At 40.7% G+C, this 144179-nt stretch overlaps 6 protein-coding genes and 2 long non-coding RNA genes across 10 annotated transcripts; 5 read left to right on the top strand and 3 right to left on the bottom strand.

Moving 5' to 3' along the window:
* Nucleotides 1-76234: 76234 nt before the first annotated feature.
* LOC133821247 (uncharacterized) lies at nt 76235-78967 on the bottom strand. 2 transcript variants are annotated; one of them, XR_009887407.1, is made up of 4 exons: nt 78923-78967; nt 78288-78360; nt 77993-78054; nt 76235-77236 (listed from the first exon to the last, which is right to left on the bottom strand). It is a non-coding gene; the product is annotated as an uncharacterized LOC133821247 (long non-coding RNA). The 2 variants fall into 2 exon arrangements; XR_009887406.1 differs by lacking the exon at nt 78923-78967 and having other exon boundaries at nt 78288-78776.
* A 6826-nt stretch (nt 78968-85793) lies between these two features.
* On the top strand, nt 85794-87616 carry LOC133821246 (protein XRI1-like). The gene is made up of 3 exons (XM_062253668.1): nt 85794-86706; nt 86807-86929; nt 87054-87616. Exons 1-3 carry the CDS (start codon nt 86643-86645, stop codon nt 87245-87247), a joined length of 381 nt encoding a protein of 126 aa, XP_062109652.1. The 5' UTR covers nt 85794-86642; the 3' UTR covers nt 87248-87616.
* Nucleotides 87617-87692: 76 nt separating this feature from the next.
* LOC133821245 (uncharacterized) lies at nt 87693-88216 on the top strand. Its single transcript, XR_009887405.1, has 3 exons — nt 87693-87854; nt 87973-88013; nt 88133-88216. It is a non-coding gene; the product is annotated as an uncharacterized LOC133821245 (long non-coding RNA).
* A 10500-nt stretch (nt 88217-98716) lies between these two features.
* On the top strand, nt 98717-100837 carry LOC133822945 (uncharacterized). The gene is made up of 5 exons (XM_062255423.1): nt 98717-99187; nt 99368-99471; nt 99557-99732; nt 100053-100161; nt 100293-100837. The coding sequence occupies exons 1-5, from the start codon at nt 98917-98919 to the stop codon at nt 100587-100589; spliced, it is 957 nt and encodes a 318-aa protein (XP_062111407.1). The 5' UTR covers nt 98717-98916; the 3' UTR covers nt 100590-100837.
* Nucleotides 100838-112781: 11944 nt separating this feature from the next.
* On the top strand, nt 112782-116814 carry LOC133822944 (probable 6-phosphogluconolactonase 1). 2 transcript variants are annotated; one of them, XM_062255421.1, is made up of 5 exons: nt 112782-113050; nt 113176-113223; nt 113893-114080; nt 114165-114300; nt 116060-116814. In XM_062255421.1, the coding sequence occupies exons 1-5, from the start codon at nt 113030-113032 to the stop codon at nt 116549-116551; spliced, it is 885 nt and encodes a 294-aa protein (XP_062111405.1). In that variant the 5' UTR covers nt 112782-113029; the 3' UTR covers nt 116552-116814. The 2 variants fall into 2 exon arrangements, with proteins under 2 accessions (XP_062111405.1, XP_062111406.1); XM_062255422.1 differs by lacking the exon at nt 113176-113223 and having other exon boundaries at nt 112783-113050.
* A 678-nt stretch (nt 116815-117492) lies between these two features.
* LOC133822942 (fructokinase-like 2, chloroplastic) lies at nt 117493-120501 on the bottom strand. Its single transcript, XM_062255419.1, has 5 exons — nt 120287-120501; nt 119726-120048; nt 118982-119622; nt 118071-118542; nt 117493-117905 (listed from the first exon to the last, which is right to left on the bottom strand). The coding sequence occupies exons 1-5, from the start codon at nt 120325-120327 to the stop codon at nt 117676-117678; spliced, it is 1707 nt and encodes a 568-aa protein (XP_062111403.1). The 5' UTR covers nt 120328-120501; the 3' UTR covers nt 117493-117675.
* LOC133822943 (folate synthesis bifunctional protein, mitochondrial) lies at nt 120432-123317 on the top strand. The gene is made up of 3 exons (XM_062255420.1): nt 120432-120574; nt 120885-121033; nt 121387-123317. The coding sequence occupies exons 2-3, from the start codon at nt 120973-120975 to the stop codon at nt 122853-122855; spliced, it is 1530 nt and encodes a 509-aa protein (XP_062111404.1). The 5' UTR covers nt 120432-120574; nt 120885-120972; the 3' UTR covers nt 122856-123317.
* Nucleotides 123318-124103: 786 nt separating this feature from the next.
* Nucleotides 124104-125991, bottom strand: LOC133822941 (uncharacterized). Its single transcript, XM_062255418.1, has 2 exons — nt 125527-125991; nt 124104-124579 (listed from the first exon to the last, which is right to left on the bottom strand). Exons 1-2 carry the CDS (start codon nt 125984-125986, stop codon nt 124368-124370), a joined length of 672 nt encoding a protein of 223 aa, XP_062111402.1. The 5' UTR covers nt 125987-125991; the 3' UTR covers nt 124104-124367.
* Between the last annotated feature and the right edge of the window lie 18188 nt (nt 125992-144179).

The raw sequence follows: 144179 nt of genomic DNA, 5'->3' as shown, positions 1-144179 counted from the left end.
AGGTCTAGACCTGGGGGATTGGCGAATGAAGAGAGTAAGGACCATCTGAATTGTGCTCGAGACGTGGCCTCGCCTGGAGACATTCACGCCTTGAGGACATATCTCGGGTTGTGGCCTCACTTGGAGACATCCGCGTCTGGCCAGACCATAGTACAAAACCTCACTAGCGCTCGCAGAGCTTAATTACTCCTTTAAATGGGGCCTCGTCGAGGCGTGAAGTGCCATCCCCACCCCCGCCCCATTTAACATTCGGGGGTTGAAAACTATCCCCATCCCCGCCTTGTTCCCCATTTAGACGGGGATTCCCTGCCCCATTACGGGCGGGTCCCTACGGGGTCCAGTCCCCATGGGGAAAATGTGCATCCCTAGTTGGAACCTTTTGTTAGTGGACAACACACATATTTAAATAAAGAAGGGCTAAGAAGAAAAGTAGACCGAGATTGAAGAGAAAAATAGAAGAATCTACAAAAAGCATTCAATGTCACCTTGTCTTCAAAGAAGCAAGAGACCGAGCATATTTAAAAGGAAAGGGCACTCGTCTCACGAGAAAAGCCCAACCCATTTCAAGTACAACTTATGAAGTGACAACTCTGACCCAAGTCAAAGTTTGGGTGATTCTCACCTGAATCAATGCAATAATTGTCAAATTGGTCTATAATAAGGAGATATGGTTTATCAATGCAAGGAATTATGCCACCGATATTGTAGACTGGTCAAGATTAATCACGTCAATTAAGAGATTATCCATCTCAGATTTTTAGGAACATTTGGTAATGCCCTGGGTAGCCAAGACCATTACACTGTGTATTTTAAATAGTGTTGTACTTGCTAATCAAGTCTTTTGGACATAAACGTGTTACTAGGGTTAATTAACGGATTAAAGTTAAAAGATTTTGATCGTAGAAACAGTTGTTTTCATTAAAAAGTTTGAGTTTGAACATGGGATAAAAAAAAAAGTGTTTATAAGGCATTTACAACTTCCAAAATGATTACAAGGCAAGCTGGCCTAAGCGACAAAAATTAAGTTGGCTCTAATCCCTGTTGATCCCTCGACCGTGGCGATCGAGCAGCTGCAACTGTACACACCGCCCCCAAAGCTCTCCAACTCACGGCTGGTTCAACTTTTCCCTTACCTGCACCACATAGCACCCGTGAGCAAGGCTCAGCAAGAAAACTTAATTCAACAAGCACAGATGAACAATAATATATATATACAGTAAACCCAAATCGTTCAATTCAATAATAATAGGACATACGCAACAGGCTAGGCAGTGATAATCTACTTAATCCAACATATGATTCAATCTCAGCATTCAATACAGTTAGTTAAGTGCAAACGATACTTTTGTTTATTTTAGTGACATTCAGGCTCGACACCCTTAGGCTGAGTCCTCTGGCCATATATATGACCTCGACTCGCTTAGGCCAGGCGACATTCCACACGTTAACGTCAGCCCCGATTCCCTCAGGTCGGACATTCAGATCTTATATAAATAAACAAATAGATTACAGAGCACGCAATCAATTACAGCACAAACAAGCATGCCTAACGAGATATTCTCATGTACAGATATTATCATAGTCATATTCATTAACAAGGGTCCAAGCCTCGACCACAATTAGGGTGCAGTTTTCTTACCTTGAGTCTCGAGTAGAAAGTATAAGATGATCCCGAGCACGATCCCTAATCCCGAGCCTTAGCAGTAGAACCTAGTCACAACGCAATAGTGGATAACCATCAAAACCTAAACCAATTCAAAGCTTCAAGATAATATACTACCATCTTGGACCTCAAATTCAACTAACCGGGTAGTAGAATCCTTCCTGAGTCCTTAGGTTTGAATTCCTGAGCTAAAGGAACTGTTTTGGCTATTTTTCTCAATTAGAGTCGTGGCCCAGGCCCAAGGGTCGCGACACACTACAAGTCAGAGAGCTCGGCTCTCTCCTGGGAGACACGGGCCGTGGCGCGCCCCAACCACCATCGCGACACTTAGGTGATTTCAGAGAATCGCTTAGGCCATCTCATGCACACGGGTTGCAACGCTTGAAGAACAGTGTCGTGGCTCGAACCCAAAACCCATAAATTCAGGGGCTTTTCCTACGTTTTTCCTTGAACTAAATTCACCAAAATCTATCCTAAATAGCAACCAAACCCAGAATTGTGCCCCAAAGCATCTTCACTACACCCAGAACAATACATACACCTAAAAACTTAACCAAAAACCTCATCACAATTCAAACTTAATCACTTGAGTTCAGAACTCAAAACACTTAAGAAGCCAGACCAAAACTTAATCAAATCAAGGTTTAGAGCTTACCTCAGCTATGAATTGTGACCTTGAACTATTCCCTGCTCCAATCTGAGCTTCAACCCACAAATTCCCAAGCTCCTTCCTTCCCAAAGATCAAAACCCACTAAGGCACCAAGAAGAGAAGAGAAAAATGAGAGAGAGAGCCGAGGGAAAGTCTGAGAATAACCTAAGTGTTTCTAACTGTTCCTCAAGCTTCCTAAGTTATCCCTTGGCATCAAAAGGACCAAAATACCCCTAGATCAAAACTTTCCCTTTAACGCCCCCAAGGACAATACCGTTATTTGCCACATTTCCTTCTAATTCTCAAGTAGTCCTATAAATTCCCAATTAATCCTGACATACCCCGTTGTGACTATTTTGCTAATCTGCTCACTAGGATCGCCTTGAGTTGAGTATCGCAAATATATCCACATAATAATGTGGTCTCAATCATTTAATACATATAATCACATTTATACCCTCAACGAGTCAAAATTACAAATATGCCCTTATCAATAAGAACGGGCCCACATGCATATTTAATACACACAAACCTGCACATATATTCATATTGTTATGATTGCTTAAATACAAATGATAAAGTGTTAAAATACAAGCAAGGTATAAACACTTTGTAGAATTCACATAGTGAAGATGTGGATTTAAGTTTCAATTGTAGGCACTTATAAAATGAAAATTTGGGTTCAAAGTGATACATAAGAGTATCTAAGGGTTCCCATAAAGTTTGGTGGCATTTGGAGCATTTTTATGACCATTGGAAGTGTCCAAAGTCAGAGGGGGTGGCGATATGTTGCCACCCAAGAGGCAACACATCCCCTGAAGGATAGGGTTTCCAGAATCCCTAGCAGGCGACGCGTCACTTGTTGTATTACGTGGATTTATGTAAATGCTCTAAATTACGTGTTTTACAAGTCTAATCCTATTGGTTGGACCTAATGACGGTGCCTACTCTATATATGCGTCAAAAATAGTGATTTGGGAGACTTGATCACTCCCTCCAATCTCTCTCTAGCTCCAAGAATGTCTAGTGTTTCTCCAAGAACTCTCCAAGAAAGTTCTTAACTTAGAGAGTTGAAGCCTAATTCAATCTTAATCCTCATTTCCCTAAGAGAAGGCCTCAAGCATTAATGGTGGCTGGGAAATAGAGTATTATGACAACATTTCTGTAACGACCCAAAATCACTAATAAGGCTTAAGGGCCTTGATTAGTGTGCCGGGAGGGCACGAAAGGTTTATGTGTGAATTAAACAGTTTAATGCATGATTATGTGATGAGCATGCTTATGTGATTATATGAATAAATGAGATGCATGATTATGAGAATTAGTATGCATGTAGGCCCTGTGTAGAATATTAGGGCATATTTGTAATTTTGGCTCGTTGAGGGTATAAATGTGATAAACTGTGGATACCACATTATTATGTGGATATGTTAGCAGTATGAGACTTGAGGCGATCCTAGCGAGCTAGTTAGCAGGAAAGTCACAACGGGACCCAATACTTGACTTGGGGCAAGTCAAGGGGTATTTCGGGTATTAGATGGTTATTTGGGTTATTGGGTTATAGAAATAAATAATTGGAGATATATTTGAGGTTAGGAAGCGTAGGTGGGAATACTGGGGAATTTTACCATTTTTTCCTCGGGGACGTTTTGGTACCCCGAGCCTCGGGATTGACTTAATTAACTAAAGTTAGACTAAGAAAAGTTGAGAAAATGGTAGAAGAAACTTAAATCGACCCTCTCCTTCTCTCATTTTTATCACTCTTCTTTCCTCACTTTTTCTCTCAAGGGAAACCATTGGAACTTAAGGAAATTCAGCTGGGAATTCAGTGAATTGAGCTGAAGTTTTGGAAGATTAATTTAGTATTCAGCTAAGGAGTTCAACCAGGATTGAGGTAAGACTTAAATCACACTCTTGCTTATTTAAATTCTATGGTTTTGATTGAGTTCTAAGAGTTTTTTGGGTTTTGAAATTGAAGACTAAATTGAAGCTAAGAACTTGGGAGTTAGCTCAGAAATTTCTTAGAGAATTGGTGCTTCAGTGAAGGTAAGCTCGAATTTATGATCTAATGTTTGAATCTTGGTGTTTTCTTGACTGGTTTTGATGTTTTTTAAGCTTTTGGGGCTCAGAAATTGAAGTGGGATTTTGATGAGTGTCTAGGCTAAGTTTTTGCTGGATGTTGCTGGGAACGTGTTAGAAGTTTGTGACAATTGAGTTGTGGAATTATGATTATTTTAGGTTGTTTTGAGTGAGGTTTGAGTGTTAAAAATGGTGGTTTTTCTGGGTTCGCGTATGAGCGTCGCAACCCTATTATTTCGTGCCGCGACACTAGGTTGAAGCAGGATTTGGGGACCATTCTGGGCGCCACAGCCCCCATAGGGTTGTGTCGCAGCGCTAGGCTAAATTCAGGAAAGGGAAATTTGAGTTTTTAGGGTTTTGGCTCATGGGGCTCGGGGGACACTTTTGCTACCTTGTGCGGGGAAACGAGAGGTCCCGAGAGCACGGGATTGATTCCGGGAGATGATTATGAATTGGTTAGTAATGAGAGTGCAATGTATGTGTTGTGACTAGGTATTCGACGAGGCTCGGGTTAGAGGAACGTGCTCGGGATTCCTGTGCTCAAGAAGCTCGGTACATAGGTAAGAAAACTGCACCCGGTTGTGAATTTATAATGGGACTAAGGGTTCCCTATTTCAAATGCTTTATGAAGGATGGTATTATGCCATGTAAATAATAAACGAACGACCTAAGAGTGCTGGAGTTTACATTGGCGCATAGGGCACGGCTCAGCCACTGGTAGCTGAGGACAGATTATTATTCACAGAGCTCGGTTTAAGCGGACCGGAGTTAGTGGGGTAAAGAGAGGGTGTGACCTAAGGGCGTCGACCCTGATTATCATGTGATTTGATTATTATTGATTGGTGGATTTGTCATGCTGAATAGCTGAGTGTTGATTTGTTGATTCTCTGGTTATTTCTATGGACTATGTGATTAATGTGGTATGCTAAGTATATGAACATGATCTAAGGGTTATTCAATTGTTATCATTGTTTGTGTTATAACGTTATATTTTCTTGCTTGGCCTTGGCTCACGGGTGCTACGTGGTGCAGGTAAAGGCAAGGGCAAACTTGATCAGCCCTGAATCGGAGAGCTCTGAGGGCAGAATGTACATGATCAGCTGCTTAGCCACCACGGTTGAGGAAGGTACAGGAACGAGAGGACCATAAATATCTGGTTTGCCCTTAAAGTGGCTAGCAATTTGTTTATACTCTGGAAATTTTGTAAACTGACTTCAAACACTGTTTCTTTTGGGATCCCTTGTATAAAATGTTTAATTATATGAAATGTATATTGTATGACCAAAATCTTTTAACCCTAGTTCATTAGTGATGTCAGTGACACATTTTTAACTGAATGACTTGATTAGCAAGTCCCGCACCTTTATAAATACACAGTGTAATGGTCTTGGCTACCCAGAGCGTTATAGTTTCTCAACGTGTATAAGCCTTGGTTTTGTGGTTTTGATTTGCTTGAAGGATTTGCTAAAAGAAAATGGTGGTCTTGCCTAGGGTTTTAAAGCTTCATCAAAGATTGAAGAACTCCATTGATCTACTCGGGTTTGCTAGTTCTTTCTCATTCTTTTTTAAGTCTCTGTCAATCCAAATTTTGTGTAGATTCTATTTTTTGTGGTGGTGTTATCTCACTCTCCCCCAACATTCTAATACTCTATAATCTGAGATAGCATATCATGGAAGAATCTAACTCTCTTTCGGCTTTGAGATTCATGACACAAGACTTTGTTAGATTTGATCGGACTAACTTTGTGCATTGGCAAGACAAGATTAGGTTCTTGCTCACTACTTTGAAAGTTTTCTACGTCTTGGATAAAGACCTAAAGGCCTTGGAAGAGCCCAAGGAAGATGATACACAAGAAGTTGTCAAAGAGAGGAAGAAATACAAAGAAGATGAGTTGATTTGTAGGGGTCACATCCTTAATGCCCTCTCGGATAGACTCTATGATCTCTACACCAACACTAAGACTGCCAAGGAGATTTGGGAGGCCTTGGAAAATAAGTACAAAGCGGAAGAGGAAGGTACAAAGAAATTCCTTATTACTAAATATATGGAATTTAAATTTTATGATGATAAACCCCTTCTCCCTCAAATTCATGAGCTGCAAATTATTGTGAATAAATTGTCTACTCTTAAAATTGTATTGCCGGAACAATTTCTTGTGGGTGCCATTATAGCCAAGTTACCTCCTTCAAGGAGAGGCAATAGGAAAAAGATGCTCTATAGAAATGAAGAGATTTATTTGGAGGAAATTCTCAAACACTTGATAATTGAGGAGGAATCTAGTTCTAGAGATATGAATGATGAGAAGTCCAATGGAGAGACTTCTAAGGCCAATGTTGTGGCAAATCCTCCTAACAAGGGGAAAGGAAATGGCAAGAACAAGGGCAAGGGTCAAAATCCCTTGGGGCCCAAGAAGAATGAGGGACAATTCAAAAGTTCCAAGGGACCTTGTGTTGACGGTAAGAACTCATCAACTAAGTTAGATCAAGAACTTTGTGGATTGTTAAAGAAGTGAACTTAAATCGACTGAACTTCAAGCAAACTTTCTTATGATTTCAATAACACAAAATGTAAATGCTAGAATTTTAGAACGAAAAATAGAGAGAACGTAGAATGTGTATTTTCATTAGCAGTGTCTTGTTACAAAACTCTCAAAATTCGACCCCCTTCTCAGGTGAAGGGAGGACATATTTATAGTAGAGCACTTATTGGATCACCGTACACGATGGTCCCTAGGGACACAACCCTACATATACAGTCTACAGATGGTAGTGATGCTAGGAGCGTGGTGTTCGGCTCCAGTACACGCCAAGGGTCTTCAGGAGCACCTCAATTTTAGTACCTGGTTGTACCTCCACTATTTGTTTGGTACCAATGTCAGAGGCTGGTTGGGAAGGACCATGTCAAGTATCTTGCGCGTACGACCACCACTTGTCTGGCGTGGAATTAGGGTCAGACACCTGGGGTTTTATGGGTCGTACCCCCATACGTATTTCGTACCTGGGGTGGACAAGGTTCACTACTTGTCTGCGCATTCCTCACATGTACGTGCTCTTCTGGTCATGCGTGGGTTTTCATCCTCAAAGTGCATCCTATTCTTTTAACCTTTAAATGTAAAAGTCTTTTTGGGTTGTCATGGAAGATATGCCCCCAAGGGGCATGGAAGGCATGAGCCTCACGAGATGTTGGTACGAGGCAGAGGTTGGTGCGCAAGGCTATCCCTCGCAAGGCCTTGGGGCAAGATGGGGGCTTGCAGCACGAGATGGGCGATGCCTCATGGGATACTTGCGTGAGACGAAGGCATGCAAGCGTGAGGTTGTGCCTCGTGAGGCCTTGGCGTGAGATGGGGGCGCGAGGTAGAGGCCTATGGCACGAGACAAAGACATGCGAGCGCGAGGCTGTGCCTCACGAGGCCTTGGCTCGAGATGGGGGCTCGCGGCGCGAGGCATGCTTATGCGAGATGAAGGACGAAGGCATGCGGGCACGAGGCTGTGCCTCGTGAGGCCTTGGCGTGAGATGGGGGCTCGTGGCGTGAGGCATGCTTGCACGAGATGAAGGACGAAGGCATGCTATTGCGAGGTTGTGCCTCGTGAGGCCTTGGCGTGAGATAGGGGCTCGTAGCATGAGGCATGCTTGCGCGAGATGAAGGATGAAGGCATGGGGGTGCGAGGTTGTGCCCTGCAAGGCTTTGGCGTGAGATGGGGGCTCATGATAGGAGGCATGCTTGTGTGAGACGAAGGATGAAGGCATGCGGGTGCGAGGTTGTGCCTCGCGAGTCCTTGGCATGAGATGGGGGCTCGCGACGCGAGATGGGCCATGCCTCATGGGATGCTTGCGTGAAATGAAGGCATGCGGGCACGAGGTTGTGCCTCGCGAGGCCTTGGCGCGAGATGGGCCATTATTAGCAAGACATGCTCCCCCTTGGGACCCTCAGTATGAGACGCGTTGTTAGTTTTGAAGGGTGATCCTACATGAGCTTGGGCACAAAGCGAGGCTCTATAAGAGAGGCGCATGCCTTGTGAGGCCTTTGGCGAAGGGTGCAAGGCCAGTCTTGTCTACTTCCATCTTGAGTCTATATTTTGAGGTGCACGAGGTGGGGCCTTGTGCAACTAAAATTTCGGCATCCACACTTGCCCCCCAGTCTATGGGAGGGCCTTTAGGCGCTCTAGTAGACTTTTCGGTATGGTACATTCAAGTCGCTTGTGATGTTAATGTGTTTCTTTGCTTTGGTGATGTGAAGTAACACACTTTGGGGTGGTGATCCTCATGATTCCTTGAGGATAAATGTGAGCCTATCATTTGGCTTTGCGGATCCCAATGTAGGTATTTGGCTTCATTTTTTACCATAGAGTCAATATTGGATTCAACGACTAGGATGAGTTTGAGCCTCCTATAAATAGGTCTTCTTCGCAAAGACAATTACTACACTTTCTTTTCTTAGCTTGGGGGTGCTTTTGTCTTCAAAGTTTCCAAGAGGTGAGTGGTTCTATACCTCACAAGGGTACTTTGTCTTTCTTTTTTTTAATTTTTTTTTTATATATAAATATCTATAAATGTGCTTGGAGTCTAAAATATCTATGTCCTTTCTTTTTGCAGGAGTATACTTTTGACCCTCGGTACGTTTGCAGCTGTGACGGTGCACAACTTCACCCGCTCAAGGTATGCCTTCACCTTTTCTTGTGTTTAATGGGTCTAAATTAGCGTTATTTGGGAAGGGTTGCCTCGGCCGGTGCTCCTCATGAGCTAACTTGTGTATATGCACCCATTGGCACATTTACCCTCAATTGCACCTCGTAGTTGATTATTTCAAGCACTTGTATCTAAAGGTTTTGAGCTTATTCCTTTGTGTTTTGTAGTACACTTTCCACATACTCTTGCACCCATATTACCAATGAGACGCAACTTTATGACATTTAAGGGGTCGTCTAGAATTCCTCTGGGGGTTGAGTTTGTAGACTTGTCCTCAGACTCAGGGTCCCCCGAAAACAACCCTTACAAAAGATACAAAACCTTAAGGAGGGCCCGTATATGTCACCTTGAATTCTTGGCCGAGCTTAGGCATAAAATAAGGGTGGTGGAGAGCGAGATTGACTCGGCTTTGCAGGGTGATGGAGTCCCTTTCTCCTTTGATCTTAATGGTCACATTACTAGCCTTACAGTGAGCCTTCTTGACCTACAAATGGAGCTAGAGTTCATGGAGGGAAACCTCCCTCCTAAACCCTCAACCCCATGTTCTCCCCATAGTAGTCCCGAGGTCACTCATGATTCCCCTCAACCCTTGTCTTTAATCCACCCGTGTTTGATGCTTCCACACTCAATGTCTCGATGGAAAACTCTTGCAAGAAGAAGAAAATGGAGGGTAAAGTGCTCTATTTTGACCTCACCTTTTTCCTTTGATTTTGCAGACATGGCGAAGAGAATGAGGCGACAGGTTGCTCCTGAGAAGCTGGACTCCGGTCCTTTACTGGCGTCCACCATTATTTCCAACGTGTCAGAAAACAGACTGTTAGAGTTGTATGAGAAATATCATATCAGTAAGGAGTACAAACTGTATGTACCATCCAATAAATGTCGGGCTGATAATCCTCCCCAGGGCTACGTTGCTTTAAGCGAACATATTTTGAAGGTAGGTGGGACCATTCCCCTACACTCGTTCTTTGTCATGATCCTGAATCACTTTGACCTCGCTCCACTCCAGCTGGCACCTACCAGCCGGTTGACCTTTTGCTACCTATATATGGCGTTCATGAAGCTTAACAGTTGCGCTCCCATCGCCTAGGAGGTGCATTTCATGTACAATCTCATGCCCGCTCCTAAATCGACGATCTTCTACTTTTTACAGAAAGCCAACTCTTAGGTCTCTTTGATAGATTGTTCTGTTTCTAACTTGGGTTCGTGGAAGCGAGACTCTTTCTTTGTGAAAGGTCCCCTTTCTGTTCACGAACATTTCCGCTCCTCTCCAAGTAAGTACTTCGAGTCTTTCCTTTTACATGGATCTTTCTATTGTGGACCTTATACTTATATTGATAATTGAGTTGATTGTTCAGAGAGTTTTAGTATCCCCAACGTCCTCGAGTCGGAAGCGACGCCAGTAGATGTCTTCCTTGATGCAGACCCTTCAACAAAAATGGCTACCCATCTTTTTACTGTGGCAAACCTCAATTGTTATGGTCTATCTAGGGTTTCGTATCCCGACCTACTATGGCACATTTCTGAGCGAAAGAAGAAGGAAACTCCGACAGAACCTCACTTAGATGAGGGTAATGTAGAATGGGTTCCTGAGGAGACTTCACCTGAATCAAAACATCCAGCTCAGCTATCTCCAGTCTCCAGGGGACGCCCATCTTCTGCTCCTATGGACCACAACATGGCTTCTCATTCTCACGGTCCACAGTCTGTGCAAGGCGCTTTGTTCTTTCATCCTACGATGAGTTTGACAGTCTCCCTCACGCCCCCACTAGTCATGGCTATTCCAGGCACCCTTCGTCTAATGCTCCCGAGCCTCCTCCTTGCTCGATGAGTGGGTCATCTGTCCCTACTCACCCGGATGCTCCTAATTTGGAGGGGATGTCCTCGGTGAGTCGCACATTAGCCCCTTATGTGTGAAGGTATACCCGGGTTGCCGAGGATATCCCCGAGACCAAGTGGAGAGGTCTCAAGAATTTTAATATGGCGGAGCTTGGGGAGACCCTTATGCACTCCACTACTTGGGTGAGTTCGTGCATCTTACGTTGGTCTTTTTTATGTTTTGGGATACCTATTTACTAACTTTTTTGCTTCCTTCCAGACTTCTTTGGTGGCTCAACACTTGATAGACTTGGCGCAGGACTTATCTTTGTCCAACGCTGAAAGGGATTGTCTTGCGGCCAGAGTTCAAGAGCTAGAGGGATAGCTTGCTGATGCCAATCTCAAGCTGGAGACAGCCCTGGCAAAGGCCTCTTCGTCATCCAAAAAGAAGAAGAGAGTGGAAGCCCGTGCTGAGGTGTTGCAGGAGAGGATCACCCTCGTGGAGGATGATATGGCAGAGGTTGAATACAAGTCTGTGGAGTGCACCCTATATGGAGTGTGGAGGCAAAATCATGGTTTCATCTTCTCCTCCTTCGGTGACCATGTCGTTGCCAAGGCGGTCGAGTGGAATGCTCGCGGCGAGAGGCCTTGAGATTTCATTTCTAGAGCTTTTATTTTCCATTTCAATTTGGTTGTATAATTATTTGAACCTTATTATGTTGGAGAGGTTTCTCTAGGTTCTTTGCTTTTTCCTTAAAGAACTTTTTTAAGTCCTGTTGTGGTTAGTGCTGACCTTAACCTGTAGCATTGTCACGACTTCCTCTTTTTATATATATATATATATATATATATGTGTGTGTGTGTGTGTGTGTGTGATCTTTTGTTGTTGTTTCTTTATGTTTGAGGTCCTTTTGAGCCCGCTCCCATATGTAGGAGCGAAAGGGGTTCGATAGGTCTCTTTTTTTCTGATAACTTGTTGATGTTTTATTTGGATCGGTAGCAATAGTCTTTTTGGTGCACCTTGATTGTATTTGTAAGGATATGTTGACCCTTTGGGTTCTAGCTATCCTTTTATAAATTTTCGCGCGTGCTTGTTATTTTTTGTGAGAAGCGACCTTCTCGTCGTTATGTATAGTACTATTTCTGCAAGGGTCTCCTTTGGGATCCTTTTTGGCTGGGCAATTTGACTGCTATTCCAGAATTATTGATGGACATCCCCCTTGAAGCCTTACTCCTCATGGAGGTACTGACATTTTCTAGGAGGTTGTTTCTGCCTATCTGATAGGCCCCCTTTATCATTCACAAGGGTAGTTTTTCCTCATAAATTTGGGGAATACCTTTGTCTTGTTACCTCTTTATTCAGGTGTCTCCTAAGATCCGTGAGGGTAGTTAATCATCATGAACCCAAGATATGCTTTACGAGGCTCTTATATATATATACATATATCTCCTTCCTGCCCCCAAGTGGTCGTTGGGATTTATCTCATTGAACACTTTGGTCATTTTATCCCCATTATGTGTACATATCTGTTATATGGGTGTTTTCAGAAAGAAAAAAAAAAGAGTAACGACTGGGATGAAAAATGAAATGTTTTCGTCAAAGATAGGTAGATTACAAAGGTGTTCATGTCAGTATTGCATCTATTGAGGCTTTTGGGATAACCTTCTTAATTCTTAACTACTTAACCTTAATTTGCATACTTAGACAAAGTAATGGCATTCTTTCCTCAAATATGGAGGTCTTACTGATAATATTTTTTTAGGTGCTCTGCGTTCCATGCTCTAGGTACCACGATATCATCCAAACATGCTAGCTTGTAGGGGTTAGGGGGCACCACCTGGGCACTTGGTAGGGTCATTCCCAATTCACCCCTAGTACACACGCTCCTGGGTCGTGAGTGTTTGGCAGGACTTTCCTTAACACGAGGTCTACGACCCTGAATGTCCTCTCTCGCACCCTTGAGTTATAGTACCTTGTGGCCCGCTGCTGGTACGTTGACAACCTCAGTTGTACCTTTTCTCTTCTCGCCTCCAACAGGTCCAAATTTTCAGCCAATGATGTGTGGTTAACCTAGTCATCGTATGCTTGTACACAAAAAGAGTTGACTTTCATTTTTATTGGAAGAAAAACCTCTCATCCATAGGCTAAGGCGAAGGATGTTTCTCCAGTAGTAGAATGGGGAGTGGTCCTGTAGGCCCAAAGAAAATTAGGCAGCTCTTCGACCCAGGCTCCCTTTAACTTTTCCAATGTTTTCAGGATCTTGTTGATGGCCTCAACTTGTCCATTGGCTTGTGGGTGTACTACAGCGGAAAAACTCCTCTTGATCCCCCTTTCTCTGCAATATTCATCGAATAACCCTCCTTCAAACTGGGTTCCGTTGTCGGAGATTATCTTGTAGGGCACCCCATATCTGCAAATGAAAAGCTTGTTGACAAAGGCGGTGATTTGCTTAGTCGTTATATTGACTAGAGTCTCTGCTTCAACCCATTTAGTAAAGTAATCTACTGCTACAACCACTTACCTTGCTCCCCCTCTTCCTGTTGGTAACGCGCCAATCAAGTCGATCCCCCACACAGCAAAGGGCTATGGACTGGTCATGTTCACCAGCTCATTTGGTGACTGTCTGGGGTAGTTCACATGTCATTGGCACTTGTCGCATCTTCTCGTGAATTCGCTCGTGTCCTATTCCATAGTAGGCCAATAATACCCCTGTCGCATGGCCTTTTTTGCCGTGGATTGCCCCTCAGCATGATTCCCACATTCTGCTTCGTGTATCTCTTGTAGAACCTTCAAAGACTCCTCCTTGTCTATACACCGAAGGAGCAGGGTGGAGAAGCCTCTTTTATACAAGACTCCATCTACCAGGGTATATTGGGCGCCTTTGTAAATCAGCTTACGGGCATCCTTTTTGTCCAAAGGCAATGTTCCATCACTTAAGTACCTCGAGATGGGTGTGGAACATGAATCCCCGGGAGCATGGACCATGTGAACTTCCACTTCTACTATACTTGGCCTGGATAGGTATTCCACAAGGATGGACTCAAGTGTATCTTCATCTCGGGTAGAGGCGAGCTTTGCAAGAGCATCTACATTTGTGTTTTGCTCTCTTGGGATTTGTTCTATGGTGTACTTTTCGAACTGGTCCAAATACCCTTTCACCTTGGCCATGTATGCAGCCATCTTTAGGCCTCTTGTTTGATATTCGCCTTTCACCTGAAATACCACTAATTGTGAGTCACTAAAGACATGCAAATATGTTACCTTAAGCTCTTTGGCTAGTTGCAGGCCAGCTAGGAGTGCTTCGTATTCTACTTCATTGTTGGAAGCTTCAAATATGAATCTTAATGTGAAATACATCTTATGCCCCCCAGGTCATGTCATTACTACACCAGCTCCGACCCCTCCTTTGTTGGACGCTCCATCTACATGGAGGCTCCATTCTTTAGGTTGCTTTTCTCCTCCACAAGTTGGTTCATTCTCTTCTATTTCTCCCTCTTCATGGGGTCGATAGGCAAACTCGACTATGAAATCTGCAGGTACCTGCCCATTGATCGAGATTCTTGGATTATAAATGATGTCAAACTGACTTAATTCAATCGACCATTTTAGCAACCTTCCTGAAGTCTCTAGTTTATGCAAGACTTGACGCAAAGGGGTGTTGGTGAGCACTTCAATATCATGAGTGTGAAAATAGGGTCTTAGCTTTCGCGAGGCCACTACTCTACCAACCGCTTGCTGACATAGTATACGGGCTATTGGTGCTTCTTTTTCCCTTTGACTAGGGCGGCGCTAATAGCATGCTCTGACACTGCTAAGTATAGGTACAATCTTTCCCCTTTTCTGGCTTAGCTAGAAGGGGCGGTTTTTCGAGGTGCTCTTTCAGCTTAGCAAAGGCTTCCTGACAATCTTTATCCCAAGCAAACTTTTTGTTCCCTTTTAGGATGTTGAAGAAGGGGAGACACTTGTCGGTGGATCTGGAAATGAACCTGTTGAGTGCTGCTACTCTACCTGTCAAGCATTGCACCTCCTTTTTGTTTCTTGGTGGGCTCATTTCCAATAATGCTCTTATTTTATCAGGATTGGCCTCGATACCCCGGGAATTTACCATAAAACCAAGGAACTTCCCCGACAAAACTCCAAAGGTGCACTTGAGCGGGTTCAACTTCATTCTGAATCTTCGGAGGGTGTCAAACATCTCATCGAGGTCATTTGTAAGCTCTTCTGTCTTCTTTGACTTTACCAACATATCATCTACATATACTTCCATGTTTCTTCCTATCTGATTTGCAAACATTATGTTTACCAACCTTTGATAAGCAGCGCCTGCATTCTTTAACCCAAAAGTCATTACCTTATAGCAATAAAACCCTTTGTCTATTATTAATGAAGTATGCTCTTCATCAGCTAGGTTCATGGGTATTTGGTGGTACCCAGAATAGGCGTCCATAAAGCTAAGTAGCTCGTGCCCAGCCGTGGTGTCTACTAATTGATCTATCCTAGGAAGAGGGAAGCTATCCTTGGGGCTGGCTTTATTGAGGTTAGTAAAATCCATGCAAGTCCTCCAGTTCCCATTGGGCTTTGGGACTAGGACTGGGTTAGATACCCATACTGGGTAGAATGCTTCTTGGATAAATCCATATGCCTTCAACTTGTCAACTTCTTCTTTCAAGGTCGTGTATCTCTCTGGATCTAGTGCCCTCATTTTCTGCTTCACAGGTCTTGCTTTTGGATCGATGTTCAAGCGATGGCACATGATTGATGGATTTATCCCCACCATGTCCTCGTGACTCTAGGCGAACACATCAAGGTTATCTCTCAGAAATTCTACCAACTTTTCTTTCACGATATCCGGAAGGTTTCTCCCTACTTTCAGATTTCTCAACAACTCATTCATAACTGTGACTTCTTCCAACTCCTCTACTGGCTCATCCCTGGGTTTGCACTTCCATGTACTACCATCGCCATAGGCACTGACGATTTTATGGTTGTGCGGAGGGACGTGTTATAACATTCCCTTGCTTCCTTCTGCTCCTCTTTCACGCTTGCTATCCCTCCAGGAGTCGCGGATTTAATGGCCAAGTGATATACTGAGGTTATTGCCTTCAATTCTTTAAGGGAGGGTCTCCCTAATACCGGATTGAAGGCTGAGGCACAGTCTACCACGAATTTTTTTTCCATTGTGGTGGTTTGTCTGGGTTGCTCTCACACGGTGAGGGCTAACTCAGTTGCGCCTATGGGTTGTATCGAGTCTTCTGGAAACCCATACAGGGAGGTATTTCAGGGCTTTAGGTTCTTGATGTTCAGTCTCATCTTCTCTAAAGCTGGGCGATATAGGATGTCTACGGAGCTCCCATTGTCCACCAGGACACGGTGCACCCTTATGTTAGCAAGTTGTACAGTCAACACCAAGGGATCGTTGTGTGGAAAATGAACACCCCGTGCATCTTCTTTAGTGAAGGTTATCAAGTCATTCTCCCCCTTAAAACTCTTTGGGGGGTGTTGCTCCAAACTTAAGACGCATGGAGGTGGACTTCGCCTAGCATATCTATATCGCTCCTTCCTCGATTCGCCTCAGAATCCTGGCCCTCTGAAGATGGTCCTAACCTATCCTTGCACCTCTGGGGCTACATCTCATGCCTGTGGTGAGGGTATTCCTTCTTGCTGTCTTTGATTTTCTCTGTGAACGTATTTACCCAAGTGTCCCCTGCATATAAGCTCTTCGATTTCTACCTTCAAATGAGTGCATTCTGCGGTGGTGTGGCCAATGTCTTTATGATACTGACAATACTTACTGGGGTCTCTTTTTGATCGATCTTTCCTCATTGGCGAGGGTCTCCTGAAGGGGACCTGATTCTCATTTGTGATGAAGATATGTTCCCTAGCGTGCGTTAGGTCAGTATAAAAGGTGTATGGGGTCTGTTTGTGTTCACCAGCGCGTTGGGGCTTCTGAGGACGATCATCTCTCGATTCTTTGTAGACCCTATTTTTCTTTGTGCTACTTAGGCCTTCCCAGATTGAGGGTTTTAAGGATGACCTTCCCTTCCCAGCCTTAACACTCTCGTAACCATCCTCAACATAGATGTATTTTTGTGCCCGTTCATAGAAATCGTCTAAGTCAGTGACCTCCCTCTTTAGCATGTTATTCCACAACTTACTACCCGAGTGCACTCCGACTATAATGGCCATTTCTAACTCCCCTCTGGTCAGGCTTCCTACTTTGGCTGCCTCCATATTGAACCTGTGGATATAGCTCTTTAGGCTCTCGTCTTCTCCTTATTTTACGTTAGCGAGGCTGGTGCTTGGCATAGTGTAATCACGCACAGTGTGATTTGTTGGAGAAATTCATCAGAAATTTTTTGCCAAGACCTGATGAACCTGGCAAGAGTCTTTTGAACCACTTGTACGCATGACCCTTCAACATGACAGCAAAACAGTGGCATCGGGCTCTGCTATTAATTCCTCTTAACTTCATTAGGTCATTGAATGCATCAAGATGGTACTTTGGATCTGTATTTCCCTCATAAGGGGTCATGTGAGGTTCTTTGAAGTTGGTTGGGAGCCGAACGACTTGGATTTCCCTAATAAGGGTGATTCATAATTAAACTCGTCGTCGACAACGTGCCCCCCAAACGCAGTGATTATCTTGCTCCGTAGGCTCCTCATCTCGGTATCTAAGTCTTGTCTCCTTTTGTTCAAGAAGTCTCCCAAGTTGGATGGGTTGGCCTTTCCTTTCTTTTTGTCTTCTGGGGGAGCCTCAGGAGGTGTGGTCCTCTCATTTGTCCTTTTCATGTTAAGTTCTTCCCTCAATTTTGGGGGTGTTTCCCCTGAAGTGACCTCAACTTCATCTTGAGGGTTAGTGTCGTTCATCCGCTCGGGCCTCTTAGGTTGCTTTGCCTGTCCGGGATGTTCATGCTGCTTTGGCTGTGGGGTATTGCTAGTGGAAAGTCGAATCCTCCCATTATCCACATGGACTGTGGTTTCTCCTCTCTCATGGACTTTCTCCTTTTGCCTAGGAAGAGGCATGCTCGACTTTCCCTGTAGCAGGCCATTCAACACCTCTTGCATATTTTCTAAGGTGGTTTCTAGCATTTGGTTCTTTCAGTGCAATTCTCAAATCTCCTCTTCATCAAAACGAGTCCTAGAGCTCGAGCTTATGGAATGTACTCGGGGACTCTTGTCAGGCCTGCACGTTGATGGACCCGGATCTTGCTGGCCGGAGTTCGGCACCTGTGGCGGCCTTGGGGGCGGAAATGCTCCGGCACCTCCCGTAGGGGCAACCCCTGGTCCTCGATGATTTTCATCAGGTTGGACAGTTGGGGATGAAGCCCTGGGCTTCAGGAGCTCTGGGTTCCTTTGATGCATCCACATTTTCGGGTGGTGGAGGATCTCTCATGGAGGCTTTCAGCTGATCTCCATCCAAGTGGACCTCAACCTCTCATGGTTCTCTCAGATGCTTAGAATGTCTTGGCATATTTCTCTGCTAGAATCAATAGAAGAATAGTGGCTTGACACTTATCCTCCCACAGACGACACCAAACTGTTGACGGTAAGAACTCATAAACTAAGTTAGATCAAGAACTTTGTGGATTGTAAAAGAAGTGAACTTAAATCGATTGAACTTCAAGCAAACTTTCTTATGATTTCAAGAACATGAAATGTAAATGCTAGAATTTTGGAATGAAAAATAGAGAGAACATAGAATGTGTATTTTCATTAGCAATGTATGGTTACAAAACTCTCAAATTTTGACCCCCTTCTCAGGTGAAGGGAGGTCATATATATAGTAGAGCACTTATTGGCTCACCGTACATGGTGGTCTCTGGGGACACGACCCTGCATATGCAGTCTACATATGGTAGTGCTAGGAGCGTGGTGGTCGGCTCCAGTACACGCCAAGGGTCTGCGGGAACACCTCAATTTTAGTACCTGGTTGTACCTCCACTATCCGATTAGCACCAATGTCAGAGGCTGGCTGGGAAGGACCACATCAGGTACCTTGCGCGTACGACCACCACTTGTCTGGCGTGGAGTTAGGGTCAGACACCTAGGGTTTGCGCATTCCTCAAATGTACGTGCTCTTCTGGTCATGCGTGGGTTTTTCATCCTCCAAGTGCATTCTATTCTCTTAACCTTTAAATGTCAAAGTCTTTTTGGGTTGTCATGGAAGATATGCCCCCAAGGGGCATGGAAGGCATGAGCCTCACGAGATCCCGGCATGAGGCGGAGGTTGGTGTGCGAGGCTATGCCTTGCAAGGCCTTGGTGTGAGATGAGGGCTCGCGGTGCGCGATGGTCCATGTCTCATGTGATGTTTGCATAAGACGAAGGCATGCGAGCATGAGGCTATGCCTCGCGAGGCCTTGGCACGAGATGGGAGTGCGAGGCGGAGGCCATGGCACGAGACGAAGGCACGCGGGTGCAAGGTTGTGCCTCACGAGGCCTTGGCGCGAGATGGGGGCTTGTGGCGTGAGGCATGCTTGTGCAAGACGAAGGACCAAGGCATGCAGATGCAAGGTTGTGCCTCGTGAGGCATTGGCGCGAGATGGGGGCTCGTGGCGCGAGGCATGCTTGCGTGAGATGAAGGACAAAGGCATGCGGGTGCGAGGCTGTGCCTCGCGAGGCCTTGTAGAGAGATGGGGGCTTGCGGTGCGAGATGGGCCATGCCTCATGGGATGCTTGCTCGAGACGAAGGCATGCAAGTGTGAGGCTATGCCTCATGAGGCCTTGGCACGAGATGGGCCATTATTAGCAAGACATGCGCCCCCTTGGGACCCTCAGCATGAGACTAGTCGTTAGTTTTGAGGGGTGATCCTACGTGAGCTTGGGCACAAAGCGAGGCTCTGTAAGAGAGATGCATGCCTTGCAAGGCCTTTGGCGAAGGGTGTAAGGCCGGTCTTGGCTACTTCCATCCCGAGCCTATATTTTGAGGGGCACGAGGCAGGGCCTTGTGCATCTAAAATTTCCGCATCCACACCTTGCTTTGTGTGTGGCAAGAATGGCCATTTTGCTAGAGATTGTAGGTTCAAGAGGAGCCGTAACAATGAGGCAAAAGTCAACTCAGCCCAAGAGGAACTGGTGGCAAAACTAAGTGAGTTTAATGCCATACATGGAAAGGTGAGTGGGTGGTGGTATGATAATTGTGTCACCATTCATGTAACCTATGATAGATCTCTATTCAAGACCTTTGAATCTTCAAAGGAAGTGCATGGATTCCAAATGGGCAATGAGAAAAGGTCCAAGTTTGAAGGAAAGGGAACTATTGATTTGTTCTTCACATCCAACATGAAGATTCTACTCACCAATGTTTTGTATGTATTGGAAATGAGTAGATTCCTTGTGAGTGGTAATTTATTTGGCAAACTGGGAATCAAGGTTGTGATAGATTTCGGAAAGATTATTTTATCTGAAAACAATGTTTTTGTGAGAAAGGGATATGCTAGTGATGGCATGTTCAAACTTTGTACATCTATTGATCATATGAACAATAAAGTTTCTTCTTGTGTTTGTTATATGCTTGACTCAAATTCTATTACTTTGTGGCATGTTAGACTTGCACATATAGGATTTAACACAATTAAAAGGGCTGTCAAATGTGGATTAATTGATTGTGATAATGTTGAGCATGAAAAATGTGAATTATGTGTTAAATCTAAAATGGTAAAGAAACCTTTTCCTAGTGTTGAAAGAAACTCTAAGTTGTCAGATTTGATACATAGTGATTTATGTGAACTTAATGGAATGTTGACTAGAGGAGGAAGTATATATTTTATTACTTTCATTAATGATTGCTCTACGTTCACATATGTATATTTGCTTAAAAATAAAGATGAAGCATTTAATGTGTTTAAAGTGTATAAAGCAGAAGTTGAAAATCAAGTTGAAAGGAAAATTAAAATACTTAAAAGTGATAGGGGTGGTGAATATTTCTCAAATGAATTTAATTTTTTTTGTGAAGAACATTGAATAATTCATGAATGTACAGCCCCTTATACTCCACAACAAAATGGTATAGCGGAAAGAAAGAATAGAACATTTATTGAGATGATTAATGCTATGCTATTACACTCTAAATTGAATTTTAGTTTGTGGGTGAAGCCTTGTTATCTGCTTGTCTTATTTTGAATCGTATTTCCCTGAAGAAAAATAATATATCTCCATATGAGTTATGGAAAGGAAATAAACCAAACATTGGTTATCTTAAAGTGTGGGGGTGTCTTGCTTATTGCAAGAGCACCGATCCAAAAATGACCAAGTTGGGTCCAAGAGCTATAAGATGTGCATTTGTGGGTTATGCCCAAAATACCAAAGCTTAAAGAGTATTAGACTTGGAGTCTAATGTAATAATTGAATCTATAGAGGTTGAGTTCTTTGAGAACATTTCATGCAATAACAACAAGTTAGAACCAACTCAAAAAAGAGAGCCTCAAGTGGAGACTCATAGAATAGTTGGTGAACAACCTCAATTTCCTAGAAGGAGCCAAAGGCTCAAAGATTTGGGATCAAATGAGAAGTGTTCTCCAATAGAGACACTATACCTTGTTGAAGGTGATAATGAGGAAGTTACTTGGAAACATCCAATAGTACTTCAAATAGAAGATGATCCCAAAACTTTCAAGGAAGCAATGTCCTCTAGAAACTCCGCCTTTTGGAAGGAGGCAATTAATGATGAAGTGGATTCAATTATGTCAAACCACACCTGGGAATTGGTTGACCTTCCAAAAGGGTCCAAACCAATTAGGTGAAAATGGGTATTTAGAAAGAAATACCGTACCGATGGCACCATACAAACCTTCAAGGCTAGGCTAATAGCCAAAGGTTTTTAACAAAGAGAGGGAATAGATTACTTTGACACATATGAACCAGTATCAAAAAATACTTCTATATGGTTGTTGTTTGCTTTATCATCTATATACAACCTTTATGTTCACCAAATAGATGTCAAAACAATATTCCTAAATGGGGATCTCGAGAAGGAGGTCTATATTGAACAACCGGGAGATTTTGTTCTTCAAGGAAATGAACATAAAGTATGTAGACTTGTCAAATCAATATAGGTTTGAAACAAACTCCAAAATAATTGCATGAGAAGTTTGATAAAGTCATTGTTTATAATGGATTTAGACACAACAATGCGGACAAGTGCTTATACTCTAAAACTTGTGGTGACTATGTCATACTTGTGTGTCTATATGTAGATGATATGTTAATTTTGAGTAATGACATGAATGGAATAACGGAAACAAAGAGGTTTCTATCTTCTAACTTCAAAATGAAAGACCTTGGAGAGGTGGATACCATTCTAGGTATCAAAGTTAGAAGGAATAGTGGGGGTTTTGTGTTAAGTCAAACCCACTATGTTGAGAAAGTGCTCGACAAATTTAGTCATCTCAAAATCAAAGAGGCACATACACAATTTGATTTAAACATGAAGTTTGAAAAGAATGAAGGAAGAGCGGTGGCTTAATTGGAATATGCAAGTGCAATAGGTAGCCTAATGTACGCCACTCATTGCACAAGAACGGATATTGCATATGCGGTTAGTAAACTTAGTAGGCTTACTATAAATCCAAGTATCAAGCATTAGAAAGCTATTGAGAAAATACTGGGTTATCTTAAGGGTACCAAGGAGTATAGTCTTCACTATACAAACTTTCCAAAGATACTTGAAGGATATTCCGATGCTAATTGGATATCAGGAATCGGAGATAATCTCTCCACCACCGGTTGGGTGTTTACTGTTGGAGGAGGAGCAATCTCATGGGTCTCCAAGAAGTAAATGTGTATATCACACTCAACCATGGAAGTGAAGTTCATAGCTTTAGCGGCAACCGACAAAGAGTCTGAGTGGCTTAGGAATCTCATGATGGATATTCCTTTAACCACGGATATGGTATCAACAGTTTCAATACGGAGTCAAGAAAACGACAAAGAAAAATAATATAAAGCTTGAGAAGACAATCTAATGGAAAATAAAGAACACAAAAAATTATAGTGGTTCGGCCCCAATGATTGGTAATAACCTACGTCCACTGGATACTATTATTAGTATTGAGCTCCAAAGGTGTGATCAAAGAACTAGGGTTCCTGAGTTTCACAGACCTTAGAAGAAGAAAACAATACAAACGATGGATAATAGTAATATAATTCATAAAAAGAGGAAAAGATCCCCCTCCTTGAACTATTTCTTGTGTAGTTATAGGCTCAAGAAGGGTTACATGAGTCAAATAATAATATCTTCCCTTAATAAACGGATCTTCAGGTCATAATGAAGAGATATTCTCGGATATCATTACAACTGTACAGATCTTTACATAAATGAACGGAGTATACGACCAGTCTGGTCGTATATAAAACTTGATCTCCGCATGTAGAAATATAGCTGGTCGATAGGCGACCAGTATCTCTGTTACGTGTCGAAAATTCTTGCCACGTCATCAACAGCTGTTTTTTGGATAAACAGATCTCATATGTTAAAACAAGTCAGAACTTAGCGGATCCATTTACAAAACCTCTTGTGAGAAGGTTAGTAAGTTCTACTTCAAAAGGGATGGGATTGAAACTCCTAGAATAATAGATTCACCAATGATGGAAACCCAACTCTTAACTTGTACAAATCAAGGGAAAGAGTTCAATGGGTAAGAACAAGTCATTGATAAGTGAATAGTTTCAACACTAAAGTTTATGATGAGTTCCATTCGAGATGGTTAGTGTTGGCTGCTACCGAGTTAGGGTTTTGCCTGGGGCTTTTAATGGAGTTCATTTGAGTGCAACAAGCATCTATAAAGGTAGCAAAGATAATGTAAGAACTTCACTTATGTGGACTTAGAGGTGCTGCTGCCTCTCATGGGAGTTGGAGTTTCTCCCCAGGAAGTCCACAAAGAGATGAACACATGACCATGATAGTGCTAAGCGAGAAAGTGGGAAAATAAAAGATGTGGTGGAGGTATATGATCGGTGTTATCATATGAAATACTTGGTTCAAGCTTTAAGCTACTAATGATTTCGATAATGCTTTGTGGTATTTTCACTAAGATATAGTTCAAACCGAAAGACACTTTATTTTATGCACCAAAATTGTTTAAGCTAGAGAATGTGGCTTGTATTTAACCAAGTGATGGATTGTTATGATTGGTTAAATACAAATGATAAAGTGTTAAAATACAAGCAAGGTATAAACACTTAGTAGAATTCACATAGTGAAGATGTGAATTTGAGTTTCAATTGTAGGCACTTATAAAATCTAAATTTGGGTCCAAAGTGATACATATGAATATCTAAGGGTTTCCAAAAATTTTGGTGGCATTTGGAGCATTTTTATGACCATTGGAAGTGTCCAAAGTCAGAGGGGGTGGCGATAAGTTGCCACCCAAGAGGTGACACATCGCCTGAAGGCTAGGGTTTCCAGAAACCCTAGCATGTGATGCATCGCCTGATGTATTACGTGGATTTATGTAAATGCTCTAAATTACATGTTTTACAAGTCTATTCCTATTGGTTAGACCTAATGACGGTGCCTACTCTATATATGAGTAAAAATAGTGATTTTGGAGACTTAATCACTCTCTCCAATCTCTCTCTCTCTAGCTCCAAGAATCTCTAGTTTTTCTCCAAGAACTCTCCAAGAAAGTGCTTGACTTAGAGAGTTGAAGGTTGTTCAATCTCAATCCTCATTTCCTCAAGAGAACGCCTCAAGCATCAATGGTGGCTGGGAAATAGAGTATTAGGACAACATTTCTCAACGTGTATAAGCCTTGGTTTTGTGGTTTTGATTTGCTTGAAGGATTTGCTCAAAGAAAGTGGTGGTCTTGCCTAGGGTTTCAAAGCTTCATCAAAGATTGAAGAACTTTATTGATTTACTTGGGTTTGCAAGTTCTTTCTCAATATTTTTTAAGTCTGTCAATCCAAATTTTGTGTAGGTTCTATTTTTTGTAGTGGTGTTATCTCACTCTTCCCCAACACATATTACTATATAGATCATGTATGCCACGTAGTCACACATTCATTCAATTAATTCCACATATATAAATCCAATTATGCCCTCTCATCACACTAATCAAGGCACTAAGCCTTATTAGCAGATTGAGACGTTACAACTATCCCCTCCTACTGAAAATTTCATCCTTGAAATTTACTTAAATAACTTGGGATGTTGATCCCGCATCACCGACTCTAGCTCCCAGGTCGCTTCCTCGACCTTGCTATTTCTCCATATTGGACGTTACACATTCACTCTCATTTTCCTAAATAGAGAGGATTTTCCACTATAAAAGAGGACAGAATTTGAATGCTTTTTTCCAAGAGAGCAGTTTTTGTATAACACTCCATTAAAGAACAATAAAAGAGACTCAATAGACGTAGGTTAGAATATTCAACCAAAAAACTGTAAACTATTGTGCCAATTCTTCAAGCCTTTTTTATTTATTTCCTAAACACATGAAATCCACATTAAATCAACCATTTCTTCATATTATTCGTTGGTGTTGTACCCTAAAAACACAAGCTCAACTATCTTCCTCGAGGTACAACTAACACGTAATAAATAAAGGTTACAACGCTTTAGGGATATCTTGTTAGCTCCAAAAAAAATAGCTCGAGGTTGTGTCACTGAGTCTGGGACAGCCCAGGATCCTTCATATCGTTTGAAATGTTGATGAGAATAAATCAAAGTGTCCCGTGTCCAGATCACCCTCGTCAGACCTGAGTATTATCTAAGTCAATCTGCCCTGCTCTAGTTATATCCAGTTCGATAATGACATCTAGCTCGAGGCGGTTTAAAGATGTGCATATAGAAGAATCCTTACAGACTCGGATGCCCAATATGCCCATTAAATCCTCATGGTCGTATATACGTACCCATTAAATGCACATAGCGTATTTACGTATCCATTTATTTGGGAAGTTACCCAATATTGTATGTTACCATTTATAGTACAGTTACCCAATATTATCCATCACAATTCCCTATAAATTTAAGGGGAATTGACAATAAAAGGGACCGACATCTTGTATGCAAAAACTCAGCTGAAATTGTCATATACAATTTCTTCAAGAGTTCCTAAGCAAGAATAAGAGTGACTCGTGGACTAGGTGAATTTTTACAACTGAACCACATTAAAATCTTGTGAGCTTACATTTACGATTTATTAACAAGCTTAATCTCTCTAATCAGTTTTCTTAATTCCTTGTTGGAAAAAAAACTGCATTAACATATAAGTGCTTTTGTTGAGAGCAGATTAGGCTTGAAATTTGTCAGAAAACATTCGACACAACAATCAACATGGTGGTAACTCGGTCCATGGGAGACAATGAATCAGAGAGACATGGTGACCATGGAGATTACCGTGCGACTGGCCCAAATGGAGAGGGCACCTCTGTGCAGCGTCATCATGGAAACAACATGTGAACCAGGCGATATTGGAAGTTCGGCTTCGCGCTCTTCGAATCCAATTACTGGATATCTGACTGCCATCGAAATGGATAATGCCCAGCTAAGGAGCCACCTCGCCTAGGCTAACAAACAAATAGACGAGATAATGGCTCAATTACCTCTCTCTACAACCGACGAGGATGTCAGAAGGAGGCAAAGTGGGTCCCACCGATCTTGGTCCCATAGGAACAATCAACCCAATGTGAGTTGTTCTATCAAGAACAGCAACCCCGAGCTCTATGCCTTCTGAACAAAATCCTAGAAACAACCCACCTGCTAATAATCATAGGAATGAACAAGAGGCTCACACTCACAGAAATTAGCCTAGTCGGACAGGGCGAGTTGAGACCGCATTGAGAAAGGCAGAGGTCCCTGTAAATACACCAGCACCTCAACCGGCCACTCGGGTGCAAAGAAACGAATCCGTGTTGCCATCAACTTGCGGAATCAGAGTAGACAATGGGCTAGCTAATCTGGTGTGTAGCGTCTTGGATAACCAAGGCCGTTACACTGTGTATTTGAAATAGTGCAAGACTTGCTAATCAAGTCGTTTGAATAAAAATGTGATCCTAAAGTCAACTATCAATTTAGGGTTAAAAGATTTTGGTCGTAAACAATTAATTTTCATTAAAATAGATATTTGGTACATGGGATCCCAAAAAAAAAAAGATTTAAGAAACATTTTATCAATCTCAAAAGTTATGTACAACCAGTGGTCACTCTACTGGAAAAATACAAATTTTAGGGTCCGTCCCTGTACTTTTCCTCGACCGTGGCGGATGAGCAGCTGACAATGTACACCTCACCCCCAGAGCTCTCCAACTCATGGTTAGTCTAGCTTACTGTTGACGGTCAGAACTCGTCAACGAAGTTAAGTTGGAAAAATTATCAAATCAAAATCACTAACGGGAAAGTTATCAAAACTTGAACAATAACTCAAGAACTAGGATATCACAACAATGGAGAAATTAATCTTTCATTCACACTTAAGGCTCTGCTACAGTAAAATTTCCAACCCCTTTTCAGGTGGCCTTGGAATTCATTTTATAGTAGGCTCTAATGGCCTTAGGTACATAGTGGTCCAGGGGACCAAGTGGTACAAACGTACTGTATTAGGGGAGTGGCTTCAGAGGCTGTGGTTGTACATCCCGAACAGGAGCAGGTGTCAGGAGGATGTCTCCACTACTTGTCTGTACCCCTTCCTGAGGCGTGCTAGCAGGCGTATTGGCGCAGGAGGTAGTGGTGTCGGTTCTGACCTATGGCCGTAGACGTACAAACCATGATCCTTACTGGCACTGGTATCCGTACCTAGTACTTGGTCGTACAAATATGTCTCATTCGACTCGTACTGGATCTCCTAAGCATAGGGACTTTGAGGTGTGAAAAAGGGGATCCTTGGTGTCCGTACTGGTCGTGGCGTTGAGTAGGGGTCTTGGGTCCATAGGCATCAAGTCATGGGGTGTCGGCCTCCTGGGACGATGGTGGGCTGATGGACCTCCCGGGGTGTGCGCGCATGGGACCTTGCGTGGCCTCGCGCATGGGGCGCCACGAACGGCCTCGCAGCCTCTCTTGGCCTCGCGCATGGGGCGCCACGAACGGCCTCGCAGCCTCTCTTGGCCTCGCGCATGGGCATGGTGGGAGTGGCCCAATGGCCTCGCGGATCAGCGTCCTTGCGAGACGGGAGGGCCTCGCGGAATTGGACGGCCTCCGCCCCTATGATGGCCTCGCCTCTTTGATGGCCTCGCGGGGAGGGACGGCCTCGTGGATGGGCATGGTGGGAGTGGCCCAATGGCCTCGCGGATCAGCGGCCTTGCGAGACGGGAGGGCCTCGCGGAATTGGACGGCCTCCGCCCCTATGATGGCCTCACCTCTTTGATGGCCTCGCAGGGAGGGATGGCCTAGCGGATGGGCATGGTGGGAGTGGCCCAATGGCCTCGCGGATCAGCGGCCTCGCGAGACGGGAGGGCCTCGCGGAATTGGACGGCCTCCGCCCATATGATGGCCTCACCCCTTCGATGAGATTATGAGCATCAACACTTGCCCCCCTAGTCTAAAAGAGGGTCTTTAGGTGCTCTTGTAGACTATTCATCTTGGTCCCTATAAATAGGCCTTCATGCATGCCTTAATATTCACACCTTATTTCCTTGGCCTAATGGTTGTTAGACCCTTGCTCCTTTCAAGAGGTAAAGGGTTCAATCCCCCACAACCACACTTTCTTTATAATTTCATCACTTTTCCATTTTTTCATCATTTTTTCATTTTTTTTTTTTTTTTTTTACATATAAGCTAGTTTCTTGGTGTGTATATTTTAGGACTAACACACATTTTTGGTTAATTCTTGCAGACGCACATTTTCAACGCTTCGGTGCTTTTCGCCTCCCAACCTTCCTTGGACTCCGACCTCGTTCGTTCAATCGCTTGAGGTATATTTTCTTTTCTTCTCCCGTTTATTTACTTATCTTATCGGATTCAGACCAGCTACACTTGGGATGGGGTACATTAGTCCGAGCTTGTTTTGACCATATGCACGCCCCTCCTCTTTTTTTTTATATATATACCCTGTAGTAGTCCATTTAGGGCGTTTGCACCTAGAGGTATTAAGCCTATTCCTTTGTGTTTTGTAGTCTTCCCCTTATTTATACGTGAGCCCCTTTTTGCTGTTGGGACGTGGTTTCATGGCCAGTGAGGGCCCTTCCGACATACCCTCGAGGGCTGAGTTTATCGACCTGTCTTCAGACCCCGAGTCCCCTGAGGGCAACCCTTATCAGGACTATGATTCTTTGAGGCAGGCTCGCATTCGCCACCTCGAGTGCATGGCTGATCTTAGGCATAAAATTTGGGTGGTATAGAGCAAAATCGACTAGGTGTCGAGGGGAGATGGAGGACCTTCACCCCCGGGCCTTAGTGACCATATAGCGCGTCTTAGGACGGCTCTTTTTGAATTGCGGTGGGAGTTAGAGTTTACGGAGGGACACATTCCGCCAGAACCTCCCACTCCCCCTTCGCCTGATGACGGTCACGGGGCTATTAACTCCTCTCCTCAGCCCCTAGTCTCAGTTGATCCTGGCTTAGCGCTTCCGCCATCGCTCCCTCGATGGAAAACCCTTGCTAGGAAGAGAAAATGGAGGGTTAAGTGCTCTGCCTCTTCCTCACATGTTTCTTTTGATTTTGCAGATATGTCGAAAGCACGCAGACAGGTGTCCGTCCAGGAAGAGGACGACGCCCCCTACTGGCGTCCAGCCTAGTGTCCCCCATGTCTTCGAACAAACTGAAGGCCATCGTGAGGCGCTACCGAACTCCTCCAGAATACGCCCTGCATGTTCCTCAGGAGACCTACCGGGCCGACCGCCTTGAGAAGGGCTTCGTGGCTTTGAGTGAGCAGATTATGAAGGCGGGTGGCACCATTCCTCTGCACCCGTTCTTCGTGGCGGTTCTCAACTATTTTGATTTGGCCCCTCTCCAACTGTCGCCCAACAGTTGGTTGACTTTAAGTTGCCTCTTCCTTTGGTTCAAGGATAAGGAGCAACGCGCCCCGACGGCACAAGAGGTGCATTCCTTGTACAACCTTATTGGGGTGTACAATTCCAAGGGCTTCTACTACTTGCAGAAGGCCAACAGTGAGCTTCCCTTAATAGATGGCTCGGTGTCCAACCCAGGGCCCTGGAAACAAGAGTTTTTCTGGGTACAGGGGCCTCTTTCAGTTCGTGAAGGCTTTCGCGCTGAACCTTGTAAGTATCCGGGTCTTTTTCTTTTTCTTATTAAAACTCACCGTTTTGCACTCTTGCTTGTACTGATATTGGTATGGTTCTTGCAGGGCAATTTGCTGATCCCTCGGTCATCGGGTCAGAGGCGAAGGCCATAAACAGACTCATTGAAGCAGACCCCGCCCTGAAGAAGGCAGCAGTCTTATTTACCATGGCGAATCTTAACCGCCACCAATTGTCCCCGGTCTCTAACCCCAAGTTCCTGTGGTCAATTACTGGGGCTAAGAAGGCTATGGCTGTGCCGGCTGGGCCATCATTACACGATGGTGAGGCTGAGGTGGAGATGGAGGATGCCCCCCTGTCCCCAGGGGGATGTCCTCCTTATGACTCCCATGCCCGGGACACGGCCTTTCACCCTCTGGACCCGCAGGCCGCGGCAGGATGTTACGCCCCTCCTGGCCGCGATGGCGGTGATGCCTTCCCTCCGATCCCTCATGATCTCGGCGTACCGGAAGCTGATTACGTCGGGCTCGCGGAGCTCCCTACTGATGCACCAGAGTCTCAATTTTTCTCTTCTGCTGCGCCTCCTCCTGCCTCGGCGAGTGGGTCGTCTGTTCCTGTCCAACCAGATGTTCCTAGCGTGGAGACAGAGGCTTGGGTGACCAGGATGGCCTCAGTTTATGGGCAGCGTTTCGTTCCAATAGCTGCGAGTCTCCCTGTCTCCGACTGGAGGGGCCTGGGGAACGTGACTCAATTAGACCTCGGGGAGATGCTAAGGCGTGCCGCGGCCTGGGTGAGGCTTTGCACCTTGCGCTGATTAGCACTATGCATAGATGCACCTGTGTTTTTCTTTTTGTTACTTATTGCTGATGCCATTGATTTTCTTATGCAGGTCTATATCGTGTCTCTTCGACATGCTGACTCATCTGGTGTCCTTTCCGCATCTACCACTGAGAGGGACGGCCTCATAGTCCAGGTCCAGGAGCTCAAAAATGAGCTTAGCGCAACCAAGGTCCAATTGTCAAAGGCCCGGACTAAGTATGCCAAGTCGGACTCGAGGAATGATAAGCTGAAGACTAAGATCAAGGAGCTGAAGGGCAAGGCTAAATGCTTGGAGCGCGAGCTCAAGGGGGCCAAGGTCGCTGCGTCCGGGTCGCATGAGATGGTTATTCGAATGGGGACTGAAGTTGAGGCCCTTAGGGCTGAACTACAGTCGGCTCAGGAGAAGGTCGCTTCCTTGGAGGCGGAGAAGGCTTCCTGGGAGGCGGCGAGAGCTTCCTTGGAAGCGGAGAGGGTCATAACCGAGCGCAAGTCTATAGACCGGGCTCTTTACAATGTGTGGAAGCAGGATCCCAACTTCGACTTCTCCTCTTTTGGCGAGCAAGCTGTTGCCCGAGCGGCCTGGTGGAGTGCCCACTACAGGAGGCCTTGAAATAGTCTCGCTCCTTTTTTGTTTTTTATTTTGTAACGTCATCACCAGTGCTACTTTTCTGTTAGTAACCCTTGTATTATCTTGAGAACTCTTTTTTTTTTTTTTTAATGTATGAATACATATGATGTTGCTGTTTATTTCTTGTTTTGTTGCATTTGAGGCCCTTTTATGCCTGTATGATGGGGTTTGGTTGGTTCCCCTCTTTTATTTATCAGGCTGGAGGTCCTTTGGAGCCCATGTGTAAGGGTTCACTGGGACCTCTTTTGGTGCCTCTTGGTTGCTTTCATAAGGAAATTTTGACCCCTTGGGTCTTAGTTATCCTTTCATGTTTTTCTTGCGCGCGCTTATTATTTCTTTGCGAGAAGCGTCCTTCTCGTCGTTATTCATAGTACTATTTTTGCAAGGGTCTCCTTTGGGACCCTTTTTGGCTAGGCGGCCTGGTGGCCGCTCTAGACTTATTATTGTCATCACCATATAATGTCTAGACTTATTATTGGCTAGACGGCTTGGTGGCTGCTCTAGACTTATTATCATCGATACCATATATATTTTTTGTGAGTCCCTAAGGCCTCCTTGATAATCACACGAGTAGCTAATCCTTGTGATCTCAGGAGCTGCCTTGTAAAGACTTCGCTTAAGGCCCTCATATAGGGGGTCCCCCTGGGATCCCTGTTGAAGGGTCCTTTTTGGGGTCCTCCTGATGGAGGGTCCTTTTTGAGGATCCTCTTGGTAGAGGATCTCCCTTAGGAGTCAGGAAGGCAAGGGGTCTTTTTTTAGGAGTTAGGAGGGCAAGGGGTCCTTTTTAGGATCCTCCGTTAGAGGGTCCCTTTTTAGGAGCCCTTTTGCTGGCTGCATGTTCTTGCCCCCTGTCCTGCCCCCCAAGTGCTTGGTGAAATTTATTTTGGCAGGCACTTTGGCTGATGCTCGTGCAACGAAGAAAATAAACATAGGAAGTAGCAAACGGTTTCATTCATAGAACGCGGTTTACATCTAACTTTGAAAATAAAAAAAAAAGGGGGGGGGGGGGGTTACATCTGACTAAGAGGCTACCTAGGGCAGCCTCTTTGATTCTTACTAAAATAACGAAGAACCAGCTAAACATAGGTTCTTTTGGCATTAAGAACCGAAGCCTTGCTGGTTGCACTTCTCGAAAGGCTCCGTAGCCTGTCCCATCTTGTGCGGATCTAACTTGTGTGAGTTGCTCCTTCATGCATAGCCATCGTCATTGACATGGATGGTTTTGTGGCTGCGTGGAGGGACATGTTATAGCATTCCCTCGCTTCCTTCTGCTCCCCTTTCACACATGCTACTCCACCAGGGGTAGGGAATTTCATGGCCAGGTGATACACTGAAGTTATCGCCTTCAATTCTCTCAGGGAGGGTCTCCCTAATACCGCATTGAAGGCTGAGGTGCAATCTACCACGACAAAGTTAGCCATTACGGTGGCTTGCCTAGGTTGCTCCCCCATGGTGAGGGCCAATTCGATTGTCCCCAGGGGTTGCATCGAATCCCCCGTGAACCCATACAAAGTCGTAGTGCAAGGCTTTAGGTGACGGAGGCTCAACCCCATCTTTTCCAACGCCTGTCGATACAAGATGTCCACGGAGCTCCCGTTATCCACCATGACCCGATGTACCCTCATGTTAGCTAGCTGGGCGGTTAGCACCAGGGGGTCATTATGAGGAAAGTGCACCCCCTGCGCATCTTCTTCAGTGAAAGTTATTGAGTCATTTTCGCCCTTGAAGCTCTTCGGGGGGCGTTGTTCCAGGCTTAAAACGCAATGTGGTTGACTTCGTCGGGCCTCCTTGGCATACCTGTCTCGTCCCTTCCTAGTATCGCCTCCGAATCCTGGTCCTCCAAAGATGGTCCTGACCTCTCCTTGCACTTCCGGGGCCACCTCACGTGCCCGCGGCGGGGACGCTCCTCCTTCCGGCCTCTGGTTATCCTTGCGCACATACCTGCCCAAATGTCCCCTGCGGATGAGTTCCTCAATTTCTTCCTTCAAATGGATACACTCTGCCGTGGTATGACCGGTATCCTTGTGGTACCGACAGTATCTGCTAGGGTCCCTTTTGGACCGGTCCTTTCTCATTGGTGGGGGCCTCTTGAAAGGAACTCGATCTTCATTGGTGAGGTAAATGTGCTCCCTGGTATCTGTGAGGTCTATGTAGTAAGTATAGGCTGTTGGCCTATGATCACCCCCTCGCTTGGTCTTCCTCTGCTGGTCATCCCTCGGCCCATCGTACGTCTTTTTCTTCTTTGCTACATTCGACCCGTCGTTAGTTGGGGACTTCGCGTGGGGCTCCTCCTTCCCTGCCTTCAGGTTTGCGTGGCCATCCTCCACACGGATGTACTTCTGTGCTCTTTCATAGAAGTCATCCAGGTCAGTGACTTCCCTCTTTAACATGTTGTCCCACAATTTGCTTCCGGGGAGCACTCCAGCGGTAATGGCCATTTTTAACTCCCGGCGCGTTAGGCTCCCCACTTTTGCGGCCTCCATATTGAACCGGTGAATGTAGCTCTTCAGGCTTTCCTTCTCCCCTTGCTTCACGTTGGCCAAGCTGGTACTTGGCATCGTGTAGTCCCGCACGGCATGGTGCTGTTGGAGGAACTCGTCAGAGAACTGCTGCCAGGACCTGATGGACCCTGGCCTTAGCCTTTTGAACCATTTGTAGGCGGGTCCTTTCAGAGTAACAGCGAAGCAATGGCACCTGGCACCACTTCCGATCCCCCTCAATTTCATCAGATCATTAAACACATCCAGGTAGTATTTTGGATCCGTGTTCCCTTCGTAAGGGGTCATATTGGGCTCCTTAAAATTGGCAGGGAGCCGGATTGCCTGAATTTCCCGCACAAAAGGCGACTCATGGTCGAAGTCTTCCTCAAAGGCCTGGGCACCCGACGCGGTGACGATCTTACTCCGCAAGCTCCGCATCTCCGTATCTAGGTCCTGCCTCCTTTTGCTGAGGTTGTCTCTCAAAGTGGACAGGCTAAGATCTGCCTTTCCCTTGCCTTCTTGAGGCGCCACAGGGGGCGTGGTTCCTTTGCCTGCCCTCTTCTTATTGAGCTCCTCCCGCAAGTCTGGGGGTGTTCTTTTGGAGGTGACCTCATCCTCATGGCGAGGGGCAGCGTTAGTTCTCGGCGCTGACTTCTGGGCCTGCTTAGGCGGTTCGGGGTGATCATTTTGCTTTGTGCGAGGGGTGTTGCTAGTTGAATGTCGGGTTCTCCCATCATCTACCGGTACTGTGGTCTCCACCCTATCCTTTCCCTTCTCCTTCCCCTTAGGCAAGGTCACGCTAGACTTACCCTGCAATAGGCCGTTAAGGACCTCCTGCATGTTTTCTAAGGTGGTTTCTAATCTTTGGTTTTTGCGGTGGAGTTCACGTATCTCCTCTTCGTAAAACCGGGACTTCGAACTCGAGCTCACGGAGTGGACCCAGGGGTGCTTGTCATGCCTACGGGTAGAAGGGCCCGGGTCTTGCCGGCCAGAGTTCGGTGCCTGCGGCGGTTTTGGAGGAGGGAACGCATCAGCGTTTACCGGCGGTGCTCTTGGAGGACTCCCTCCGGGTGGAGCGGCTGGCGATGAGGCCACCCTATCATCCCCGTGAACCTCAGGGTTTTGTGGGGGATCTACGTCTCTGGGCGGAGGAGCGTCCCTCATGGAGGCCTTCAGCTGGACTCCGTTCAGGTGAACTTCGACCTCCCGCGTCTCCCTCAGTCGCTTCGAGCGTCTCGGCATCTTCTTCTTGTCGGAAACAATGGTGGAACAGTAGCTTAAAACTAACGTTCCCACAGACGGCGCCAAACTGTTGACGGTCAGAACTCGTCAACGAAGTTAAGTTGGAAAAATTATCAAATCAAAATCACTAACGGGAAAGTTATCAAAACTTGAACAATAACTCAAGAACTAGGATATCACAACAATGGAGAAATTAATCTTTCATTCACACTTAAGGCTCTGCTACAGTAAAATTTCCAACCCCTTTTCAGGTGGCCTTGGAATTCATTTTATTGTAGGCTCTAATGGCCTTAGGTACATAGTGGTCCAGGGGACCAAGTGGTACAAACGTACTGTATTAGGGGAGTGGCTTCAGAGGTTGTGGTTGTACATCCCGTACAGGAGCAGGTGTCAGGAGGATGTCTCCACTACTTGTCTGTACCCCTTCCTGAGGCGTGGTAGTAGGCGTATTGGCGCAGGAGGTAGTGGTGTCGGTTCTGACCTATGGCCGTAGATGTACGGACCATGATCCTTACTGGCACTGGTATCCGTACCTAGTACTTGGTCGTACAAATATGTCTCATTCGACTCGTACTGGATCTCCTAAGCATAGGGACTTTGAGGTGTGAAAAAGGGGATCCTTGGTGTCCGTACTGGCCGTGGCGTTGAGTAGGGGTCTTGGGCCCATACGCATCAAGTCATGGGGTGTCGGCCTCCTGGGACGATGGTGGGCTGATGGACCACCCGGGGTGTGCGCGCATGGGACCTTGCGTGGCCTCGCGCATGGGGCGCCACGAACGGCCTCGCAGCCTCTCTTGGCCTCGCGCATGGGGCGCCACGAACGGCCTCGCAGCCTCTCTTGGCCTCGCGCATGGGGCGCCACGAACGGCCTCGCAGCCTCTCTTGGCCTCGCGCATGGGGCGCCACGAACGGCCTCACAGCCTCTCTTGGCCTCGCGCATGGGGCGCCATAAACGGCCTCGCAGCCTCTCTTGGCCTCGCGCATGGGCATGGTGGGAGTGGCCCAATGGCCTCGCGGATCAGGGTCCTCGCGAGACGGGAGGGCCTCGCGGAATTGGACGGCCTCCGCCCCTATGATGGCCTCACCTCTTTGATGGCCTCGCGGGGAGGGACGGCCTCGCGGATGGGCATGGTGGAGTGGCCCAATGGCCTCGCGGATCAGCGGCCTCGCGAGACGGGAGGGCCTCGCGGAATTGGATGGCCTCCGCCCCTATGATGGCATCACCTCTTTGATGGCCTCGCGGGGAGGGACGGCCTAGCGGATGGGCATGGTGGGAGTGGCCCAATGGCCTCGCGGATCAGCGGCCTCGCGAGACGGGAGGGCCTCGCGGAATTGGACGGCCTCCGCCCATATGATGGCCTCGCCCCTTCGATGAGATTATGAGCATCAACACTTACCCTTTCCTTTACCTGCACCACGTTGCACCCATGAGCCAAGGCCCAGCAAGAAAACCATAACAGCAAATACACAATCAGTGGTAGCATCAAATCAATCATAAGACAGTCATCCAGAAGTTCAACAAATCATAAACATCACACTATTAATAGTATACATGTACGTTCAAATATATATCTCGACCAGACTACAAATGCTCAAGGTCGGCGCCCTTAGGCTGAGCCCTCTATTTACTTAACTGACTCCAACTCGCTTTGGCCGAGTCCATTGTTTATTTAATTGACTCCAGCTCGCTTTGGTCGAGTCCATTGTTTATTTAACTGACTCCTATGCGCAAGACATCAGCCCCGGCTCTCTTAGGTCGTTCATTTCATGTTTCGCATAACAATATCACAGTTACACGACACATATATCCAGATGCAGGAAATCTCAGTCCCAACACAGCCACACAAGGGTGCAGTTTTCTTCCCTAGAATTCCCGAGCGGAGGATTAAGAACGGTCTCGAGCACGATCCTCAGTCTAGAGCCTTAGCGATAAACCTAGTCACGACAGGCAACGGGTAAACATCAGTTTTTAATTCAAATAAATACATAGGAAACAATAGCTAGCCTCTGGGACCTCAATTTCTACTAAACTGGGTAGTAGAAATCATCCCGAGCACTTAGGTTCGAACCCCCGAGACTTACCTATCCTAGAAACCAACATAAGGCGAAATTCCCTAGGCGGGCCGTGACCTGGCCCTAAGGGTCGCGGTGCGCCCCCATGTCAGAGACACAATCTTCAAGCATTAGGGGTGGCGGGCCGCGACTTGTCCCCTAGGGCCGCGGCGCGCCTTCAAGACAAAGAACACACCCAGGCGTTCTAGGAATGCGGGTCGTGGGGCCCAAGAGCTGGGTCGTGGCACACCCCTACAAACCCAGAATCTCTGGGTTTGCTCCTCATCCTTCCCAGCCAAAACCTCTAAGATACAAGCCTAACAAGCTTCCCAACCAAATCCAAACTCAGCTACAAGTTTAAGACTTTTAATCACATATTTTAGGCACCAAAACCTTAACAATTATACTGGAATCACCATCCCAATTTAGTAGAAATTCATCACTCAATTTCCAACTTAATTCTACCCTAAAAACCAGAATTTCCTAACATAATCAGTGACAAGAACTTACCTCAATTATGATTGAATCCTCACAAGCTTCTAGGCTTCTACCCTTGAGTTTATACCCATAAGTTTCCCAGCTAAATCCCCCTGGTTTCAAAGCTTCGGTTCATCCAAATTTCTTCAAGAGTGAGATAGAGATATGGGGAATCGTATAGAAAGAAAGGGAGAGAGAGAGTGTGTGAGGTTTCCTTGGTGTCTAGTGGGTTCAGACTTCTTCAAGGACCTTAGCTGATATCATCCTAAACAAATACAATGACTAAAATGCCATCCCTTGTATTACTTAGCCATTTAATTGCTTTAAAGATAAAATAGTCATTTCCCCCTAGTTCCCGCTAATTCCTCAAGTGTTCCTAATATTTATCCACTAAATCTCATCGTCCAATTAATTACCAAATACCTATTCAATATTCAATGAATCCCAAATTATTCTCTAAATTCCCAAAAATACCCCTAGTCTCCCCCCGAGCCGGGTATTAATCCCCGCTGTGACTATTTTGCTAATCCGCTCACCAGGAACGTCTCTAGCCATATGCTGCAAATATATCCACATAATAATGTGGTCTCAACCATTTATCACATATAATCACATTTATGCCCTCAACGGGCCAAAATTACAAATATGCCCTTATAAACTATAAAGGTCCCACATGCATATCTAATACTCGTAAACATGCATAACACATATTCATATAATCATATTAATCATGCATGCAAAATAGTCATGCATTTAACCATTTAAACATACATATAAACCACTTATGCCCTCCCAACACACTAATCAAGGTCCTAAGTCTTATTAGCAATTTTGGGTCGTTACAAATATCCCCTCCTACTGAAAAAATTTTCTTCGAAATTTACCTGAATAATTCGGATTACTGATCACGCATCACTGACTCAAGCTCCCAGGTCGCTTCCCCGACCTTGTTATTCCTCTATAACACTTTGACTAGAGGAATTGCCTTGTTTCGTAGAACCTTGTCTTTTCTGTCTAAGACCTGAACTGGTCGCTCCTCATATGACAAATCTGTCTACAACTCCAAATCCTTATACTCCAACACATGAGTCGTATCTAAGACGTACTTCCGAAGCATGGAAATATGGAATATGTCATGAGCCCCTGATAATGATGGTGGTAGTGCCAATCTGTAGGCCATCTGCCCGATCCTCTCCAGGATCTCGAAAGGTCCTATGAATCTAGGGCTTAACTTGCCCTTTTTCCCAAACCTTCTCACCCCTCGCAGTGGTGAGACTCGCAGAAACACGTGGTCCCCTACCTGGAACTCCACGTCCGTATGCTTAGGATCAGCGTAGCTTTTCTGTCAGCTCTGCGAAGCGAGCATTCGAGCTTGGATATTCTCGATAGCCTCATTAGTCCTTTGAACCATCTCCGGTCCCAAATACTTATTCTCACCCATCTCATCCCAATGAATGGACGATCTACATTTCCTTCCATATAACTTCTCGTATGGAGCTACTCCAATTGTTGATTGATAACTATTGTTATATGAAAACTCAATCAACGGGAGGTACTTACTCCAAGACCCTCAAAGTCTATCACACACGCCCTGAGCATGTCTTCCAATATCTGAATCGTCCACTCAGACTGTCCATCAGTCTGAGGATGAAAGGCCATACTGAACTTCAGCTTAGTCCCCATGGCCTTCTACAAACCACCCCAAAACTTGGAGTTGAATATGGGATCCCGATCTGATACAATAGACTTGGGAACCCCGTGGAGACGTACAATCTCCCTCATGCACACCTCCGCATGCTGATCCATAGTATAGGTTGTCTTCACTGGTAGAAAATGATCTGACTTGGTGTATTTATCTACTATCACCCACACCAAGTCATGCAGCCCCACTCTCCTGGGTAAACCTCCCACAAAATCCACAGTAATATCTTCCCATTTCCACTTGGGAATACCCAAAGGATGTAGAACCCCGCTAGTCGCTGGTGCTCAGCTTTCACCTGCTGACAGGTTAAACACTTGGCCACGTACTCCACTATATCTTTCTTCATCCCAGGCCACAAATATAATGTCCGTAGATCCTGATACATCTTCGTGGTGCCTGGATGGAGTGAGTACGATGTGGTATTGGATTCATCTAATATCTCTCGTATAATATCCGCATCTTTCGGGACACAAGTCTGACCCTTATGCCATAATAAACCAGTCTCTGAAATGGAATAGTCTTTAGCCACTCCAGCTGGGACATTGCCTCTGATCTTCTGCAACTGTGCATCATCCATCTGACCCTCTCTTATCCTCTCTAGAAGGGTTGACTGTAAAATGATATTGGCCAACCAGCTCACAACTAGCTCTATCCTTGCTCTAGTCATCTTCTCTGTCAACTTATTCGATATCTGAGCAGAGCTAAACAACTGTCCCAGGCCTCTCCGACTCAGCGCATCTGCCACCACATTGGCTTTCCCTGGGTGGTAAAGGATATCACAATCATAGTCCTTTACCAACTCTAACCAATGAATCAACCTCATATTCAAATCCTTCTAGGTGAAGAAGTGCTTCAAACTCATATGATCGGTGTATATCTCATTCTTCTCCCCATACAAGTAATGTCGCCAAACTTTCAGTGTGAATACCACCGCTGCCAATTCTAGATCATGAGTAGGGTATCGTTGCTCGTACTCCTTCAGCTGCCATGATGCATAAGCAATAACTTTCTCATTCTGCATCAACACACATCCCAATCCTAACCTCAATGCATCACAGTATACCACAAACATCCCTCCCTCTGAAGGAAGACTCAACACCGGAGCAGTAATCAGTCGTTGCTTCAATTCCTAGAAGCTATTCTTACACTTATCTGACCATGTAAACTTCAAATTCTTCTATGTAAATTCTGTCATCAGTGCAGCAATCTTTGAGAACTGTTCCACGAATTGCCTGTAATATCCTGCTAATCCAAGGAAGCTCCTAACCTCTGAGGCGTTCCTTGGCCTCGGCCAATCTCTCACTGCCTCTACCTTAGCTGGATCCACGTTAATCCCATTTTTACCACCAATGTGTCCGAGGAATGTCAATTTCGGTAACCAGAACTCGCACTTCCTAAATTTGGCATACAACTGATGCTCTCTGAATCTCTACAAGACCTATTGGAGATGTTGATCATGCTCTGCCTCTGAACTGAAGTAAACCAAGATGTCGTCAATGAAGATAATCACAAATTGATCTAAGAAATCCTTGAACACCCTGTTCATCAAGTCCATAAATGTTGCTGGGGCATTGGTCAAACCAAATGACAAGACCAAGAACTCATAATGCCCATACCTCACTCAGAAGGTTGTCTTCGGTATATCCTCGTCCTTGATCCTCAATTGGTGATAACCAGATCGAAGATCATTCTTCGAGAACACCGTCTTTCCCTACAGCTGATCAAACAAGTCATCAATCCTTGGTAAGGGGTACTTATTCTTGATGGTCAACTTATTCAATTCCCTGTAGTCTATACACATTCTTAGAGTCCCATCCTTCTTCTTCACAAACAAAACTGGAGCACCCCATGGCAAGAAGCTAGGCCTGATAAACCCGAAATCAAGAAGTTCTTGTAACTGTATCTTCAATTCTTTCAGTTCCGCCGGAGCCATCCTATATGGTGCCCTCGACACTGTCTCTATACTCGGTGCTAACTCAATAACAAACTAAATCTCCCTGTGCAACGACAATCCTGGTAAATCCTTAGGAAACACATCCAAGAACTCACGCGCCAATCTGGCCTCTCCCGGCCCTACTGGCATTACCTTGGTGGTATCCACCACACTGGCTAGGAAACCTATACAACCTCCCTATAATAGGTCTCTAGCTCTCAATGTTGATATCATGGGTATGCGGGGTCCATGCACAGCACCCATGAAAACAAAGGGATCCTCACCTTCAGGCTCAAAGGTCACCATCTTCTTCCTACAGTTTATAGTGGCCCCATATCTGACCAGCCAATCCATCTCCAAGATCATATTAAAGTCATCCATACTCAACTCAATCAAGTCTACTGATAGTTCCTTACTATTTATCATCACTGGCAGTGCTCTAATCCATCTCCTAGAAGCTACCAGTACCCCTGTAGGCAGTATAGTCCCAAACCCCGCAGTATAATACTCACTAGGTTTCCACAATCTATCAATTACCTTACTGATAACAAATGAATGTGTAGCACCAGAGTCAATCAATATAGTATATGAAGAGCCAGCGCTAGAAAGCTGACCTGTCACTACCGAGGGACTAGCCTCGGCCTCTGCCTACGTCAAGGTGAATACTCGAGTTGGAGTTAAGCTGTCCGCCTTCCATGATTCCTCTTTCTTTGTTCTTGGGAAATCCTTCTTGAGGTGTCCCACCACCCCACACAAGTAGCAAGCTTTCGCTCGACATTCGCCCAAATGGCATTTCCTACATCTTGTGCACTCTGGATAAGTTCTCCATGTCTCAATGCCTCCTTGGCGGCCACCCTGAGCACCTCGACCCCTCCTATTGGGACCAGCAGTGGTCGAAGTGTCAGGGGTCTTCCTCTTCAAATCACTGGGGCCTCCGCCCCTACCAGATCGTGTGTATGGAGGCACCACCCTGCGAACCTCCCATCTCGCCGTGTTCTCTCTCTAGATCTTATTCTCTGCTTCTTCAGCGGTAAGAGCCTTCTCAACAGCCTGGGCATAGGTCGTTCCCCCAGGTACTGTTGTGATTCTCACATCTCGGGCTATCATAGCATTAATCCCTCAAATAAATCTCTCCTATCTAGCTGCATCAGTAGGCACTAAGTCTGGTGCAAAATTTTCAAGCCTGTCAAACTTTAGGGCATACACTGTAACTGTCATGCTGCCCTGTACCAACCCAACAAACTCATTCACCTTCGCTGCCCTGACGGCAACATTATAGTATTTCTGGCTTAACAGATCTTTGAACTCATCCCAACTCAAAGTAGAAATGTCCCTTGTCTGTGATGCCGCCTCCCACTAAATACGGGCATCCTCTCTAAGCATATAGGTGGCACAGGCCACCCTCTCATTACTTTCCACCCTCATAAAATCCAAGATAGAAGTGATCATACTCATCCATTGTTCGCCCTTCAGTGGATCCAGTCCTCCCTCAAAGGTTGGAGGATGTTGTCTCCTGAACCGCTCATACAGTGGCTCTCACCTATTCCAAACCTCAGGTGTCTGTACAACTGGTGCCACAGCAGGTGGAAAAATAGGGGCAGCACTCTCTGACAGAGCCTGCTATCTCAGAAGGTGAATTTGCTCTTCTTGACTCTGTAACTGGGCTTGCATATCTGCAAGTATCTACTGCGAGTTCTCAGGGACTGGTGGAGGGTTCTAGCCCTGATCATCGTCTCTAGTCTCAGACCCTGTGCTGGCTAGTCGTATAAATCACCTTGGATGCATAGCTATCCAAGTTTATCTGTAATCAACGACTTGGTGGTCAGGCAATGATGATAGGTTAATAGTCTTTCCATAGTCCATCGAAACTCAAACAGCCAAAAGCAATCAAAATGCAAATAAGCATTCAAATATTCATTTACATGCAGCAGCAATGCTAATAAGTACGCCTCATAATAGTCATACAACAGTCAAGGGCCAGGCCTTGTTAGTATCTCATGCTCCCTATTAATCATGTAACAAAGCATTTATATTTCATTCAAACATTTAGGCATGTAATCACATATATATAGTTACCCAAACCCTGAGTCGAGCTTGTCTTTAGCAGCGAGTGTACATGCCCAGCCAGTCTTCAGGAACCCTTAAACCTAGACCGCTCTAATACCAAGTTGTAACGTCCTAGTTAACCAAGACCGCTACATTGTGTGTTTGAAAAAGTGCAAGACTTGCTAATCAAGCGTTTGAATAAAAATGTGATCCTAAAGTCAACACTCAGGTTAGGGTTAAAATATTTTGGTTACATGGGATCCTAAAAAAAAGGATATAAGAAACAACTTACAAATCTCAAAAGTTATGTACAACCAGTGGCCACTCTACTGGCAAAATACAAATTTTAGGCTCTGTCCCTGTACTTTTCCTCGTTCGTGTCGGACGAGCAACTGACAATATACACCTCGCCCCCAGAGCTCTCCAACTCATGGTTGGTCCAACTTACCCTCACCTTTACCTGCACCACGTAGCACCCGTGAGCCAAGGCCCAGCAAGAAAATGATAACAAGAAATACACAATCAGTGGTAGCATCAAATCAATCATAAGACAGTCATCCGAAAGTTCAGCAAATCACAAGCATCAAACTGTTAATAGTAAACATGTACGTTCAAAAATATATCTCAACCAGAATACAAATGCTCAGGGTCGGCGCCCTTAGGCCGAGCCCTCTGTTTACTCAACTGACTGCAGCTCGCTTTGACCGAGTCCATTATGTATTTAACTTACTCCAACTCGCTTTGGCCAAGTCCATTGTTTATTTAACTGATTCCAGCTTGCTTTGGCTGAGTCCATTGTTTATTTAGCTGACCTAGACTCATAGTGGCTGAGCCGCGTCCTGTGCGCAAGTCACCAGCCCCGGCTCTCTTAGGCCATTCATTTCATATTTCGGATAACAATATCACAGTTATACAACACATATATCCAGATACAGGGAATCTCAGTCCCAACACAGCCACACAAGAGTGTACTTTTCTTACCTTGAATTCCCGAGCGGAGGATTAAGAACGGTCCTGAGCACGATCCTCAATCATGAGCCTTAGAAATAAATCTAGTCACGGCGACCAATGGGTAAATATCATTTTTTAATTCAAATAATTACCTAAGAAACAATAGGTAGACTTCGGGACCTCAATTTCTACTAAACCGGGTAGTAGAAATCGTCCCGAGCGCTTAGGTTCGAACCCCCGAGCCTTACCTATCCTAGAAACCAACATAAGGAAAAATCCCCTAGGCGAGACACAATCTTCAAGCATTAGGGGGAGGCGGGCCATGACTTTCCCCTTAGGGTCGCAGCGCGCCCTACAAACCCAGAATCTTTGGGTTGCTCCTCATCCTTCCCAGCTAAAACCTCTAAGATACAAGCCTAACAAGCTTTCCAACCAAAACCAAACTCAGCTACGAGTTTAATAATTTTAATCACATATTTTAAACACCAAAACCTTAACAATTATACTGGAGCCACCATCACAATTTAGTAAAAATTCATCACTTAATAGCTAGCTTAATTCTACCCCCAACAACCATAATTTCCTAACATTATCAATGACAAGAACTTACCTTAATTATGATTGATTCCTCACAAGCTTCTAGCCTTCTACCCTTGAGCTTATACCCCCAAGTTTCCCAGCTGAATCCCCCTAGTTTCAAAGCTTCAGTTCATCCAAATTTCTTCAAGAGTGAGAGAGAGATATGGGGAATCGTATAGAAAGAAAGGGAGAGAGAGAGAGAGAGAGTGTGTGAGGCTTCCTTGGTGTCTAGTGGGTTCAGACTTCTTCAAGGACCTTAGGTGATATCATCCTTAACAAATACAATGACTAAAATGCCCTCCCTTGTATTACTTAGCCCTTTAATTGCTCTAAGGGTAAAATAGTCATTTCCCCCCAGTTCCCGCTAATTGCTCAAGTGTTCCTAATATTTATCCACTAAATCCCATCGTACAATTAATTACCAAATACCTATTCAATATCCAATGAATCCCAAATTATTCTCTAAATTCCCAAAAATACCCCTAGGCTCCCCCCGAGCCGGGTATTAATCCCTGTTGACCCTGATTTTGGGCAACTGACACGGAGTCAAAATACGCTTGACGTGGATGAATGCGTTGAAAAGAACGTGATAGAGAAAATAATAAGAACACGATATTTTATAGTGGTTCGGCCCCAGAATCTGGTAATAATCTACGTCCACTTAGATTGTTATTGATGTAAGAATAAAAGGAGTGATCAAAGAACTAGGGTTCAATGAGTTTCACTAACCTCTGAAGAACAATACAATATGATTGATCTGATTACTCTAAACTCTAGCGATTTAAAAGTCAGGAAAAGAGAAAAAAGGTCGGATCCCCTCCTCTGCGCCTTCTTCTTCTATTTATAAGCTCAGGGAAGATTTACATTGATTTGTTACAGATATTATTTCCCAAATAATCGAATACTCAGGAAATCATGGGAGAGAATTTCGGATTCCATCATAACTGCCTAAGATTTCCTCCGCGTGTTACGTGCATACAACCAGACTGGTCGTATGAGGAATCGACCGCATAACTCTGAACATCTTCCTGGTCGATAGTCGAACACAGGTTTTGCCAGGTGTCATCCACGTGCAATTAATTCTTGCCACGTCATTCACTTCTGATTTTTGGGATAACATTTGCCCCCCAAGTTTGTTTAGTGCGACCAGTAATAAAGAAACTTAAGGGAACAACCGTTCGTCTTCCCACGTCTGTCAGAATCCTCGTGCATTTTTTAAAACTGTGACATAAGTATGTCTAATCAAGTCTTTTCAGTTTCCAAAAAGGCAATCTGACGACTTGTCCACTTCCCCACGTTTTGAAAGTGGGAAGTGATGATTACCGCCTTTTGGCTACCCCCTTGATCTTCTATAAGTAGCCTTTCTTCTTTTTCAAGAAACTTTTACCCGTTATTTTTGCCAAAATTTTCAAGAACTTGCACCAGTGTTCAGAGCTTCGAAAACCAGTCTGACGTCGTGCCGCAGGTCTTCCGCCTCAAGTTTTCATTTTCTTGCGAATCCCCTCTTCCTCTCAGGTAAGGATTCCATCCTTTAAGCTCTGTACTACGCCATGCATGCTATTTTCTTGCTCTGATCTGTCTGCGTTCTTGAATAGGGTTTTTAGGGTTTTTGGTATAAATTGCTAATATTCTGTAGAAGTGCATCGTCATGCCTTGTATGGGTTAGATTAGTACTTTGATAGATAGAGTTTCTGATTTGGGACGTTAGGTTGTCGAAAGATTCAATCTTTAAGCCAGACGAAAAAACTGAAATTTTTTCCCGCCCTTTGGGAGTTGAAAAAAGGTTCTTTTCAGAAAACGTTCTTCTTTCCCTGCTCTTTTTTGTTATTTACCCGCGTTGAAGTTAGCGTAGGATTAGGATGCTGCTGGCTATTTAGGCACGAGCAACGTTATCCCAGCTTCCCCACACTACTTCGCGGATTGTCTTATCTCCTCCATTGTTTGTTTGCAGTTCATATGCAAGACCCTTGGGGAGGAGAAAGACCTATCGAAGACGATCTCTTAGCCCAACTGCTCGAAGGCAAAGAGAATCCATCCACGTTAATCCCAGAAATTCCATTCTCACGCTCTAACCCAAATCCTCCACCAGCTCCTACCTAAAAAATGGCCAGAACAAAAACCAAGGCCAGAAAAAGACGCAACCCTTCTCTAAGTCAGCCTCCTGCTGATGCCCCCTCGACCAGTGGTCGACGAGAACTTCCTCCTGAGACCGAAGTTCAGGCGTGTGCCCTTCCTCGTCATGCCGTCCAGCCGGCTGTCGAGTGGCACGTAGTATCTCCGAGCACGGTGACCATTCGCATGGTTTCCAATTATTTAACTAAGTACAATCTGACGGGGGTGACCCTAGTCAGGCCTTCCATCGACCAGCGAGCCAACCTGCCAAGGGGGGCTTTCAGCGCCTGGTCGAGATATCATATTGAGGCAGGTGCCACCCTGCCTCTGCATTCATTTTTCCAAGGGGTGGCTAATTACTTCGGGGTGGCCCCTTTTCAGATTACCCCGAACGGATATAGGATGCTAACCGCGCTCTATATCCTTTACAAACTCAAGAATTGGCCAGCCCCCTCTCCTCACGAGGTCAATTATCTTTTTGACCTTAAGTCCAACCCCAACCAAGACGGTACGGGGTTCTTCCATTTTTGCCATCAGGAGACTGGACGCACGTTTCTGTCTGAGACCACCCATATCTCCAATGTGGGGAAGTATCACCTGGAATACTTTCTCACACCTGACATTGCTGCGAACAACCTGGCATTCACCCGAGCAGGTAAGAGGAATAAGGAGCCTTAAACCAATAGTTCTTGCCCTTTAAATTTTTTCTTGTCATAATACTCAACTGTTCCACTGTACTCCAGGTTCATGGTTGCGCCCGACCCCCACTCCAGGAATGGAGTCAAGGGCAGCACTCTTAGCCAGTATGCCCAATGCTGCTAAGAGTGTGAAAAACCTGATCACTGAGGCTAACCTTAGGTTGGCTGGTCTTAAGGGCTCCCCTCCAACGACCAGCGAACCTGCGGCGGGTGGTGTCCATGCTGGCGTGGGACGCGAGCAGGGTCCCGAGCAGCAGCCTCAGTCACCCCCTCCTAGGAGGAGGCCAACTGGGGTTACAATCAGGGAACCCGCTGCTCCCCACCGAGCAGCAAAACCGTTGGTCCCCAAGGGCAAGGGGAAACAAAAGGCTGCTGAGCCTGCCGAACAGTCTGACGACTCGTCAGATGTATATGATACACCATTATCGTTTTTAAATAACTTGCCCATTCCCATCCACCTGTTTGATGGGGACGGCAACTTTAGGAACACTCCTTCTTTAAATTCAGATTTCTTCCAGGAACTAGGTAGTTCAGTAGATAATGTTACGAACAATAGGTGTAGCTCGGGTACCTTACTTTTGCATCTCTTATATTCTATCCTTTGTTTCTCTGCGACCCTTTAATCTCATCGTTTGAAATGTCATTCTTTGTGCAGGCATGGACCCCAGGGACTTCTTTTCTCATTACCAAGCTGCTGCCGAAGCTTCTGTCCCAAAGAAGGACAGCAAAAGAGCTCGTGGGGAAAGTAGCAAGACCCCTTCAAAGAAAGCCAGAAGACGCTCCCACCGACGCCCCCTCCAAAGAGAACTTAACACATCCGCCTTCCCCCGAGCAGCAAACTCCCACACCTGTCGACCCTCGGCCTTCCTCAAAGGCCGCAGACAAAGAGACCACGGACCAATTGTCCGAAGGCTCCCTGCCCAGCCACATAGTTGGCATGGCCAGGGAGAGATTATATCGACTCTCCAAGCATAAGCGCGCCCAGGTCACCATCACTGACACTGCCACGATGGACATCAACGAAATCATCAACAGGGGTTGAGCGAGATAGCCAGTGTAAGTCGTCTTTCACTGCTTTGTCATTTATGCTAAACTTCCTTTCTTAACTCACTTTTTCTTCAGGGGTTTTTGTCCTTAACTGCCAGCTGGCGTTGAGCTGGGGCGATGGTTTCTCGAGAGAGGAACTTTGACTCCAGGCTTGCCCAGGCCACGCAAGCGCTTGAGGATGAGAAGGCTAAGCTGCTCGAGGAGAACAAGGAGCTGGTTAAGCTGAACGAGCAGCTATGCGAGGACCAATCCACTCTTACCCGAGAGCTTCAGGAGAGTGAACCGACCCGGAACAAATCCATCGACGAGCGACACAAATGGAAGGAGAACTGCAAACTCAACACCCAAGAGTGCAAGCAGCTCACACTCGACCTGACCGCCAGCAGGGATGAGGTAAAGAAGCTTGAGGAACGGGTGCGCGAGCTCGAGGAGGACGGAGTTAAAACTCTGAAGAAGTATAAGGAAGCCACCTTCCTCAGCTTCTACGACCTCTGGAAGCACAATCGGGAGGCAGACATCAGCTATCTCTCCGAGAAGTTGCAAGAGACGCTGATGACGTAGTGTGTTGCTCGGCTGGAAGCAGAAGAGAAAGCCAAGGCCGCCAAGGCCCAAACTCCTGCTGCTGCTGCTGTGGCTAAACCTCCGACTGGTCCAAACGCTCCTCATCCAGAAGGCCCTCCTGCCCCCCAGCAAAATTAATTTTTTTTTTCTTTTTTCGCTTTATGGCCCACGGGTCTTTTTGTAAAGACAATCCTTTTTTAATTTTATTGCTGCGAGGGCAGCTCTTTTGCTTATGCTTGAACAATTACATCCGAGCAATACTGCTCGCGGTGTAAAGGTTTTTATTCCTTTTAATTCTATTTTTACATCCGAGCGCTAATGCTCGCGGTGTAAACGTTTGCCTTTGATATTATAATCTTTTATTATAATACATGTTCGTATGATCGAACTTAGCATGGTACTTTGGTTTGATTAAACAAAATCATAAATTTTGAAAAATACTCTAAGTACAGTAGCATGCTTTCACTTATTTTGTTCATGTGTTTACATACCTCATGGTATGATTTGCTATCGATGTACCTTATATGCCCCCCAAGTGATCGAGGAGCTTTAGGTCCTGGGTCACTTGCCTTGACCACGACCTGTGCGAATATTACTGCTCGTTGCAAAATTTAACACTTGTAATACAGGAAAACAACACACGTAATGAACAAATACTTGTAAAACTAAATTTACAATAGTTGGCAAGAATGACTGGCTGCGCACAGTCCCTTATAATCTCGTATTAAAAATGGACTAAACATGTCTTTACGAGTGATCTTAAAAAAGATCTTACATTTATAAGCGATTAGCCATGCAATATGGCTAACCCTTTTTGCAAAACTTGTAAAAAGTATAATTTTAATACAAGCCAGTCCTTTAAAAAGGACTGTTCACTGATAATACTTACACAGGTGTTCTCCATTCCAATAACGTGGAACGAGATCTCCGTTTATGCGTGCAAGTTTGTAGGTGCCCGGATGAAGGACTTCTTCAATCTAGTAAGGTCCTTCCCACTTAGGTCCGAGTACTCCAGCAGTGGGGTCGCGGGTGTTCAAGAAAACTCGTCGTAGCACCAAGTCACCGATATTGAATTTTCTTTCTTTTACTTTTGAGTTAAAGTACTGGGCGACCTTTTGCTGGTACGCAGCAACTCGGAGTTGGGCTTTTTCTCGTATCTCATCAATTGAGTCTAGGGACTCCATCATCAATTGGCTATTCTGGTCCTGATCGTATGTTAAGCGTCGATGTGAGGGGGGATCCAGCTCGACAGGTAACATAGCCTCATATCCATAGGCTAAGGAAAATGGGGTATGACCTGTCGCTGTTCGGTGAGACGTTCTATACGACCAGAGGACTTCAGACAGCTGCTCTGGCCATGCTCCTTTAGCGTCTTCAAGCCTTTTTTTCAGGGTGTCCTTAAGAGTCTTATTCACAGCCTCGACCTACCCGTTTGCATGGGGATGCGCAACTGAAGAAAAGCTTTTGATAACTCCGTGCCTTTCGCAGAATTTGATAAACAAGTCGCTGTCAAATTGGGTTCCGTTGTCTGAAACTATCTTTCGGGGCAAACCATACCGGCAAACAATGTTCTTGATGACAAAGTCAAGAACTTTCTTGGTCGTTATGGTAGCGAGTGGTTCAGATTCGGCCCATTTGGTGAAGTAATCAACTGCCACGACTGCGTACTTTACTCCGCCTTTTCCTGTTGGTAGGGATCCAATCAAATCTATCCCCCATACCGCGAAAGGCCACGGGCTCTGCATCTGTTTCAACTCGTTTGGAGCTGCTCGTGGAATTTTGGGGAACCTTTGACATTTATCACATCTTCGTACAAATTCCATCGAATCCTCGTTCATAGTTGGCCAGAAGTATCCTTGCCTTAGAATCTTTTTTGCCAAACTCTGCCCCCCAACGTGATCCCCGCAGAAGCCTTCATGTACCTCTCTCATTAGCTCCTTAGCTTTTTCTGGTGTAATACACCTGAGTAGTGGCATGGAGTATCCTCTTCTGTACATGACACCATCGACCAGTATGTACCTAGCGGCTTGCCTTTGCAGAGTTCTGACTTTGTTTCAACCTGTTGGTAATACACCTTTTGTTAGATACTCCAAGTACGGTGCCATCCATGTATCCTCCATTCGAATTTCCATACTGGCCTCTATTGCCCGTATGCTCGGCTCACTCAATCTTTCTACTGGCACAATGTTCAAAGTGTCAGCATCTTTCGCGCTTGCGAGTTTAGCTAAGGCATCTGCATTTGAGTTCTGATCCTGCGGTATTTGCTGGAGGGTATACTTCATGAGCTGGGCTAGCAGGTCTTTGGTTTTATTCAAGTAGGCCACCATTTTTAAGCCCCGTGCTTGATATTCCCCTAGAACTTGATTCACCACCAGTTGTGAATCGCTGTAAATATCAAGCGTCTTTATGCCCATGTCTTTGGCCATTCTCAGTCCAGCGAGGAGGGCTTCGTATTCAGCTTCATTATTTGACGCAGTGAAGTCGAACCTAATGGCGCAGTGAAATCGATGCCCTTCAGGCGTTATCAATATCACTCCCGCTCCTGCGTGGGATTCGTTGGACGACCCATCCGTGAATAACTTCCACGAAGGAGCTTTCTCTTGAGACTCAGGCGCACTAGGCTGTTTGCACTGTTCACTGTCTGGGAGTTCGGTGAACTCTGCAACAAGATCAGCCAAGACTTGTCCTTTTACTGCTGCTCATGATGAATATGTGATATCGAACTCCCCTAGTTCGACTGCCCATTTTAATAATCGCCCAGCCGCCTCTGGTTTTTGGAGGACTTGCCGAAGGGGCTGGTCGGTTAGCACTGTGATGGGATGGGCTTGGAAGTAAGGGCATAGCTTCCTTGAGGCCAGGATTAAACAATATGCTAACCTTTCAATGGGCGGATATCTTAGTTCTGCCCCAATCAGCCTCTTGCTAATATAGTAGACCGCTTTTTGTACGCCTTCTTCCTCTCGTACTAGTACCGCACTAGCAGCAACTTCAGTGATCGCCAGGTAAATGAACAAAGTTTCTCCTTCGATTGGCTTTGATAAAACGGGAGGCGGTGCCATATGCGCTTTCAAGGCTTGAAAAGCTTGCTCGCAGTCTCTTGTCCATTAAAACTTCTTATTGCCTCTAAGTAGATTGAAAAAGGGGACACATTTGTCCGTTGACTTCGAAATAAATCTACTCAGGGCTGCGATTCTCCCGGTTAGACTTTGTACATCTTTGATTCTCTCTCGCGATTTCATGTCGATCAGGGCTTTTATTTTGTCGGGGTTGGCCTCGATTCCTCTTGAATTTACAATGAACCCCAAAAACTTCCCTGATCCAACTCCGAAGGAACATTTGAGAGGATTTAGTTTCATCTGGTACTTGTTTAGTACATCAAAGCATTCTTGTAAATCCTTCACATGTCCTTCTGCCTTTTTAGACTTTACCAGCATGTCGTCCGCGTACATCTCCATGTTTACTCCGATCAGCTCCTTAAACATGTGGTTGACTAGCCGTTGGTAAGTCGCACCTGCGTTTTTCAGTCCGAAGGGCATTACTTTATAACAGTATAAGCCTGTATCGGTTCGAAAGCTGGTGTGATCCTCGTCAGGGGGATGCATGCTAATTTTATTGTAGCCCAAATATGCATCCATGAATGAGAGGATCTCGTGTCCTGCGGTAGCATCGACCAGCTGGTCGATTCTTGGGAGTGGGAAGCAATCCTTTGGGCAGGCTTTATTGAGGTCTGTAAAATCCACACAGGTTCGCCATTTGTCGTTAGGCTTGGGAACCAGCACTGGATTGGAGACCCACGATGGATAAAATGCCACCCTGATGAACCCATTCTCCTTTAATCTTTCAACTTCTTCTTTTAAGGCTTTCGATCGATCCTTATCGAGCAGCCTTCTTTTTTGTTGCACGGGTGGAAAAGTCTTGTCTATGTTTAGGACATGGCTGATAACTGCAGGGTCTATCCCAGCCATGTCTTTGTATGACCAGGCAAAGACTTCCTGGTTCCTCCACAAAAATTCCACCAGTGTATGCTTCGTGGTTGGTTCTAGGTTTTTCCCGACCTTCACGACTCTGGTCGGGTCTTTTTCGTCGAGTTGGACCTCTTCCAGGTCCTCGACAGGTCCAACGTTCTCTTCAAAATCCCCAAAGCGAGGATCTAGATCTCTATCCTCACTTTGGGCAACACCCTATTTGGTGACCTCATCACCGGATTGGGCTTGTGTATGAATTTCCATTTGCAACCTATCTAAGGCAGTGCTCTTTGATGTTCCCTTTTTCGCCTTCGTGACTGAGGCGTTGTAGCACTCTCTGGCTTCCCTCTGGTTCCCCAACACGCGTCCTACCCCTGCGTCTGTCGGGAACTTCATGGCTAAGTGCCACATAGAGATGACGGCCCATAGATCAACCAGTATAGGCCTCCCAATGACGACATTATACGCCGAAGGACAATCGACTACCACAAAAGTAGCGAGTAATGTCCTGGTAGCAGGCGCTGTACCTATCGTCACTGGTAGTTTGATTGATCCGGCTGGGGCGAGTCCCTCGCCAAAGAAGCCGTATATTGTTTCTTTGCAAGGCTCCAGGTCCTTAACGGACAATTTCATGCGTTCCAGTGAAGACTTATACAGGATATTCACTGAACTTCCTATATCGACCAGCACTCTCTTCACCATCATGTTGGCCATTTGGATATCCATGACCAGCGGATCGGAATGTGGGAACCGGACTTGCTGGGCATCTCTATCAGAGAAGGTTATTTCGCCCTCCTCTGACCGAGCCTTTTTTGGTGCGCGGTCCTCCACAGTCATCATCTCGATGTCCTGGTCGTGGCACAGAGTCCGAGCGTATCATTTCCTGGCCTTTCCGCTATTTCCCGCGAGGTACAGGCCTCCACAGATGGTTAACAACGTGCCAGTTACAGGGGCAGGCTGCAAAGGTGGCGAGCGTTGGCGTGTTGGCGCTTCCTCATTGCCACCCGGAGCTTCTCATTGGGAATTTCCCGAGGCCCGTACGTATCTTCTCAAGTGTCCTTGTCTAATAAGGAACTCGATTTCGTCTTTCAACTGGTTGCATTCTTTGGTGTCATGTCCGTAGTCATTATAATAGAACTTGGTAGTGTCTCTTTTCGAAATATCCTTTTGAATGGGGGCAGGTTTCTTATAAGGCACACTAGAACTCGTGGCCTAATAAACCTCTCCCTGAGACTCAACAAGGGCAGTGTAGTTAGTGAACCGAGGTTCATAACGGTTACCCTTGGCTCGTTTATTGTCGGAGGTGGAAGCGTAGGCATTTTAAACTTGCTAGGAGTCTCTGCCATAGCTATCCTCTGGAAAAAAGGAGTACCTTTCCTCCTGTCGTGGTCGATGTAAGATGTTCTTCCCCCGACCAGCTGTTGCATAGCCTGGTTGAGGGCATCTATCTGGGCCTGCACAGCGATAGGAATCGTTGTGGCCTCTGTTGCTGGGGGGACGTTCTCGCCATGCCGCTCGCAGCGATTGTTGAGAACATCTCTCAAGTCCTCGTTTTTTCTCCGCTGTTCGCTAGCTCCGAGCCGGTTGAAGACGTTATTCTGTCTGGATTGCCCCCCAGCGTCCCGTCTGCCAGGTTGGTCATCCTGAGGTGGCTGATTCCTGTTTCCACCTCTTTTGTCATTCCTCCAACCGGCATTTCCTCTGCCGGAGTCGGCTTCATTATACCCATGACCATCTCTGAATCTTGATTGTCTATGGTGGGATCGACTGTTCCCTCGTTAGAGGGTGGCCTGCGCTGGTCGTTGTGTCCCCGTGCATTATCATGCCGTGGGGGACCCCGGACCGCAGAGCCTAGCTCTGAGTTCCTCCTGTTACCAGGAGGATTCTGACCTCTGTTCGGTAGGTTCGGCTCGTCACCCCTATGGCGTCTAGGACTACGAGGCTGATGCTTGGTCCTATTCTGCCTCTGATGCGGGGGATTGCCGCGACCATCTTGGGATGGAGGCTGTGCCTCAAGGTCCTGTGGGACATCGTCATGAGGCACCTGAGGCTGCTTGGGCCTTTGCAGGCTCGAGGGTTGTATAGGCGGGCTAGGATTGAGACCCCTGTGGGGTGGCCCATTCGCAGGTTGATCAGGCTGCGAGACAGGTGCGGCCTGATTCCTGGCCAATTGCAAGGCTACCTCTAGGGCTGCCATGGCCTCGCCCTGGCGGTAGTCCATCTCCGCCTGCCTCTCGCTTAACTCCAGGCGCTTCCGTTCGATTTCCTGCTGCTGCCGCGCCATGATTTTGGCAGCACTTTCTTGACTGGCCCTCAGATTGGCCAGCTCTTCATGCAACGCCCCCAGGGTACTCTTTAGTGTCGTGTCATCCATTTCTTCCTCCTCAAAGTCCAAATGTGGCTCATCCTCAGCCACGCTTGCAGGAGGAGGAGGAGGCGGGTTTGATGGTGCAGCAGCGGCTGCCTGTCCAGTTTTCCTTGCAGTTTTTGCCATTGGTTTTTTCAACGGTGATATATCAAGCTCTCAATGAAAGCACCAGAATGTTGACCCTGATTTTGGGCAACTGACACGGAGTCAAAATACGCTTGACGTGGATGAATGCGTTGAAAAGAACGTGATAGCGAAAATAATAAGAACACGATATTTTATAGTGGTTCGGCCCCAGAATCTGGTAATAACCTACGTCCACTTAGATTGTTATTGATGTAAGAATAAAAGGAGTGATCAAAGAACTAGGGTTCAATGAGTTTCACTAACCTCTGAAGAACAATACAATATGATTGATCTGATTACTCTAAACTCTAGCGATTTAAAAGTCAGGAAAAGAGAAAAAAGGTCGGATCCCCTCCTCTGAGCCTTCTTCTTATATTTATAAGCTCAGGGAAGATTTACATTGATTTGTTACAGATATTATTTCCTAAATAATCGGATACTCAGGAAATCATGGGAGAGAATTTCGGATTCCATCATAACTGCCTAAGATTTCCTCCGCGTGTTACGTGCATACGACCAGACTGGTCGTATGAGGAATTGACCGCATAACTCCGAACATCTTCCTGGTCGATAGTCGAACACAGGTTTTGCCAGGTGTCAGCCACGTGCAATTAATTCTTGCCACGTCATTCACTTCTGATTTTTGGGATAACAATCCCCGCTGTGACTATTTTGTTAATCTGCTCACTAGGACCATCTTAAGCCATATGCTGCAAATATATCCACACAATAATGTGGTCTCAACCATTTATCACATATAATCACATTTATGCCCTCAACGGGCCAAAATAACAAATATGCCCTTATAAGCTATAAAGGGCCCACAGGCATATCTAATACTCGTAAACATGCATAACACATATTCATAAAATAATATTAATCATGCATGTCACATAGTCACACGTTTAATCATTTAAACATACATATAAACCAATTATGCCCTCCCAGCTTGCTAATCAAGGTCCTAAGCCCTATTAGCAATTTTGGGTCGTTACATGGTGCGTCCCGATGGGAGACGATTTACCTCAGAAATAAGGTACCTTTCATCACCTATACATCATTCGACACCTCCTCACCCAAAGAGAAATGTTTCAGTTCGCTGGAATGACAAGAGAAATTCTGCACCCGTAGAAGATACATCCCACAATCTCGCAGGAACAATCAGGCCCCACGACCTCAGCCACGAGCAGTAAGCTTCGTGAATGGTAGATATTGGACAAAGAGCCATTGTGGAGGCAAAATCGGGAGCGTACGAAACACGCACTCTCAAAGACATGAGAGAAACTTGAGAAATCAATTGAGCTCTGCCCAAAGCTTGCGTTCCAATCCCCAGTCTGATCTATGCGACCATCTAAAAGCGCAAAGAGGACAGTCGGCCCGTTACAATGATTTGAGTTATGCTTAGACAGTGGGAGATTTTTCAATTGTGCGTGATAATGGGAACGTCCTGCCTAACGGAGAGACTGCTTGGAGGGACAATGACCCATATAACGCACAAGATAGGATGGGAGCTGATAACCAGTTTCCAAATAACCTAGAGACAAATGATCCAACCCTTGACAGACTAGCCTTGATCGAGGAATAGATGAAGAAACTTTTATCTGGAAAAAACTTGGATGACTACAACTCTGATGAGGAGCTCGAGCCTTTTGCTCCTCACATCGCGGCAACTCTCTATCTCGTTGCCTTCAAAATGCAAAATATGCCAACATATGACGGAACTACTGACCTGTCTAACCACGTTGGGACCTTCAACACTTTAATGATGGTCCATAATGTTAGCGTCGACTTGAGGTGTGTCTTGTTCCTAACTACTTTGACAGGATCGACCAAGTTATGGTTTAACAAGTATAAGAAACATTGTCTGCCGAGTTGAAGAGGTAGTTCCGGGCTGCAAAGGAAGTTCGAATTGAGGTCGACTCATTTGCCAACATTAAACAACAACCTATTGAATCCCTGAAGGCCTACCTCCACCGATTCACCAATATAGCAGCTCGAGCTAGAGACACTGGTGACAGTGCTAAGCTCATGGCCATGAGGATAGGGATCGTTGTGGGTGGAGAACTATGGAAGGAACTCCAAAAGAAAGGAGTAAATGTAGGGAATACATTTTATAGGTTCATAAATATTTTCATGTATGTTTCATATATTAAACAAATTAAAATATAAAACAACCTAGAAAAATGTTTATAATGAATTTCATAAAGTAAATCAAATAACAGAGTTTAAGAATCTTACATTTACTTAGCAAATATTGAGACTGTTTCCTTCACTCTCTCTAACCCTTGTTCCATTCTTTCACAGAGTAATGACGAGAAAGTGAACTGGATCTTCAAACTACACAATCATCCACAATTACATTTGATCACCTAGACTAGGGTGGACAATTCTCAACACATGAGATGGAAAAATTATAGAGAAGAAGAGAGAAGAAGTGGGCGGCCACACTAGGTCTATTGAGTCTAGGTTTTTACTTTTTCAAAACTTGAGATCTTCAAAACCCTAGACTTACGTACCTATTTATATCAACATTTTACGGTTAATTTAATTTAATTAAATAATTAAAATAATAGCGTAAAATTACCCTATATAGCTGAATATTATAGTATTTGCCAAGTCTTGAGATTTTTCCATTTTTAAATTCAAAACATAAAAGTCTTTAAATTCAAATACTATTATTTTCTATAATTATATAATTAAACAAAACCTTTATTAATTAATTAAATAAATATAATATAATATATATTATAAACAAATTTCATTATAAACAAAATCTTATAAAGTTTTATTAAAACTTTATATACATATATATCATTATGATTATATTTAAACAATAATTAATTAATTAAATTATTTATTCAAATTAACAAATTATAATTTGAACCTTGATTTAATACTATTTATCAATTTGACACAAATTTGTCATAATTAATAAATTTGCCCAAATTTTTTTTTCTTCTCTAAATTTCACATCTTATTAAAATTGTCCAAAATTGACACAAAACAATTTTAACAATCCTAATTGATAACTAAATCAATTAATCGAGACTATCTTGATGATTTAATCAAGGCATTGTGGGGACCATAGACCCATGAATTCAAGCTCCAATAAGTTACCATAAAATTATTATCGAATAATTTCACTACCTAATTAATTCATCGTGACACCACTAAAGACTTGGAATTGCACTCTTGAACTCATAGAATGTTTTAAACTTAAAGTAAATACGTTATCCATTGTTACAACAAGAATTTATCATACAATCCTCTATAGATGATCTACAACTGAGTCAGGTGCAAATTATCATTTTACCCCTCATTGTATTTTATCCTTAAATACCACTAAGTTCCTTGTAAATGATATTTCTGTGAACTTTAATCACAGAAAACAATCATTTAACATGTTGAACCAAGCTATAAGTTGATCATCATTTCACTTCGTGCTAGAAGCTATAGATGTTCATATCTTTGATTAACACTCCCACCCAATTATACTACCAAGTCCCCAAGATGTAAGTATGGGTTAGTCCGTTGGGTAAGCCGGTAATGAACAAATCAAAAGACTTGAATAATACAATCAGTTAGAATACTAACCACTTAGAATTGAGATTGAATTGACCAATGGAAAACTTTATGATATGACTATATTAGATAATAACAATAAATTTACTTATCTTTCTAAAGTCAATATCGGTCCAGTCCGATGTAACAAGTACATCTGATCTTATCTACTTTGCTAATGTTCTAGAAAGAACATAACACTACCATGTGTAAGTAGATCATACTAACTTATTTTTTAACATATAATCATGTTTATATTCCACTATGATTACGTAACTATAAATATGATTAGCTATATGCTCGGGATTTAATAGAAGTTTATATTAAACGAATAATCATGAAAATAAAACATGTGAACAAAGTGATTGACCAAGTCAAAAATGATTTCTATTCTTTTATTGATAATAAAATGAGATTACAAAGAAATTTAGTTTTAATTAGGGCATAAAACCCCAACAGTAAAGAGTACGAAAGAGTTTTTGGCTCGAGCTCAGGAGTGGATCAACCTGGAAGAAGCAGAGTCTGCAGTTGTAGGAACCAGCCAGACCCCAATTTAGCCCGCTAGAGTGGCTATGGATATTGTAGCACTACACAGCCCGTGGCCTATAACAACCAAGCGGGAATTAATAAAAGAAAGGGGAATGATGAGGGCGACCAGATTGGGTCCAAAAAGAATAAGACCGGGAAGAAGTACACTTCTATCTTCACCACATATACCGACCTGACAGATACGCGGGAACACATTTATCTGGCTAATTCTACCTGTCTTCCATGGAAGAAGCCAAAGCCCCTGAAGCATCAACGAGCAAAGAGAGATCTGACCAAAATTTTCCGTTTTCATAACGACATTGGCCACAATACTGACATTTTTTGTCAATTGAAGGATGAGATCAAGACACTCAGCTGAGCTGGACCATTAGCACAATATGCTCAGAATAGGGTAGCCCCTAATCAAATAGCAGTGCAAAATCCTCAACCAGCTCAGGGAAACCAAATCAATCCACCAATAGCTCTCCCAGCTCCTAGCAACCAGATCGTCCCTCCTCCTGTTGAAGGGATAGTTATAGTCACCATTGTAGGCGGACCTCACCCAGTAGATACAAGCAATGGAGCTCAAAAAAGATATATCCAGGAGCTAAAGATTAATGAGGGCGTAGTATTTACTCTAGAGCAGAGGTTATCTAAACAACAACGATTGGATAAACAACCAATCATTTTTACGAAAAAAAGACACTAGCCATGTCCAATCCCCTCATAATGATCCGCTGGTGATAACCATTCAGCTCGCTAATCGGAGGGTGAGAAGAATCTTGATTGATAATGGGAGCTCAGTGAATGTGCTATTCAGGTCCACTCTTGAAAAGATGGGACTATCTATAACCGACCTTAAGGCGACCTCCATGAATCTTTATGGGTTTTCAGGAGAAGGAATGGCAACAATAGGAACGATCGAGCTCATTGTAACTGTAACGCCCTGGATAGCCAAGACCGCTACACTGTGTGTTTATAAAGTGCTAGACTTGCTAATCAAGTCATTTAATTAAAAACGTGTTATTGAAGCTATAAAGGAACTAGGGTTAAATGTTTTGGTCTCAAAAGCCACACTTTTCATAAAGAGATGTTTCCTGTTTACACGAGATCCCAAAAATATTAAGATTAAAGACCGTTTACAAAAGACATAAGGTTTAAATACAATATCAAGCCATATTAAGGCAAAACAGACAGTTAGGCAATCCCTGTCTTGGTCCACTCCTTGACCATGGCGATCGAACAGCTGGCTATGCACACTCAACCCCGCAGCTCTCCATCTCAGGATTGGTCCAACTTGCCTTTGCCTTTACCTGCACCACGTAGCACCCGTGAGCCAAGGCCCAGCAAGAAAACACAACAACAGAGCATAAGCAATCAACAGACAATTCAGTATCTCATATTGCATCACATATTCTCAACCATATAAGCATTCAGTATAATCAAGTATTCCACATACTAAACATATCAACTCATATCATATATCAATTCACAAATGATAACTAGGGCTAGCACCCTCAGGCCGCTCCCTCCGTTATCCCACTGACTCCGGCCCGCTTAAACCGAGCTCAGTGAATATTAAGCTGTCCTCGGCTACCAGTGGCCAAGCCGCACCCTGTGCGCAAATATTGTGTACGGCACCCTTAGGCCGCTATCACATGTCCCATGGCATAATACCATCATTGACATAATACAAATATCGGGAGCATTTAGTCCCATCACAAACATATAATCGGGTGCAATTTTCTTACCCTCGATTCGCTAGCTTTGATCACTCGACTCCTTAAGCACGATCCTTCTCGAGCCCTAGCGCTCACCTAAACACAACCATAGGCCAAAGTCATCATCAAACCTCAAGTCCAAAACCTAGCCTCGGGGCCAATCCCGAGCCCCCGGGAAGTCCTAGTTCCACCAAACAAGGTGGTGGAATCGAGCCCCGAACCCTTGGTCAAAAACCCTTGTAAATAACCCTAAAATCCCTTTATGAAAACAGGGCAGCGCTACATCGCTCTTAGGAGGGCGCTGCAGCGCTACAAGCAGAAGCAAAATCCCCCAAGAAGCTTGGCCTAGCGCTACAGCGCCCAAAGGCTAGCGCTGTAGTGCTAGTCACAGACAGGCAGCCTCCCAATTTTCCCTCCTACGATTTCCTCGAACCAAACTCAACCAAAACTTCTCCAAACCTTCACCAAACTCAAAAACAACCTTATCAACACACTCCACTCATCCCAAGCACCCCAAATACCCAGAACTCAAGCACACGCATCCCTAATCTCAAAATTCACCATAGCCACTTCTAGACATCAAAACTCAGCAGAAACCAGCCAAAACATCAGAGTTAAAAGCTTAGAATTTCATACCTTTAATGGGATTTTGATTTCAAGACAACCTCTACACCTCCTTAGCTTGCTCTTCCTCAACCTTTGACTTGAATTCCCTAAAGTTCCCATCAAGTTCATCTTATGCACCATAGGTCAAAAACTAAAACCAGAAACTGAAGAAGCTACAAAGTCTTACCTCAAGTGTTAGGGTGTTCTTGCTAAACCTCTGCCGATTCTCCAAGCCTAGCTCAGGATTCTTGATGCTCAGCCTAACTTAGCTCCTCCCTGAGCTTTACTCCAAAAATACTCAGGAAATTGATGAAGAAAGCATAAACCGACCTTAGGAAACTCTCTGTTTTCTCCCTTTCTTTTTCTTCCTTTTCCTTCTTTTCTTTCTTTCCTCAGCCTTCTACCCTTTTCTACAATTCCCACTAAGTATAAAACCTCAGCATATATATCCCTTGCAATCCAAATGACCTTACTGCCCTCCCCTTTAATCTCAAGTCCTTTAATCCACTTAAGGGCATTTTGGTCATTCTACCCGATTCCTGCTAATTCCTCGAGTGTCTCAAATATTTTCCCGCTTACTACCCAATACCTAATTAATCACCAATAATATTCCTCGATATCAAAATAGACTCCAATATACTCACTAAATTCCCATTTATACCCCCAGGCTCACCCCGAGCCGGGTATAAATCCCTGCCATGACTTTTCGCTACTCTGCTCACTAGGATCTTCTCGAGTCACAGATCACAGATATATCCACATAATAATGTGGTCTCAACAATTATCACATATATCAATACAGTTATACCCATAATGGACAAAATTACGATTACGCCCTTCTAACCTAATCTGGGCCTACATGCATACTAATACACATAGTCATGCATCTCAAATAGTCAAATAGTCGTACAACATGCTTTAAATCATAATCATGCATTTACTCATTAAAATCACACTTAATTCCCACTATGCCCTCCAGGCACACTAATCAAGGCCCTTAAGCCTTATTAGCGAATTTGGGTCATTACAGTAACCTTGGGAGAAGAAGCACGATCTATTGCTAAAATGCTTGAGTTCGTTGTAATTGACTGCCCAACCCCTTACAACACAATCTTAGGGAGACCGGCGTTGATGGCATTCGAGGCCATAAATTCTATTCGCCATTTGGCCATGAAGTTCCTTTGTCCTCATGAATATGCACTGTAACAGGGATCAACTCACTTCCAGAGAATGCTACAACATTTCTATGAAGGGAAAGTCACAACCTGGGCAGCAAGCCATGGTGTTAATTGTAGAGAATGATTAGTCTCAAGCAATGGAAATTGTTGAAGAGGCGGAAGAATGTTAGGAGACCGACAATGATATTTCCCAATCAGATGAAATAGACCCAAGAATAGAGGAGCTCAAAGAAATAATTCTTGACCTAGAGACACCTTCGAGGGTGGTGAAGATTGGGAAGAATTTAGGTGCAAAACGAAAGAAGGAGTTGGTCGAGTTTCTGAGGAAAAATCTCAACATTTTCTCTTGGTCACATGAATATATGGTGGGAATCAGTCCAAGTGTGATTATGCACACCCTAAACTTGGATAGAAATGTGCCTGCAAAACAAAATAAACGAAGGCTATTGGGGAAGGAGCGAGGAAAAGATTTAGAGTAAGAAGTAACTCGCTTATTGAAATATGGGTTCATTAGAGAATAAAAATATCCGACCTAGATGACCAACCTTATTTTGGTTTCAAATCCAAATGAAAAATAAAGGACTTGCATTGACTTCTCCAACTTGAATAAGGCATGTCCAAAAGACTATTTTCCACTGCCAAGAATAGATAAGCTAGTTGACGCCACGGTTGGCCAAGAACTCGTGTCCTTCTTGGACGCGTATTCTGGATATAACCAGATTGCGATGAACCCTGCGGACTAAGAGCACACCAGCTTCATGACTGAACAGACTGTATACGGGTATATAGTCATGTCATTCGGGCTATAGAATGCTAGTGCCACGTAGTAGAGGCTAGTCAACAAAATGTTTGTTGATCAGATCGGGAAAAACATGGAAGTGTATGTCGATGACTTGATCGTCAAGTCAAAAACTGCCAATAACCATGTTTTCGATCTAGAAGAATGTTTTGGCGTACTGAGAAAGTATCATATGAAGTTGAACTCTAAAAAGTGCACCTTTTGAGTCTTGTTAGAGAAATTTCTAGCCTTTATAATTAACTCAAGGGGGATCGAGGCAAACCCTAAAAAAATATGATCGTTGTTAGAAATGTCATCACCCAAGTCGCAGAAAGAAGTCTAGAGTTTAACTAGAAAAGTCACAGCCTTAAAACGGTTTGTGTCCAAGTCCACGGACAAATGCTTCCCCTTCTATAATGTGCTTAGGGGGAACAGATGATTTGACTGGACAAGAGAATGCGAAATGCATTTCAAGAACTGAAGACACATTTAGCCTAACCCCCTGTTTTATACAAACCAGTTGTTGGGGAATGTCTATACTTATACCTAGCAGTCATGGAGAACGCGATTAGCACGGTGTTAATTCGAGAAGAAAATCAAGCCCAGAAACTAGTGTACTCGACAAGTAAGAGGCTCTTCGGAGCTGAATCCAGATATCCTCTAATTGAGAAGCTTGCATTCTGTTTAATCTTGGCTTCGAGGAATCTCAGGCCATATTTTCAGTTCCACACCATACACATCTTAACTAATCAACCTTTAAGGCAGGTCTTGCAAAAGCCTGAAGCATCGGGATGTCTGTTGAATTGGGTCATTGAACTTAGTCAGTTCGAGATATTATATAAGCCACATACAACAATAAAGGGCCAGGCGCTCGCTAATTTCGTAGCTGAATGTAACAGGTTCCAGGACGAGCCTATGAGAGAACTGGTACAAGAATTGTGGAAACTCTTCGTTGACGGTTCATCCAACGAAAACAGATCCGGAGCTGGAATAATCCTAATTACGCTTGAAGGACATCACTTCCATATAACTTTCAAATTCATTTTTGACACTTCCAACAATGAAGCAAAGTATGAGGCTTTGTTGGCCGGAGTTTGGGTAGCAAAAGTATTGAAAGAAAAGGAAATTCGATGTTTCAGTGATTCTCAACTCGTGGTTAATCAAGTATTGGGGGAATATCAAGCTCGAGGAATCAAAATGGCAGCTTATCTAGCTAAGGTGAAAAGCGAACTGTCAGAGTTTGAATTCTAATCAATCGAACAAGTGCCACATGTGCATAACACAAATGCACATGCTTTTGCCCAACTCGCCACCACCAAAGAAGCGGACACATTGAATGTGGTCCCCTAGAATTCTTGGACAAACCAAGCATAGATGAAAAGCCAAGAGAGGTAGGAATAATTTGGTAAGGACTGACCTAGATGACTCCAATCATTGAATACCCCACATCTGGAAAGATGCCTGAAGACCATAAGAATGCACGAAAACTGTTATACCAGATCTCGAGGTATGTTATGGTCAAGGGGATTCTATACAGACGGGGTCATTCATGCCTATTCTAAGATGTGTCTTGCCAGGGGAAGCACAAGATATCCTCTAAGAGATTCACGAAGGGTTATCTGTAGACCACGTTGGGGGCAAAGCTTGTCCTTAAAGGTGTTCAGGCAAGGCTATTTTCGGCCGACACTGAAAAAAGGACTCAGCCTCATATGTCCTCAAGTGTGACAAATGCCAACACTTTGCCACCATCGCCCGAGCTACACCCATGGAGCTAACCATGATATCCTTTCCCTGACCATTTTCCATATGGGGGATCAACCTTATTGGATCGTTTCCAATTTGAAAGGGAGGAGTTCGCTACGTGGTTGTCGCAATCGACTATTTCCCAAAGTGGGTTGATGTCGAACCACTGGCATCTATAACCTCGAAGAAAATACTGGACTTTGTGGTAAAAAACATAATATGTTGATTTGGACTTCCAAACAAGATTGCGTCGGACAACAGGACTCAATTTGACAACGACCTGTTCACAACTTTCTGCGAGAAATAAGACATAGTTAAAAGTTTCTCTTTAGTGACGTACCCTCAGGCCAATGGGCAAGTCGAGGAAGTAAACAAAATCCTTAAGTCGAATCTAAAGAAACGACTAGAGGATAAAAAATGACTATGGCTTGAGCAGCTCCCACAAGTACACTGGGCCTACAAGACCTCACATCGCACTTCCACTAGGCATACTCCCTTCTCTCTAAGTTTTGGAAGCAAAGTTATGCTCCCAGTCGAGGCTTTGGTAACATCACACATACAAAAGACCTTTAACTAGGATCGGAATCACAACCTGCTTAATGCTTCCCTAGATTTAATTGAAGAATGAAAAGAAGAATCTCAGCTATAACTCGCCCATTACCAGCAAAGGGTGACGTGTTACATCAACTCAAAGGTCAAAGAGTGGAGACTCAAACTAGGAGATTTGGTGCTCCGGAGGGTGTTCCTAGCTAACAAAGACCCTAAAGATGGTGTACTGGACTGAACTGGGAAGGACCCTAACGGATTGTAGAGATCTTATGGGAAGGAACCTTTAAACTAGCTCGGTTAAACAGAGATGGTCCCACGAACTTGGAATGCCTTGCATCTCAAGAAGTATTACCAATGATAAGAAATCTTTGTTAAACTTTATTCATTTCATCTCTTGTAAGGCTTAAGTATAAAAGCCATATTTCCCGTTGTTTCAATTTGAATAGTATAAGATTGTTGTGTAATTTAAACACGGTGACAAAAAATTTCAATTTATTCTTGTTATTTAGCACAACTTGATTATGTAAAAGCAATCTAGAACATTTGACAATCCTCATCGCTTGGGGGGCATATAACCCATAGTCTTTGGAATATTCGGTAACTTAGAATTTGGAAATTTGGAAAATCTGCAGGTTTTTAAAGCTCGAGTTTTCAAAGCAATTACGAATGCGAACTGAGTTAAGGAAACTCAGAGTGAAAATAAAAAACCTAGAATTTAACTAGGTTCATCAGGTATGCGCAAATTGGCGGTCAAAACTCCTGGATATAACCAGGTCAACGACTAGAAACTAATGTTGGAATTAGTGCCCTTTAAAGCATATGTTTTGAACAATGTTTTATGAAATAAATAACTGAAATGAATTTTTGCATATATTGTTTGTTTATTATTATTGTTAAAAAAAATTATATGATTATCAGAAAATTCTCAAGTTCGTTATTGTGACTACAATATTGTATTGGTACGAGAAGATTAAGATCGTAGGGAACAAATTAAACAATTCGTAGTAAAACAAAGTTATGTGGAATCTTTGGATTAAATACTGTAAGTACGGTTCGCTAGTATTATGAATACATGTACTCTAGATCTGGATTATTGATGTAGTAGGACTTCTTAGTGGAGGTACTTTGTATAAAGTGGTTTTACATGAACGAGACCCGAGATGTTATTAATACTTAATAATATCGTTTACTTTATAAGTATTAATTAAATATATCAATAAGATGATCATATACAAATTGATCATAAAAGTGAAGTTATTATGAACTCCTGTTTATGTCATATAAGTTCTTTGATTCACTCATTATGGTTTGTCAGAATGATCAGGCTGAAAACTTTTGTTTTGGAAACTCATTGATGTAAATGGTCGGGGACATAATATACAGATATTGAATCTATATCTTTCCAAGAGGAATTGAATAATAGTTCTCTTAAGGGTTGACTTTTGGAACTGAAAGGTTATTGAGCTCAAATTCATAAATTAGTTTATGAATTAACCTTCACTAGTAAAGTTAATGGTACTTAAGGAAACAATATATAATTAAAGAATTTAAACGGTGATTAATCCCTACTTTAATTATGAACCATTAATAGAGGATTGAATTGTATATAGTGAATAAATCGATGAACACTTTTTTATATATTTAAAAGTACTCAATAAATAAATGTCTATAATTACAAGAGTGCAATCTCATATTTTTAGTAGAATAATATTGAGATTAATATATTAAGGTTACTATATTAAATTAATTTATTGGAACTTGAAATTACAGGTCTATAGGTCCCCGAGATAGCTCTATCAACACTATTCAAGATAAGAATTGAGATTGGAAAAAATAAGGAAAATGACATATTTAGAATAAATTTGTTCTTTATGGTCAAATATGTCATTGAGACAAATTAATTAATTAATAAATTAATTTTCTAAATTAATTAATTATATTTTTCAAAAATTATTTTGGTATTTTCAAAAATAGCATTTAAATAATTAAGATAATTAATTTTGAATTAATTAACTTTATTTATTTAAATAATGTGAAAAAGATATTTATGATAATTCAAATTGGATTTAAATTTGAAATGATGTTTACTCTTTAATTAACTTGATAAATAAATTATTAGGTTTTGATATTTTTGAATAAATAAATTATTAAATAATAATTAAAAGAAAATGGTTGGATCATATTCATGAAATCAGAGATGTGTTACACGCCAACTACAGTACATGCACTGTAGTTGGCGTGTAACAAGGTCCAAGAATGAGTCTTGGATATTTCTTTTATTTATTTAATTATTTAATAATTGATTTATAATTTGAATTTTGAATTTAAAAATTTTAATTAATTCTTTTATAAATTTATCAGATGGAAATAATTTCATAAGACTTTTGACAGAAAGAAAATAGATCGTATTATTTTTCTATATCCCTAAAAACTGTTTCAGACCTAATATTTCAAGATCTCATGTGTTGAGAATATCTTGTGAATCAGAATTTTTTCCCTACCATTACTCTACGTGCCCACACATGTCTTAAAGTGTAGAGATACATCTGGGAAGATCTTGGTCTGAGTATATTGAAGAACTGCTTTGGATTGGATGTTCGTTAGAGATACAAAAAGATAGCAATGGTTCTTGATAGTTCTTCAACTGCTAAATCATCATCTTTTTATTTCTCTATGAATAATGCTTTGTATGTTAATGGATTCGATTATTTAAAGTTTGTTTAAATAATTTTTTTTGAAATCTCTGGGCCCAACACCCCATGTTTTTCACTGTGCACGTTGTAATCCAATTACCAACAAATGACAATAGACTTAATTAGGGTATTTGCATATCCATTTATTTAGGAAGTTACCCAATATTGTATATTACCATTTATAGTATGGTTACCCAATATTATCTATTACAACTCCCTATAAATATAAGGGGGGTTGACAATAAAAGGGATCGACATCTTGTATGCAAAAACTTTTATGAAATTGTCATAAACAATTTCTCCAGGAGTTCTAAGCAAGGATAAGAGTGACTCATGGACTAGGTGGATTTTAACCACTGAACCACGTTAAAATCTTGTGAGGTTACATTTACAGTCTATTAACAAGCTTAATCTCTCTAATCGAATTTTTTAATCCCCTATTAGCGAAAAATTATGTCAACAGTTGGCAAAAAAAATGGCGAGTGGTGACATAAATGAAAAGGAAGGTAACAAGGAAGATGAAGAACGAGAAGAACTTGTTGAAATTGAGTCAGATAGTATGGATGGAGTTTGTTTTTCACTCTACTAATTAGTATATAGTTGTGGTTGTATAAATGCAAACAACTATGTCTGTATTCTTTAGGCCTAACATTATAAAATGATAAAATGCATTCTTTCATTTGCCTTACTTTATATCCCTGATAATTTTAAAAGGTATGTCTAGTCTGAGTAAATGTAATAGTAGCAGCAAAGCAGAGCTGATCCTGGGCTAAGGCAGGCTAGGCCTACACCTAAGTCCCCTTAGCTCGAGGGCCTAATTTTTTAAAAATACAAGTTAAAATACTATGTTTTGTTACATTTTTTAATACTTTCTTATTAAAAGGGCCCCAAATTTTGTTTTATGCTTAGGGCCCAATAAACTTTAGGATCAGCCTTGTGTAGCAATAGTACGTTGATGAAGGATAAGAATAAAAATGTTTCAATTAAGAAGACCAATAAGAAGAAGATAATATTAATGGAGGAGAGAAGAGAAATTTTACACTATATGTTCTATAACATACTTTTTTTTTTTTAAATGCCAACATAACTTACTCTCCCAAACATATGCAATTTCTAAATTTTTGGACAAAAACACCCCTAGCATTAAACACTCTCTTCCCAGCCAAACTCTCTCATTTCTCTCTCAGTAGAATTTTCTCTCAACCGAGCAGACTCCTCACATTCTCACCATCTCTCTCAGGCGAAGCTCTCTCTCTCCTCACAGCCGCTGTCGCCACCTTCTTCTCCATCGCCACCAATGGTAAGGTAGTTTTTGTGGTTTTTTAAAAAAAAAATTTGAATCGTAATGTATAAAATCGATGAAATGGGTTTGATTTTTAATCTTTATTTTGCAAAAATGTAGCTTAAAATGGGTTTGATTCTATGTGCATCATTTTTTAAGATTATGTTTAAATTCTACAAAAATTTTGTGGGTCAATGTTCATTCGATTCCACATCGATGCCATTTCGATGCTTCATCGATGGTAATTTGATGACATACAGTGCATGTACATATTTTTAAATTATTGAAAAGTTGTTCATCGATGCGCAATCGATGCTCCATTGATAGTATTTCGATGGACCAGTATATGAAGGTGATAGTCCATCGATGCGTAATCGATGGTATATCGATGTCATTTCGATGCTTACATGGTTTTCATTTTTTTGTATAAAATTTGATGAAATTTTGATGCTATGTCGATGCGATGTCGAGGCTTTTATATATTTATTCGATGCTCCATCGATGTTATTTTGATGCCATTTCGATGGTTTTTCGAGCACATTAATTTGATGGTGAGGCATCGATGTTTATTCGGTGCTATGTTGATGCGATGTCGGTGGCTTTTATATGTTTATTCGATGCTCCATCGATGCTATTTCGATGGTTGTTCAAGGACATTAATTTGATGGTGATGCATCGATGTTTATTCGATGCTATGTCGATGCGATGTTGATGGCTTTATATGTTTATTCGAGGCTCCATCAATGTTATTTCGATGCCATTTCGATGGTTGTTCGAGCACATTAATTTGATGGTGATACATCGATGTTTATTCGATGCTATGTCAATGCGATGTCGATGGCTTTATATGTTTATTTGATGCTCCATCGATGCTATTTCGCTGGTATATTGATAGTTTTTCGATTCCATTTCGATGGCACATCGATAGTTTGTTTGTTTATTTGTAAAATTAGTTTCGATGGTATATCGATAGTATTTCGATGTTGATTCGAGGGTGGCTTAGTCAGTTGTATATCGATGGCATTTCGATTGTATATCGATGGAATTTCAATGGCATTTTGATGGTATATCGATGGCATTTTGATGGTGTATCGATGGAATCTCGATGGAATTCGATGGTTTATCGATAGCATTTCGATGGAACATCGATGACAACAACAGACTAAGTATTTTTTGTAAATTCAACTGATTCTCTTTTCTTTTTTTGGATATTTTGCAGATGCCACCCAAACGCATCCCGCCTCTTGAGATCCCTCTAGAGGATCATTATGTCGGTCATATGACCTATAGGGGTTTCGGGAGGTTAACAAAATTGAAGAAAAGATTTAAGGAGCATGGATTGTTGGGGAGGGTGAATGAGTCTGTTTTTTGGACCATTCCTCACAGCCCCTTCCTTTTTGTTCTCTGGGGCATTGGTGCACACACTGCTTTTGTGGAAGGTCAAGTCTCCGCGTGGCGATGAGGTGCACTTCTTGATGGGCCCAAACTTATGTAAGTTTGGGGTGCACGAGTTTTCCATTATCACTGGCCTGAGCTGCTCCTGTCCACCACTTGCCGTTGACATTCAACCTCACCTTACATCCTCCCGCCTAGCTGATACATATTTCAGTGTGGAACCCGAGAAAGACATTAGGTTCAATATGTTGGAATGAGGTTTTAGTATGTGCGATGTACCTGATGATTTGTACAAGCTCGGTTTGGTTTACTTTGTGGAGGGGATACTATTGACCACTGAGAACGACAATGCTATTTGGCGAGATTCATTATCGATGGTCAAGGATTTAGATTATTTTGAGAAGTATCCGTGGGGATCCCTTTCATTCGATACAACTGTGAAACAATTCAATAGAGATATGAAAGCGATTGGTGCTATAATACCTGGTAAGAAGGCGAAGAAGATCACTGAGGTGGAGTCTTCTAAGGGTGTTCAGGTGAAGGCAAAGTACACTTGCAAGGGGTATCCACCAACCTTGAAATATTGGGCATACGAGACGATTCTTGATTTACAGAAGGAATACACCAAGACCTGTGGATTCAAGTTCCCTAGGATGCTACAGTGGGAGAGCACAGGCCAGCCAAAGCATTTTCATTTGAAGGATGTACTTGCGAGGAGACATGTGAGTTATAATAAATTTAAATAATTCAAGAACTTTTGAATTATACTAATCAACTTATGTCTTTTCTAATTTGCTTGTTTTGTTTCCATTACAGTTTTCATGCATTTTTATCCTAAGGCCTCGACCAAATGAGCGAGACTTCTTCGATACCATATATCAGAGGACAGAGGGGGATGCTCCTAGGTATGCGATGCTACAGGATATGATCCAGCCTGCACCAAAGGATGGAAGACCTTACGATCCTGTGGCAGAGGCTGCTGCGGTGGCTGAGATAGCCGTGGAGGCTGGCATATTTGTTGAGGATGCCCCGAGAAAGACTACTCCAGATACTAGTGCAGAACCTACTTCTGCTCCTGCTCTTGGGGCTTATGAGGTTGTGTTGGGTGAGATGGCCAGACTATTAGGTGTAGTGGACGAGGTTAAGGCCACTCTAGGTATCATCCTTAAAAATCAAGAATTCATATTAGAGAAGCTGGCAACACTTGGTGGTATACCTACTCCTACACCTACTCCAGCAGAGGATGTAGAGTACAACATTCTCCCTACATGTTACGAGCCTCCTGTTGGAGAAGCCACACCTTCTCCGCCAGTGCAGACGGTCTTAGGTACGACTAATCCATGAGTTTTTACATGTTTTAAAGAGATTAGATACTAATTGCTCCCGTTACAGGTAAGCGCACTAGACAGAGACTAGTAAGGTACGATGACTATACTCCAGCAGCCAAGAAACCAAGGTTCAAGGACCCAGTTATGATCCTTCCTTTGAAGGTGTTGGATCAAGATATGCTGACAACTTTTAACTGATGGGTACTCGGTGAGATTGACAACAACAGACCGAGGAAGTTGGAATGTTGTGATGGGACCCCTGTTTGGTTCTTGAAGTTGGAGGCAAAAGAATGGTTGGCAGAAACTGTAAGTCTCTTATATTTGTTAGAACATTTATCTCATTTTAACATTCCACTCTTCCTTAACGATACTCTATTTATTTGCAGCATCTCGACGCTGCGAATTATCTTATACAGAGATGTCTTTTTGAGTTGCCGAGGACGTACCCTGTGAAAGCCACCGTACTTGATTCATCATTTGCACAGTATATTCCTGCTAGATATGAGGAATTCAAGAACAAAAGCAGGACTTACCAATGGGACTCAGACATTCTTAATTTCGTGAAAGGAGATGCTAAAAAGAAGCCTTGGGGTGATTGCAATGAGGTCTACTTCCACTGGTGCTTGGAAAATCGTCATTGGGTCCTTTGCAAAATAAATTTCACTAATTGGATGATCACTGTATTTGACTCAGATCATTCCAACTTTAGCCATAATAAGTTGTCTAAGTTGATCGAGACTTGGACTAGGATGCTTCCATCTTTACTCAACGCTTCTGGTATGTTTAAAGGACACCCCAGGTTGAAAATAGCTAGACCGAAGATCACCGTTCCAAACTTTGATTGGTGGCGCATGTCCACTGATATTGTCCCACAGTCTAGAACCAGGTATTTAGACGTACGAACTTCAGATTTTCATAACACTGTTCTCCTTTAATTTTCAATACACTCACAAATGCGATTTCTTGGTTTCAGCGGAGATTGCGGCATATTCGCCATCAAACACTTGGAGTTTATTCTTGGAGACATTCCCTTATCATATGCAATCGAGGACCACATTCAGTACTTCAGGGATAAATTATGCATCGACAATTTTTATGAGAATGTATACCCTTGATGTTAGAACAATTATTTTGATTTCTTTATGTTAGAACATTTATTTTGATTTCTCTTTAGTTTTGTATATAAAAAATAACATTTGCTATTTGATGACGCACAATAGTATATTTCTCCTTAGCTATGTATATAAACAATGTCATTTCGATTGACAAAATTCATTCACTACAAGAAAAAACAGTATTCATAACACTTAAAAACTGCTAACCGGGAGTATTGATAACGCTTCTGAAAATGCTAACATAGCCCCTGTTATTAAAAGTCCTGTCTTTTCTATAACAGTATTTGAATGTTATGTTCGATGTTATCTTAAACTATTCAATAACACATTTTTAGTTGCTATAATATTCAAATAATAAAATTTAGTTAGAGTATTTGATTATAAATTTGACATTTAATCTTATACTTTTTGCATAACACTTTTCAACTGTTACATTTGATTATTTTGATAGCATTTTTAGTTTGTTATATTATATAAATCATAATGATTTGTTACGCTTATAGTAATAAAATTTTGTTACTTTAGTATGAATAATATATTTTAAATTTTATTTTGATAAGTATACTTATAAGGTTTTTTTTTAATTAAAAGATTTTCATTATTGTATTTTGCTAAAAAAAAAATCAAAATTAATCATAAAATGTAATTCTTAATAGATTGATAAACTATAAGTATTACATTGAACAATAACTAATTCAAACAGTGAATGTGTCTACTTCATGAGATCTTAATTCTAACTTAAGTTTGAAAGCATAACATAATAAAGTTTTATAATCTTGAATATTTTTTTACTTCAAAAATGAAAAACAGAAACATTACAAGATACACAAAAGTAAACCATGCATGAAACTTGCTCCATTATTCAATTTATCATCCTTTGTGCACTTGTCTTTGTTGTGAGCATAAATAGCTATCACTCCCCCAAGCTAAAGATCACTGAAATTTGAGGAACCTGCTGAAAAGTTTGATGAGAAATGAAAAGGACACTATAAGCCCCTAATGGAAACTGAGAAAAATTCCCAAGCTAAAGATCAAATGAACAATAGAACTTGTAATAACACACTCAACCATACACAAAGTTAACAACGAAATGAAACACATGGAAGCAAGACAAGCACTCCATGGATCCAAAAGTAGGGAAATACTCCATTTAAGCAGTAGAAACCATATAATGTGAAAAATACTCTTCTACCTAGATATTTACAATCTTGAAACACAAACAAACTCACACTCCCCCAAACAACCTGTAATATAGTTGCCATAAAGTTTAAATAGCTATTAGTAATCTTCCCTGTCTCATAAATACTCAACACAGTCCAAAGGAACTAAATCGCATCAACTAAATCAAACATACCAAATTCTTAATTAGAAACTTAGATCAAATACATTGATTTTGGCCAAATCTAACAAACACTTTATAAATATATATATTGATATAGTAATGATACATTGATTATGTGATACTAAATTGAAATCTCCATAAAAAATACCTCACAGAGATGTTCTTGCATGGGTTCTTCCTTCCAGCAGAGGAGATACCGATGTGACTTGTGTGAGGAAGACAGAGCACCATGACTCGCACCGCTGTGACTCGTACCAACATGCTCCAACATGAGCACTGCAAGCCAGTATTCTTGAAATTACTGCATTCAAGAATGGATGTAAATGGCAAACTAATCATATCAAGTTTGAAGAGGTCCATGTCATATTCAGTGTCACCAAAGCCATGATCTTTAACATCACATTTCAACTACTCATTTCACAAGAAAAAAACAGCTAGTAGTTCTAACAATCGTAATATAAATTCATAAACTTGAGAAGTAAAACTCCTTATACAAATATTTCAATCAGATGTTTCCATAGAAATCCTGATGGACGCATATACAAGAGTAGCAAGATGGACGCCTGATTAAATTAAATAGCATTGTTATAAAGAGGGGAAGAAAAGAAAAAGAGAATTGCATTCCAACAATAAAGAAAACAAATTTAACAAAACTACAATCCTTAATGCATATAGAACTAGAATATACTTGAATTCTAGTAATTACAGCCACTTCATAATCACATACATCATATACGATACAATTAGACTACATAGTCAAGAAAGTTTGAATTCAAGCCATTAAAAGTGCATTATATTCTTGATCAGATGATTTCATGGTAAAGAGAAGCTCTTGCTAAAGATTACATGCTCAGATAATCAGAGATTTCATCATTTAAGAGATATTTTTATTTTGCCAAAGATAATGGAAGAAACAAAGATTGCCATATTTGTACAAAAATATAAATATTTATAGGAATTAGGATAAACAATGGAGTAACAAAACATAGCATAAACAATGTCGACTGAAATCTCATCAAAATAATGCTTAAATCATATTAATATATCTAATTCAAAGTAAAAATTACAACCTAAATAAACAGCATTACATAACATATATGTATATATATAATCCACATTGTATCAATATCTACAACCCATAACCTTTCCTGTAATATAGTTTGGATTTATGTCAATTATGAAGTGAAAATGTTGATCAATTATGAAGATAATAACAGCTCTAAACATATCCATATCATACCAAGTTGCATTGTACATGTCATAGAACTTGTCAAAGGCTTTATCAAAACAATAGTGGCAAACCAATACCATTAAACCAACAACTGTATCAAGATTAATTTACTAATACCATTAATATAAATTTATGAGGATAGGTTTATGTAGGAAAGAAAGGAGAATGATAATTACACTCACATTCATCCCAAAGGCACTCTGATCAGATGAACCTCTTCTATCCAAATCATCCTTTTCTGTTTTATCTTTCATTTAAGAGTCGCTGAAATCATTGCTCCCTCCAGAGCCTCGTGTCCCAGAAGATATGCCACGATGCAGAGGCAAAGGCCCGGACATTCTTTAACCCTGGACTCACTACACAGAAGAGACTACAGGAAACAAGAAAAAATATATGGGATTAGAAAAGAAATTACTCAATTCGAACAAAAGCAGGATAGAGATTAAGAGAAACAGACTCAAATCCTACCCTTAAAAGTTTTACAAAAAAAAATAAAAAATAAGACCAACGTCGTCAGCTTTCTCAAATGGAATTAGTTTGAGTGACAGTAAAAGAGACTCCACCAAAAATGAATAAAATCCTTATAAAAGATGCTGCCCATCAATGTTCCCAATCCAAACAAGTAGAGGCATGAAAAAAAAAACAGAAAACCCAGATATATTCTTCACTTAAATTCCAAGAAATATGCAAAGTTGGATTGGTTCTTCACTCAAGAGAGTTCAAAACACAAGCTAACATGAAACCCTTAATTCTAACCCAGATAAAACTAAATCATATAATACCCACAAAATCCTCAATTGTTATAAACTACCATTAGTTACCAACACAATGCACAAAAGTGGTTGCATAGAACCACAAAACGCATATAAATACTGATAAAAAATCCCAACCAGTAAATTAAATTTTCTTATACAGAAAGCTGCAAACTCTACGCGACATTGTGTGACCCAACCAGTCTACCCTATTAAATGGGAATAGGAGAGAAAACTACAAATACATATCATAAAATTATATATCCTAGTCTTTATGAAAGCAGGCATTTTTATTGAAATAGCATAGTTTCAACAAACATCACAGTTACAAGAAGAAAACCAATAACAGACCTAGAAGGGAAAAAAAAACTCACCATTCTACTGGATAATCAATTCGAGCAATTTTTGAGATGAGCATAGCCAACATGAGAGTTGTCTGTATCAGACATATAAAGAGCATAGTAAAAGTGGATTCTTTCACTAAAATAATGCCACCTCTAAAATAAATATATAAAAGAAAATCTCATATGAAGAGTTAGGACTAGGGCTAGGATGATAAATCTTGAACGATATATGATGAGATAGATATATTTATATACATATATTTAGAGAGAGAGAGAAAGAGACCATGTTCCATTTGTAAAAAAAAGAAGTAAGGGCAACAAACACCTGATAGTTTTCTTCTCTTAAATGGGATACCAGTTTTTGCCTCAGATGTACTTTCTCTTCGTTGTTGATTCCCCTGAAAGCAATATGTTCACATTAGATGCCATGTGATAAAAATAAATTATTTACCTTGATAAAAACATATCCTGCCCACCCACATGAAAAAACGTAGATACTACAATGCTTTTTTTTTATCAAGAAGAAAGGATGAACTTCATTAATCAAACAAGCAAAGATACACACTAAACCAACTCAAACAACCAACGGCTAACAACAAGCCTCAAAAAACAACTCACAGCAAGCTAAAAGAAAAACCAATACAGGGAAAAACAGAGCAGAACACTAAACAATTACATAGTGAACTGAGCTAGTAAACGATTATCCTGGGCAGAAAGTTTCTTTTTGCTAATACTGATAAGCCTATGATGCAATAAAAGTTTAACTTCAGCAGCTAAACTAGAAGCAGACCGAGAGCAATGATAAAAAACACAGCCATTTCAATTCCTCCAAATGCAGTACACTACAGCAGCTAACAACATAATATATATATATATGTGACAGTAATCCATTGTTTCTGCTAGAAATCCAATCTCTCCATTTGTTCTTTGCCTGTTCATTGCTTTTACTAAATCACATACTCGCATAAACGGATTGCCTTATATATGAAAATTAAAGTACTTTTCCACAGAATGGATAAGGGAAGCTTTGGGACAACCGTACAGTGAGGACACAGAAAGGTGAAGACAGCCGTACTGTTGAGATTAGCTTACTCTAATTTTTGAAGAGCATGAAAAGCATAAAAAATGTAGAGCATAAAAACATAAAACAAAACTAGTTGCAGAGCATAAAAAATACCACTAACAGGAGCCTGAAACAGAGATCAAAATGTAGCTGCAGGCAAGCTGTAAACAAAAGCAAACCCTACAAGCAAACAAAAGTAACATAAAACAGATGGAAATACTGAATACACCATAACAGAAGGAAATACTCATCATTTAAATGTCGCAATCTAAAAAATAGGGGACCGCCATTGATTAAACTAGAAAAGTCTGTCGCTCCTATGAGGGAAAACAAAATCAGAAGACAAGAGAGAGAGAGAGAGAGATTTAGAAGAGATACGTACCATTGAGCCTACACCTCACCTTTCCAAGCCCTGCCACCATCAAACCTCACAGCCACTGGTGCACCTGCAAAACAGAAAGAAATAAGCATAGCTAAGTGTCTAAGTCATTTGTAATTTATATTATGCACCCAAAAGCAAGCAATTTCTTCCACATCAATAAATTTATTGTCAAAAGCATTCTATAAATGAATAATAAATGATAGTATTCTCCATGAAACTAGAAAAGACTCAGATCATAACATTACATTATAATCAGAAAGATGCTACTTTAGAAGACCATGAGAATCAATGGCTAGTTAATTACTTCTGATTTCAATTAAAAATGCATTCAAGCACAATAAAAGTTAAAGAAACCAACACTACTCAAGGCCACCAATTATAAAACTTTCAGTAAGGTTAATGTAAGATCTGGCTGATCAAATTCAATATAATTGAATATGTATGCAAACCGCACCAAATGAATCCCTCCCTACATATATTTACACACTGAAAGAATACGTGCAAGGTTTACTAACTAAAACAACTAAAATCCTAAGATACATGTCAAATCCAATGCTATATACAAACTCTTATTTCTTTACAATCTCTAATAATAACATAAGTATAACCTGATGAACTGTTAAGCAGCATTCTTTACAAGCTCAAGCCATCATAATGTGGTAGCATGATAGCCAATACATGTATATTTAGATCAGTTTCATCTGCCTCACAGACCATCTTGTAAAATTCTGTCAAAAACAGAGAAAAATTTGACATAAAAATATAGCAAAACATAGATGAACCCTAACAGAACATAACTAATAACATAAATACACACAAATAGATTATAAATACATTTTTTATTGTTCAAGAGAATCAATTATATTTGTTCACCAATTTACATAATAAAATTGATAATAAAAAAATGTCAAAAGAACAGAGAAAACAACATCAATACTATTATCTCTCACATAATTCAGACTCAAAACAGAACCATTAATAGCTAATTTATTTTAAGAATTAACTACAAGCACCAAACGAAACCAAAACTGTAATAGCTCCAAATACATTAGTATTACAAATAGGAAAAAGATTATTCAAAGTTCACAAAATGGAAAATTCCTAACAAAAGAGGGGAAACTAAAATAAATAAATAAACTTATCTTTTATCAGAGGGTAATCAAATACAAAATAAAAGGCTATGAAACTAACCAAAGCTACATTATCAAAAGCTATGAAACTATCAGCTTTCATAAACCCAATACAAAATATATTTTACATCATCAAGTTGTAATCTTTGCTTGATCAATCCCAAACAAACAATAATTCCATAAAAGGGAGAAACAGAGAACTAACATAGATAGTAAAAATGATAGGTTCATATACAGTTGCTTTACCACCATGGACTGTCTTGACTCTTGAGACCAATTTTATCCCCATCTAAGCCTTTCAATGAATACTAATAATAGCCAAGTAGAAAAGAAAATGCAGAGAACACCTCTTTGATTAAACAGGCCAACAATCAAATTCAACAAGAGTGGGATGGAGTGAAGAAAAGAGAAGCCCTTAGATGGTTTAGCAGCAAAAACTCATCAAAACAAATGTAGATTACTTTATTTATTATCACCTATTAGAACAGTTCATGTATATGCATAGCAAAGAAAATACATTATATATTATCTTAATCAATAAAGAAAATCAGTAGAACAATAAACCTTATGACTACAATTAAAACGTAACTGAACATGTTATATTTAGAAATATAACAATTCAATGCAGCAATTATATACAATCACTATTGTAAACATCAATCATAACTCAGACAACTACAGCTGAAGTCTTCAACCTTAAAAGGAATAATCTCAAGACATTGCATCAACTTATAAAAAAGAAAATGCTAACATTACTTGTACACGTATATTCCATAAAAAAAAAATTAAAAGAAAAGGCACATGGGACAAGAATAAACCACCACCCAAAAAAATGAAAAGGTAACAAATGCAACGATCAAATTTAACAATCACAGTAACATTACTAAAGATAATGAGAGCTATATATATATATATGCATGTATACAAATATATACCATTCTAAGTTCGTCCCAAAGCTTGTAGAAGTTGGCATTATGAGGGCCATGAACATTGTAGCAAAGCTCATGAAATGTGGTATCAAGAGTTTGATCAAAAGGGAAGAAATCCCAGTCTCTATTCGGCCTTCTAAGCCTTATCTTTTCTTGAAGACCTCCTCCTACATTCAGACCCAGAAGAGACAGATTTTTTGGGCTGTTGTTCATACTTGTATATAAAACACAGTAAAAGCAAATTGGTATAACAAAAATGCAACTTTTTACCAAAATAAGCTCCAAAAAAACTTACTAGAGAAAAAGACAACAATATACCAGACCTCAAAAAGAAGCTTGACACGCCATTTGTGGTTACACATAATGGGTGGATCTGTTTGGCCACATTTTCAAGAATCTTCCAAGCTTTTTCCACCCCTGACTTCTTCAAGGCTTTAATTTCGCAAACCTTGTGAAGATCACATTCATCTCTCTGAATACCAAAACAAAATAAAAATAAAAAATCCACCCATAAACCAAAATTAAAAGAAGCTTTTGATGTTCAGAAAAGCATCAAGAAAAGATGGAAATCAAATAAAAAAAATATTTTAATCCTAAATCAAAGATCAGTACAGTAAAGAGTTTATACTGTTCTTATTTCAGAGATCAGTACAGTAAGTTTTAATCAGGCATCAAAACTTTGTTGCACAAATAGAAAGATTCAATATTTATGTCTTAAAAAGAAGGGTCAATATCACAAATGCTCTTTGACAATGTAAGTTTCATTGAACAGGTTGACTCAAGGTTTCACGTATATTACTTCAAAAGTCAATCAAATTCCAGTTAATTACTTGGTATCACTCAAGATTTCACAGGTTGGCTAAAACGTAAGGAGGTCACCAACTATATCATTAATCCACATAAATAATGGAAAATCCATATAAAAATTATTTTAATAAATAAAATAATAATAATAATAATAAATTAAAAGAAAGAAAAGGAAAGAAGAAACTGGCACAGTTGGTGTCTTCATTTCTACTTCTTTGAAAGTAAGCAAAGACAGAAATAACTTCAATGAAGAGACAAGGCTATAAGATTGAAGCCATAGGGATCAACTACAAGATTCAAACAGAAAACACATTAGAGAAATCAAGTTCTTGGTCTAGAACCATAATAGTTACCTGAAGTAATTGAAAATTCGCTCAATAAAGGAGGCAGGCAAGTGTCAAAAGGGTTGAGCTATTAAGATAAAAAGAATTGAAAATCTAAATCATGCCATACTTATGGTTACTTCAAGGACATTTCAATTCTGTTCACACTGCGATTGGGCATTCTTATGGTCTTTAGTAGAAATATCACCCAAAAAATTTCTTGTAGTAAATTAATAAAACAATTTCAATGCAAATGAATGAAACACCCAGAAACAAAGCAAGTTGTAGAAAAAATTATGGACTGTCCAATACTCAAAAATATAACTTATATACATTTATGGATGGAATCTTATGAAATGGAAACAAACGATACAAACACTTAATAAACTACCTGCCAATTTAATTTTCAAGATGATTACAATAAACACCACAACTTTAAACCTCACTGCATCACTTTTGGCAAATAAAGATAGAGTAAACATATATGTACATAAATATATAAATATTATAATATAGACCGAATTGGAGGAGAATACCAAGCAGAGGAAATTGAAAAATAATTCGATACACTATAAGACAGCTGCAGGGGCACACTCTAAAAGAACAAAATCACCATTATTTTTTGCTATAAACAAGCAAAACACAGCAGCAAAATTTTTTGGTAGAAATACAAAGAGGATAAAATAAGTTACCGCCCGACTGTTTACACCATCAATAACTACCTTGTTTGCCATCACAACAAATGGAAACTTTCCAAGGCCAGATAGACTAGCCTAAAAATCATGACAGATTACATTAAGAGGGAGAGAACTTGAAAACAAAAATTATTACCACAATCAGATTAAGAACAAAAAATCATCACAAGAATTCTGCTAACCTCACGAGTCCATCGCGAGCCTGAACGTACAAGTAAAATTTAAAAATATACTATCGATTTGAGAACTCATACCTTCATTTTATGCTCCAATAAACCAATAAAAAAATGATGCTAACTGTAAATAATGATTCACAAACTTTCTTTCTTGCTTCGAACATAGTACAGTATATTCAATCCCTAATTTAAACAAAAATTCCCACAAATAATCACAATATTATAGTTATATATACACATGAGAAAAAAAATTGCAGAAATCAAAATTGATGGAACAATATTGAGAGATGAATGGTGAGGTTTTGGAACGGGGGAGGGAGGCCAGAAAGATGACAATGGAATGAGTGACTAGGAAAGAAGAACACCCAGATTCAAACTTCATTAAACTCATACTCATATTCAAAAATCTACATATAATAACTAAAATGAAAGACAAAACATATACTATGAAGAAAACCTATAAGATTATTAAACACACAGTAATTAAAATACCCCATTCTAAGGCTTCGACTACCATGAACCAACCAACAACAACAAAAATAAGTCGAGAGGAAACATACCAAATCTCGCCTCCGTCGTGTGCTGAGGAGAAGAAGACCCACACATCGTCGAACCTGTGACCTCGCCTTTGCCTCTGCCTTCGCCAGGCGTCGTCACCTATTCTTCCAAGAAAAAGAAGAATAACGGATAGGAGTGAGAGGAGGAGAGGGCAGCGGCTTAGGGATCTCTCTCATTTACTGAAGAGTAGGAACCATTACCAGAGTGAGGTCAGGACAAGAAAGAGTACCTTTGATGTTTGCTAAGTCAAGCCGATGGGGTGGAGAGCGACTTCGTGATGTTGGAGTAGACCGATCTGACCGCCGGTGGAGGAGAACGACGCCGTGTGGTTTGAGCACTCTCTCGTGGAGGCTAGAGAGAATCGATGAAATGAATGGTGAGAATGAAGGGATTTAGGCGTTTAGAGAGAACCCATATTCAGAATGAGAGTGTTGTGTAAAATAATAAAAAAAAAATGAAAAGTAAAGGCGCCATTACTAATTCACTTGGCGCTAAATTTCTCCCCGAATATTTTAGAGCTAAATCATTAATAACACTTTTAAAAATATGCTATATCTTAACGTAATATTTACTCAAGATTCTTGTAATACAGAAATAAAAAGATTAACAAAGTCCATTAATACACAAATAAAAATAGTAACAAAGTCCATATAAATACACAAATAAAAAGATTAACAAAGACCATTAGTACTCAAATGAAAAGTTTAACATTGATGCCATAAATTTCAAACACGAACTTTACAAGTTGCCTTATTATGGCCTAGACCTCCACAAGTGCTGCACTTGCGTTGTACAACCAATTTATCTCCATTGGAAGGATGGCGTTTCTTCTTAGGCCTACCTTGTTTCTTCTTTGGAGGACCAACCGAGTTTTTCTGCGCAGGTGTTCTCACTTTTATTGTCATAATGTCATGTGGAACAATCCACTCTTCCTCGTTACCAGTAGGATATATAGATTCTGTGTAAGAGGACCTCCATGTCTCAATTTCATAGTAATCTGAACACAGTGAATAAAAGTTCACCCCTCGCTTAAGGGATCCAGATAGTGCATGAGCACATGGGATACCAATAATCTGAAACACGCTACATGTGCATTTCTTATTTAGGAGGTCGACTTCACCATTCAGCTCACCATCTAACACATGGAACTCATGCCTCCCTATTGCATGAGGGATCAAGAATCGAGCTTTCTCAGCCATATCTACCAAATTTCACTACAACAATTTTTAGTATATATTACATTAAAAAATAGCATATATTTAGAAGTGCTATTAATGGTGGGGGATTAAAAACACACGAAATATATTATTTTGGCGCCATATGAATAAACCTCAGGCGCCAAATGTAATTTTTTTTTTAGTCTCATCTGCCAAATTTTAATCCCTAAATCTAAGTTACCCGAAAAATTTCTCTCAGCCTCCATCTCTCACTCTCGTCTCGTCTCTCCGCCTCACGAAGTCTCTATCTCTCACTCTCGTCTTTGAGCTTCATCTTTGAGCTTCCAACCCATTCCCCTTCATCACCGCCTCACTCTCCATCTCATCTCTGAGCTTGAATCCAAACACCTTCATCACCGTTCACGAACCCAAACGCCTCATACCCAGAATACCCAGATGGCTTCTCCTTCTTCGTAACGGCTACTTTTTTCTTCTCATACGATCAGAGTAGGAGGAGACCTCAAGATTGACCTGACTCTCTCTGGTTTTGTGGTGAAGAAGGACTTGTTCATCGCTTTGTTGCTTCAGCGAATGGACTGTGATAGCGACAAGTAAATCCCTCTGTCTTTTTTTATTTTTATTTTTTGATATCTATGATCGGTTTTCGTATCTGGGTTTTGCTCCGAATTGCATTTTTTTTTAGTTTGTTCTTGGTTGTGGTTACTATACTTGATTCTTGGTTTCTTGATATCTATGGTTCGGTTTGTATTTAAGATTTTTTTATTTAAGTTAAATGTGTGAAGATGATATGACTTAATCTGCAGATTTAAGGAGAATGAATGGAAATGAATGAATGGACTATGTGATTTGGTTGTTGGGTCATTTTGCTTTTGCCTTTTATTTTGCCCTTTTATCATGTAAATCTAATGGTCTATGTTTGGATTATGATACCCTTTTAGTAAACATTTTTTGTAGCATTTTCCTTTTATTTTTACTGATTTTTTATTTTCCTTCTTCATTTTGGAATGCTAGTACTGGATCCAATTTCCACTGCTACTTTTTGTATTTTTTTGTGTGTGCTTGTGTGTAATATATATATATATATATAATCTCTTCAAATGATATATTGTTGTGCTTCAGTTGCCTGAATGGAAGTTATTGAATGAGTTGATTGGTCCTTCACCACTGAATGGTTATCTATTTTGGTGATGGTCATGGTTTTGCTGATTGGTTTGATGTTGAATTCAACCCTTTTCATTTCTGTAATATTCTCCAGCTAAAGGTATATAGAGTAGAATAGAAATGCAGTAGCTCAATTCAATGAGCTATATTTGTAATTTAGGTTCTGAGCTTTGTTTTATGCACTTGCCTTGTCCTTTTACTTGACCATGGCTTTTATTTACTTTGTTCATCTATGTTTTTTTAATTGAACTTGTTGTTTTCTCATGTTATGATATAAAATGGGCAGAAGTGCGCAATGGGGTTGGCAAAAGGATAGTTATTTCCAAAAGGATCCAAATTACGGTATGTTCCACAATGTGGCTTAAAAAATTACTAACTGTCGACATATTTGAAAGATATCTGATTTGGTATTTAACTATTTCATGGTATGACTGATGAGCAGTCATGTCTGAAGGTCTTTGGAATGGAGTGGCTCAGAATGAAGAAGATATTTCTTATATGTTTGATGAGGAAACAACCCCAGTTAAGGCCTGCATGGATTTGGAATACCATGTTGACCATAAAGGTTAATATATGTTCTTTTTTTCCTGCTTCTCTTCCACAATGTATATTGACATTTTTTTAAACTTTCTAGAATTGCAACTTAATGCCCTATATATGCTCTTTTAATGTTGTTAAGTGGGTTTCAGATACTATGAACAAGGAAGTTGAAGAACGTAGGGAGTCCTTTTCACAAATGACGAGGCGCCGGATGCTACAGTTTACCAATGATGACTTTGATAACTCCCTTCTCTGTGATGAGATTTCTTCCGTCTTCCTTAAATCAAATGTTCGTTTGCAATATCCCTCTACATTGGATTGTCATACTAAAAGCATTTTATAATGTTTTAGTAGAATGAACTTTATAAACCATGAGTTACTACACATTGGAGCCATTTGATCTTGAACATATAAATTGAATTAAATTCGTTGTTTTCTTCTTTTGTATTGAAAAAGTTTCAGAATCTGTAACTCTAGTCTTCATGGATCCATTAATTTTTATGTGAAGCTGATGTAGGTGTTATCACTGGTGATTTACAGTTTTCCTACGGGTTTATCTGTGGGTATATAATGCCCTGCGTTTCTATTATGTCGAACAAGTCAAGTTTCAAGATTTTCGTGAAAATTATGCATTTTATTTGTTAGATGAGATTTTAGTACCCAAACTGCATGTCTCATATTTTTCTGCTCTATAGGAGGTTGATTCACTTGAGGAGGCTTTACCTTCTACATCTGATTGGATCTATGGATTTACAGGTCTTTTTTCTTTTCTTTTTGAAAGCATTCCAATATAATACGTACAAAATGTTTGGATTTTCAACATATCTAGTGTAACTTGTTTCAGAAGATACATCTGCGTCTGCCTCTGGATATGAGACCCTGGATCATTCAGACGAATGGATTACTGATTGCCTTAATGATAATGAGATGCATTTCAGCTCTGATACTATGTAAGCATATTTAATTTGAGTCTTGTTTGGATGTTTATTTTTTCCTTGGCTGAAATCTTGTTTGGATGGTTCTCAACTACTTCTAAGTGTAGGGATTGCTGTGTTATGTGAAATTCAGGAATACTTCTGGCACATCTAATTTTCAAATTGATATCGCAGGTACACGAAACTTTTTCTTCTCTTGCAACGTGTACCTTTTTTCTTTTACTATTGTTTTCTAGTCTACATTTATCTCCTTGATCACTCTCATCTCATGTATACTTTGTTTGGTGGTGTAGAGTTTTGCGAGATTGCACCCGAGTATAAAAATAATTTGCCACAACAACGTGTTTCTACTCCACAGAAGATAGTTTTCAAAGGTACTTCCTTCTTTGTTTTCTTTTTCTGTCATTAAAATCTGTTTGTGCTACTTGTTATTAATGCACAATCATCTGGAAAGTTTTCACTAAGTATCAAATAGGTCATGACAGAATTTAATATGGTTAGAACAGCAAGATTTCTTACGTGTTGCAAATAGAAGGAACTATTTTTAGATGGTTTGTTTTCATGTGTCATAGGTAGGTAGTAAACTCGAAGCCAGTCGAGCTCCGTGTGAGGTCGAGTTTGGAAAATGAGAGCAGTGGCACTGAGGATTCTGGTCACTCATCATCAAAACCTCTGAAGGTAAGGGCTTCATGCATTTTGGTATCTAGCTAATTATCTTTGATTATATTGTTTATTATATTTTACTTGCAAATCACTTATGTTTTCTTAAGAACATGGTTTTAGTAGCTAGCATTGGGACATGTTATTGTGCTATTTTGGGCAATTTTCAGGCTGTTTAAACTTCATGATAAAATTTACTTTTGATGTTCTGTCTTCTTTGTAAGATGGTGTAGATTTTCTTTCTCATGGTCATGATTTAGTCTTTTGGTGAATTTTAGTTGACACTTCAGATTTGATTGACTTACAATATTCTTGTACAGTTAAAGAGTACACAAAATTTGCTGCATGAGCCAGTATATCTCTTTTCATCTCATCTCATCTCATCTTGCAAGTCATTTATAATTTAAGTAGTTTCTTTTTCTGTAGAGTTAATTATGAGAAATTCATAAACATTGTTTGGTAAATGAAAATTGTATTGTTCTGCTTTACTAACTCTGTTAGATCATTCCTTTTATTCTGTTAACTTTCAATTTTATACATATTTGTAAAATTTGGGCTCCTTAATCTATTTCTAAAATTTAAAATGTATTTGAATGAATTAGTTTAGTGATAGTGCTAGTTCTCTCAATATCCTATCTTTCCATATCAAGTTTGAAATTCATGTCTAGATCATTTCACTGGTAGTCCTGTGCATATTTTGTAGATGTATTCATACTGTTAACTCTTTTTTCTGGACTTTTCTTTGAACTTTCTTTGTTTCATGTACAAACCTTGTTGTTTCTTTTTCATAGTTTAGTTAGCAAGAGAGTAAATAAAAGGTTGTGCTTTTTATGATTGTTGTTGTTTAATTTGATGAATGTGTATATATGTCTATTTGCTAACTCAGGTAGCTGGAATTTTTAGTGGTTATCTCTTGTTTATTTCTCTGAATTGGTATATTTTTTGTGTTATTTTATTTTGTTTCTTAGTCATTGAGTTGTTATAATATACGGCTTGAGTGTATTCTAGTTTCTTGTTTGGCCTTTTATTTTCTTGAGTTATTTGATTCCTTCTAGCTTTTCCTTTATTCTGAAGTTGTTTAGAGAGCAATATAAGGGAATTATTTTCTAAGTAGTTGCAAAGAGCAACAATAGAAATAGAAAACAAATTAAGAAAACAGGGCATAAAAAACAACTAGATGATTCCTTTTACTGCAATATGTGGAAACTTTTCGTTTGAGCAGTAGTTTTTATTCCCCTGCCCCATACGTTATTCTCATAATAGAGGGGATTTAGAGCAGTGATTGGTAATCCACCGCTTCAAAATAAAACCAAAACTTCCCCATTAGTTAGTTACAAGGCCCCAGCACTCGTATTTTCTCTCTCATTCATCACCACTGTCCTATACATATACATAATTCCTCTTGTTTTAATCTTATTGTGCTGTGAAATCATTTTCCCTTGCTTATACTCTTTATGCCTGGCATAATTTTTCTTTTATCATTTCATCTCTATAGGTGCAATGTAGCAATTAAGTGTGCAACTATTACTCTTGCTGGGCACTCCTAACCAAAGTAGAATTATGAATATAGATTACTCTCTGTCATTTTAGATTTTTCTCTTAGAAATCCAAGTCTCTCATCTTTTTTTCTGCAATTTTGGGTAAAATCTGAATCTTTCTATTTTATTTCAATCTCTTGCCCTAACTTCTCTCTATTCAATTCTATTTCAGATTTTGTTTTTAGAAATTAGAAAATGTTGTTGAGCTGTGGGGTAAGCTCTTTTCACTCTGCTATTGTGTGACTTAATATGATTAAGATCTTGAGGTAATATCATTGATTTTATTATAATTATTTTATTTTGATGTTAATATATGTGTTGGCTATTGTGTGACTTAATATGATTAAGATCTTGTTTCCTAGTAGTGCATACAATGGAATAATACCAAATTCTGATTGTATTACTAAGTTATTGAGAATTCAGTAGGAATATGCTTGCTCTTATAAACTCTAGTTAAGATTAAGTTGCATTGATTTGTATTTCCTTGTTTTAATATCAGTAAAGAACATATAGCTGTTTTTTTTATTATTTGAAAAAAAAAAAACTTTGCTTGATTATGTTTGTAATGTATCAAGCCTTTGCCTTGCTTTATGAAGAAAGTTATGAAACACTTTATGTCTTCATTGCTCCCTACTGTCTGAAAAACTATAATGTCTTAATGGCAGCAAGTTGTTTGACAAGTTTGATTTTATTTGCACTGTATTCTCTTTTCTTATTTATAGCTTTGGTAAGTTATAGTTTATATGATAGTTATGGGATTGGATTTGCATTCACTTGTTATATTATTTATTTATTTTAGTTTTCATCTTGCAGATGTTCCCAAGCTTTGTTTGAATCTTCATTTTGTTTTCTATTATGCTTATTTATATTTTGATATTTCTTTGCTAGTTGATTTTCTGGCATTTCAGGAACTTGTTACTGCTTGGGTTGTCATCTTGGCTTGCCTTGCCCATGGGTTTGTTACAGTTTTAGTTGCTAGTGAAGCTCATGCAATAACTCTGGCTGTTGAGGGTTTGTTAGGAGTTGTGTTTACAGTGGCTGCATTAAAAAATGAAGCAATGGATGTTGGTGAGGTTTTTTTTTTTTTTTTGCTATAAGAGTTCTCTGATATGTCTACAAATTAGTTTATGAATTTTGAACTATATCTAATTTGTTCATGAAATTGTTTAAAAATCATGCTTTAAAGTTTAATTAAGTGCTTGTTCTCTTTGTTTAATTAACCATGTTCAATCCCCAAAAAACATCCAGCCATTTACTACAATTCAGAGTTGTTTCAGTTCTTGGCACAATGTTCCAGTGATATTTCATTATAAGTCTGTAAAAATTATAGTATAGCATTCATTCATTGCCTTGTGAAAGTAGATGGCATGGGATCTCAACATGTCTCATATTATAATATGTTAAAATTATAAGTCTTTATGTTTTCATATTATAAGTCTTTATGTTTCCTTAAGGACAGAAATTTTTTTTGTTGTTTTTACATAAGCTTCTCATTGCTACATAGTAGCAAACTTAAAAACAAGGGTTGAATCAATCAAATTTAGGGTATTGGTTAAAAATAAGGACTGTCAATATGAATATGTATGTTTTCCAAAGTTTATGAGAAGTATTCATTCTATACTTACAGTGAGAAAATGAATTGAATTTTTTTGTTACCTATGATGATAATGATCAATTCTTATTACTTAATTAAAGACTTGAAAACTTGTCATAATCTTTTTTATCCTTTTGTCCTTGTAATTGTGTATTATTTAATTATCGTACTTGATAGTTATTGTATATTTCATTCTCATATATCCTCATCCTCAGGTACTTTGACCGCGATGTTGAATGTGTCTTCAAGTTCTTTAGAAAGAGGTCAGTGATATTTTTTTCTTTTGTGTTGGAAGCTTTCTCATCTGCTTCACTGACTTGCTCGCTTATTTAAATCTACTGAGTTTCATTATTTAAGATTGCTACTCTTAAAAGAACTCTCACGTATCTTCTATTGATGGAGGATTGAATTTTGATTGCTGACTGTTGATGGGTTGATAATGCTAGTCAACTTAAAACTTTAAATGATCATATTTTTCTTGAATTTAGCTGTAGTTTTTTGTTTATGCTTCTACGCCATGTTGTTGTTTCAGCTGTTGTGGTATTGTTCTTGACAGTCAATTTTTGTTGGTAGTGAAAGTCATTTCAATATTTTCATTTGTGGTCAATAAATTAGTTGAAGTGGTATGTATGTGGTTCTTATATATTTTTCCAGAAGTCCTTTTTTTTCCCATTTTCCTTGATTTCTTGAGTCATTGGTGTTTCTAGGATGCTAGTCCATATTGTATATTAACTGGAGAGAAGCTTCAAAATAAAATTCTTGATTTCTGGGGATTACACATGGACATGTGGAAGAAAGGGAAACAGGTATATGACAAGTGCACAACAAATGGACTCACAACAAAGACAAGTGCACAAAGGATGATGAATTGAAGGATGGAGCAAGTTTCATGCATGGTTTACTTTTGTGTATCTTGTAATGTTTTTGTTTTTCATTTTTGAAGTAAAAAATGTTCAAGAAACTTTATTATGTTATGCTTTCAAACTTAAGTTAGAACTAAGATCTCATGAAATAGACACATTCATAGTTTGAATTAGTTATTGTTTAATGTAATACTTATGGTTTATCAATATATTGAGAATTACATTTTATGATTAATTTTGATTTTTTTTTATCAAAATACAATAATGAAAATCTTTTAATTAAAAAAAAAACTTATAAGTACTCTTATCACAATAAAAAACCTTAATATGTTATGATTTAGAAACATATTATAAGCGTAACAAATTGTTATGATTTATATAATATAACAAACTAAAAACGCTATCAAAATAATCAAATGTAACAGTTGAAAAATGTTATGCAAAAAAGTATAATATTAAACTTCAAATTTATAACCAAATACTCTAACTAAATGTTATTATTTGAATATTATAGCAACTAAAAATGTGTTATTGAATAGTTTAAGATAACATCGAACATAACATTTGAATACTGTTATAGAAAAGACAGGACTTGTAATAACAGGGGCTACGTTAGCATTTTCAGAAGCGTTATCAATACTCCCGGTTAGCAGTTTTTAAGTGTTATGAATACTGTTTTTTCTTGTAGTGTTTTTCTCATAGGTCGGTGCAAGAGTTGTAGTTGTCTTCTCGCTAGTTTCTCTCCTATCACAGAACCAGGACTGCAGTGTGAAGCGAATAAATTCGATGAATGTAGTTATCGGAAAGCTCCTAACGTCCCGGGTCTTATTGTTGAAACTTTTAGCGTAATTGCTTATCATTATATTATACCTAGTATCCAAGAAAACTAACATTTAACAGTAATGTACATTTAGAAGATTTCATAAATTAAAATACAATTCACAATGACATACCTATTTCCAGCAAAGTAAGCACAGGACCACTTATCAAAACCCATGCCTTCTAGGTATTGAGCAATAGTTGGGTCTTTTGATTTGATTTTTTCGAAGTTAGCGTGGAACTCGGATTTCCTAAAAGCATATGCCGCATTATACATCAACACATGACAATGATCAGTCTTTAATTTAGCAATCACATTCATACTAATGTGGTGGTAGCAAGCACCGTGATAGGCATCGGGGAAAATAGTTTCCAAGGCGTGTGTAATACTTGCATGCCTGTCAAATACAAACGTCAGGTCCTCAACTTCCCCAATCGCTTCCTTTAGCTTTGACATGAAATACTTCCAAGAATCATGATTCTCACTATCCAAAATATCAAATGCAACTGAATATAGATGGTTATTTGCATCTAGCGCGACTGCACATAACATCTGCCCACCGTATTTTGTCTTTAAAAAAGTGTCGTCCACACATAACACAGGACGACATGTGTAATGCCCCGGATTCCCTATTATGGTTAATGGCTGGGTTAGTAGGCCGGGAGGGCCATAACTGTTTAATTATGCCATTAAATGTGTTTATGCGTGTATATGTGAATTATATTATGATATGATGTTATACGCGTGCATGTGGGTCCACATTTAAATAATTATGCTATTCTGATAATTTGGCCCATTGAGGGTGAATATGTGTATTTGGGTGCATAACTTGATTTGTGAATGAGATCCCATTATTATGGAGATATATTTGAGCTATTCGGCATGAGACGGTCATATATGATGGATTAGCGGTTTTGTCATAACGGGGTCAATTTTGGGGTGATAGAAATGTTCATTTGATGATAAATTGGGAATATTTGAGATCAGGGTGAAATTTTGGAGGTTTTGACTATAATGTCCCCGGGGGTGTTTTTGGGACCCCGAGCACTAGGTTTTATTTGAGGTTACTTAAGCTTGAAGTAGCTGTCAGATAGAACGTACGTTAAGAAAACCTCTCGTTCTCCCTTTCGATAGTTCGTTTTACCGTTTGAGCATTTTCGAAGATATCTCGAGTTCTAGGAGTCGGAATCAAGCGAGGATTGTGGCGTAGTGATCCTAGGAAAGATTAGAAGCTTCTTAACCGAAGGATTTGACGGAAAACAACCCAATCCAAGGTAATCAAGGTTTAAGTTTTGAGTTTTCCGAGTTTCTAAGCTTTGAATTGATTTTGTGAATTGTTGAGTTTCCGATTCGTTTGAACCTTGGGTTTTGAGGGTTTTGATGCATGGGGAAGCTTGGGAAATTTTTTTTGATGATTGGGGAATGTTTATGTATGAATTTGGAGGCTTTGGAGTGATAAAATCACGTTTGGGAATAGCCCCGGGTGGAGAGTCGCGGCCCTGTTCTTGAGGCGCCGCGGCCCTTCTTTGAAGAAGCAGGTGGAGGCTTTGTGCCTGCTGGGCACCGTGACCCTTGCCTCTGGGAACCCTGGGGGCCGCGGCCCAAGGTGCTAGGGCCGCAGCCCTTGCCCTGTTTTCGCCCCGTTTGCTCGTTTTGACCCCGGGAACTTAGTTTTAGGCCTCAGGAGTGTTCCTACTACTTGGATTGGTTGGGATTGATCTTCTGGAGGCTAGATACTGGTGTGGGAACATATGTTGATCATTATTATTAATGATGTCTCATGTTTGGCTTTAATTAGGTGACCGCTAAAGGATTAAAGGTTGATCGTTCTCACGGGTCGTTCTTTTAATCTTTCTAGCTCGAATCTGAGGTAAGAAAACAGTGTATGAATACAGTTGCACCCTGTATAGGTATATGACATGCATGGTTTGATATTAAGGCATGTTGGTTGATATATGTGGACATGGATTGCATATTAAAAGCTAGTGAACGCTGATTACCTGTTTGAGACACTGACTAGTTAGGGACCGACTCTAAAGTCGATGATCACGCATTGAATGGCTCTGTGGCATTAATGTGGGACCGACCCTAAGGTCGAAGAACTTATAAGCGCTTGCCTGGTCTACGACCAGATGACTATAGCCAAGGTATATGACCCCGGTGACCGTTTGTCACGTGGCTAAGGGACGTTGTCCATAGTTTCGACTCTAGAGTCGTGAGGAAGGTTATGTTGGTGATCAATCACCATGCACCTGTCCTGAACAAACTTATGAATGAAACACTTATCGATTAAGCCCTGGTGACCCTATCGTCACATGGCTAAAGGGAGCGATGCTCATTATTGTGACTTTCAGCTATTGTCACCTATTTGTTGGACTGATAGTCCTGAATGGTTATTATGATCGTTGTTGATATTATATCATGCTTTAGTGTGTTTTCTTGCTGGGCCTTGGCTCATGGGTGCTATGTGGTGCAGGTAAAGGGAAGGAAAAGCTTGGCCAGCCTTGAGTGGAGAGCTTGGGCGACGTGATGTACATACAGGGCCACTTGACCGCCACGGTCAAGGAGTTCTCAGAGGGACTAGGGGTTTACCCTATTTTTGCCGCTTAGGCCGACGGGGATTGTATATTTGGAACTATAGCAACTCTTTTGTAATACAAACTACTTGTAAACATTTTAAAAGGCTCATGAGCAGTTTAGTTACTTAATAAAATGTACCCTTTCCTTTTACTGGTTTTCACCTTAACCTGGTAATAACACTTAGATCACGTTTTTAACCAAAGGACTCGGGTAACGAGTCAAATTTCCGGTTCACCGTAACTGTTCTGGGGTAGCCAGGGCGTTACAACATGTATGAAACCCTATTCTACTAACTCCGAGTGAGAAAAAGCAATATTTGAATCGATCTTCTTCAGTGACAAAATCTGTTAACATCTCGGGATTTTTCTGTTGAAGCATGAACAGGTACGATGGTAACTTCTGGTAGGATGCTTCTAGTGTTCCTCTGACATAAGAAAGAGCCTTCTATTGGCATCTCTAAGCTTTTCCATATGAAAACTCAATGCCATAATCATTCTTAATGGCTTCTCTTATGTTGTTTGCCATGTGCGCATTCGATCCAGTTTGATATTTTTCTTTTTGCAATGACCAATAACCCAAGGTGCAGCTTGGCGATGGCCTTTATGTCAGAGGTCAAGTGAACAAGTGTGTTTATTGGTGAAACGAGTTATCTCGAACATATCAGATTTAGGCATTCTCTTCTCCCTCAATCTCCACCCACAATCAGGATCCTTGCAAGTGATATACCAAACTTCAGTACCTGACTTCTTCACCACAAACTCAAAGTTCTGCTTCATTGCATACAAGCGTGCCTTCGTCTTCAACTCTAACTTGTTATCGAAAACCTTCCCAACTTCTATTACTACACAACTTACTCCAGATAATGTGGGGATAACATAAGAGGGGCATGGGATATCTTCAGCAGTATATGCTGGAGAACTCCATCTATTTCTATCGTTTTGTGTAGTTGGATGACTGCTCTCTGAGCCAGTAGTCCTCCGTCCTTGGCTTTCTTGACATCTTGGCAAGGGTCGTACATTTAAATTATCTACTTGAACCACAGGTAGCATCGACAACCGATCCTCTGAGTTATCATCAGAACTACTGCACCCCTTAACTCTTTCATCATCATCACCAAAATGGGCAACTAGATCGTCATTGACATAATGCTCATACTCATACCCATCATCATGCAGGAGATTTGTTGGGGGAAAAAAGTTTCATTATGACTAGGACCTCCCATGCATATACTTGGCCCAGGAGCTGTTTGTGGAACAGTCGTGCAGGATTGATTATGATTTTCCATATTAACACTCGCTCTAGGAGATGGGTCAATAAGAGCAATGTTCTTTGCAATCGAACTAACGCATAAAGGAACCCGATGTCTTAAGGACTTCGAATTGTCAAGAATAAGAGCACTAACTCATTCATCATCTATGATTTCAATGGGATCTACGCTAAAATCATTGCATGTAAACGACACTTCCAACTTTAAGTCAAACAATGACCTATCCACTTTCAACTTTGAATACAACTTCTCCAATAATTCTATGTAATGAACATCAATTGGTACTTGTATTATAGTGTTCAAACCAGATTTGAAATTCCATTTCTCTGCTTTCTGTTCCCAAACACCGTTGTAAGAAACAATTATATTAACTCTGGAACCTGCAAAATTACAAAAAAAAAACATAAGAAAATTATAAAAATAAAGTGTAATCGATGAAGAATCGATGGTAAATCGATGATGAATCGATGCCTATGAAAATCTGTATTGCAGTTCAACATTGATGCCACATCGATGACATTTCGATGTATTGATGCTGATGGTTGCCATCTGTACGCGATTCCATTTCGATGGTATATAGATGCCATATCGACGCCATATCGATGCTGAACCAAATCAACATAAATGGCATCAATTCAACATCGATATACCATCAATATTATATAAAAAATAACATCTAAATTAGATGTTCGCCTCAGCATCGACATTCCATCAATGTACCATCAAAATGCAATCGATGTACCATCGAAATGCCATCGATGTACCATCGATTTTGGAATGGCTCCCACATAATCCCAGATCCGAAGAACAGTTCAAAAAATGCAGAAAAAAATACCACACTCAACTGCGGAACAGTTCGAATCTAATATATAACCATGACATTTCATATTCACAAGTAGATATAATGAAATGATACTTACCCATGATTTTTTCTCTTAAAAACGCCAATAATGACAATTTCTTCACTTGAAATGAATTTTTCACTTGAAATGAAACTTCCAGATCCGAGCAGTCCAATTTCTTCACCGATTTAGCTGTGAAACCAACTTTGGGTTGCTGTGAAAATGGCTGTAAATGATGGATGACAGAAAGAGATAGAGAGAAAAATGTGTGAAGTGTTAAATTTTTCTGATAAGTGTATTTTTGTCCAAAATAAAGAAGGGGCATATTAGTGGGAGAATTTTTATGATGGCATGTTAAAAAATTTAACTATGATGCATATAATCTAAAATTTTCTGGAGAGAATCACAAGTCATTATTAATATTGAAAGCATTTACGAGAGGGAAATCCGAATAGAGTAGGACACAACTTAATTATTAGGATATAGGAGTCTAAAATATCAGGCACCATCCATCAAAGATGATCGGCTAAAAAAGGAGCCTAATGGGTAAGGCTAAAAGAAGTGTCCCAACTTTTTATAGCAAAAGAAAATACCCTGAAAACAAGTCAAACAACCCGCTGAACCAAAACGGCTACCCCTGTACCATAAACGACACTATTTTTTTAAAATATAAACGACACTAAACTTTAAACAAAAGAAAAATGTCGTTTCTACCGACGTGTGCTGGTAACAAAAGGGTTTGAAAAAAAAAAAAGAAAATTTTTCCCCTAATGAATTGAACTGCTCTAGGAGTCTGGTTGTACTGGACGACGCCGACGGTTGTAAGCCGCTACCGCACCCAAAACCGAAATAAAGGACACAACGAAGAGGTTTTGTGTAATGCCCAGAGAGAAACCTAAGCGCAACAATAACGATGTTTAAGAATCTATTACGACTATTTACTTCCACTACTAATACTTCTTCTTCTTCTTCTTCTTCTTCATTTTCTTTCAGAAGCCTCTCTTACTTTACGACCGCTCTTCCACTTGAACTCTCTTCCCTTCTCAACCCTTCTTCTTCTCTGATACCTTTGATTGGTTGTTCCTGCAAACCTACTTCCGTAATTTCTTCTTCTGCCACTCTTCGCTTTCTGAGAACCACTTCTTTCCAGAGTATTAAGGATACCAATCATGACCCTTTTCCAGGTACATCATCATTTGCTTTTTTTCTCTCTCTTTCTTATGTATGCATCTCCTCGTACGTAAATGCTGTTCTTTGTGCCCTTAACAATGGCACTGTCATTGAAATTTGATTCTGGGAATTTGATATGAAGCGTGTATATACATAATAAGCAAATGAAGTATGCACCTTTTCTTCACTTTCAGGCGAAGCAAACAAAGAGAGCGACCCCAGGGATGAATTGGAGTCATGGGAAGAGGGTTCTGCTACAGATGAAGAATGGGAAGATGAGGATGTGACTGAGCCTAAGGTATGAATTATGACTCTTATGATGAATCAGCCTAGAAGCTATGCTGCTGCTTATGTTTAATGATGCTAATCTGATGAACAAATAGGTTGGAGATGGAGGAGATGGTGGAGGAGTTGTATTCCATGATGTGCCTTGGGGTGAGCGGGTTCTCTCCATTGCCAATGAGGTCTTGTCACAATTCGGTGATGGCATGAAACTATATGCTTTCAAGACCACTCCTCGTGGATATATATACGTGAGGCTGGATAAACTGTCGAGCCAGTAATTTTCTGATCCTTTTTTGTGTTGAAAACTTGGAAAAACTGATTTGCATACAAGACTTTCAACTCTGGTAGCTGTATAATAGTTTTATTTTTCAGTTATTATGTTCCTAACAATCTACACACTCAAAGTTCCTTATATACCATTGTTTAACTGAAGCCTTTTAGTTTGTTTTCCTTTAATCCATTTTTGTGGTCTTTTGTGTGAAAGATTGTTATTGTTTTCTTATTTTCCAATGGAAGAGGATACAAACTCTTAAATTACATATACTATTAACTTGGATTCCTGTGTGCTAATATATTATTTTTGTGTTCGTTAAGATATGAATGTCCCAGCATGGAGGAGCTTGAAGGCTACAGTCAGGAATATAAGAAGAGATTAGACGAAGTTGGAGAAAGTGGACAAATACCTAATGACTTAGCTCTTGAGGTAATTGAGTGACTACATAGCTCTTTTTATAGTGATTGCTTAGACTTGCTCTAGTTGTTTGGAATTTTCCTTCAGTATTACTAGTTAGGAATGTATTGAATCATAAATGAAGGAGAAGTTCTCTTTTGAAGGTATCATCTCCTGGTGCAGAGAGATTATTAAAGGTGCCGGATGATCTTGATCGGTTCAAGGACATGCCAATGCAAGTCTGCTACATAGTGGAGGAAGAGTCTAATTGCTCAGAAAAAAATGGTACATTTTTGCTGGAGTCCCTTGACACGGAGACTTGCATATGGAAGTTGGCTGATGTTAAGGAAAATAGAGACCCTCTTAGCAGAGGTCGACCTTTAAATCGTAAACAGAAGGATTGGAGATTGAAATTGCCATTTGGGATGCATAAAAGCGTATCTTTGTACATTGAGTACTGAAATTTGAACTATACTATGTCTTATAGAAATTACAAAGCTAGATTTCTTTTGTTGTAGCTGTAGGAAGTAAAAAAGGTTAGATGCAAAATGCAGATTTTGCTCTGCTGCATTTGGTCTCCTACATTTTGTATCTAAGCTGATAAAACTATCCTTTCGAGGACCTATTTCAATTCAATGGATTTGCAGAAACTCATACCATGTTTAAGGCTTAGTCCTTATTTTAATGGATATTCTATTATGTTATTCTATACTGTCTCTGTGTCATCTCTTTCATCATTAGATAATGAGTTCCTTTCTAAACAACTTTGATTTCTTCCATTTTCTAGCTTCTGTTTCAGTTTCAGATTCTAGCCAGGGCAGATGGGTTTGAATGGCTACTTAGTTTCTCTTGTATTTTGCTCAAGCACTAGAGCAATTCTGATCTATAGAGAACTGTTCTCCCAACACGAAAATGCCATTTCTCTAGTCAGTCAATTATTGAACTCAAGTTTCTTCTCCTGTTCTTTGATCTAAGAGAAGGTACATTTCCCTTTCACAAACTATCTAAAATGAATTTATTGCTTTTCATGGTCAGCTCTAACAAGTTCAGTGTGAAGACTCTAGCACCACAGACATGTACTAGCTTTCTTGCATTGGGAGGAGTTTGAAATTTTGCAAGTGATTCCAATCACGTAATTGAGGCCCCCTCGTTTGAAGTCTCAATCTAATTAGTTAGACTCCAAAAATTATTTTGTCAGCATGTTCCAAGATTTCTCCTTCGACTATAAATGGAGCAGCAAAAATGGAATGAAATAAAGGCCAAAAGAAAGAAGGAAAAAGAGAAGAATAAATGTGAGAAAAAAGGCTGTAAAAATAGATAGCAATCAAGAATTGAACAAAGGGATTTAAAAAGAAGTTAAAAGAGAGAGTTAGGATAGCTACAGTTCGTCCCAATGAGGGAGGTGGTTGCTTGTCGGGTTTCAGTTGCTCTCTCTCTCTCTCTCTATTTATATATATTAGTTGGACTTTCCATTGCTGTCAACATTCAATTTCAGGCCAAGAACAACAGCACCCTGGAGGCACTAGATTACAATGACAGAGCCTTGAAAAGGAAAGCAAGTCTTTCTTTTCTTTTGATCTATGAAAACATAATTAGCATTACAAACAATCCCAGTTATGACATTATGAAGAAGAGAAAAGTTTGAAAAATGAATGGTAGATTATATGAGCTGAACATCATTACATGAATCATTAAAAAATAATAGAACCAGCCAAGAATGAGAGAGGTACGTCATTGAAAAGAGAATATGTCCATCTTTGGCAGGCCCCAAAGTAATGGAGCAGCCACATTATAGATAAGTGGACCACAAAAGAACAAGTGGGATTGTTTCATCTCTAATTAATGTGATTTAGACATTTCTTCCTTTCCTTTTTATATAATAATGAGAAAAATGCTGAATAGGTTACCCAACTCTATTGGCTAGCCAATTAAGGTTACTGTGCATTAAGGGGTCATTTTCTTGGGGTAGTAGTTAGTATATGTTTGTTGCGTTTGGCTATCCCAAAGCCATGAAGTGTGTTAACATTTACACGAAAACAACACATATGTCATATAGTTGGCCTAAAGATTTGACATACTGTAGCTTCACCCAAAAAAAGAAAAAGAAAAGAAAGTAAGTTTTAACGTATTGAAACAACCAATGAAGCACGAACTTGATTGAATTCAATCAAAATCTGGCTAGTTATGGCCATTTCAGGCTGAGCTTTCTTCTTCAAGCATACATAGCAATAGCAGATATTATCTACTACTACTAATAATAAAACACATCCTTTTAAAACTAATAGTAATAAGTATTGTCACAAAATTTAAAGTGATATTTCTTTTCTACTTACCTAGGTTTTCTTCCAATTGGTTTATACCATTTTGGCATTTTATTCTTCTTTTCTTTCATTGTATATTTCACCAAATAATAATAATACTGAAAGATAGGTTTATCAATATGCTTTTCCATTTTTTTGTTTTCTCCTTTCTTCTAAACAAGCTAAAATTAGGATTAGGAATTTAGGATTTTTATATATAGGTATATTATTCTTATATTTCTTGAAGAATTTTGAATTTATGGCCTCCTATTTAGGCTTCTTATGTGATTATTCTAAATTAAAACATAAATAAATTCTTTTAAACAAATATTCATTCTTATAAAAACTTAAAGTTGTTATATAAGAATTTGAAATTTTTTAGGAGCTTATTTTTTACCAAATATGTTTAAGTAGGTGTGCAATTATAAATACATTATTTTATTTACATTTTTTTAACTCAGGGAAGAGGGTATTTGAATTTGGATGTCCTCTTTCTTGGTGGGTAGAAAATATATTACCACTAGGCTAGCTTATGCCACTTTTATAGTTGTACGTCTACAATTATGTCATTATTTTTACCTGAAAAAAAATCATCAGTTATTCATTACAAAATGGGTGAAGAGAGAGAAGAAAAAAAAGAAAAAAAGTTGGAGCTTTTATAATAAGAAAGGAAAAAAAAATCAAATATTGTTAGTAAGGTGTGCTATCTTATCCTCTAATTTTTCTTTCAACACCTTTAAAATTTGTCAGTTATTTGGTGGAATTGACTAATGTTTTTATATTTGGTCAGAATTATCAAGAAAATGTTCTTAAGCAAAGGAGGGAAAAAATGGTGATAGTTAAAATTGTCTTCATTATTATTAGGAGCCTCTTTGATATGTCTCTATCGATGTAGGTTATTTATTTAACCTTATTCTTAAATACAGTTGAAAAATGCATAACAAAAAAAAAGGCTGCTAGCAATGCTATGCTACATTTTTATTATGACAAACAATTGTCTTACTTTCATGGCAAGACTGCTAGTTGTTGGTTTACCCCTCGCTTAAGGAATCAGTTAGCCTATTGTTTATCCGAAATTTGTTTAAATGAGAATCACTCTAACTTATTATTTTAGATAATTAATAAAAATAGTCATAAAAAAACTCCTAACTGTACCTTACCTTATTAGTATAATCAAGTGGTAATACACTTCTTACCAAAACACTTTATTAGCCAAATGAAAGAATCACTGTTACATTCACAATGCAAAATTAATTCCTAACGCAGCCAATGAGTGAGAATGAAATTGTACTTTTGAATTCAAACAAATGTAGCCATCAAATTTTTTTTTCCTTAATGAAGATGTTGACTTGGAAAATGAAATTGCTGAGATAATAGTGACGTTTTGAACAGTTCAATAACATGGGGTTTTTCATAGATGATGCTAATAATGAAAAAATACTGAAAGAGCACAATGACTTGAAAGCATTAGGTGGTGCCACCAATACCCACCAAGATATTTTGTGTTTATGAAAGAGAGTTTGGAGCTTAGTTACAAAACTACTATTCGGACAAGACAAAAATAAAGTTTTTTAACTGCTTAACCTGTTAGACCAAAAGTAGATAGATCGACTTCATTGTCCCAGTCATAAATTATTGCTCTTACAAACCAAATCATTGGCACAAAACTGACTATTTTCTGCAATACATCATTTGCACTCTCATATAAAAAATTGAAGAAAGGCCGGCCTTTTTTTTCCTTCATGTTGATGGGTTCTTAGACCTAACAATCATGACATTTATAATCAAACAATTTAATGATTATAAATGTTTGGTTACTTGATTGCTTTCCTCTACTAGTTGGTTGAGTCGACATTCCTATTGTGATTTTTCTTTTTTAGATTTGAATCTTAGTCCACAACATTAATAAAAGATTTGAAACAAAAAACTGAATTGGAACCAACCTATGTAGAGAAGAGAAGCCTCAACATGGTTGACAATAGACACTTAGAACCAAGATTGAAGTTGGGTCTATTTTTGGACTTCTTGGCAGTTGGCACCATTTCTCCTACTACCATAAACCCATAAGTCAATTTGGTCTTATTTTGGAGCTTCATGTAATACCAGCCAACAGAAAACCAGAGCATGCTTAAAGGGGTTTATTAGAATTTAAAATTCAATTGAGGCAAATTCAAGACAATAATATGATCTGTAATCAAAGATGCCATGTGCAACATGAAAGGGTAAGTTTGGTGGTTGAAAGACCAGAATTTGCCAAGTTTGATCCCCACCTACTGCTTTGCTTTATCTTATTTCTTCCATTTTTAATTAACAATTTTATTTTTCCCACAAAATAAATCTTGAGTGGGAGATTATCAATCATTTCATCAGCCAATTTGAACCCCTCATATATAACTTATGTTTTTTTATTATTGACATTTTTTTACTAGATATATGAATTAGGAAAGATGCTCTAGGCTTAGTTTTGTTTTTTATGTTTTCCAATATACCTACATGCAATATATATGTATATATATATATATATATATTAAAAGATGCCTGATTAGTCACATCAGAAATATCCCTCTAATTCTCTATAATTGTCTTTCGGGAAATGCTTTATTTGCCCTCAAATTAGCTTATCAGTACATACTCCCAATTCATAAATAAGGACCACCAAAGATCATTTTCTTCAACTCCATTGGAGAAAATAAGATGTTTTGTAGTGAATGACTGTTTATGTGCATGTGGCTAAAAGACAATACTTGCATTGTTTATAATCAAATAGAAAAGAAAAGAGCAGAAGTATATGAGGTTCAGTAGCTCAAAGCTGATAGGATATTCCTACCTCTAAGCACCCAAACAGCAAGAAAAATGATAGATAGCAGCAAAAACAAGATGCAGAAATAATAAAAGAAACACTGTTGTATTGAAACCCAGGTATTCGAGAGCCTGGTCTCTCCCAAAAGAGGTTGCAATCACCAATTCCAGCCTACCCCCAAATGGTCTATTTACTATCCTTAATATACTATGACCTCACTGTACTCCCATGTACCTTACTCCCACCCAAACACAACTCACATAACTACCTTTCATTGACCCTTACTAATTGGATAGCAATTACCCCCGAACTTTTCCCTCCCCCTTATTTCTCCTAGTATACACAAATGTAATAGGAGGCCTATCAATACCGCCGGCCACAAGTTTCACCTTGTCCTCAAGGTGGAAGACAAGGTGGAAGTTTGGAAATTGCTCTTGAATCACACGAAAGTCCTCCCAAGTTGCTTCACATTCGGGCATGTTCATCCATTTTATCAATGCTTGAGGGGCTGCTTTGTGAGTTCCTGGCCGAAATTCCAAAACAGATTCTGGTGTCAAGATCCATTCCAACTCTGCTGTCAACTCCGGAGGTAACGTGGAAGGTTGCTGATTTGGTCCCAATGCTGCCTTCAGCAGCGATACATGAAAAATAGGATGTATTGTAGCGTCCGGAGGGAGCTGAAGGTGATACGCTGCTGTCCCAATGCGTTCTAGGATCGGAAAAGGGCCAAAATATCGCGGTGACAGCTTCTCATTGATGCGTTTAGCGACTGTTTTCTGCCGATATGGCCTTAACTTCACATAGACTAAGTCCCCCACCTTAAACTGCACATCCCTTCTTTTTTTATCAGCCAGCACCTTCATCTTCTGTTGAGCCCGGTGTAAGTTCTGTCTTAGCAGCCCCAAAATGTTATCTCTGTCCTGAAGCATTTGTTCCACCGCTGATACTTTAGTGCTGGCTGGTCCAAAACGTACTAATGGAGGAGGGTCCCTGTGATATAGTGCACGAAACGGGGTCATTCCTGCTGCCGAATGAAAGGATGTGTTGTACCAATATTCTGCCCAAGATATCCACTTGGCCCATTGAGTTGGTTTGGAACTGACAAAACACCGCAAGTAAGTTTCCAGGCAGCGGTTTACCACCTCTGTTTGCCCATCCGATTGTGGGTGATAAGCTGTACTCTTCTTCAAACTTGTGCCTTGTAACCGAAATAACTCCTTCCAAAATAAACTAAGGAATACCTTGTCGCGGTTTGAAACAATGGAACGTGGTACGCCATGAAGTTTGACGACTTCTCGCACAAAGCTTGCTGCCACGGTGCTAGCTGTAAACAGGTGACGGAGGGGTATGAAATGTGCATATTTACTCCAACGGTCCACCACCACAAGAATGGAGTCAAACCCATTCGATTTCGGCAGTCCCTCTATAAATTCATTGAAATGTCATCCCAAACTTGGTCTGGAATAGGCAATGGCTATAACAAACCCGTCGGAGATTGAGCTAAGTACTTGCTTTGCTGACAAATGGCACATTCAACGACAAACTTCTGTACATCTCTTCTCATACCTTGCCAATATAAGTCAGCCGCTATCCGCTGAAAAGTCTTAAACACACCAGAATGTCCACCCACGTTACTGCTGTGATATTCCTGCAATAATAATGGAATGAAAGGGGAAGAAGACGGTATGACCAAACGTCCCTTATATTTCAGGCAGCCTTGCACCAAAGAATATCCCGCTACCTGTTGCCCATCTTGTAGTTGCTTCGCTATGTTGAACAGACTAGGATCAGCTGCAGTGTGCGCCTGAAGATCTGGAATAGACACAACATTGGGGACCGAAATGGCAGCCAAGGAAGCCTCGCAAGGTAGGCGGGCTAGTGCATCAGCGGCCTTGTTCTCTAGCCCCAGTTTGTACTGAATATCAAAGTCATATCCTAGCAGCTTTGTAAGCCATTTTTGATGCTCTAGAGCCACCAATCTTTGCTCCAACAAGTACTTCAAGCTGCATTGATCCGTCCTGACCAAAAACTTGCGCCCCAACAAGTAAGGCCTCCATTTTTGGACTGCCAAAACAATTGCCATAAGTTCCCTCTCATAGATAGACTTCATTCGGGCCCGTGATGATAAGACTTGGCTGAAATAGGCAACGGGACGTCCATTCTGCATCAAAACAGCCCCTAAACCAGCCCCCGACGCATCTGCCTCCAACACAAACGGAACTGAAAAATTGGGTAATGCTAGAACAGGTACCGAGCACATTGCTTTCTTCAAATGAAGAAAGGCCGAATCTGCCTCTCGAGTCCAGCCGTATGAATCATTGTGAAGTTAGTCTGTAAGTGGCTTCGTGATGCTCCCATAACCTTGCACAAACTTTCGGTAAAAACCTGTGAGCCCCAAAAAACCCTGTAACTCCTTGATGGTCTTTGGTGTGGGCCATGTCTCCATTGCCGCCAATTTACTTGGGTCGGCAGCCACCCCTTTGGCCGAAATTACATGGCCCAAATACTCTACTTGTGCTAGTGCGAACATACACTTCTTCCTATTGGCGAATAGCTTGTGGATATGGATGCGTTCCAAGACCAAATGTAAGTGATGTAGATGGTCCTCCAATAACGGGCTGTATATAAGAATATCATCAAAGAATACCAATACAAACTTCCTCAAGAAATCGCGAAACACTTCATTCATAAGCGCTTGAAAAGTAGCCGGGGCGTTGGCTAGGCCAAAGGGCATTACTAGAAACTCATAATGCCCTTCATGTGTGTGAAAGGCTGTCTTCTCAATATCTCTCGCCTTGACTCGAATTTGGTGGTATCCGGACTTTAAGTCAAGCTTGGTGAACACTTGCGCCCCATGAAGCTCATCCAACAACTCATCGATTACTGGAATCGGAAACTTATCAGCCACAGTTTCCCGATTGAGGGCCCTATAGTCCACACAAAAACGCCAACTCCCATCCTTCTTCTTCACTAGCAAAACCGGGCTAGAAAAAGGACTGTTACTCGGCTGTATAATTCCTGCAGGGAGCATTTCAGTGACTAATCTCTCAATTTCGTCCTTTTGAACTTGAGCATAGCGGTATGGTCTCACGGATATTGGGCCCGACCCCTCTTTAAGATTTATGGCATGTTCCCGAGCTCGTATAGGGGGTAATCTCGCTAGCATGTCGAAGACGGACTGGAATTCTTGCAAAACCGAAGCTACTGCGTGTGGGAGGGGCTGTTGCTCGCTTGCGGTTTCCGTCGACAGCGTTCCCAACTGTACCCAAAACCCCTGTGCCTCTCTTTCAACCGATAGAATCATCGCTTTGAGTGAAATAGGAGATTTGCATAAACTAGGATCTCCTTGTAACGTAATCCAAGACCCAGCCATCTCAAATTTCATCACCATCGACCTCCAATTGACCTACATGTTACCAAGCGTCTCCAACCACTTAATACCGAGGATCACATCTGTCCCCCCGAGCTCCAATGGTAAAAAATCTGTGACGACCCACAATGCTCCCAAATCGAGCTCTACATGAGCACAAATTCCCTCTGTTCGGACCTTTCCCCCCGTCCCCAATAGCACACCGTAACACGTCGTAGCTGTGATAGGAATCCCCACTGCTGCCACAATCTCCGTTGAAATAAAATTATGGGTCGCTCCACTGTCAATTAAGACCGTTACTGGTCGATTTCCAATATGCCCTACCAACTTCATGGTGTGTGCCGATGAGATGCCTACGAGGGAGTTTAAGGAAAGGGTGGCCAGCGTCTCTTCGGATTCACAGTTTTCTGCTGCCTCCGGGGAAGGGGGTGGCAATTCCTCCATTTGAAATGATTCGTCCTCATCCGACAGTAACAGAACTTGCAGAAATTTCTACTCACATTCATGGCCACGGTGGAATTTCTTGTCACAGCGAAAACACACTCCTCTAGCCCGTTTGTCCTGATACCCTCTGCGAAATGGTTGAGTTTTCGGCGCCTGCACTGAATTGATTCTCGTGGATGCCGCTGCCTGAGAAGATGAAGGGGTCAGGGATGTTACAGGGGGTTTCACGGTAAAGGGGTTCTGTGAGTTTCTGGTTAGTGTGATTGGGCTTAGGGTTTGTTTGGCCATTGCTGGGTGAATGGGCTGGCTCGTTTGTAAAAGTTGATGGCCCTCTTCTATTCGTTGGGTCGTATACATGATACTGGCCAAGCCCACGGGCTGAAGTATGTGCAGTGCGGCTTTGATATTTTCCTGAAGCCCACGAACAAAGCTTCCCTCTAGGACGTGATCTGGTACATCGGGTACCCGAGACGCTAACATCTCCCATCTCAATCGATAGTCCCGGACTGTTGTGGTCTGTGAGACGGACAGAAGCTCTTCTGAGACCAAACCCACCGGCGAAGCCCTAAAACGGAGGAGTATTTGCTGTTTCAAACTAGCCCAAGACGTAATTGGTCGACGTTGATTCTCCCACTGGAACCACGTCAATGCATCGCCATCGAGCCCGATGATTGCCGTTTCTAGCATTTGAGGCTCCGTCATGTGCATCAGCATAAAATATTGCTCTGTTCTGTAAACCCAGCCGTCCGGATTCTCCCCTGAAAACAGTGGTAGCTCCATTCTCGGTGGCCAAAAATCATGGCCAAAATTCTGTCCTGCATACATTGGCTCCGACGACTATTGTTGTTGTTCGTGAGGCCGACTGGATGGTTCCCCAATAATCGGAGGCACCGGGCAAAGATTCTGTGCCCCCGGTTGTGTTGTTCGTGCCCCAGACAAATTCTCCTCTTCCAATGCCCGTCGCTGACGATCGGACTCCATGGCCGATGATCCTCCTGCCGGCTTCCCCGAAGCTTGAAGCAGCAGGGCCAAGTGAGCCACCAAGAAATCCATCTTCTTCTCCAAATCCCACAGCCTCAGCACCTCGGTCTTCATCGATTCCAGCTCCTTAGGAAGGTGCTGAAATTCCAATCGTAATTCCTCCAATTCTCTCCTAAAATCTGATTGCAACAACTCAATCTTCTCTTCCAACACTTCACTCTGCAAATCCTTTTTCGGCCCCATGGAAATCGATTGCTCTGATACCAATTTGATAGGATATTCCTACCTCTAAGCACCCAAACAGCAAGAAAAATGATAGATAGCAGCAAAAACAAGATGCAGAAATAATAAAAGAAACACTGTTGTATTGAAACCCAGGTATTCGAGAGCCTGGTCTCTCCCAAAAGAGGTTGCAATCACCAATTCCAGCCTACCCCCAAATGGTCTATTTACTATCCTTTATATACTATGACCTCACTGTACTCCCATGTACCCTACTCCCACCCAAACACAACTCACATAACTACCTTTCATTGACCCTTACTAATTGGATAGCAATTACCCCCGACTTTTCCCTCCCCCTTATTTCTCCTAGTGTACCCAAATTTAATAGGAGGCCTATCAAAAGCACTTCATTTTGAAGCCATGTTGGGATGTTGGAAGGCAGATACATTTAGATTCATATAAATAATAATATTTCTGCTTAGTTTTGGTCTAAAAGAAGGTTTATTTTTCTGGTCCAAAAGACTATAATTAAGAATGAAACTGAACTAGTGAACATCTTTTCAAGTCTATTAGACTTCTCATTAGCACAAAAAGGGAAAATAATACTTTGGTTCCATGGGAAGAGAATATGTGATCTTTATAATTGACTAGAAAAATTCTTTAAAGAAAACAAAGTTGATGATGATGGTCTAGTCAATTTTTCTCCTAGAATTCAATTTTACAATAATTGCTTGACAGACAAAGTCCAAAATTGAGGAAATCTAGTGAGCTTGAAGATCAAGAGATCGAATTCCATTAAAGAATCAGAGCACAAAGACCACTTATAAAAGAATATACTTGATCAATGGGGGCAACAATTAACTGAAGAATCACTAGTTTTTTTTTTATTTATTCTATATTTTGAAATTTTAGTGTGTTCTTATTAAAATTATTATAACTTTGCTTTGTTTACTATAGAGTCACTATCAAACAAGAAGTTTTCTGCCTTTATTTTGTTATTTTGAAGTGATAAAGTTGAGATGTTGCTCTCAAGAACTAGTTGAATGTGGAAGTGGGATCAGGAGCATGATAAGAGGTCTTATTTATTTATTTATATATTATTATTATTATTATTATTATTATTTTTTCAAATTTCAACAAAAGGTGGTGATGTAAGCAGAGGAAAACAAGTCATGGTCCATAGCTACTGCTTCTCTGGTTTTCACCAAAAGTAGTAAACAATTAAGACCCCATCGGTATTTCTGGCTTGATAATGCTAAGATTCTTCAAACTGTGGTTTGTCACGATACGGGGCTTTAATCTCTTCTTTGTGTGGCCTTAATAGTTATATATCAAAAGAAATAAATAAAAGAAAATCAACAAGCCTTTCTTTGGACACTGTCCCTTGATTTTGATAGCTAGAGATTCCAAACTTCTCTTAATATAATTATATATATGTATATATATACACTGTATTCATCATTTTGGTTTGATAATAATAATAATAATAATAATTTTAGTATATTAATCTGTGGTGGTGGAGGATGAAGAAACTAAAGAAAATGATGGCTGACATGATATCTTCTATACAATTACAATGAAAGGTGACATAAAGTATGCTTTCTATAATTAAGGAATAGCTCCCAAGATTAAAATGGCATAAACTCATTTAACAAGAAAGAAAAAGAACAAACTTTACTTTAGACAAACCAAAATAGATTGAAGAAAAGAAAAAGCTAGAGCAATCACAATATAATTTTTCAGGAGAAAGTAAATGAGTGATTTTTTTATATGATTAAATGTGTGATTTTTAATACCCAGAAAGATAGTAGTCTAAGCATGGTTCTTCTCTCCTCCTCACCCAAGTTTTTTATTTTTTATTTTTTGAATATAATACAATGTGATATATCAATGGATCTGATTCCTTGCCTTGCTAATAGTACATTTGTGTCTCAGTCTGCTTATTTACACACTACAGCCTCTCTTAGTGGAGGAATATGTGGAATCAAGAAAGGTGAGATTGGGGTAAAGCGTAAGAAACAGTACATGAAGAAAAACGTATAAAAAGTGTAGATGTAGCTGGTTTTGGGGAGACAACCAGAAAGAAAAATAAAAACTTAAATGCAAGTAAAGGGAAAAAGAAAAGTAGCAAGATTTTATTTTATGGAAGACAGAGAGAGAAAGAGAGAAGTTATATTTATGTGCTTATTATTTAATGTTTATATGATTTAGAAAAAGAAATCCCACTACCTTATTGAGTAACATTAATCTGTACTACTGGTCTTGTAAGACAAAAAAAGCTCCACCCAATGGCACAATTGTCAGCAGCAAATTTGGACAGGTGTTTGGTTGGCCTATCAGGACTTTTTTCCCTGCATTCTCTGTTTTGGCAAAAAGAAAAGAAGAAAAAGTGTAAATAAACAAATAATATAATAGTAATTTACTTACAACTGAATTTATGTAAGCTTGTTTTTATTTGACAAATTATATATCTTTTTAACTTAGAGTGAGTGAGTAATTAAATGTTTATCATTGATTTAATTTTTGCCTGTTACTTTGGTTTTCTCTCTTCCTTCATTTAAGAGATGTTGAACTTGAACAGATTCCAACAAAACAAAATGAAAAAGATATAAAAAAAGATGTGTAGTTTATAGCAAAGGGGTCTTGGAGATAAATATGTTTTTTTATATTATTATTATTATTGAACAAATAATTAGTATTTTTCTCTCTATCTAGTTCTATCCGTTTACTCAAAGAGAGAGAGAGAGAGTTTTGTGCTGTGTGTTTTGTCACGATCATTGGATGCACGTGGAAGCCCAGAAGGTAAATTCTTCTAAACTTAGAGTGAAGTTCATATAAGAGTCTATAAAAATGGATTAGAGTTATATTTGATATATTATATAATACATAACAATTTCGTGTTGATACCCATCTTTCATCTTCGTCAGTTTCTCTCTGCCACCTCTCCCTCCTCCTACTCCACTTCCTTCTTCTTTGTAAGAATCATCACCATCTTTTATTTCTTTATTTATTATTTTGCTTGTTACAGCACTTTGTTCAATGGTTTTAAGCTGCATGGGATTTCTCTCTCTCTCTCTCTCTCTCTCTCTCTCTCTCTCTCTTTTGTGTGTGTGTGTGTCTTTGTAACCTTCACCCTTTGATGGAATGCAAATTGAGATTGTTTCACGATCTGGGTTTCTCTTCTTTTGCTTTGAAACTCTCAACTTGATTCTGGATCGTTTGCTTTTGATTCTAGTTTAAGGTCAACCTGGTCTTTTGTTGGATTGGGGTCTTGTTTCGAATTAAGACCATTTTTACAGTTACTTTTATGAATTGTTTCAAAAAAGAAAAAGAAAAAGGAAAAAAGTTATTTTTATTTCATCAATTTGAAATTGTAATCTTAACAAGGACTTAGACTAGTAAATTATGCAGAATTTAGGCCCCTAATATCGTTTAACGCCTACAAGATGAAAAGCATGACCATTCTATATTTTGCACTCAACTATTTCTTGTGAATATACTTGCCAAGAAGTCTCCTTTACTTCTTGATAACTTATTTATGATGAATGTTCTATCAATCTTTTTATATATAAATAATATATATATATATATATTAAAACTTGATGATTACATCTAAAATTAGTTTGATTGATTGTTTGTACTAGTGTGAAGTTGTTGGAAATATGGCTCTTTTTGGGGGTCATAAAGATAAGGAGTTGAGGATTCATGAAAGTTTGGATGAGCTTGGGACTGATTTGGCAGACTACATAGCTGAATTATCAGAGACGTCAGTGAAGGAGAGGGGTGTCTTTGCTGTCGCCTTATCTGGTGGTTCTCTCATTGGCTTAATGGGGTATCAATGCCTTCCTTTTTCTACTTTGATTTAATTTGTTTTTGTGATTTTGGTGTTTTTGTTTAAATTTGTGATGGAAAACAGAAAACTCTGTGAAGCTCCTTATAACAAGACTGTAGACTGGACTAAATGGTACATACTATGGGCTGATGAGCGTGTTGTGACCAAAAACCATGCTGATAGCAATTATAAGCTTGCCAAGGATGGTCTTTTCTCCAAGGTTTGCTCCTTCACCTTCTTCTTCTTCTTAATTAAACATTAGTTATGTAAAATGATGTATGTGGCGATTCCCCCCAGTTTTCCATTCCTCTTAAGTGCAAAACTTGGTAAAAATGAAAAAAGATGATGACCTCATTACTCTTGACGTTTTCGAAGGGAATCCGCTGATTTAGGTGGTGCTTATGGGATTTTCGTGGTAATGTCAAAAAGCTAGCTCAAATTGGCTTAGATCCCTATTCCAATATCACATTTTTGCTAAAGAGGTTAACTGACATGAGATATGCTTTTGGTGCCAAATCTCTCATTGACCATGTTTTGCTAGAAAATATTTTATTATAGACCATTTTACTTTGGAAGGTATTTAAATTTGGTAATTTGCAGATAAAATTGGCTTGTAAAAGAGGAAAGAATCATATTAATAATATCTCTACTTTAGTCATCTATCTTTTCACGATTAACCAAACCAGATAGCAACTTTCCACAAATACCAGATGGCAACTTCAGAACTTCTATTTAGAGATTTTACTTAACTGACTTTATCGATTCCTTCTTACCTGTCCTAAACCGAGTTCTATTGTCATTTACTTTGGGTGAGCTGCAAATTTCGATTTCACCTTTCGATTCTTTAACATCTAGACCCTTTTTTCTTTCCATTCGCATAATAAGATTGCTTTTGCACAAAATCATATCATCTTAATTATGAAAATATTTTTAATGGTAAATTGGTTGGTGAGGTAAGAATGTTGTTATGTATACTTGTGGTTGAATTTCTGTCCACATGATATGACAAGTTTATCTGAGAGCAGTAAAGTTGTTAGGTATGATCCTAATGAACCAATCTATCCACTTCTAAAAAATTTCATGGATTGGGTTTGATTCATGGAGAGTGTACTTTCTGTTTGCTTGATTTAAATAGTTTGAATTTGCTGATGAAGCATTAAAGCATTCTTGGGACTTTTGAATCAATTAATAAGTTTTTAAGTTTATAAAATAGACTCTACATTACTTATTTTCTAATTATTACTTATTTGAAAGTTACAGACTTGACTTTTTTTGATGTTGTCTTGACTTGTAAGCTCAATTTTCCTACATAATCAAACTAATTGAGTGACAAGAGCAGAATGTCAATAAGCAAAGGAACTATATAAAACCATTATGGTGAGGATTAAATTTTGTGCTTATTGATTAGTAGAGTTTAGAACAGGTAGATAACTTTTTTTATACCTATTTAATTGGAGCAGTTGAACTAATGTGGAACCTAGCAACATGACAGAAATAACCAATTTATTAGGCTTCAGACTAGTAGAGTGTAATTCTTAGGTGTCCACTCAAAAGTTAAAACAAGTGACCCTACCTTTGATTTATACCATTGTTGTTATTATTATTATCATTGGCTAAAAGGATTGATGACTGTTCATCTGTTTCCGAACAACTCAAATGCCAAAACTGCTGTTTTCTTCTTTCTGTTTCTAAAGCCATGCACAAGTCATTTTTTAAGTTGCATGTTTGTCATTACATGAATCGGATAACAGATCAGGCTTTTATGTTAAAGTGTATTAGAGAAAAATATACATTACAATCTCATATTCTGTATTTTTTTTAATCTGAATCTCATGTTTTGTATTCCTTGACTAGAAGTCCATGCACCCTGCATCACTGTTTTAGTACAAGTAAAAATTTTAACAATTTTTTTTAAGTCATTGTAGTATTTTGTTAATGTTCACCATCATCTTTACTCTAACCTGCTTTTTTTATTGCAGGTACCAATTGTTCCAAGTCATGTGAATTCTATCAATGACTCGGTTTCAGCAGAGGAAGCTGCGAGTGAGTACGAGTTTGTTATTCGTCAGTTGGTGAAGTCTCGTGTAATTAGTGTGTCTGATACGAGTGACTGTCCCAAGTTTGACCTTGTTCTTCTTGGAATGGGCTCAGATGGTCATGTTGCCTCTCTCTTCCCTAATCATTCAGTGCTTGATGAGAATAATGAATGGGTAACTTTCATTACTGACTCCCCAAAACCTCCACCTGAGAGGATCACTTTCACTCTGCCAGTCATCAACTCAGCATCCAACGTGGCTATAGTCGTGACTGGCGAAAGCAAAGCGGAAGCTGCGCACTTGGCAATTGATGATGTGGGACCAGATTGCCTAGTGGTACCTGCAAGGATGGTGCAGCCAACAAAAGGGAAGCTGGTGTGGTTTTTGGACAGGCCATCTGCCTCAAAACTTGAGGGTTTTCAATTTTCTGACTAGGTAGGCTCGACCTCTTCATTCCCAAGTGTATGTTTGTATTTAGTGGAGGGATTTGATGCTTTTTGCTTCATTTTCTTTTTCATTAGTTCCCTTATTTTGTTATTTTGCTTTTGGGTTAAAATCTCCATTTTGCCTTAGTCTACCTTTCCTCTCTTTTTCTTTTTCTTCTCATCTTTTTCTCTAGGGAGTTGGAGAAGTGTGAGAAGTGTGATCTTCCTTTTTGTAACTAGAGGTTAATAAAAATACAAAAGCTTTTTTCTTTCTATACATCCTTACTAGTTTCTGATGATAATCTCGAAAGATAATATAATTGAAGTAGACATGATAACATGACCACAATTTATTGCATCAGAACATTGTGGGCTGATAGATCAGAGATATTTATGGTTATGTTATTGTATCAGATAAGGAAATGAGTTTGGTTACATTTTTTTTCTCAATACTTTATTAGCAAAAATAAAAGGCAAAGGTAAGCTGCACGTGAAAACTAAACAGAACAATTTTGTAGGGTGGTGGTGGTGGACCAATGTTATTCCATCTTAATGTAATGTAATACTATCTTATCTCTTATTTCTCCAATGCAAAGAAACACTTACCCCCAAAGAATAAAATTTGTTGTCCCACTGGAGAGAGTTTGACATCACACCATCTTTTAAAATCAAATATTACTTTCTTCACCTACTCTCAACCATTCTAAATTAATATGTGAAAACTACATTACACCCCCAATCCATTCCAAGACAAGGACGGTTGAGTGTGAATAAATTTAATTATTATGTTTCTCTGTTAAAATTAGATAATGTTCACTCCCAATTACTTACCCTTGTCGTGCAAGTAAGCATATTTATCTTCAAAGGGTAATTTGTCAACAGTGAATGGAATAGTTATTGATGCAACATTGAGCAAGATTAACATTTTTTTGGGTTCAAGACTCAAACAAGTGCTAAAAGAATTGTGAGATTGTGATCTATCAATGGAATACAAAATTGGCGGTTCAGAATTAAAGTTACATCCTAGTTGTCCCAAAAAAAAGAAGAAAAATCTCGACTTTACAGGAGGGAAAATTCTCAGCTTCTCTAGGGATATAATAGCATAAATTATACTTGTCAGTGCTACAACCAAGATCAACTAACAGACTCTACTACAGTGCGGTATTCCATTTCTTTTATGGACCTAATGCCATTTTCATCAGGAACCACTTCTTCTTCCATACCTTCTTTCGGAGGGAAGCCACGCACTCGTCCAAGGGCCCATTGGTCTATGACCCCACAATCAATTGCATACCTAATTGTGCGCTCTAAGTATCCTTTATCAGTAATTCTATCTGGCTGGACAGTCAACATTCTCAAGAACGCTGGAAACAAGTGACAGAAATTAAGTATCTTTCTATAGTTTCATATCATCAATAAATGCAGTGCTACTCATTCTTAACTATTTAAACCTATATATATATATATAGTCATTAAAACCACAAGCAAGCACAACCATAAATAACTGAAAGAAATAAATCTTATAGTACCTGCTACAATGCCATCTCCAGATGCTGACATATCACCAGTAAAAGGAGTAAGAAGAGGATCTTCCATCCCATTAATGGCACCGTTGTGCTCTGCAGTGTAGTAGTGGATCTTGGAAGTACCGTTTGTCACGAACAATACCTTGAGATTTTCATGCCAAAGTGGTGCAACTACTTCTGGTTTGTAATGAACAAATTTAGATTTAGCATTGTTTTTGGTGTCAAATTCCTCTGAGGGTGCTATCCCGCATAGGAATTCAAGTTCTTGCTTGGTAACTTCAATAATATCTGCAAGATTCCACACTTGTTGTATGAAAGTCTTGGCTTCTTCACTAGAGTGCCAAAGGGGCAATGGAAGATTTACATCATAGAATATAACTCCTCCTAATTTCTTAGAAATCTTAATTGCTCGCAATGTAGTTGATCTCATGTTTGGATCAAGCAGGGAATGTGTGCTGACGTAGAACATCTTTGCCTGCACAATATGTTGCAGAAGTCAGAAATCATAGAAAAAACTATCAAGCAGAAGATATTAAAAAAAAGTCACATTAACTACAATTTGAACACTTAATACATGTTTTCTAATTATCATCAATCATTAACCTACCAGGCAGACATTTATGTTTAAAAAAACTTGCTAATTTTTAAGCAGTACTCCAGTCTTTGGAAGATCATCAGACACTCAATCAAAACAAATGGATGGCCATGAGAAACAATTCAATTGAAATTCAATTGTATGGATCATGGATAAAAAGATAAAATTAAATGCTGAATGATCTAATCAGAGGCACATATGCCAGATAGTTCGAACTTCCAAGTTCAATTCCCACCCACGGATAAAAAGAAAAGCAACATCAACCAATTGGAAACAGTTATTAATGTGAGGGAAGGACCAAATGACTAAAATCTTTTACCTCCTTCAGAACATCAATATTGATTTCAGTCTTTGATAAAGAATCCTCTGCACAAGGTTTAACACTAGTCATTCTCAAACGGCCCCTTTTGCTAATTTTCATATGTGATACCGCAGTTACCCGTTTACTATCAATACGAACTGATCTGGTTTGAACATTGTTGGCATTCATATAACACAACATAGCCTCACCATAGTCATCACTACCAAGTTTCCCCATGAAAGCAACTTTACCACCTAAGCTGGCAAGAGCAATTGCAACACTTCCTGCAGATCCCCCTGGAGCCCTGACAAATTTTTCAGGAGCCCACAAAGCTTCTTTCATTCTTTCGTGTACTTCATAATCTACAAGTCTATTGGCTGGTCTTCCTGCTGGCACAAAAGCATGTTGTGCAGCTCCGAAGCAACAAACAAGTGGCGGCCAACCATACGTGAAGCTAATATCCTCTCCCTCATCTATTTTTAACTCTTCCTCACTTTCATCCTCAACATTTGCAATAAAAGTTGACTCCTCGGGCTCACTCATTTCTGAGTCACTAAACGCATCTTCGTTATCAGAATCATCTTTCCGCTTAGTCTTCCTCCTCCTCCTTACCTTCTTCTCAGTCACCACATTCTCCGAGCTACTAGTAGCAGAAGAAGCTGTAAACAATTAAGATAACATGTTTAGTGATGACCAATCGAGATTGACCAAAAGATATAGGAACATAAACAAGCAAGAGTTGCACAAAACAAAAGGCAATACCTTTCTTTCGAGTCTTCCGTGGAGACTTCTTAGTGTCCTTACTAGACACGGAAACTATGCTATCAACACTCTCTCCATCACTAGTTACCTCCAATTCAGAATCCTCTTCAGGAGTTTCCGTTATCTCTTTCTTCCAAGTCCGTTTAGAAGTCCTAGTCGTCTTCTTCTTCACCACGACCTCATCCCCATCTGATGCTTCTGAATCCAAATTCTCTGCAGCTTTCTTTCTAGCAGCAAAAGCCCACTTCTTATTCTGCAACCTAAACTCCTGAAGTTGTACAAGTTTCCGTGACGTATAACAGGACGGCCAATTCGAGTGGCACCTGCATATTCCAGTCAGAAAATTTCACCATTTTAAACCATTACAGACTACTTTCATTTCAGGGGTTTAGAGGTTTATGTAAATCATATGAAAACCAACAACAAAATCGGGTTCCTTGCACATATTTGGTATGAATGGAAGTAAGCAATACAATGGCTTCCAAACAAAAGAAAGAAGTCTTTTTTTCTTCACAAAAGCAAAACAATGAAAGATAAAGGATTAGATAGAAAAGACAGAACCTGGGTAATGAGAACAAGTGAGTGAACGATAGAGACGCCATAGAAGGAGCTAAAGAGAGCTAAATCTCAGCTCTTTCTCTTCTGGGAAAGGGAACTGTGTACTAGCGGGATGAGTCTGCGGCACTTTGCTGTAGTGTGAAATGACCAAAACACCACTTTAAAAGGATCAACGGTCTTCAAGCTGCCACGTGTCTTACTATTATAAATTCGCGCTTTTAGACATAGTTCTCTTCTTCTCACGCCGCAGACTCTTTCTCCTCTCCTCAGTCCTTCCGGCTAATCTGACAGGTACCACCATTGACACCACTGATATCTTTATATAAAGAAACCAAGATACGAATTTGCTTCTTTCGTTTATGATAATTGTATTAATTTGATACAATATAATTCCTAAAGTGTTTATACATATATTTTTGGGGATTTTGTTTGGTGAAATTGTCCTGTAACAGTTGCCGGTTTCTCAATTTTATTTATTTATTCTCACTCTCTTTTGGTCCTTTGGGGAAAGTAGTTTTTTTTTTTATGTGCTTTTGTTAAAAATGGATAAATAAATATCTAGCAACAACTTCAACTATGCATTTAATGTGAATTAATGCAGATTCAGATAGAGATTTGACCTGTGTATGGGGGGAGGTAGAATATCAACTTCAGCATCATTTTGATTAGGATCCACTTCTGACGTGAACATGTTCAAGCAACTCTTGCCCGGTAAACTTGGATTAAACGGTCTCGCAAAGCATTGTAAAGGTAACTTTAAACTCAATTAATATACAATGTGTTTCAATTATAACTGTTCATTTATTGGCTTTCAAAAAGAAAGAGAATAAAGTGCATAATTCCTTGACTGATTAAATTAAGATTGATAAATTCTCAACTATCTTTTGAGGGGTGGCCAACTTGAATCTTGGTAGATTCTATACTCAATACGGTTAGAATTTATCTTTAATCGTTTGAGATCAGAAGAGTGGATTTGTTTATGGTAAATATTGGAGGTCCTTGATGCTAAATGGGAAAAAATCCTAGGTATAAGGATTTTGAAGATGGAGGTTATTGCCTTGGCCAGTTTCCTGATAGTTTTCTTTGTTTGAATCTTCATGCAGTGTCCCGTTTCGCTTTCCTGCATTCTTCGGCAAATGTGAGAGTGGAAGTTCATTCTCAGGAGCAAGAAGTAGTGATCGCTTTAGGTAGCAATGTGGGTGACAGGCTGCATAATTTTGACGAAGCCTTGCGCTTAATGAGAAGATCGGGCATAGATGTTGTAAGACATGGTTGTTTGTATGAAACAGCGCCAGCCTATGTGACTGATCAACCACACTTTCTCAATTCTGCTATTAGAGCTTTTACTAAGCTTGGACCTCATGAGCTATTGGGAGCACTTAAGAAAATTGAAAAGGACATGGGTCGTACTGATGGTATAAGGTATGGACCAAGGCCAATTGATTTAGACGTATTGTTCTATGGAAAGTTTAGGGTCAGTTCTGATATTCTTACCATCCCACATGAAAGAATTTGGGAAAGGCCATTTGTAATAGCCCCAGTGATGGATTTACTGGGATCAGCTGTTGAGAACGATACAGTTGCTTGCTGGCATTCTTTCGCTTCTCATGCTAATGATCTTTTTGAAACCTGGAAGAAATTGGGTGGCAATTCTCTAATTGGGAAAGAAGGTATGAAGAGGGTTTTGCCCATTAATAATGTTTTGTGGGACTGGTCTCAGAAAACCTCAGTCATGGGTATCCTTAATCTAACGCCAGATAGTTTTAGTGATGGAGGAAAGTTTCAATCTATCGAGAATGCAGTGTCTCAAGTCCGCTTGATGATTTCTGAAGGTGCAGATATGATTGACATTGGTGCACAATCTACGCGCCCAATGGCTGCTCTGATTTCACCTGAAGAAGAAACGGCCAGACTAATCCCTGTTTTAGAAGCCATTCTTGAAATGCCTGAAGTAGAAGGAAAACTTGTCTCTGTTGATACTTTCTACTCAGAAGTTGCTTCAGAAGCGGTTGGAAAAGGGGCTCATATTGTCAACGATGTATCTTCCGGGCAGATAGATTCCGACATGTTTAAGGTTGTTGCAGAACTTCAGGTTCCTTATATTGCAATGCACATGAGGGGGAACCCATCAACTATGCAGAATAGAGAAAACTTGCAATATGATAATGTTTGTAACCAGGTTGCCTCTGAGCTGTACTTAAGACTGAGAGATGCTGAAGTATCTGGTATCCCAGCTTGGAGGATAATAATTGACCCTGGCATTGGATTCTCAAAGAATACTGAACAAAATTTGGATATTCTTGTAGAGCTGGCAAACATCCGAACAGAGATTGCAAACAAAAGTTTGGCTTTGTCTCATGCACCTATACTTATAGGACCTTCTAGGAAGAAATTTTTAGGCGAAATATGCGCTCACCCTGCTGCAGTTGACCGAGATCCTGCCACTGTTGCTTCTGTCACTGCTGGAGTTTTGGCTGGTGCTAACATTGTGAGAGTGCATAACGTGAAAGATAATCTAGATGCTGTAAAGTTAAGTGATGCCATGTTGAGACGGAAAAAACCAGTTGTGTAAGATAATGAGAAGAAAATGTGCAATTTTTTCTTATGCAAAAAACATGCTTCTTATTCTCCACATTTTTTCCAGAACAGATTTGGGGGAGGATGCTGCACTCCTTAATTATAATGGTCTGCATTTCTGAATTATAATGGTGACGGCCTGTGTTATTGGACTGAGATGTCAAGTTCTGTGTATTTTTCTATTTACTGGGAGAAAGTGTCAAATTCGCACTTTCAACAAATTTTCTTCACATTTCATATGGTAAACATGTGTATGCAAGTCCACCTACGTAATAAGTTAAGAGCACTCACAATGTCCTGTAAAATCAACAAATCTTCAATTTTTTAAAGAAATGGTCAAAAAATGTACTCCAATAGTTGCTGTATTATGTATAAATTATTTACCTTTGCTACAGGACCAAGCTATATTTATAAAATACTGTTGATATTTTAAATTATTTTTTTTATTAATTTCTCATCCTCTCTCTCTCTCTCTCTCTTCAAGCTACATTTCTAGTTTTTTTTTTTATTTAAATGTCTTTCTTTCTTTGATTATCTTATATTAAGTGAAACTAGCGACAAGTCAAAAGTTGTTTATGCTTAATTTATTTAAATTGTAATTATTAATTTTTCTTTTCACAATACCTTTAATTATGGACTCATAGTTAGATAAATATTTCAAAATGAATAAAAAGTTTAATATTTAAATATTGTTAGAATAATATATTTTATTTATAAATTTAGATTAGTTAAAAACAGAGTATAATTATATTTGACATTATATATATAAATATTTTTAATATTAAAAGATATATAAATATTATTGTAAGATATAAAAGTATTATTGAAAGTGAGAAAATATTTAAAATGAATAAAAATATAATATTTAAATGATATATTTAAATGATATAGAGAAAAAAATAAAAAAAGTGATATATGATATAATCTAAAAGTTAAAGTAAAATAGAAAAAGTAGTATTTTGGTGGTTGGAAGTGCACTAAGTAAATTGAAAAAAGTAGAAAGGTAGAGATCCTTGAACCATTCAAAATATGGATTTCAAATATATGGAAGAGGAAGAAGAGGCTCACAAAATGACGGCCTGTTTCCATTGAAATTTTGTTTCATGTCATGCTCTATGGAAAAGGCTATTTCTTTCATAATTATTGGAAATGACAAGAGCTTTTCTTTACTCACATTCCGTGTTGTCATGCCAAGCAAAAGGAAAGATAAAATTACAGCGCTCAGCTGATTAACTGTCCAGAATGATTGAATTCCCAGAAGGCTGGCTATAGCATACTAAATGACCTCACCAGAAATGAGTAATTTTCTGTGAGCAAAATTTACAAATAAAAGTTCAAGAGATAGATATTGCTCAACTTCAACATAACTTTCCAATCAGTTTCATGTTAAGCTGCAATGTAATCTATTATTAAGAGCATTCGTTTTCAAAGGAATAGTTTACAGATTATAAGAAGGAATGGGAGAAAACTTCCAGTGTGTAATCATATTAAACCGACGGCTGTTAGTTTAGTTATTCTGTTTCAAAACCTCTGCCTCTGCCCTGGCCATGGGATCATCCTTAATCTCCGTTTCTTCTTTTTCCCCTTCTCGCTCTTGAGCCAATTTCTTTCTGTGCAACTCTTCTGCCTCCTCCATCGCAGCCCGGTTTTCTGCCTGAATACGTAGCATTTCCTCTTCTTGTTGTTGACGCTCAAACCATGTGTCCGCATCCGCCCAAACTATCAAAAGAAAAGACCAGGCATGTATTCGTTTAAAACAATAAATCAGACAGTATTAACAGGTGTGGTGATTATACATTCTAAGTTATAACATGCAAGTAAATCATAAATGAACTAGAAGGCCCAATCGACCCTTTTTTACAGAGGGAAAAATAGAAGGGAAACTGTCTTCAACTAGACAGCTACCAAGAGCTACTGCATTGATCCGATTTTCCTAGAACCCTAATTATCACTTCTTTTTCCCTCCCATATTCTCAGCAATGCATTATGCAACAACGCATAACAAAATAGAAAGTAAATTATAAATGGATAATGAATTAGAAGACCCAAATAGCCATTCTTTAAATATTTTTTTTCTTTTTCTTTGGGGCACAAAAAGTAACATTTTTCAGCTACCAAAAGCTAGTGGTTTGAACAAATGATTCAGAAACACTATAGGTAACATATGCATAACAGAGTCGGTCAATGTCATAGGTAATTTATTTTCTTCTTCCTATATTCTCAGCTTGCAACAATGGATAGACAAATACAAAGCAAATCATAAATGGTTGCTAAAAATAACGCTAGAGACCCAAAAGCTTTTTCTATTTGGAGCAATAAAAATCAATCTTTCTTTGGCCATCAAGAGCTACTGCATTGATTTCGTATAACAACGCATAAGACTACCAACCCACTCGAGTACATTATCAGAGAAGTGATCTCGGGAAGTTAGGGAAAGTCAGAACTAGAAAAGGAACAACCTTGGGCGTAAACTCACTCCAAAACCCTAAACCCAAAGTCTTAGAAGAAGAATTCAACATATTACGCAGTACAAACCATAAATTATCACCGAAAAATCTCTATCACCAACAAAATTAGCAAACTCAACCAATTCGAAGTAATTAACCTAAAAGTTGACTCAAGCAAAAGGGTTTTAGAATAAAAGGGGAAAGATAGTGTTTTCTTACTAGGCTGAGCGGCCCAACCCTGTTCACCACCCTTGATGCGCTCAGGGAGAGCATAATTAACGGTGAGGACTCGGCCATAGAGTTCAGCGCCATCCATATTGTCCATGGCGGCGGCGGCGTCCTCTCGCTCGAGGAAGGTGACGAAGCCAAAAGAGCGATGTTTCTGGGTGGCTTGGTCGAGAGGGGTCTTGACGTCTTTGATATCACCAAAGGGTATGAAAGCGGCGTGGAGTATGGACTCGTTGACCTCCTCCGCCAGTCCTCCCACGTACAATGTGTTCTTCTGCACTGCTTGCTGCGCCATTGGTAATCTCTTCCCAACCTCTCTCACTCTCAATCTTTCTCTTGTCGATCTCCCGCTCTCTGTTTTTCTGGCTTCTGCTTTGGGTTCAGCTCCATTAGTGGGCTTTTTTGCAAATGGTCCCATTACAAAACAATAAATTTTGAGAAATTTTTTCATATGCATTTTGTCTTGTTAACTTTTTCCAATAGTATTTTTTATAAAAAGTTGAAGTTCACTATTAAATTTGATTTTTGTGAAGTCTTTTCAGCTAAATTATAAATAATTTATTAAATCAACAATTCATAATAATAACACAATTATTTTGCCTAATTACTTTGTTCTTATATTCAATTTTTTTTTCATCAAAATTGAGTTTAAGTTTTATTTGAACTATTTTATAAAATACATTATCTAAAAATTAATTTCTTAAAATAGGATTCAAACAGGTAACAAGATAAAACATAGAGTCCAAAAAAAATATAAATCCAAGAAATTATAACAAATAACATTCGATAATTAACTGATAGATGTAGTTATTTTTAAGTACCATTTTTCTTTTTATTTTATTTTATTTTTAATATATCTTTTTTTATTAATTTAAAAATATGTGATTTTAATATCCTAATATATCAACGTTAATTTTGTTCAATTAATTTTATTTTAAAGTTATATTGATTTTTTTTTCAATTTTTTAGTGATATTGGTATATTATTTTCTAAGTTAATATATATATTTTTTTATAGTATGATACATGAAAGTTATATAGTTAATATTATTTAACAATACGTAATTTTTTTTTTATTAACACGGTATATATGCATTGTATGTTATAATATGTCAACTTTTGTTATTGTTATTTCATATCAATTAATTTTGTTAAAAAAATATTATGATATATAAATTTATTAGCATGGTATATAAGTTTTATTTTATATTAGTGTACGCCCTGATTTTCCCACGGGCTGATTAGCAGGCCGAGCTTCGGACTAATCATGGTTAGTCCATAAACATCCCCCAGGTCGGAGCTCCTGTCTTGAGGTTGTACCCCCCTTAGCTCGAGGAATCCTCAAGGACTCGCCAAGACTCCCAAGACTGGAGCAAGGAATCGGAAGGCCGAAGGTCGGGTCAGATGCACAGCTCGTGGTACGAGCTAGATATGGAGGCTATGACCCCTTGTAAAGTCAACACACGCAAGATAAACGTGCATATATCTGACATCACGTGTCCGATATCTCCCTGACTTCTCGGACACGCTGCAGGAACGTGCATGTTCAGACACCCACGGCTGGGTTGGGCCGTGCGGCCCATTATCTCCTTACCTATCGATTTGACCATACTTATGTGTCAGGTTTAGGAATTAATCATGAATGTCACAGAGTTGATATGACAAATAAGAAGGTCACGGGATGACCTCCTTACCAACTTCCAGGTGCCTTCTCCTATAATTATGGAGACCCTGGGAGTTGATAAGGGTTGGAAAAATAGTCTCTGGAGAGATATACTTTGTAACCAAATACCCATAATATATCAATAATATTGACTAGTGGAGTAGAAGGATTTTAACCTTTGAACCACTTAAAAACGTGTCTTGAGTCACCTATTTCATTCACTAAGATCTTATATCTGTTACGGTTCTATTTTTAGCACTAATCCCTTTATCTTTTTCTCTTAATTTCCTATTGGCGAAGAACCGCGTCAACAGTTTGGTGCTTTCATTGAGAGCAAGTTCGATTAGTGCTGCTACAAACATCCAACTATGGTGACTACTCGATCCAGGCATGGCAACGAGACAGAACAACATGATGGGCAAGAGGCTCATCATACCGCCATCCCTGATGAAAAAATTCCTGAAGTCCAGCAGCGCCCAGGAAAGCAGCCAGCGGGCCAAGACGATACTGGTAGTTCGGCGCCCCGGCCACCTAATCCGAACCCGTGTTATTATACTGCGGTGGAGATGGAGAACGCTCAGCTGAGGAGCCAGTTAGCAACTGCTAGTTAGCAAATCCAGGATATCCTGGCCCGACTACCCCCTCTCACAACCAACGTTAACGTTGGAGAGAGGCAAGGTGAGGCTCCTAAGTCTCGCCGGGGTAATCGGTCCAGGCATAGCCGTTCGGATGACTTCCAGCAGCCAACTCCACCCCTTCATCGCACCATCGAGAAGCAAACTTCGGGGAAATGCCTGGGACCGGACAACGGCAGTACAGCCGTTCGGTTAGGACGTCAACTCCTAGCTCTCAACCATCCTCGAGGACGCCCAGGAGAGCTCGAGGAAATTCCCGGAGGAGATCCGGGGAGGGCCCACGACGTCAGCCCGTCCCCGAAGACCGTCCTGCGCCTCGTCCAGATCGCCCAGCGCGGGACCAGCAAGTTGGTAGGGCCGAGAGGCCCCCACCAAATTTGATCCGTCCAGACGGAACCAGGATCGCTTCTTCGGTCAGGCATCCTCCATCTCCGATCAGATATCCGTCTCCTCCTCGGCCCGTCCGAGACATCCCAGCTTACGGGAGTAGTAGGAGAAACCCACCATCAACGGGACCTTCCCGGCGTAGCAGGGCGCCGGAAGAAAGCTCAGGTCCTCGCCACCAAAGGCGGACTCCAAGCCTATCCGACAGGAGTCATTGGACCGGCAGTCACCGGAGTGATCTCTCTGGAGGAGACCTGCGTCAGCGACTAAGTTCAGCACAAAGTCACCAGACCACCCAGGGAAGCGACCTTCGAGATCGCCTCAACTCTCACAGAGAGGATCGGGCTAGAGATGGTAGTCAGGCTCGCTCGGGGGGGGGGGGGGGGGGGCGATCCGGAGTACGTAACAGAGGGAATGCCCCAAACAACCTATCTCAAGATAGGAGGGGCAATAACCCACCTAATATGTACAATGGATCCGGAGCTGTTGAGCAGCCCCGGAATAACCAAGGATCTTAGGACCAAACCCTCGAGCGCCTAACTCAGATGGAGGAACTAATGAGGAAGCTCCTTTCAGAAAAAGAAAAAGACGAATATGATTCGGGAGATGAGATGGAACTCTTCGCCCCCAACATAGCAGCGACGGCATACCCATCTGGTTTCCGTATGCCTCACTTGTCGAAGTTCAACGGGGACGGAGATCCGTCGGACCATTTAGGGATGTTCAACACCCTAATGATGGCCTAGAGCTGAGATGCTTGATCTTCCCTTCCACACTGACCGGACCTGCCAGACAGTGGTTCAAGCAAAGTAAAAGACAGTCAATCAGCTCCTGGAAGACCTTCTCAGCTGACTTCAAAAGGGCATTCCGCGCCTCCCAGGCCGCCCGTGTTCAGGCCGACTCCCTGGCCAATGTGAGACAGCAACCCGGCGAGACGCTGAAGGCCTACCTGAGCAGATTCGCGAACTTCGCTGCCCGAGCTAGGGACGCGGATGAAAGCTCCAAGCTCATGGCCATGAGAACTGGAATCCTTGTTGGAGGAGATCTCTGGAAGGATATACAAAAGAAGGGAGTCAGTTCGGTCAACGAATTCCTTAATAGAGCCCAAGAATGGATAAATTTGGAAGAAGCAGAAGCCTCAGCCGCGGGAACCAGCCAGGTTCCTGAGCAGCCCGCTGGAGTGGGGACGGAGGTCGTGGTAGTGACCCCAGACGTCACACAGAATAACCAGCCCGGCGGAAGCAAAAGAAAGGGGAATGGTGAAAACAATCAACACGGCCAAAAGAAGAATAAGTCTGTAGACAAGTTCAAGCCCGTGTTCACGACATATACCGAACTCACCCAGTCCAGGGAAAGTATCTTCCTGGCCAACTCTACTCGGGTCCCCTGGAAGAGGCTGGAACCATTGAAACACCACAAGGGAAAGAGAGACACTTCCAAATTCTGCCGTTTTCATAACGACGTCGGCCACAATACCGACGATTGCAGGCATCTCAAAGATGAGATAGAGACTCTTATCCGAGCAGGCCCCTTGGCTCAATACTCACGGAACAGGGTCCCGGCGAGTCGACCTGCTCCAGACGCCACAGCCAGTCAGCCCGGGACTCGGATAGATCAGGACGTCCCTCCTCCCGTGGTCGGAGGAGAGATATCCACCATCTCTGGAGGCCCGCACATGGCTGGCACGAGCAGAGGCGCCCAGAAGAGATACGTGAATGAATTAAAAGCTCACAACGGAGTGGAGTTCGTCCCAGAGCAGCGTCAGTCAAAACAGCAACGATTAGAGAAGCAACTGATCACTTTTACGGAGGAAGACGCAGGCCATGTCCAGTTCCCCCATAATGATCCCTTGGTTGTAGCAGTCCAGCTCGCCAACCGGAAGGTAAGGAGAGTGTTGGTAGACAACGGAAGCTCGGTGAACCTCCTATTCAGATCCACCTTAGAAAAGATGGGATTGATCGTCGCCGAGCTAAAGGCGACCTCCATGATGCTGTATGGCTTTTCGGGAGAAGGATCGGCAGCGATAGGGACGATCGAGCTGGTGATCACCCTAGGAGAAGAGTCTCGAACAGTCTCTAAACTACTCGAGTTCGTGGTCATTAACTGCTCCGCGGCCTACAACGCCATTTTGGGCCGACCTACGCTCATAGCTTTCGAGGCTATCACTTCCATTCGACACCTCGCCATGAAATTCCCTACTTCAACAGGAATCTGCACCATCAAGGGCGATCAGCTCGCTGCCAGGGAATGCTACAGCATTTCCATGAAGGGAAAATCTAAACCCGGGCAGCTGGCTATGGCCATTCTGAGTGAAGAGGAATCCCAGGAACCCTTGGCGACTCCTGAGATTGAAAAACCTCAAAACGCCAAAGGGGAAAGTGTCGCCCTTAGTGAGGACATTGACCCCCGAATAGGCGAAGACAAGTCCGAGCTCCAGGCTATTGAGGAGCTCGAGGAGGTGAACCTTGATACACAAAATCCATCACGGGTGGTCAAGCTCGGGAAAAACCTCTGTAGCAAGAGGAAGACGGAGCTGATTACGTTTCTTCGGGCTAATTTAGATGTATTCGCATGGTCGCACAAGGACATGGTAGGGATCAGCCCGAGTGTCATCATGCACACGCTCCACCTGGACAAAAGCGTTCCTGCCAAGTCTCAGAAGCAAAGACGTTTAGGAACAACCCGAGCTGAAGCCCTTGAAGAAGAAGTGGCTCGGCTAAAAAAATGTGGCTTTATCCGTGAAGCCAAATTTCCAATTTGGGTCACCAATCCCGTGCTAGTTCCAAAGCCCAACGGGAAATGGCGGACCTGCATTGACTTCTCCGACCTGAATAAGGCCTGCCCCAAGGATTGTTTTCCATTGCCAAGGATCGATCAGCTGGTGGATGCCACGGCGGGGCACGAGCTCATGTCCTTTATGGACGCGTACTCAGGCTACAATCAGATCGCGATGAATCCGGCGGACCAGGAACACACTAGCTTCATGACCCCGACTAATGTCTATTGCTACAAGGTCATGCCGTTCGGTCTGAAGAACGCCGGAGCTACCTACCAAAGGCTAGTAAATAGAATGTTCGTGGACCAGATCGGAAAAAACATGGAAGTATACGTTGATGACATGCCTGTCAAGTCAAAGACTGCCGACAACCATGTTTCCGACCTGGAAGGATGTTTTAAAGTACTACGAGAATATGGCATGAGGCTCAATCCCCATAAATGCACTTTTGGTGTCACATCCGGGAAATTCCTGGGGTTCATAGTCAATACCCGAGGAATCGAAGCAAACCCCGACAAGATCAGGTCACTGCTCGAACTTCCTTCCCCCAGGTCGCGGAAGGATGTCCAAGGCTTCACAGGAAGAGTGGCAGCACTCAACCGGTTCATTTCCAAGTCAACCGACAAGTGTTTGCCCTTCTACAACCTGCTCCGAGGGAACAAGAAGTTTGACTGGACAGTAGAGTGTGAAAGCGCATTCCTCGACCTGAAGGTGCATCTGGCTGAACCGCCTGTGCTATCCAAGCCCAAGGCAGGCGAGCCTCTTTTTCTCTACCTAGCTGTCACTCAGGATGCAGCTAGCGCCGTACTGGTATGAGAAGAGGACCAAGCTCAGAAGCCAGTCTACTACATCAGCAAGAGACTCCTCGGGGCAGAATCACGATACCCACTGATGGAAAAATTGGCGTTCTGCCTGATTACGGCCTCGCGAAAGCCTCCTAGGGAAAAATTGAAGTTTGACTGTACGCCCTGATTTTCCCACGGGCTGATTAGCAGGCCGAGCTTCGGACTAATCATGGTTAGTCCATAAACATCCCCCATGTCGGAGCTCCTGTCTTGAGGTCGTACCCCCCTTAGCTCGAGGAATCCTCAAGGACTCGCCAAGACTCCCAAGACTGGAGCAAGGAATCGGAAGGCCGAAGGTCGAGTCAGATGCACAGCTCGTGGTACGAGCTAGATATGGAGGCTATGACCCCTTGTAAAGTCAACACACGCAAGATAAACGTGCATATATCTGACATCACGTGTCCGATGTCTCCCTGACTTCTCGGACACGCTGCAGGAACGTGCGTGTTCAGACACCCACGGCTGGGTTGGGCCGTGCGGCCCATTATCTCCTTACCTATCGATTTGATCATACTTATGTGTCAGGTTTAGGAATTAATCATGAATGTCACAGAGTTGATATGACAAATAAGAAGGTCACGGGATGACCTCCTTACCAACTTCCAGGTGCCTTCTCTTATAAATATGGAGACCCTGGGAGTTGATAAGGGTTGGAAAAATAGTCTCTGGAGAGATATACTTTGTAACCAAATACCCAGAATATATCAATAATATTGACTAGTGGAGTAGAAGGATTTTAACCTTTGAACCACTTAAAAACGTGTCTTGAGTCACCTATTTCATTCACTAAGATCTTATATCTGTTACGGTTCTATTTTCAGCACTAATCCCTTTCTCTTTTTCTCTTAATTTCCTGTTGGCGAAGAACCGCGTCAACAATTAGTATATTAGTTTTGGCTCGTGCACCGTACTCTCAAAATGTGTGTTTTTGCACATATTTGAATAAGAAAATTATAAAAAAAAATAATAACTAAATTTTGGCAATAGTTTTGGGTGTCCACACTCCAAAAATGGTCATCTTACACCTACTCAACAATGAAAACTAAATTTTAGCAATAACTTATGACACTTATGTGCCTAAAATGGGTACCATATTGCCTACTACATTGGAGAAACACAAATTTGGCTAATAGTTTAAATTATCGAGGCAGTAAGTAACTTAGAGTACTTTTATGCTTATTCAAATAAAAAAAATGGAGGAACCATGTATATTGTTAAGCATGGTATATTCATATTTTAAACTATAATATATATATATATTAAATTTTGTTGATGGTATTTAGTTTCTGTCTTATTATATACAATGGTAGTTGTTAATTAGCTTTTTTGCTAACAACTAAATAAACTAAAGAATGAGATTGGAACACATATTTTTATGTGATCCAGTTTATTAATTAACCCTAGTTCACGAGTCACTTGTATTAGGATGCTTAAGAACTTGCGCAAGTCAAGTTCTCTTGGTTTTTAGACAGCGTATCGACTTACTCTAAAAAGTAGGAATTCAGATCCTTTACAATGTGTGTCATAGCCCTATTTATAGGCTGATGGGACAATTAAGCTCATTTATTGGAGCTGATTACAATTACTCTCCCTTAATGGAGATTTGTTACATAATAAATACACATTCTATACATAAATGAGTTGGTGTTGTAATGTCTCAAATTACCTAATAAGGCTTAGGGCATTGATTAGGGGGCCAGATGGCAAATTATGAAAAATTATGTATTTATGTGATATATATGTGTGTAATTACATGATTATGTGAATTATATTATAATATGACCAGATATGCATGTTTATGTTTATTAAATATGCATGTGAGCCCGTTTCTTATTAGAAGGGCAATTTTCGTAATTTGGCCCGTTATGGGTATATTTGGAATATGTGTACATATATGTGTGAGACCACATTATTATGTGAATATATTTGGGTTACTCGACACGAGGCGATCCTAGGGAGCAAGTTAGCGGGAAAGTCACAACGAGACCTAATACCCGACCCGGGGTGAGTCAAAGGGTATTTTGGGTATCTAGTACATTATCGGGTTATCGGGTAATGAGAATAAATATTCGAGGATATATTCGGAGTTAGTGAGATTAGGATGGAATTCTGAGGATTTTGACCAATTTACCCTCGAGGACGTCTTTGGTACCCCGAGCCTCGGGATTAACTTAGAGTTACTTAGAGTCTAAGTAAACCACACAAACACCAAAACGGAAGAAAAAAGCGTTCAAATTTCTCATTGCTCTCTCTCTCTCTCTCTCACTCACACACTATCTTAGTTTTCCTTGGGAATTCTTGCGATGCAGGAGGAATTGAGGCTAGCTTAGGCTCGTGATTACTTGGGGAGAAGCTTAGCATCATTTGGGGCAACTGAGGTAATGATTTCCAGCCTTTAATCTCTCTGTTTTTCTGGTTTTTAGCTAAGTTCCGGAGTTTAGAAACTCAATTCTAAATTTTGAGATTTGGTGAGGTTTTGGCCAAGTTTAGGCTTGGGTTTGTGTGTGTGTTTGAGGTGCTGAGTTGATTGGGAACTTTACCTTAGGGATTTAGCTATGTTTGGATAGGTTTTTGGTGGGTTTTGGCTTGAAGAAAATGAGGAAATTTATGAGTTTTCATGTCAATTCGCGGCCCTGTTATTGGGGCGCCATGACTCTCATGAACGAGAAGGGGAAGGAGGTGTTGTCAGCCCATTTGAGTTACGGTGCCTGTAGTGGTGCGCTGCGGCGCGTGTCGAAATAGAGGAGAGCCTTGGGTTCTCTGCCTTGGGGTGGGCCGCGACTCTTTTGTTATGAGTGGTGGCGCTTGAAGGGTTTTCAAGCCCTGGGAGGCTTTTGAGTGCGAGAACTCAAATCTAAGGGCTCGAGATTGATCCTACTACCCGGTTTAGTAGAATTCGACGTTCTGGAGGCTCGAACTCGGTCCAGAAGCCTTTATTTGCTCATTTTTTTTAAAGATTATCTATTGGTTGTGACTAGGTTATCGCTAGGGGCTCGGAACCAGGATTATGCTCGAGGGTCGTTCTTAATATACATTGCACTCGGACCTAAGGTAAGAAAACTGCACCCAATACGTGACATGTGTGATTAGGGCTTGGCCTGGCTGTCGATTATAACTATGAATATGGCTCGACCCCTTAGAATAAACGTGATTATGTAATGTTTGAGCTCGTTGATTAAACATGCTTGAATGTTTTGTATCTGGCTAGTTGTTTATTGATCGTATGCATTGCCTACGTAGATAGGGCTCGGCCCCATTAATGAGCATGATTATTACTATGGTTGTATTTAATTGGTTGAGATATATGATTAATATGTATGCATACTTTTGTTTTCTGAGGTATGCCTATTTGCATATGTATCTGTTTGTGTTGGTTGTCTGAATATCTGGTTAATTCCTTGACTTATTAGTCAAGGGCGGCAATAGCGCGCTGCACGCTGGTCGAGAGGCTTAGGCCCAATTAGGGACATACTATTACGTTGGCCGACCCTATGGTCGTTAGAAAAAAAAGCTCTTGGCTAGCTCTATGGCTAGTTACTAAGAGCTAAGGGCAAGCGTCCCATGTGACTCTATAGTCACATAGCTAGGGCATAGAGCCCTGGGTTGACTCTATGGTCATCTATTCAGGGAAGGGGGCCCCATAATGATCCAAGTATCATTTATTTATAATTGTATGCATGCATGAGTAGGTTATTATTGCTGGGCATGCTAGATATGCATCTGAATATGTATTTATTGTTCATGCACATGTTTAAGTTTTCTTGTTGAGCCTTGGCTCACGGGTGTTGTGTGGTGTAGGTAAGGGGAAAGGAAAGCTAGACCAGCCATGAGTTGGAGAGCTTCGGTGGCGGCATGTACATATGCGAGTGCTCGACCCCCATGACCGAGGATATCTCAAAGGAACTAGGGTTGTACCCCTTATTTTGTCGCTTAGGCCGGCTGGTTGTAACTTTTGATTTGTATATACCCTTTTAAACATCTGTTTGTAATATTTTGAGATCTCATGTATGTATTAAAATTTTAAATTTAAAGTCAATGTTTCCTTTGACCAAATTTTTTAACCATAACCTTTGACATCAACTTTAGTTACACGTTTATAACCAAATGAATCGATTAGCAAGTCTGACACTATTTAAAGTACACAATGTAACGGTCTTGGATCAAGAGGACGTTACAACTTGGTATCAGAGCTACCAAGGTTTAATGGTTCTTGAAGATTGGCTGGGCATGTACACTCGCCACCAAAGACAAGCTTGACTCAGTGTTTGGTAACTACTTATGTGATTAAGTGCTTAACTGTTTAAATAAATGTATACACCTTATCTGCATGCCTGATTAGGGAGCATGAGATATTTTGATAGGGTCTAGCCCTTGACTGTTGCATGAATGATAAAGATATGCTTATTAGCATTGTTATTGCTTGTGAATGCAAACAAACCACTTATTAGCGTTGTTATATGGACATGTAGGTCAGGACACGCTTATTAGCGTTATTATTTGCATATAGGCCAGGAAATGCTTATTAGCATTGTTAATATTGGCAGGGGTTAAGGAACATGCTTATTAGCATTGCTTTACATGTATAAATTATTGAACATGCTTATTTGCATCGCTAATTGCTTATGTATGCCATAAATGCTTATTAGCATTGTTATTTGTTGATGAATATCTGGAAGTGCTTGTTAGCACTATGATTGAATGTATTACATGTTGGCATGCTTAATAGCATTGCATTTGTTTGTTTGTTCGGTCTTGGACCGTCAGGCGACAAGAGGTATAGTTATTACTTACCTAACGGCCGATTTGATCAGTGCAGAGTGGGATAGTTATCAGTATGCTTCCTCGAAGGTTAGAGAGGTTGGCTGGCCAAGAGATACAGGGCATGGAAGAGAATGACCAGCACCAAGACCCACCGCTAGCTCCAGAGGACTGGCAACAGGTGCTTGCTGATATGCAAGCTAGGTTACAGAGGCCAGAAGATGATATTCGCCTCTTGAGACAGCAACAGGTTCCAGTAGGGAACCTACAACCTGCAATACCAGCAGTGTTATAGCCAGAGGTACCAGCGATAGTAGAGCTCAAGGAAGTGAGAGATAGATGGGAACCCCTGTATGAGAGGTTCAGGAAACAACACCCACCGATTTTTGAGGGCAGCTTAGACTCACTGAAGGCTGAGCAGTGGATGACTATGATAACGATCACCTTGGATTTCATGAGGGTATGTGGTAATGAGAGAGTGGCCTGCGCCACTTACATGTTTCAGGAGGATGCCCGAATATGGTGGGAGGTGGTATCCTAGACAAGGGCAGTAAATACTATGGAATGAGAGGAATTTAAACTCTTTTCAATGACAAATACTACAATGACGCAGTTAAAGCTGCGAAGGCTTAAGAGTTCAGTAAGTTACTTCAGGGAAACATGTCAGTGACCGATTATGCCTTGAAGTTTGACATATTGGCAAAGTTTGCTGGGGATCTGGTACCCACTGATGGGACCAGAAGAGAGAGGTTTCTCCAGGGGCTACATCCTATGATAGCCTGGGATGTTCGTATTACTACTGTGCCAGGAGTGACTACCTATGCACAAGATGTAGAGAAGACGCTTACAACTAAGAGCGCAAAGAACAAGATCTAGTGCGAGAATGCGGCTAGAAGGGTTTCTTGAAGGTCGGGACCTCCATTTGCAGGCTTTGGTAGGGGCGGAGGCCCTAGTGACCAAAAGAGAAAGCCTTCAGATACAGTTTCAGCTCTAGGGCCAGATAGGAGGCCACGAGGCATACAAATAGGCTGCTAGGGTGGCGGTGAGACTTGGAAAGCATTCCCAAAGTGTACTCGATGTAGGAGGTGCCATATTGGGGAATGTCAGGTGAAGGCATGCTTTGTCTGGGGGAGTGTGGGACACCTGAAGAAGGATTGCTTGAAAGCCATGAAGGAAGAGCCCAAGAAGGTGGACAGCCTGATGCCAGCTCGAGTGTTCACCCTGACCCAGTCAGAGGCCGAGGCTAGTCCCTCGGTGGTTACAGGTTAACTTTCTAGTGTTGGGACCCTTTATACTATTTCGATTGATTCGGGTGCTACACATTCTTTTGTTGCTAGTAGGATTATTGATGGACTATGTAGACGTTGGGACTTTTATCCTGTGGGGTTTGGTACTATATATGCTGCCTACTGGGGAGTTAGTGGTTTCCAGGAGATGGGTCAGATCACTACCAGTGACAGTGGATGACAGGGAGTTGTCAGTTGACTTGATAGAGTTGGTTATGATTGAATTTGATATAATTCTGGGTATGGATTGGTTAGAGAAGTATGGGGCAATGATAGATTGCAAGAAGAAGATGGTAACTTTTGAGCCTGAGGGTGAGGTTCCCTTTGTATTCGTTGGCACTATGCATGGACCCTGTATACCTATGATATCTGCACTTAGAGCTAGAGACCTATTGTAGGGAGGATGCATAAGATTATTAGCTAGTGTGGTGGATACCACTCAGGTCGTGCCAGTGGGACCAAGACAAACTAGATTAGTTGTGAGTTTCTAGATGTGTCTCCAAAGGATCTGCCAGGGTTACCTCCACACAGGGAGATAGAGTCTGTGATTGAACTATCGCTAGGGACAGAGCCAGTGTCTAGGGCACCTTATAGGATGGCTCCAGCGGAGTTGAAGGAACTAAAGGTTAAATTATAGGAGTTACTAGACTTGGGTTTTATCAAGCCCAGTTTCTTGCCATGTGGGGCACCAGTTCTCTTCGTGAAGAAGAAAGATGGTTCTCTGAGGATGTGTATTGATTATAGAGAACTTAACAAGTTGACTATCAAGAACATGTATCCTCTGCCAAGGATTGATGTTCTGTTTGACCAGTTACAATGTAGGACTGTATTCTCCAAGATATCGAAAAATGTGCCAAATCCACCTCCTCCACCAGGTGTCGCGGAGGACGAGCCACAGGTGGAATTGGAAGAGGAGGAGATGGACGCTGAAACCTTGCAAAAAAATTTGGGAGTGTTGCAAGACGAGTTAGCTACCCTAAAAGCTAACCAAGAGAACATGGCTGAAACTATGGTAATGCAACAGATGGAGATCGTCCGACAACGCTGAGAGTGGAACGAACGACATGCGGACATGGATCTTCGGCAAAGAGACTCTAAAGCGGCTTTAGAGGCGGCCATTCAGTTGGCTCGAGGACAACCACCTGCTCCACCTGCACCAACCTCTCAGCTAGATCTACCACCGAACCCTCATCCTCCTCCAAATCCACAAGACCCAAGGAGTCCACAGCGACTGGAACAACATCCCGCTACTCATCAGGAAAGATAGACCCAGAATCCTAATAGAAATAATGAGCAGCAACAACCCTCTCGTGCTTGTCGAGGTAATACGCAGCAACACAAACAAAATAGGGATGAGCAACGTCCCAGAAGCCCTAGATGTCAAACAACTAATGAACAGAACCCTCCTGGCAGGGGACAACGTCCCTCAAGAAGTAGAAGATAAATGGACTCAGGCTCTATGGCCCGGGACCCCCCAAGACAGAGCAATGTCTGGGAACCCAATGACCAACGCAAGCCTCCACCCATTTATCGAGACATACTAGGGAGAAGAGAGGGGGACAGTGCGTACAGGTTCCATTCTCACATGTCACAGTTCAGAGATAGCCATGATTATAATGAAGCAGACTTCAGATATAATAGGATAAATAGTGGTCGACAACAAGAAGAAAGGAATTTTGCATTAAAACCCTCATCCGATGGACAACCGACCAACAAGCTAGAATGTTGGGGGGCAGCCTAGACAACCCAATGTCTTTGACCGAATAGGTGCAAGTGAGTAAAGGCAAAGGGATAAGGACCTAAGGGACATACTTAATGGCCGAAGGGAAAGCACGATGAGTATGCCCCACCTACAACGATCGCTCCTGCCCCTGCTATACCAGACACTGTTCAGGCTTAAATAGATGTCCTGAATCAGGTTGTGCAACAGCTGGTCGGGAATAAAATGTTCCATATAGAATATGAATGGAGTAAGGGTACCCCATTTATCAATAGAATTGCTATGGCAGAAATCCTGAGCAAGTTCAAAATGCCAGTACTGCCTAACTTTACTGGAAGAGAAGACCCAATATCTCACGTGAATAAATTTGAGATACAAATGGACATCCAGAAGGTCTTCGAAGATGCTCGATGCATAATATTTCCAGCTACTTTATTTGATATTGCATAGGAATGGTACTTCAAATTTCCATCAGCCAACATAATTTCATGGGAGATGTTCGTAAAAGAGTTCTACTGACAGTTTTATGCTGGTCGGATACATCTGACAAAGGTCAATTAGCTGGTCGATATCAGACAGAAGGAAGGAGAGCCTCTCAAGGAATACATCCAGAGGTTTATGTGAGCAGCTGCTCGGGCCAAGACTATTGGATATGAGAGAAAGATGATGGGCATCACAGTTGGAATGCAATGCCAATCTCCCCTTTGGAGCAACCTATGGAAAAATGAAGTCAAGAGCACTCAAGAAATCCTGGATCGAGTAGACAAGTACATCAAGCTGGAAGAGGCTATCGCTAATGAAGGAAAGTCCCCAAAGGTCGACCAGGGAAAGAAGGAAGAGACGACCGAAGCCGCCAGTGGGTCTGGAGAACCCAGCGGCACTAACGACAAAGGTAATAATAAGAATGGAGGAAAAATGGCAAATACTTAGCAGACGACTTCTGATAACAACCGCCCTAAGCAGAGAAGATACTAGCTGAGGTTCACTAACAACACGATCCTGGTCGATAGCAGAGCCGAAGTGTATCAGGCCAGCCATACCACAATCCCTTTTAGGCGACCAGCCCCAATCAGAAATGACATATCCAAGAGGGACACAACCAAGTTCTATCATTTCCACAACAACTATGGTCATGATACCAATGAATGTAACCAATTGAAAGATGAAATCGAGTTCCTTATACGACAAGGACATCTGAGACGATATGTATGAGCAGGGGGAAACTTCCAGCAAGGGGCCAATGGAGGCAACGAGTAGGCACTTGTACGCCAACACTCGCCTCCTCTGCAGCAAACCCCAGTCTCTGGTACTGTGCTAACTATCTGTGGGGGACCGCATATATCTGGTAACAGTGGTAAGGCAAGGGAGAGATGCTAAATGTCGAGGAGAGAACTCCCAATAAATCTCAAATAGAGGAAGATAGTATAACTTTGTCTGAGCTGGACGTGGAACATGTCCGATTCCCCCACTCATATCCTCTAGTCGTGGATGTTCAAATTGCCAACATGATAGTAAAATGAGTGTTGGTAGATATTGGAAGCTCGGTAAACATTTAATACAAGTCTTCACTTTAAAGAATAAAACTTTCAGTGCAAGACTTAGAACCGTGCAACCAAACCATCTACGGTTTCTCCAGTGAGGGATTATCACCAACATGGTCGATTAGACTTCTGGTCATGATAGGAATGACACCTGGGAACAGGACATTACTCACTACTTTTATAGTAGTTGATTGTCCATTCGCATATAGCGCTGTGATTGGAAGATCCATCTAGGTAGATCTGCGAGCAGTAACACTAGTCTGGCATCTGCCCATGAAGTTTCCAATTGATGCAGGAGTTGGGTGCATGTTGGTAAATCAGCGAGAGGCCAGAGAATGTTACAACTCCTTGATCACAAAGGAAAAAAGGGGTGAATCAGGGAGCGGAGCAGAAAAAAGGTTGCTAGTGGTAAATGAGTCACAAGCCCAATCAGGTGAACAAGTCACCAAATAAGGTGTTGCCCAAAGTGAGGATAGGGACTTAGATCCTCGCTTTGGGGATTTTGAGGAAATCATTGGACCCGTGGAGGACCCTGAGGAGGTCCAACTAGAAGAAAAAGGTCTGACCAGAGTTGTGAAATTCAGTAAAAACTTAAAGACAACAATCAAAGTAAAGCTGGTGGAGTTTTTGAGGAAGAACCAGGAGGTCTTTGCCTAGTCACATAAAGACATGTTTGGAATCAACCCAGGAGTTATCAGCCATGTCCTGAACATAGAAAAAAACCACCCACTGGTGCAACAAAAAAGTAGGCTGCTCAAAAAAGACAGGTTTAAAGCCTTAAAGGAAGAAGTCGAGAAGTTAAAGGAAAATGGATTCATCAGGGTAGCGTTTTATCCATCTTGGGTCTCTAATCCCATACTAGTTCCTAACCAAATGGTAAGTGGAGAACGTGCATGGATTTCACAGACCTCAATAAAGCCTTCCTGAAAGATTGTTTCCCACTTCCAAGGATCGACCAACTGGTCGATGCTACATCAAGACATGAAATTTTATCATTCTTGGATGCATACTTCGGCTATAATCAAATTAGTATGCATCCACATGATGAAGAAGACACTAGCGTTCGAACAGATACGAGGCTTTACTGCTACAAAGTAATGCCCTTCGGTTTAAAAAAATGCTAGCGCAACTTACCAACAACTAGTAAACCACATGTTCAAAGAACGAATCGGCAATAACATGGAGGTTTATGTCGATGATATGTTGTTAAGTTGAAAAGCGCTGGTGAACACATCGTGTGTTGGGAAACTTATACAAGATCTTTATTTATTTTCATGTAGATCTAATATTAAACAAGTTAATATGAGACAACCTGGAACATGTTTCTAAAATTGAATTCAAAGAGAAATAATGATAAGAATACTTACATTATACGCAGCAGAATAATAGAGTCCTTCCTCTCTAACCCTAGTATCCTTTCTGTCGTAGAGTATTACCAAGAAACTGAATCGATCTTCAGTTTTTTTCACATTCTTCCAAAGTATCCTCAGAATGACCTAGATTAGAGTGGGCAGTTCTCAACACATGAGATGGATATAGAGAGAAGAGAAAAGAACAACGAGACTTAGAAATGACTTATGTTTAGAGAGAATCTAAAACCTATCAGAAACTTGTGATTCAACTTATGTTTTCAACTCTCTCTTAGCATTCATTTTATAAACTCAATTAGGTCACTTATTTAATTAAAAAATCAATAAAATAATAGCAATAATCAGCCCTAGGTCGAAATTATCATGGGCTTTAGGCCCGTGAAATTTCCCATTTAATTATAAGCCCGTTGGACTTAAAATCAAGACCTATATTCTTTTCTATTGATTTAATTAATTAAATAATTATTCAAATTAATTATTTATAATTTGAACCTTGATTTAAACTTATTTACTGATTTAGATACCAATTAATCTTAATTAAAAATCTCCCTATTTCTCTTTTCTTCTCTAAATTGTATAACTCTGTTAAACTATCCAAAATTGACCTGGTCAACTTTGATAATCCTAATTGATAATTAAATCAATTAATTGAGACTATATAGATGATTTTGTCCAAGGTACAGTGGGTACCATGGGCCTATGAAATCAAGCTCCAATAAGTTATCATAAATCTAACAAATAAATTTACTAACTTATATACTCCTCGTGACTCCACTAAAGACTCGGAATTGCACTCTTGAATTCATAGAACGCTCTATAAGCAATATAGATATGTTATTAATTATCCATTGTTACAACCATAATTGTCACTCAATCCTCTACAGACAGTCTACAATGAGATGAGACTAAAATACTGTTTTACCCCTCATTGTATTTTATCCTTAAAACACTTAGTTCCTTGTAAATGACATTTCAGTAAACTAATATTAATTACTGAAATGAGATCTCTATCATTTAGCACCTTGAACCAAACTAAAAGGAAACCATCATTTCACTTCTTCATTAGAAACTATAGATGTTCATATCTATGATTAACACTCCGACTTAATTATACTACCGAGTTCCCAAGATGTAAGTATGTGCTAATCCGTAGGGTAAGCTGGCAACGAACAAGTCAAATAACTCAAATAATACAATCAGTTAGAATACTAACCACTTAGAATTGAGATTGAATTAACCTATGGTCAACTATATGATATGACTAGAATAGATAATAACGATATGTTTACTTATCCTATCTTCTGTCAATATCGCTCCAGTCCGATGTAACAAATACATCCGATCTTATCTACTTTGCTAATGTTCTGGAAAGAACATAACACTGCGATGTGTAAGGAGATCATATCGTAGATTGGCAAGTCAGTGTAAATCCTATGCACTGACTAATCTTAGGACTAACTTATTTTGAACATATAATCATATTTATATTCCACTGTGATTACGCCACTATAAATACGATTAGCTATATGCTCGGGATTTAATAGAAATTTATATTAAACAAATAATCATAAAACTAAAACATGTGAGCAAAGTGATTGACCAAGTCAAAAAATGATTTCTATTCTTTTATTAATAATAAATGAGATTACAAAGAAATTGAGTTTTAA

The sequence above is a fragment of the Humulus lupulus genome, chromosome 3, assembly GCF_963169125.1.
Source record: "Humulus lupulus chromosome 3, drHumLupu1.1, whole genome shotgun sequence".
Taxonomy (NCBI): Eukaryota; Viridiplantae; Streptophyta; class Magnoliopsida; order Rosales; family Cannabaceae; genus Humulus; species Humulus lupulus.
The sequence above is the reverse complement of the archived record's forward strand: the minus strand, read 5'-3'. Positions and strand labels throughout refer to the sequence as shown.

Coding starts and splice junctions, on each gene's coding strand:
- LOC133822943 (XM_062255420.1), top strand. CDS start 120,973: ATGTTCAAGCAACTCTTGCCCGGTAAACTTGGATTAAACGGTCTCGCA. Junction 121,034..121,386: donor TCTCGCAAAGCATTGTAAAG/GTAACTTTAAAC, acceptor ATCTTCATGCAG/TGTCCCGTTTCGCTTTCCTG.
- LOC133822941 (XM_062255418.1), bottom strand. CDS start 125,986: ATGAAAAAATTTCTCAAAATTTATTGTTTTGTAATGGGACCATTTGCA. Junction 124,580..125,526: donor GGGTTGGGCCGCTCAGCCTA/GTAAGAAAACAC, acceptor TTCTTTTGATAG/TTTGGGCGGATGCGGACACA.
- LOC133822944 (XM_062255421.1), top strand. CDS start 113,030: ATGCACGTGGAAGCCCAGAAG. Junction 113,224..113,892: donor ACTCCACTTCCTTCTTCTTT/GTAAGAATCATC, acceptor TGTTTGTACTAG/TGTGAAGTTGTTGGAAATAT. Junction 114,081..114,164: donor TCTCTCATTGGCTTAATGGG/GTATCAATGCCT, acceptor GATGGAAAACAG/AAAACTCTGTGAAGCTCCTT.
- LOC133821246 (XM_062253668.1), top strand. CDS start 86,643: ATGGGCAGAAGTGCGCAATGGGGTTGGCAAAAGGATAGTTATTTCCAA. Junction 86,707..86,806: donor CCAAAAGGATCCAAATTACG/GTATGTTCCACA, acceptor ACTGATGAGCAG/TCATGTCTGAAGGTCTTTGG. Junction 86,930..87,053: donor ATACCATGTTGACCATAAAG/GTTAATATATGT, acceptor AGTGGGTTTCAG/ATACTATGAACAAGGAAGTT.
- LOC133822942 (XM_062255419.1), bottom strand. CDS start 120,327: ATGGCGTCTCTATCGTTCACTCACTTGTTCTCATTACCCAG. Junction 118,543..118,981: donor ATATTGATGTTCTGAAGGAG/GTAAAAGATTTT, acceptor CATATTGTGCAG/GCAAAGATGTTCTACGTCAG. Junction 117,906..118,070: donor TGGAGATGGCATTGTAGCAG/GTACTATAAGAT, acceptor ACTTGTTTCCAG/CGTTCTTGAGAATGTTGACT.
- LOC133822945 (XM_062255423.1), top strand. CDS start 98,917: ATGTTTAAGAATCTATTACGACTATTTACTTCCACTACTAATACTTCT. Junction 99,472..99,556: donor AGGATGTGACTGAGCCTAAG/GTATGAATTATG, acceptor ATGAACAAATAG/GTTGGAGATGGAGGAGATGG. Junction 99,733..100,052: donor CTGGATAAACTGTCGAGCCA/GTAATTTTCTGA, acceptor GTGTTCGTTAAG/ATATGAATGTCCCAGCATGG.